The sequence below is a fragment of the Lygodium microphyllum genome, chromosome 26 (assembly GCF_053477565.2).
Source record: "Lygodium microphyllum isolate KBCC chromosome 26, Lygodium_microphyllum_v1.1.10, whole genome shotgun sequence".
Lineage (NCBI taxonomy): Eukaryota > Viridiplantae > Streptophyta > Polypodiopsida > Schizaeales > Lygodiaceae > Lygodium > Lygodium microphyllum.
Window position 1 is genome coordinate 132,432,809 of NC_141160.1, and position 144,179 is coordinate 132,576,987.

At 42.6% G+C, this 144,179-nt stretch overlaps 1 protein-coding gene across 4 annotated transcripts; it reads left to right on the forward strand.

Annotated features, from left to right (window-relative positions):
- Window positions 1–8,611: 8,611 nt before the first annotated feature.
- On the forward strand, window positions 8,612–93,428 carry LOC148013820 (uncharacterized). Of its 4 annotated transcripts, none has more exons than XM_087668316.1 (5): window positions 8,612–9,182; window positions 66,885–66,945; window positions 67,023–67,155; window positions 90,701–90,950; window positions 91,096–93,428. In XM_087668316.1, exons 1-5 carry the CDS (start codon window positions 8,794–8,796, stop codon window positions 92,789–92,791), a joined length of 2,529 nt encoding a protein of 842 aa, XP_087524442.1. In that variant the 5' UTR covers window positions 8,612–8,793; the 3' UTR covers window positions 92,792–93,428. The 4 variants fall into 4 exon arrangements, with proteins under 4 accessions (XP_087524442.1, XP_087524443.1, XP_087524444.1 ...); XM_087668318.1 differs by having other exon boundaries at window positions 9,106–9,182; window positions 67,033–67,155; XM_087668319.1 differs by lacking the exon at window positions 8,612–9,182 and adding an exon at window positions 12,816–13,034 and having other exon boundaries at window positions 67,033–67,155.
- Window positions 93,429–144,179: the final 50,751 nt, after the last annotated feature.

A 144,179-nucleotide genomic window follows, 5' to 3' on the forward strand; every position in this document is an offset into this window, starting at 1 on the left:
AGATACAATGGAACACAAGAAGTGCACGACTTAGAAATAAAAATTGGTGATTATGTTGAACGTAGAAATTTCTTAGTTATGCCTCTACAATCTAGTGACATTATTTTAGGAATGCCTTGGCGTCATCAGTATAATCTCGATATAGATTATTCCACGCATTCAATGAAGATTCATTCTCATGGAAAACAAATCACATTGTATGGTAGCACACTTTTGATCATTTTCCATTGCTTTGTTATACACAGGCTAAACGTGCATTAAGAAAAGGTAGCAAATCCTATTTAATCTAGGTGAATGAAATTAAAGTTAAGGAAAATAAGATGCATTCTAGGCACGTACAATTTCTTTCACAATTTAAAGATTGTTTTGCTACTGACTTACCACATGGTTTACCACCCACACGTCCTAAATATCGTGAAATAGAATTAATTCCAGGTTCTCAACCACCATGTAAAGCACCTTATCGACATAATCAAATTGAGTAGAAAGAAATTCAAACTTAAGTTGAAGAATTGTTAACCCGATGACTCATTAGGCCCAGTAGTTCTCAATTTGGTGCAACTATCCTATCAGTTAAAAAGAAAAACAACACCTATAGGATGTGCATTGATTATCGTGCTCTAAATAAAATCATTGTTAAAAATAGATATCCGATCCCTAGGGTAGTCAATCTTACGGACAAACTACAAGGGGCTGCAATATTTAGCAAAATAGATCTTAAATCTGGATACCATCAAATACGACTGGACACATCTGACATTTTCAAAACTACATTTAGAACTCAATTTGGACATTATGAATTCCTTGTTATGCCTTTTGGTTTAACTAATGCACCAGCCACATTCAATTGTATGATGAATCACATATTTTTGAAGCATCAGCATTGTGTCATTGTTTTCTTTGATGACATATTGGTTTTCAGTAAGAATGAGAACGAGCATTATGAACATTTATCTTTGTTTTCAAAATACTGAAAGAAAATCAATTATATGTTAATCTTGAAAAGAGTGAATTTTTTCAAATACAAGTTGAATACTTAGGACATATTGTTTCATCTGAAGGTATTAAAGTTAATCCTAAAAAGATAAAAGCAATTTTAAATTGGCCAATACCTAAAAATGTGCATGAATTACGTTCTTTATTAGGTCTTGCTAGCTTTTACAGAAAATTTGTGAGAAATTTTTCATTGCTTGCATTATCCTTAACAAAATTATTAAAGAAAGGTATTGTGTATCATTGGTCTGAAAATCAGCAAAAGTCTTTTGATTTACTGAAACATGCTTTAACCCATGCTCATGTATTGTAACTTCTTGACGTTAATATACCATTTTTTCTAGTAGTCATTGACGCTAATGGATTTGGAATAGGAGTTGTCTTTATGCAAGATTCCCATCCCATAGCCTACTCTAGCTCTGCAAGCTTAAACCCTCTGAACTCAAGTATTCTACCTACGATAAAGCTGTAGATGATGCCAAGAGGCATATTATACGGTGGATTCCGTGAGGTTTTACGGTGGATTCCGTAAACTTTGTTGACCGGGGCTCATACACAAAGTGGATTCTTTGTGCGAGAAGTTAATGGGGACGCCTATCCTTTTCGGGCATTTCATTAATTTAGTGTGTACATGGGTGATTCCATAGCAAGTGATTCTGCAAAATACATATTAAATTAATAAACGTTTATGAGTTTAGAGTGCGCACTCGTGATAAATTAAGGTTAGGATTGATTTCTAACCAGTTGATTTATTTATGTAGCTGAAGACTGCTAGGTATTCACTTTTGTCGGTTTAATTGTATTATTTTACTAACGATTGTGAATGCTTCAGTTGATGTGTAGAGATAACAGTAGTGGCGAAGGGAAGCATTGGAGGATAACGTGTATTCGAGTTATCATTTATATTTTGATGGCATACCTTAGGCATGACGCCTATATTTTGTCGCTCCTATTTATTAAGGTGTTGAATATTTATTTATTATTTTGTATGCGCATGGACGCACGATTATGATATTTGTATTTGGACATTGTATTGGGTATGCCTAACTCTTTGGGCGCCCGCCCATTAGCTTTATTTCTATTTGGCACTAAAGCAAACTCAAAAGCCAAAAGCGTACTATTTTGTAATTTGGGCTATTATTTGAGCTTGAAGATGATTAATACATAAAATACATGCTGTGTGCTCGCGTAGTGAGCGCCGGAAGGTCCCCAAGAACAAAAGAACTCTACTTTTTGCACAAAACTCAAGGTAGAAAGTATGCACGACATGAACAAGAGACCAATTGGGTGCCTAAGAATGCTGCTTTAATGCGATAATGCATAGGAACAGTTTGTAATTTCAATTCTTTCACTAACTTTGCAAAAATAAAATCATGTGTACTACCATCATCATACAAAATAATATTTTTTTTCCCATGCACTAAACATTTCATTGTCAATAAAGAATGTAGAGTTGGCATACCTAGTAAAGTATCCGAAGGAGTAGCAATGTCGTCCTCATCTTCCGTAAAGTCAGGCATTTCCTCATGTTCTTCATCTTCCATTGCTCCAAGATAGTTGATATGGACAGGTGGCTTCTTCGATTGGCAATTAGCTGCTAGATGTCTAAGTTGATGGCATTTGTAACACACTATAGGTTTGGCTTTAGATACTTTGTTTGCAATGGCAGGAAGTCTAGAAATATTAGGATTTGGCTATGAAGATGGCTTAGGGTTTTGATTGGTATTTGATGGGGCAAAGGAGGTGGTTTTGTCCAAGACTTACGGAAAGATGATGAAGGAAATCGACTTTGATTGAATCTTCTAAAATTTGAATTGAATTGCTTAGAACCATAGTTACCATTTGCTTGAAATTGTTGTGGATGCTTGTCTCTTCCTCGAATCTTGCCTTCAGTGTCATGAGCCAGAGAAATTGCATCTTCAAGGGTTGCAGGCTTGAACATATTGACTTCAGCGTAGTAATGCCCAAGTAATCCAGACATAAACTTGCACTTGTGAGTCGCTTCAGGTACGTCTTCAAGCATGCGTAGTTGGAGTAAGGCATTCCAAAAGTGTTTGGTGTACTGGGAAATAGGCTCACGATCTCTTTGCTGAAGAAGGTTCCATTGCTTTATGGCTTTTTCATGGAATTGTGGAGGAAGGAAATTCTGCATAAACTTCTTTTTGAAACTCTCCTAGGTAGTGGGACAATCTATGCTCTTACGAACCACGGTCCACCAAAGAGATGCTCAATTGACTAAATGATTAGTGACACATTTAATTTTATCTTTTTCAGCGTATGTCTCTTCATGAAAATAATCATCAAACTGACTAATGAATGCAAGGACAGTCTTTCCATCTCGAGTTCCATTGAAAGTACGGAATTTGAAATTTCTTTTACTTATCTTTGTTTCTTTGCGGATGGATTGAGCTTCGAGAGTCGCATCAATGGTTTGTCGGATAAGATCTTCAGGTTGTGGTTTATCTTTGTCGGTAGTCGATTGTTATAAATTGGCTAATTGAACTTGCAAGGCTTGCCGGGCTCTTCGTTCTTCATCCAGCTGCATCATAATTAAATCCAATTTTTGTTCCATCGTAGGTTCAGGAAGATTGCCTTCAGCCATTAAATCGTCCATGTTTTGTTGCGTCATCCTGTAAAAATTCAAAAGACCTCACACTCTCAAAATCCAACTAGCGGGATGAGCATAGCTCAAAGTCGGGTATACAAGGCTTATAGATTTTTGTTTGGCTTTTACGGTCTTTGACTTTTGCGGTTACGGGATTTGAAGTCTTCGTAAAATCTACGTATGACCTTTTGCGTGCGCCAGGAGGCATATTACACGGTGGATTCCGTGCCATGGTGGATTCCGTGAGGTTTTACGGTGGATTCCGTAAACTTTGTTGATCGGGGCTCATACACAAAGTGGATTCTTTGTGCAAGATGTTGATGGGGACGCCTATCATTTTCGGGCGTTTCATTAATTTAGTGTGTACATGGGTGATTCCATAGCAGGTGATTCCGCAAAATACATATTAAATTAATAAACGTTTATGAGTTTAGAGTGCGCACTCGTGATAAATTAAGATTAGGATTGATTTCTAACCAGTTGATTTATTTATGTAGCTGAAGACTGCTAGGTATTCACTTTTGTCAGTTTAATTGTATTATTTTACTAACGATTGTGAATGCTTCAGTTGATGTGTAGAGATAGCAGCAGTGGCGGAGGGAAGCATTGGAGGATAGCGTATATTTGAGTTATCACTTATATTTTGATGGGCGCATACCTTAGGCATGGCGCCTATATTTTGTCGCGCCTATTTATTAAGGCATTGGATATTTATTTATTATTTTGTATGTGCATGGACGCACGATTATGATATTTGTATTTGGACATTGTATTGGGTATGCCTGACTCTTTGGGCACCCACCCATTAACTTTATTTCTATTTGGCACTAAAGCAAACTCAAAAGCCAAAAGCGTGCTATTTTGTAATTTGGGCTATTATTTGAGCTTGAAGATGATTAATACATAAAATACATGCTTTGTGGAGCGCTCACACAAGGCATAGGCGGAGATTGCACCCAATTGGTCTCTTGTTCATATCGTGCATGCTTTCTACCTTGAGTTTTGTGCAAAAAATAGAGTTCTTTTGTTCTTGGGGACCTTCCGGCACTCACTACGCGAGCATACATCATCCGATCTGTGCACCAGTAGTACAAGTTTTACGTCAATGAAAACACTATTTAATGGGATCTAAATTCATGATTAAAACTGACCAACAAAGTATCAAACATCTCCTTAGTTAGTCACAAATATCTAACCGACACATTAAATGGGCTGCTTTTATTCAAAGTTTTCATCCACTTATTCAATATCAACCCAGAAAAGAAAATGTTGTTACCGATGCCTTGAGTAGAAGACCAACGATTCATAATATCTCTGTGATATCTTTTGATTCTCTTATCCCTATGAAAGTTACTTATGATCAAGACCCTAGTTTTCAAGCTAATTGGAATAAATTAATTGATAATAACTGGATTCCAATTGATTCATTGTCTTATGCTGATGGATTTATGTTTTATGAGAAAAGGTTATGTGTAACTGTTCCATTTAGATCATTTTTGTTGTACGAAATTCATTGTCTTCCATATCAAGGCCATAGAGGTATTATTTCCACTTTACGTACTTTGATTGAAGATTTTTATTGGCCACAGATGGAATCCGATGTTTCTAGCATTGTATCTGAGTGTTTAATTTGTCAAAGAGTTAAGCGACACCATGGTAAGCAGTATGGTTTGTTAATGCATTTACCAATCCCTGAAAGACTATGGGAGCATATTTCAATGGATTTTATTACTGGTTTCCCTAATACTCAAGCTAATCACGATATGATTTGGACTATTGTAGACCAGTTTAGCAAATATGCATATTTCATTCCATGCATGAAAACATTAACTATATCTCAAGATGCTCAATTGTTTTTGAAAATTGTTTTCACTAACCATGGTTTACCAAAAGTTATTATTTCTTATCGTGATTCTAAATTCTGCAATAATTTTTGGACTACTTTGTTTGCTAATTTAGGCACAAAGATTGATTTTTCATCTGCATTTCATCCTGAAACAAATGAGGACAAACAGAAACTACAAACAATACAATCTTGGATCTTTTACGTGCATACACAATTTCAAAACCACAAACCTGGGATACACACTTACATTTACTTCAGTTTGCATACAATAGCACTCCACATACAACTACACAAAAAGCACATTTTGAAATCATTTATGAATATAGATTGCCTACACCTCTTACTTCATTGTCAAACAAAGTTAAAGCTGCTGATGATATTGCCAAGATGCATGCTACTATTTTTGATGAAGTTAAAGATATGATTGCAAAAGCCCAGCAATCATATATTGAACAAGCAAACAAGAAAAGAAAAGCTATGAATTTCATAGTTGATTATATTTTATTATGAATTGAAAAACGAAGAGTACAAAGTGTTGAGAAACACCCTGTTATAAAGTTAGCTCCTAGATTTTATGGACCTTTCAAAATCATTCACAAAATCAATGTCAATGCCTTTAAGTTAAAACTACTCCAACACTGGAAAATCCACAACATTTTTCATATAAGTTTATTACGGCCTTTCAAATGCCAATTACATGTCCACCTTGTTTATGAAAATCCTCCTTTGTTAGAAGAATAAATTGAAATCCTTGAATCTGTGACTATTTTAGATACTGACTTTATGACCACTAGAATTGGTTGTAGATATTCTAGATATTTGGTGAAATTTAAAAATCATCATGTTGAAGAGGCCCAATGGATGCACGCTCGTGACCTAAGTGCTTACCCCTCATTGCTTGCTCCACATTGAGCTAATAGCAATTGAGGACAATTGCTATCTCACCCCGGGGATATGATGCCAGGAGGCATATTCCATGGTGGATTCCGTAAAATTATATTTATTTGTCAGGGCTCATACACAAGGTGGATTCCTTGTGCGAAAGGTCGATGGGAACGCTTGTTCTTTTTGGGCGTCTCGTTAATTTAAAGTGCAAGTGAGTGATTCCACAAAATACATATTTAAATTAATAGACTTTTATGAGTTTAGAGTGTGCACTCGTATTAGATTAGGGTTAGGACATAGTTCCAACCTATTTATTTATTTTGTAATAATTGTGAATGCTTCAGTTGATGTGTAGAGCAAGCGATGGTGGCGCTGGGAAGCATTGGGCGATATTGTATATTCAAGTTATTTAGAAGAAATTATCATTCTTTATAGGCGTGCGCCTTAGACGTGGCGCCAATATTTATTTTGACACGTTTATTTATTGAAGCACTTGACATATATTTATTATTTTGTATGCGCATAAGCGCACGATTTAAATGTTCATTATTAGTCATTGTATTTGGGCACATCCTGACTCTTGGGGCGCCCAACCGCTATATTCTTTATTTGGACAAAAGCAAACACAAAAGTTAAAGCATGCTAATTATAAATTTGGGGCTATTTTTGAGCTTAGAGATGAATAATATATAAAATACATGCTTTGTGGAGCACTCACACAAGGCATGGGGGGAGATTGTACTCAACTGATCTTCTTGCTTCATGTCGTGCAAGTCTATTCTCTTGGATTTTGAGCAAAAAGTAAAGTTATTTATTCTTGGAGGCTTTCCGACACTCGCTACATATACATACGACATCCGATTTGCGCACCAATGGTGCATGTACAACCTATCCCCTGTGTCCAACATCATGATCCTACGCAACAAGCGGATCATGGGCCACTACATTATTAAGAATTGCAACAAATATCTCATTGGGGTTGGCTGTACTATAACAAGAGGCTCCTCTTGAAAGATCACCCTATGTATCTCAATCACTTGCTCTGGTCATATATACATCTTATCCTCATGGAAAATAACATCATATTTGCGAATAATCTTCCGAGCTTGCAGATCTCAAAGAATATCCAAGAAAGATGCATTTGACAAACTTCAGATCCAACTTATTATGTCTGTCTTTAGGGATATGGCAAAAGGCCTCACATCTAAAGACTTACAAGTGTGCATATGAGAATATACAACCTTATCTACTACCAAGGTTGGGTACATTGCAGCCTTTAAGGCTTACAAAGAGGTCCTATGATTAGGTTGTTTGGTCATATGCCATGGTTTGACTATGAGCCCTACACTACATTTAGAAAAGGCTGATAGGCATGGGATAAGATGGCATCTTTTTTCATCTTGTTATATATTATGTACATTGTTATACTTTTCTCCTTTTTCTTTTGCTCCTCATTGAGGTATATTCACTTTTATGCGGGAGGTTGTTGGGGGTTAAAGGCTGTCTATAGCCATGTCTTTTGAACACCAACAAGTTCACAGGGGTGCTCCCTAAATTCCTTTAGAGGTGATTGGTTCTTCTTTGGATTTTACCTTATTTTCTTCTTCTAGCAGGGAGGCCTTAATGCCAACCAGTTTAGGACTAGGCATGTTGATCAATGTAGTTGACACATTATTATAGTCAAGAGGCAGGCTTTTTAACAACATACCAATACAAATATCTTCATCCATCTTGAGAACAATTTCTGCAAGCTGAGTTAAGAGACTTTCCATGTAGTTTAAGTGACTTGCAAGAGATGTGTTTGATTTCATATCTAGCCTGAAAAATTCAATCAGTAATCCATAATTAGATGACTTTGATTGTGCCAAATAAAGTATCTAATCTCTTCCATGTATCATTAGAGGTTTCACAAGTATCCACATGGTGGATGTAGCTATCATCCAATTCCAGCTTAATGATTACGTGTGCTTTGTCATCATTCTTTTGCCAAGTAACTGCAAGGTTTGCATCCCGAGGCTTCTTCTCCTTGCCATTGGTAATGGCTCAAAGACCCGTCCCAAAAGCTCTAACACATCATAGTCTACAACTGATTTAACTTGTGGACACAAACTTGTGGAGTGAAATTTATGTGGGCGTCTTCAAGGGGGTGCTTCCTAAAGTCCCAAAAGTTCTAACACATAATCTACACCGGATTTAACTTGCGTACACAGACGTGGAGTGAAATTTGCGTGCGCGTGTCCTGTCCGTCATCTGCGCTTTTCCTGGCCCTTAATGATGCGTCCAAGCCTTAATGATCTTGTCAACTTGTTGGCCTCCGACTGAGTATATCAGGAAACTATAGTGTCCAAGCCCTTAATGATGCGTCCAGGCCTTAATGATCTTGTCAACTTGTTGGCCTCCCACTGAGTATATCAGCAAACTATAGTGATGCTATCCATAGGCTCTTCTTCGACGTGCAGCAGCTATGGCAGCTTCAGGGGTCGGCTCAGCTCTCCTAGGAAAGCTCGGGAGCATTTCATTCTCATTCTCCATCTCCAGGGGCGCAAGCCACGACTTTGCTGGCCCGTCCCTCTCCTGGCGCACACTCTGTGCGCTGCCGTGTTCTTCTTCCCCTTTCTCGGAGTCCGGCAGCAGCCTCACCATTCCTTGTCGCTGCCCTTTCCCTAAGGAAGACCTCTTCGCTGAAACCAGAAGGAACCTTGGAGACGAGAATGAGGAAACCTCCAAAAGCGAGAGCTCGAAGACGAGGAGGAAGAAACCCCAAGCTAGAAGGAAAGGGAAGTCGAAAACGAACATTGCCAGCTTGTACAGTCAATCTGAGCGTTGGGAGTTTCTCAAGCAAATCCCTCACCAGTAAGATGACTGATGCTTTCTCCATGTTGTCTTTTACAACGCTTATAGCGTTCCCATAGACACATGGTGTCTTATTGTTTGATTCCTAAACTATGCAGATGAAGAGAAAACATGGGTGCGCACACGAGCGTGGATGTAATTGTGTCCGTTACACAGAGAGAGAGAGAGAGAGAGAGAGAGAGAGAGAGAGAGAGGATTAGACCGAGTAAGTCTTGTAATATTCTGTAATTTGTGAGGTGCAGAGTGGGAATTAGTGCCTCAGAGGTGGACCAAAGTTTACCATGTTTTGGAGTGTGATGCTGATAACCATGAGATATTGCACATCTTGTTAGGATTCTGGATTCTGGAGCCTAATATTGCTAATGCTTGTTCCTGTACTATCAGTGGTCTTATTGTTGTTCCCTTGGTGCAAGCAGTGATGCCTAGGTTTATGTATGAGAGATTTTTCAACCCCTCCTGTTGTCATGATTTTTTGAAGGTTGGCTGGAAGATCTCCCTCCTCACAAAAGCCTTGTAGGGCATGTTACAAGTCATTTTGTTCATCTCCATTTTGAACCCGTTTTCTGGGCTGGCCGACTGGCTGACATGATGGTTGGAATAAACTTGCTGAATTCTTCGGACATGCCTTGCTTTTCCATGTTCCTTTACAATTTTCATATTTCATTAGAGTTTTTTGTCCACTTCAGCTCACTTAAGGTTCTGGCATCTGCCATGTTATGAGAGCACAAACTCTATCCTCACCCATTAGGGCTTGTCTTGAAGGTGGACATTGCTTTTTGCAAGGACATTGTGTTTGGGCCTGTGTTTCCTCATGCCAGAAGTCTTCAACTCTGATTGTTTTTATTGGTGCAGCAATGGTCAGTCCTTATCTAGCTCTATATGACAGTTTCAGGGTAGCCATAGCTTTTCACAGGTTGAGGACTGCCCCAGTTCATGGCAACACTGCTTTGCTGGTCGAGGTGTTTCCAGACCGGTTTAAGGCCAGTTGGAGGTCAGCTGCACCAGTCTGTTATATACCGCTGCAATCTTTACATATGCCTGCTGATCCTTTGTATCAGTCATAATTTTTTACTTGAAATCCCTTTCCTAAAGTCTTATCAAAGAGAGAATAAACACCCAGAATGAACAAGGCCCCTAGGTGTGAACTGCTGTGGAGATCCCACGAAAATTGAAGTATGTATGATGAAGAAAGCATATATGGTATTGGGCAATGAAACTAGGTGTTCTATATGGAAAAAATCTGGCTAACCTTGATGTGGGCCATATGGCATAGGTGGTGATGATTGAAGACTAGGGGAAAATAAATTGAGCACGGGCAGCACAAAGTACCTAGGACAAGGGCAAACCAATGTAGTAGTGCTCTAGTTGTGGAACTAAACACACAAACTCAGCCTCTTCTCAATGACATATTGAGGAAAAGGAATCTTAATGAGTTGCTGTCATGAGGACATGAAAGTTTTAGATGTTTCAATCTTGCTTATAACATTTAATTAAGTTATTAATCAAATGTGCAAGGTTTAAGCACGTCATGCATATGACAATTATTTCATGGTAACAGGCCAAGGACCCTAGGGATGTAGTGGGTATCAAAGGCAAAAGTTGTGGTAAGTTATGTTGACTGGGTTTTGGTGGTTAGTTGGTATCAGATGTGACCCTAGGACAGTGGTTTGGCCAATAAGTGTTAGTGGTGACACTAGGGACTGGCATTAATTAATTAATGCCAACCTAGGGGTCAATAGAGGTTAGGGACCACTCCAGGTTGCAATTGGCCTAGCCAATTTAATTATGGATGGACACATTTAATTTTGGGTAGGGTCATAAGGGTTGAATTTAATTTTCAAAATTATTTAATTCTGAAAATTAATTCAATGGTTGGATAATGCTGAAAAATGGGTTTAGAAGGCAAAAATACCCATGCAAGATTGAAAAACGTTTTTGGAGAGATGGATTTCACTTGATTTAGGTTGAGGAAAAGAGATGGATTTCAGTTGATTCAGGCTAAGGAAAAGAGAGAGAATAAGCTGCTGGTCTGATTTTCCTTCAGTGGAGGACTTTTTGGAGGCTGGAACAGCAGGAATCAAGCCATTTGATGTAGGCGACAACAATTTTAGGGTCTTCAGGAGCTGATGACAGCTGATTTGGGAAGTTAACAAAAGTTTGAGGCCTCTTGGCAATTGTGGTGACAACATTAAATGCTGCCTGGTACAGGCAGCAATCAGATTTCAGGTCTTTCTTGCGTGAAAATCAGGCATTTCTCTCTCTTCTGTCATTCTCTCACCTTCCCTAGCTTGTCTTCAGTTATCCTCAACATTTCTCATCCCTTTGGATCAGATTTCAGTCAAATTTGGTGGACAACAAAGAGATCTTTGTTGTAAACCCTACATTTCTGCAAAGATTAGGGTTTTACAACCACATTGGGACCAATGCCAATTGGTGAAGGCATCATACATTGAATTCAGCACTTGAAATCTATGTAATTGTTAGAAAATTCAGATGCTAGTCCATTCATTGTAAATTGGGGCAACATTTGGCCAGTTGGTGGTTCCATTGGAGCAAGTCCGAGCTGAAAAATCAAGGGCCAATTGGCACTAATTGGTTTCTGATTGTCATTTCAACAAGGGACTTTTGCAACAACAAAGGAGATTGTGGAAATTTCATCTTGTACTCATTCCATTAGCAATCAAACTAAAGAAATACCGAAAGGGGTGCTAGTTTTGAGGCCAACTTGGTGTCAAATGTCCAAGATTATTAAGATAATTTGTGCATTTCAAATTATGTTTATTTGTTGATTGTTGTAATTAAGTGCTTAATCAGGGAACTACCAATATTTCAAAGAAGAAAGATTGGTTTCAAGTGCGACGAACCGGCAATGGGTCCATCTTGGGATAGGGATGACCCACCCTATAAAACACGCCTCATGAGGTGTCACCCACGGTTCCACAGGCATGCGGAAGCATATCATGGCACGGTAGAGAGCACAACAAGTGATTCAAGGCTAAAAACAAAGGGTCTGTCTTGAGGGTCAATTATTGTATTGCAAGGGGACAAGAGAGCTTACAAGATAGGAGCACTTGAGGGACTTAGTTGTGGGGAGGAAGGAGGTATCAACACCCTTCCATCATGACTCAACGCTGCGGGTGAGGAACTGGCTCATAGAGAGGCTTATATCCATAGTAGCAAAGAAATGCATTTCTTTGTTTTTGAAACTTAAGCGTTTCGTAAAGTACGAAACGTTTCTTTGCATAAAAAACGTGGAAAGGGGGACCCCGAAAAAAAAACGTAAGTTAGTTTGTAAAAAAACAAAGGTTAGTGTTAGTCTATGGTCGATGGAAAAAAAAAAGTAAAAAAAATCAAAAGAAACGTACCTTTCATCACTTGTGACTTGTCGCATGCACAACCTATCACGACGTACGCCTCCTGTCTCGCTCATTTGTCCCGATTTTGCCCCGTCAACCATCGATAGTTCCATGCCACTTCCTCCGCCTGTCTGCTTGTGTGCCTATTCACCTTGTCGACTGTTTGCTTTTGCCCTGCTGACCATCAACAGTCCCAACTCCCACGCCAGCTCCTTTGCCTGTTCACTTCTGCACCTACCAGCTTCTGCCCTGTCAATAGCCCTACGCAAAAGAGAGAATTGCAGGGGACCAAATGAGATTAACCCCAACTCCTTCAAGGTGGAAATTCACTTAGAAGAATTGGTTCATTCTACACATGAAGATGATGAGGTGTGAGCCTTGCAACAGAGAGAGCACAGCTCCTTTGCCTGTTAGCTTCTGCGCCTACCTGTCAATAGCCCTACGCAAAAGAGAGAATTGCAGGGGACCAAATGAGATTAACCCCAACTCCTTCAAGGTGGAAATTCACTTAGAAGAATTGGTTCATCCTACACATGAAGATGATGAGGTGTGAGCCTTACTTGCAGCAGAGAGAGCACAGCTTTGGTATCAAACAAGATCTAGGGCTAGGGGTGTTGATGCATCAATTCTAGCAAAAGGTTCCAGTAGGATGGTAGTAGTTAGTGCTCGAGCTAGTGTCATAAATGACACAAAGGATGATTGGAGTGTGAGTGAGGAGGATGAGCATGAGGATGATGACGGTGATGATGGTGGCAATGGTGATGATGATGAGTCTGAGTAGTGACTCCATGAGGGTTCATGATTTTGGATTAGACTCTAGAGTCTTACCTTTTTGGGATTTTCACTTAGTCAATGTAGTGTCCATGGACCATTATTGTTTGGACAGTTCATTATATGACTCTAGTTTCATTTATGAGTTATCTATGATGTATCATGATTCATTTTGGATTTTCACATTTTGTCCTTTTTTAACTTGTTTTGAAATGAGAATCATGATATTGCTACTTCACCCATTTTAAATTGCTATTTGCACATGGGCTATGTAAAATGTCTTCCAATTTTCTTTATGTGATATGTATGAATCAATGATCATGATGTTTAAGGTTTGATCATAGTATAGCTTATTCAAAGATTAATCTTTGACAATAGTTAACAATGGATTATGGATCATGGATATGTAACGTGTTATTCTGAATTGACTATATTGTTTTATGTTTTATCACTTTTGCTCAATTCACTTGTTTTTTTTAAAGAGAAAGTTCCATGGAGGTTTAAAACATCTTTCTCTAGTTTAAAACTATTAAAAAAACCCTTTATAAAAAAATCTCATGTTTCTTATTTTACCCCCCTCTCGGAAGAAACTTACGAAACACGTTTCTAACGTTTTGTTTCTAAACGTTTCAGACGTTTTTGGCTGCTATGCTTATATCCTTGCCCTTGGAGAACTTGACGTCCTCGTCAAATCCCAAAATCATAACTTATGGCTTGAGGGGCGGTTGTATGAGAGTCACTCCGAAATTCGGGGGCCTTAACGTGACTCACTATCAAGTTGATTAGTGTCTACTTGCTAGAGTCTTTGCTTCAAAATTTCGAGGATCTGTGTCGACTCGCTATCAAGCCGGCTAGGGTGTGCCCGCTAGGTGCCATTCCCATTGATTCGATTACAAGTGTGGAACATGGTCTTTCAAGACTACAATTAGGTATCACCTACTAACTCAATTTACAACTATGGAGTGTGTTGAGCTAAGACACGCTTTATAGCTAATTAGTATTTTTAAACAGCCCAAAAACAGTCTTAATCAATGAAAAATGCAAATTTAGTGCGCGGTTTGAGAGAGTTACAATGGTCTCTGTCACAAGACCGTGACAACTATTACCTTTTTGTTGATTTCTTTATTACATATTTTATTTGGTTTTTCTTTTTGGAAGGATCCCTCTTGAAATCTAAACGCCTGAGTTGCATGGCGAGTATGTGAAACGGACAGGAATGTCTAGTGAGTCAAGACTGGACAGTTAAGGTCCAGTACAAGTCTGGAAGAGACTGACGGCACTGTAGATTGACAAGCCTGGAAGAGACTTGTGAAAGTGTATATGGACAAGTGTGTTGAAGAACTAGCCTGGAAGCGACTAGTTCAAAGTGAAGATGGACAAATCTCCAAGAGATTAGTCCATGGGGGGTCATTAGTGGAGATTCACTTTTAGTTGAGCTACATTGCAAATTTGGATGTAGCCATAGTCTGCAAAGATGGTCAGAAGACTAGTGGGTATGCAATGGAAGCAACTCCTAAAATTTAGGGAGTTACTATTTTTGGACCCAGAATCTGTTCGCGTCATTATCTTCGTTTTTGCACGAGGATTAATCCTCTGGTCTGTGCCGAGGTCAAATTTTGCACCGAGGATGGAGAATTTTAGACCGGAAGGCTAGAACGGGAAATATCTTCCAGTGCTGCCATTTGGCACAAATTTGTGCACTTACCTCTTTAAAGAGGGGATGGCGTGCAGTTTTTTGGGTATTGGGGGCTCATTTGTGAAAGGGAAGATGGATAGCTGCAGATGGAGAGGTATTGAGAGCTGGCCTACCTTGTCTATGATGCATAGAGGGTTGAGCTTGCTCCCTACTTTCTCTTTCTCTCCCCCTGACAGTTATGGATATGCCTCAGTTGAGGGCCTTTCTGCTGATTCATGTACAGTTGTGTGGGAATATGCTGTTTTTTGCATGAGGCAAGTGCCTCCTTTCTCCAGGAACAGGAGCAATTGTTTGCTGCCCCTAGTAGGAACAGGTGAGGGTGGTAACCTCACCAAGCAAGTGTCTGAAACAACACTAAATCAGTACTGATTCTGGACTGTTCAGAGGTTATTTCAGAGCCCAATTGATGTCAGAATCAAGGGGCACTTGGCACAGATGATGCAGAACAGTGCAGGGAACAATATGAGCTGAAAACAGGTGTCAAAACAGGTCTGAACCAGTAATTACAGTGGGCTGAAATGGTCAATTCTGCACTCCAACCAGAAGTTTCAGACTTGGGCAGAGTTTCCCCTCTTGGTCAACTTGTTTTGAGTCAGTAATTGTACTGTTATGCTACCAAATTTCACCCAGAATAGGTGAAAGACAGCCCATTGTACTTTCTCTCTTTTAAAAAATAAAGAAATACCGCAAGGGGCGCCTGACTTAGGGGCCAACAGGTGTCTGTGTGGCAAGAGGAGCATTCTAGCTTCCTGTTTTTCTTCTTGATTCTGTGTCTTTAAGTTCAGGTAAAGTGGGCGACTGTGAATTGGGTGAAAGCATTTATATATTTTGGTTGTACACTACCGCCCTTCCCAGAGAACAGGCCGGTTTCAGTCTCCCAGAACGAAAAACTTTTTGGGGCACCCTTCAACATCTATAAATAGACAGGCTGCCCACCATTCAAGCTGATCCTTTTGTGCAGGTTTCTCACTCTACCGTGCAGATTTCAGCCATTAGCCACCTACCATTTCCTGTCTAGCCATCACCGACTGTAGCCCATCACTATCTAGCCCTAGGTGGCTTTTTTTTAGCCATCACCTTATTGAAGTCTCCATTTGTTGCATCATCATAGCACTTGATTAGTGAGCATTTTCAGCATCTAGTGCCAGGCGACAGGCTACTGCTATCTCTCCCACTAGGCGACTACTGTAGTTCCTTCGTTTTTGCTGTCTAGTAGGCTGTCTACGTTAGCAAACAGCTCTCCTATTATTGCCTCAGTTCCTTGACACTTTGGTGATTAGCGTTTGGTTTTTTCCACACTTCGACAATCCAACTGGTGGTCAGAGCACTTGGGATTTATCTCCGATGGACATCACTCTCCGACAGTGCATTGCTCTGCCCTTGGGCATTCTTTACACTCTTACATTCATTTACAACATTCATTCACTTCAGAGTTTCTTCTCTTTGTGTTTGTCTTTGTGTTCGAGTTTTGAGTTTTTGCATTTTGCGTTTAGGGTTTGAGTTTTGCGTGTCTCTGTCTCAGTCTTAGTCGTACATATTGTGTTTACTTAGTGCAAACCATAGCATATTTGTCTTAGTCTTAGTCGTACATATTGTGTTTACTTAGTACAAACCATAGTATATCTTCCCATGATATGAGAGCCAATGCTCTTTTAAAGAGTATCCTGTAGTGGTTGTGGAGGCTAGTGTTTATACGAGACTCACATGCGACTCGATTTTGACTCGTAATGTCTTCGGCACCTTCTTCTTCGGATCCTATGACGCCCTATCAAGCTTCTCCATCATTGGAGGCTCTGAGAAGGCATTATAGTCTTGAGGAGAAGGTAGACATACCTTCATCTTTATCAGTTTCTTATTCTTATTTTGGTCGTTTTTTAGATGAAGAGTTTGAAGAGTACTTGCGCATCACGTATAGTTCGGTTTACACTCCTTCAATGAGCACTACTACTTCATTTGGACTGATTGGTGAGACTGGCCATCTCTTTGATCTTGGAGGGACCACGACATTTGGCGCGTTTGGCGATTCATCTCCTTTATCTCAGCTAGGCCTTATGTTAGGTTCGTATAATTCTTTTTAGTCGTATGAGCCAAAATCCTCTCTTGTTTCTCCTCTTGGTATGTAGGAGTTGGATGGTTTTTAGTATGTTAACTTTAATAGAGGAGTCTCTCGAAGCAGATACCCTTCATCAAGTATGTCTCTACCATCTTTTTCATTTGAGCAAGTAAACTGCACTTCTCAACTGGCTCCCATCCCATCACTATCTTCTCCACATTTTGAGCTCCTCACATCTTCATTCCAACATCTTGGATTACATTCCACTTCCGCTCAAAGCACACTAGGGGTTGGATCTTCCATCTTCGTTCTTAACATCTTCTCATTCTCCTACCATCTACCTACCCTTTCAGGGACTTTGGGACCTCGTTGGTGGTACCAAGCCTATGTTGGACCCTCGATTAACTCACCCTAATCACATCTGTCAATGGAGAGCCTGTAATGCCACAACCAATGTTAAGTTAATGCAGGGGTTGTTTCCTGAGTTCCACTCTCAATCATAGCATTTTTCTCTTGCATCTGAGCATTGGAGTCATCTCATTGATTACTATGCGGCTTGAGATCACACTCGACGTATTACTCTCAATTTTGAGCTCTAGGAGTTTTCCATTAAGGAAAGGGATGATTTGAAAGTTAAATTGGTCGAATATCGGCGGTTACTCGCTGAGTTTGCTACTATTGGCTTCTTGAAGTCAGATGACAATCAGGTTACGTTTTTCTTGAACAAGTTGTCCAACAAATACTTTCATTTTATCCAGCACATCATATCACAATCTAGATTGCTAACCTTTTGTGAGTTTGAGTGTTGGTTTTTGAGTTACGCGAGGTTGCATGATCAAGTCCATAAGAAGCCCTCCACACACATCCATTCAGAGGGCTGAGGGTTGGTTGTCTCTTATTCGGGAGGGAAAACCAATAGTGACAAGAACTCACAAGATGCGAAGGCAAGACAAAACAAGTGAGACACTACTTCCTCTAATGGAAACAAAGAAACACAATCTCTTTGGCAGCAAATTCCTAAGAAAAATAGGTTTTATACACACTGTCAGAGGTCGGGCCATGTGGACGAGGAGTGTTGTACCAAGGCCCAAGGTCTTCCTCCTAGAAAATCATAGCAAACTACTGCGTTTGCCTCCACTCCAACTTGCCGGTATAGTGGGGCTACGCCTCCCGTTGTTGCACAATTTGCTCCATCTACCCTAGTGGCTAATGGACATGTGGCACACGGACAACCTCAACAACCTATCTCCTTCACTACTCTTAAAGGATTGACTGATTGGTCTGCTAGTGACTCATCTATTGCACTTTATGTATCCATTCCTAAGACATCCACTGAAACTTCTAGGACCGCTTTCTTGCCTTGCCGTACGCGATGGTGGCCACTCACTTAGCCTTTCTCTTTTTAGACTTTCACTGCATACTTACATACTCATTGTATTGCACTTAGCTTTGCTTTATTTTAGTTTTAGTTTTGTTTTTTGGAGCGTCTCACTACTCACATCTATGCTTGTACATTTTGATTTCTTTTGTAGGGTTTTGTATTTCAGTGTAGGGCTAACATGTGGGCTTCCTCTCCCATGGCGGATCGTACAGCATCTCTCTTGATACTATCATGGCGGTGACTTCTATCCTTGCTCTTCCAACAGGGATGCTTCATCATTTTCATCCACATGGTTCTTAGCACCACATGAAGACTGACATCCTCGGGCTCCTCTTCATTCTTCAGCATCAACATCGAGGTTGAGAGGGGATTCCTACCCTTCTTGGTATTCTACAAGTTTTGACACTTGTCTTTAACATCAACCTTTTCCCCTTCTTGTACTTTCCCTTATGCATTGCATGATTTCATCATCTTTGTACTAGGGTGCTTGGGCAAGTGAACAATTTTCCCACAAGAGACACTGTCCAAGTGGCATATGTTACATGAGTATTCTTCAGCATGTAGCATACTATGCATCCCATTGTGTAGAGCACCATTAGATGGATCCTAAGCTGTTTCCATTGATGGATTACACCACGTTCCTTCTTCACATGATACATTGCAGGCCTTTCCTTTTAGGCTTAGTTTTGGGTATGAGAGGGGGTGTTGAGCTAAGACACACTTTACAGCTGATTAGCATTTTTAAACAGCCCAAAACATGCTTAACTAATAAAAAATGCAAATTTGACGCACGGTTCGAGAGAGTTTCAGTGGTCCCAAAACCCTAATCTTTTGGGGCACCCTCCAACATCTATAAATAGAAGGATTGCCACCATTCAGGCTCATCCTTTTGTGCAGGTTTCTCACTAGGTATCAGCCACCTACCATTTGCTGTCCAGCCATCACCGATTGTGCAGCCCATCACTATCTTATCCTAGGCAGCCTATTTTCAACCATTGCCTTGTTGTTTGGAAGTCTCTATTCATTGCGTCATCATAGCACCTGGTCAACCTGTGTTTTCGATATCTAGTGCTAGGCAACAAGCTGTTGCCATCTCTCCCACCTTGGAATTGCTGCAACACTTGTGTTTTTGCTGTTCAATAGACCTTCTATATCAGCAAATACCTCTTCTATTGTCACCTCAATTTCTTGACACTTTGGTGATCAATGTTTGGTGTTTCTCGCACTTTCACACTTCGATTGGTGGTCATAGCACTTGGGATTTGACTCTGGTGGATGTTACTCTTTGACATTGTATTGCTCTACGCTTGGGCATTTTGTACACTCTTACATTCATTTACAACGTACTGCCCGCGATCTGGTCGATTGCTATGGGGCTTTGATAGCCCTTGAAGTAAGCTTCATTTTCATAAAAAAACTTTTAAAAATGATCAAGTATTGAGTTCACAGCAGCTGAAAAACCAGGCCCGTGTCTCAGAAACCCTAATTCCACCATAGCCAAAATCTCCCAAGCTCATTTTTCTCTCAGTTTCTCACTCCTGCCACTAAACCAAGCTAAAGCCTACTAAATCTGAAGTTCCCAGCATCAAATCAAGAAGGGGAAGGTTTGGATTTTGAAGATCTTGAAGAATTTTGCAAATTTGGAAAACTCAAGGAAGAAGATACAAACATAGTGTCCATTGACACTCATCTAGTGCTCTTAGCACTTGTGTCTTGTGACACAACCAACTCTTCTGCTACTGAAATCTGAGAAATTGGTGCTGATTTGCTGCTGCTTCAGCCATCCAACATGGGAAAAGACTCTCCAAATGCTCGGTTCAAGGGAGTCGGGTTTCACACCTGGCAAACCCGCATCAAGCTCATTTTGATGAAGAAGGGTCTTTGGGCCATTACCAATGGCAAAGAGAAGAAACCTCGGGATGCGGACCTTGCAGTTACTTGGCAGAAGAATGATGACAAGGCACAAGCCATCATTAAGCTGGAATTGGATGACAGCTACATCCATCATGTGGATGCCTGTGACATGTCCCATGACACTTGGGACAAATTGGATACCTTGTTTGGTGCACAGTCAAAGTCATCTAAGTATGGTCTACTGATTGAATTTTTCCGACTTGATATGAAGCCTCATACATCCCTAGCATCTCATTTGAATTACATGGAAAGTCTTTTAACTCAGCTTGCAGGGATAAAGCTAAAAATGGATGAAGATATTTGTATTGGTGTCTTGTTAAAAAGTCTGCCTTCTGCCTATGATAATGTATCAACTACTCTAACCAATATGCCTGAGCCTAAACTAGTTGATATTAAAGCCTCTCTGCTAGAGGAAGAAAAGAAACTTAAAAGCAAAGAAGAGCCTAGCACTTCAAAGGATGAACAAATGTTATATGTCAACAACAGATACAAAGGTAAAAAGGAACCGCTCTTCTATGACTTCTGCAAAAGGACCGGACACACTGAGAAGTTCTGTCATGTTAGAAAGAGGTCCCAAAAGGCCTATCTTGCAGCTGTGAAAGAAGAAGAAGACCATGGACCAAAAGAAGAAGATGAAGATGAAGATGAAGACCACCAGGATCGGAATGACAAGCCTCATCAGTCCTTCTACTCTCATTACTCTGATAGACTGTTTTAAAAGCCTTGTATTTCCTTGCCCTAATGCTTCCTGCCATAAGCTTTGTAAACTCCTCATGTAACTTGGCATTACAGTCCCTGTACACTTTGTGAGGCCCCTGTTACAGCCTCTGGATGTCCATCATGTTTTGGTGCCCACACTTAGTCTTTTCTGCGACAGCCTCTGGTGTCTACCATGTTTGTGGTGTGCCCACACTTTGCAGGTGGTTCTCATTACAGCCTCTACACACTTTGTGCCTTTCTAGTTGTGATTGAGGAGGGGTGTTGAGATTCAGCAATCACACTCACTGACAGCCTCTTTGTATGGAGCTTCAGGGCCAAGGACATGCAGGCTTACCTATCCCATATGCACAGTGGTGCCTACTGCAGTTTTCTACTTTCCTATAAAGCATTGTACTTGCTTCCTTTTCTTAATGCAATGATAGTACTCTTTTCTTTTCAGTAAAGTGTCAGTGTCATTGTCCACACACAAGACTGTGTTTATGAGTTCAAGTCTCAATCTTAAAACCTAATTCACTTGTGTGATAGTCAGTGTCTAAGTCATGTCTTCATGAGTCCTCTCTTCACTTTCCGTCCTCCATAACTCTTGCCATGCTCTAGATCCATGTACTTTCACAAGATGATATTCCCCCTAACGATCATCTTGTTTGTTCGAGGATCAAACAAATGGTAGGCTTTTGCTTTGGAAGAATAGCCTACAAAGACCAAGAGATCAGCTTGAGGGGTGAGCTTTTCTTGCTTGTCATAATGGTTGTGCGTATAAGCATGACTATTGAAGACTTTGAAGTGTGAAACAACATGTCGAGAGCCAAAAAAGACGATGAAACTCCCAAGTCAGTGATAGTCGGCTCGGTAAGAAAATGGGTCATGTGGTAAAGGCCATTAGTTTGTGCCTTTCCTCAAATAATCACTAAAGCAATCTGAGAGTCTAGGACCTTGATTGTGGTCGTTGTGAAAAAAATTGCTCGCTCCAATTGGCAAAGTTGTTGAACGGACAACAAGTTCACCCCAAGTTGGGGAACATAATAAACATCATCAAATGAAGCTAGAGTCAATGGCAAAATTGACGTGACCTTGGGCCTGAATCTTGATTGAGGAGTTATTTCTTACACAAACTCTCCCGATTGTAGGGGCTTGGAAAATGAAAATGTGCTCTATAGGAGTCATGTGATGAGTAGCTCCATTATCCACAAGCCAAACAGTGCTGGTGTGCTTGGTGGCGACGAGTGGATATTTGCAATGACCTTGTCGGGAGGGAACTCGCAAATGTGAACGAGACTCGTATTTGATGTTTGTAAGGAGATGATGTTGGCCTTTGTAGTGCAGCCAAACAAAACTTTTTGGAGTTTAGAAATTCGTCGACTGTGATGGTTGACTAGTGAAAGTGTGGATCTGGCCTTGCCATTGCCTTTTTTGGGGATTGCCACCATTCTGCTTTTCGTGTGGGGGGTTACTTGATATGGGTGTAAGGGTTTGATTCTTGGATTTTGGTTGTGTGTCTTTTGCCTTAGATTGACACTCGTCATTATAATGGCCAATCTTTTGACAATGTTCACAATACCTATTCTTCTTAGATACATTTTGCCATCTAGGTTTGATAGTACATTATGTGGTTCCTTGGGATTCACTAGCCTTGTTTTGAGTTTGATTTTGATTTGAGTTTGAATTTTGTTTGCCCTTGCCCTGTTGTCCCTTCTGAGAAGATGCAACGAGAGCCCCCTCTATCGAGGATGCTTATGAAATTGATTGAACGATTGCGCATGACACAATAGTTGATACTCAAATTCATAAAATGTGGGCATCCGAGGTTGTGAAATCATTTGTTGCATAAAATGGAAATATTTTCTTTGTAGTTATTGAGGAATAGGGTAACTTGATTGTTAGAGGACTTAGGAGCCCTAGTGGTGGAGAACTCAGTGAGAAGATACCCATACTCAACTAGTTTGACTTTCAAGTCATCGTTGTCTATGATTTTAAAATTTTGGAGCTCATGATTCTAATTGATGTGATGAGTCCTATCTTGAGTTGCATAGTGGTTAGTCAAGTGTGGCCAATGGTCGAATGCTAAGTCAAAATGCTGAAGTTAAGAGTGAAATTCAAGTAATGAGCCTTGCATAAGCTCGACAATAGTGGAGGCGTTACAAGCCTTCCACGAGTAGATGATCTCATATGGAATAAGTGCGGGATCAAGTTGGGGTTCCAACCCTTGCACTGAATCCCATAGGTTTTGAAAGTCTAAGACATGGCTAATCAAGTTAGACCAAGTGGTGTAGTTTGGCCCGTTGAAATGAGTCTTGTTATTAAATGCATGCTTGGCTGATGAGAAGCTAAAACCATCAGGTGTGTGAGAAGGTGGATGGGTGGGGTATAGTGGAGGGTAAGATGGTAGTGGTGGTGGTGGATATGGAGGAGGAGGGGGTAATGGTGGATAGGCAGAAATAGGTTGCCGATGTCCAAGAAGTGCAGATTGATGTGGAGGTACCAAAACTGTCATAGTTCCATATGGTACCGAAGGTGGAGGTGAAGGCATTGGGACTCGATAGTCTCTATCCAAATGTCGGTTGGGGCATAACAAAGTGACCAGATGGTCCCCTAGATAATGCCATAAAGGCAAACTGCAGTACCAAATGATGCACGCTCGAGTATGGCTAGGATACACTCCTAGATGGATAACTCAAAAGTGTGTGTGGGAGATCTAGTCTCTATCATAGCTACACCACTCAGAAATGGGTATGTAGAGGTCTTAAAGATTATGCCCAAGTGTTTTGAATCCCTTAGTGTAGTGTGTGGTGGTAACATGCACTTAATGGAGGTGGAAAGGAAGATGCAACGGAAGATGAGGGAGAGATGGTGGGAGTCCAAATGGATTAGTGATTGATGTTGTTATGGGAAACATGGTTGGTTCCCTTTGTCCATTAAATGCATCAAATTGAGAATTGAATGAAGATGCACCTTGCCATGGCCCACGAGGACATGTATTTTTGAAACCTCACTTAATATGTGGATTAATTTTTAATCACATAGTTAAGTAGAACTAGTGTTAGAGTAAACTTACGAGCCCGAGGCCCGAGGAAATCATGGGATGTCAAAGGCAAAAGCTGCTATAAGTTATGTTGCACAGATACTTGGTAGTATGTGGAGCAAGTTGTTGGCCTAGGCCATTCATTTGGCCATAAGTGTCACTTGGTAACATTAGAGAAGTGACATTTAATGGTACCTAATGCCAATTTGATGGTCAAAGTTGGCGTAGAGACACTCAGGAATGGAAGTTTCCTAGCCAATTTGATTATTGGCCAGTCATATTATTTTTTTGGATATCAAAATAATTATTAGTTTAATTTTCAGTATTTAAAGATTGGAAATTAATATTTAATAGGGGATAATGTTGAAAATGGGATAAGAAGGTTGCCACTTGGCAAATGTCCCATGCAAGTGGAAAAAACGTTTTTAGAGGTTGGTGGAGTCCATTCTAGCCATCAGGAGAGAGGAGGAGGCTGTTAGAGAGCAAGGAGAGGTTGTTGATGTGATTTGTAGCTCGCCATGGATCATTCCTATAGCAAGTGACAGTAATTTGGAGCCTTCCAAGAGTAGATGACAGCAGCCCAAGGTTCTTTTGGTGTAGGTGACAGCATAAAGGAGGGGGTAGTAGTCTTTCTGGCAGTCCTAAGTTGTAGGTGATAGCTTCCATGGCTGTTTGTCTTCGCGATGAAGAAAGTTTGAATTTTCTCTCTCCTCAGCATTCTCTCTCATCTCCTAACTTTTCTACAACCTTGCTCCAAAGATTACAGCATTGAGATCATTAGGCTGAGAAATTTCAGATTTCTTTGCTGCAAACCTTAATTTGCAGAGCAGAAATTGGGGTTTAGCAGCAATCTCGGGAAGCATGCCAAAAATTGGAAGCTCCAAGACTTGGATTTAATAGTGCTGAAGCTATTTTCAGTCAAATTCAAGTGGAAGGACCATTAAATCAATGAATTTGGGGGATTTTCCATCTCCATCAAAGCAGATGAAGGCCAATTGATTGCCTGAATCAAGGGCTAAGCCCCATCCAAGCTCTTGTTCAATCTTTACATCTCATGAAAAGGTCCAATATCTACTTTTCAATGCATGTCATGTTGGTTTCATAGTTTAAAATGTCTACCATGTATACTTTGGCTAAGGAAAAGGCTGATGCCAAGCGAGATGATAAGCCAAAAGAGAGGTGACCCTCTCTTACTACTTAAGACTCTCAAGGGATGCAAAACCCGGCCTAAGGGGAACTTTGCCCAGTTCCTGGTGATTTGGAGATTAATACTTGTATGCAAGTGTAGGTACACACTCTTAGTGATCAACACATCCATGTATGGCACTTGAGATATATGTAGTCAATGCAAGATGTATGACAAAAATACCTTTGGACTTAAAGATTCTAAATCTATAACCTATATACCCAGTTTCAATTGCCGCAACTATAATTGCAATATACCACGAAACACATGTCAGTGATCTAAAACATGGTGCAAAATGGCCTAAAATGGCCAAAAAAAACAATGAGCAAGCCCTTAAGGGCTATTTATAGAATATACAGTACTTTACTTGCACACCAAATCTCACAGCAATCTGTGATTTTTGGTCCGCCCTGCTTCTCGTGCCTCCACAGGCACTATCCAAGTGAAAGAGTGGAAAAATGGAAGAGCTTCTTCCTCATTTCTTACTTACTCAAATCCTTCAAAATCAACCTCTCTCAATGGCACCACTATGATACCATGTCACGAACCACGTGGTGCAGAGACTTGCTAGCCATCAAGGTATCCATTGTCCAAGATTGTGATTTAATTTGCATTTCTCAATTTTATAATAAATGTTTGTTGTAATAGTTTTGTACAGAATGCCCAAGGGCAAATCAATGGTGTGTCGGAGAGTGATGTTCACTGGAGACAAATCCCAAGTGCTATGGCCACCAGTCGGAGTGTAGGAAACACCAAATGCTTGATCACTAGAGTGTCAGGGAATTGAGGCGACAATAGAGTGGTGTTTGTTGATGTCGATAGTTTACCGGATGGATAACAGATGGTTGAAATTCGCCTGGTAGAGTAAGATGGTTGCACAAAAGGATAAGGTTGGTGTCAGAGTGCAGCGGTGCGGAAGCGTAGGACTGAGAGAGAGAGAACGCAGAGAGAGAAGAGAGAGAAAGAGACAGTGGACGATGAAAATCTGCTGTATAAAGAATGCTGAATACAAAGATATGCAGATATATACACGGGCGCAGTGCGCTGGACTGCGTGTCTCCACCTCGACGATGCAACCTGCTGTTCACCTCGAAGTTCGCTGCAGTCTGCACTGTCTGCTGTCTGAAATCTGTGAACAGAGACGGAATCTGCGCGTGTCACCGGTTTGTAATCTGCGAGCAGAGAAGTGTACCAGACTGCTGAAGAAGTCGGGTATAAATAGCCGAAAAACCGGGCAAAAGAGGGTGCCAGAAATGCCCAGTCGGCTGCATTAAATGCCCAGTCGGCTGCATTAAATGCAGCCGACTGCCTGCTGCAGGTCGGACTGCCACGTGGCAGTTCGACTGTGCAGTCCGACTGCATGCAGTTCGACTGCACCAGGCCACCTGCCCTGCTGCCCTGATCTGATCTCTAACACCCCTCTCAGAGCTTGGGCAGGGCAGAAGCCTGAGGGATCTGGAATGTCTCCGAAGTAGAGCCTGAGGAAGTGCCTTCGTAAACAAATCCGCAAGATTGTCCTCCGTCTTGCAGTACTCCACAGTGATGATCTCATCCAGAAGCTTTTCTCGGATGAAGTGGTACTGGATCTCTTTGTGCTTCGTCCGGGCATGAAAAACAGGGTTCCTTGCCAAGGCAATGCAACTCTCATTGTCACATCGCAGCAAAGTAGGACGAGTTTGGGGGCACCCAAGCTCCTCCAATGATCTCCGAAGCCACACAGCCTCGGATGTGGTGGAAGACGCGGCCCGATACTCCGCCTCAGTAGACGAAAGGGCTACCATGGGCTGCTTCTTGCTACTCCATGAAATAACACCTGCACCCAAAGTAAAACAGTAACCTGTAGTAGACCGCCTGTGGTCCACATCACCGGCCCAATCCGAGTCGCTCCAACCTGCAAGTACAAGATCTGACCCATCTGTCCCTGCGGGGTAATGAATCCCTAAATCAAACGTCCCCCTCAAATACTGAAGTATCCTCCTAGCAGCCTGCCAATGCACCGTCTGAGGTTCACTCATGAACCCTGCCAAGAGCCCAACAGCAAAACATAGATCAACCCTAGTGTTGAGAAGCCAAATCAAGGACCCAATAACTGACGATAGCGGGACGCATCCGCCAAAGGAGAAGCTGAATGGGAAGTGGCCTTCCAGTCGGATCCATAGGAGTAGATAGAGCCCGACAATCCTCCATCTCAAAAGACACCAAGAGCTCGTGTACATATCTCTGTTGAGAGATAAAGATCCCCCTCTGAGACTGATAAATCTCATGGCCCAAAAAGAAATGTAGTAGACCCAAGTCCGTCATCTCGAACGTCCGATGTAAAGTTGACTTCGTCTCTTGGACCTGCTGTGCATCATCACCTGTGACAATCAAATCATCAACATATAAGACAAACAGCACACAACCATCCTCGGAAGTGTGAACATACAGCTGCGGATCGGCCTTGGACCGCCGATATCCCAACTGAGATTGGAGGAACGAATCAATCTTCTCATTCCATGCACGCGGAGCCTGCTTGAGGCCATACAAGGCCTTCTTCAACCTGTAGACTTTCCCATCTGAAGATCCAAAGCTAGGAGGCTGCTCAACATAGATCTCCTCCTTCAAATCACCATTGAGGAAGGCTGACTTCACATCCAACTGATAAACAGGCCATCTCCTATGGCCAGCCAAAGCAAGAACAGCTCTAATGGTCGCCATACGAGCTGTGGGGGCAAAAGTATCATGACAGTCAATACCTGGGCGTTGTGCAAAACCTTTAGCAACAAGGGGAGCCTTGTGCTTATCCAAAGAACCATCGCTAAGGTATTTGGTCTTGAAGACCCACTTGACTCCAATCACCTTCTTCTTGGGGGGGCGGGGCACGAGGGACCAAGTGCCATTCCTCTCAATAGCCTCCAACTCGGCTTCCATAGCTTTCTTCCATGGTGCGGACTGTAAAGCCTCCTTCACGGAGGTGGGCTCTCGATCCTGCATAACACGGGTCATCAAACAATAGTTGGAGCAAACAAGCTCCATAGAATGTGCCTGGTGCCGCCGTGACCGCCGCGGACCATCCTGCGGTCCCCACTCCTCAGGAACCCCCTCGATCCCTGAATCAGTGGTAACTCCCCTGAGGTGTCCGGTGGAACAGTAGACTCTGTGTCAGAAACAGAATCATAATTAAAAGGTACGGGCTCCAATGGAACTGTAGAAGGAGCCCAACTCTCCCCTGGATCTCCAAGAACGGGATGCTCCTCACCCGTTGAAGTAGCCGGAACCTCCACAAACCGCACATCACGGCTAGTGTACACATCCCGCTTGACGGGATCATATAGGCGGTAGCCTTGGGACTGGGAGCTGTAGCCAACAAATACCTGTTTTCGGGAAGCTGCTTCAAATTTATCACGGTGAGCCTTGGGAATGTGAACATAGGCATCACACCCAAAGATCCGAAAATAAGAAACATCTGGCTTCGTCCCAAAATAAGCCTCAAATGGGGTCATCCCTTCCACGGCCGAAGTAGGGGATCGATTAAGGATATGGACTGCAGTAGCCACAGCCTCGGCCCACAGAACCTGAGGGGTCTGTCGGTGCTCCATCATGGTGTGCGCCATCTCGATCACACTGCGGTTCTTCCGTTCAAGAATACCATTTTCTTGAGGAGTGTTGGTATTGGCAAACTCCTGGTGAATTCCTCTATCTGCACAAAACCGAGCAAACTCATTAGAAACAAATTCACCTCCCTTGTCGGATCGCAAGGTCTTCAACTTTCGGCCCGATCGGTTCTCCTCAAAGAGAAGCCAATCCTTGAAGTGTGAGAAAGCTTCTGACTTTAATGCCAAAAAATAGGCCCATGTCATCCTGCTGTAGTCATCCACGATCAGCATGAAGTACGAGCTCCCACGCAAGGACTCATTCCTCATAGGGCCACATAGATCCGTAGATACTAGCTCCATCGGTGAAGTAGACCGCCGCGAAGCTGTGTGGAGAATGGCATCCCTATGCTGCTTCCCCCGAATGCAGGAGATACATGGCTGCTGGCTCACCACTATATCCAGCAACCCTCGAACAAGCTATCCACGTGACGCCCTCCGAAGATAATCATAGTTCAGGTGACCAAACCGAGCATGCCATAACTCTGACTGTGACTGAGAGGTAAGAAGAAGAGTAGAGAGGGCGGTGGAAGACTTCAGTTTGTAAATGCCGTTCTCCTCATATCCGGATGAGAGAACCTTCCTCGATCCACGATCAAGGACTCGCACCGTAGTACTGTCAAACTCCACCAAAAGACCAAGGGAGCAAATCTTATGAACTGAAAGGAGATGATACTCTAATCCTGGTATATGCAAAACCTCCAAGGTATGGGTACCACCTCGTCCATCGGAAATAAGCTGCATCGTACCCTGACCTGCAATAGATACTGAAGAGCTGTCTCCAATGAGAATCTGCCCACGCGAGGGTCGCAACTGGGCAACACCATCTGATGAAGGAGTCATGTGCCGTGAGGCACCACTATCAACAATCCACTCTCGAGCGTGGGGAGCCGTCATCGCAGCATCAGAAGCATTCGGTGAAGCGTCCTCAATGACAGCTAAATGAAGAAATGCAGCTGATGAGGGTGCAGCCACCGCTCCAGAATCCTTGGTGTCCTTCTTCTTGGTGTCCTTCGTGTCTTTGTCAGGGCAATCCTTCTTTCAATGGCCAGTCTTTCCACAAATATGGCATGTGGAGTCTTTGTCCTTGTCCTTCTTGGACTTGGTATCCCCCTTCTTCTTCTTTTGGTCCTTCCCCTTCTTCTGAGAGACTTGACCGGTCAGCGCCTCCAACTTGGAAGCATTCTGTCCCTTTAACTGTTCCTCTTGGTCCAAGACCATAGGAACCAACTCTTCCCACCGAAGAGTAGACTCTCGCCCCGAAGCAATAAGGGCAGAGTAAAATGTACCGAATCATGGCGGCAACTGGGACAATAGTGTGATCGCCATGTCTTCGGAGGAAATCGGCTTCCCCGCATTTTGAACCTGCATCTGAAGCTGCCTTAGCTTGTTAATGTGCTCCCGTAGCGAAGAAGACTTATTTACGGACAAGGTCCGCATCTGTACCTCCAAAGAAACCCGCTTCATTAGGGTCATCCGATTGTACATCTGATCAAGCTCCAGCCATATCTCTCGAGCCACTGTCAAGTGCTCGATGTGAGCGATCATGGCTGTAGTGCATTATAGAAAGAGAAAGGATCGAATCCTGGCATTCAGTTTGTCCCAATGAGATTGGGCCTTGGCCAACTCCGCACGAGCATCGGAAGAGAGTTTGGACTCATCTCTTATCGAGGGCCGGTCAATCTCCTCCTGTACTAGCTCCGCCAAATCATAGGACTCAAGGATGGCCAACATCATGACGCGCCAAATGCGGTAGTTGTCGCCGTCGACCTTCTGATCCACAGGAAGAGCCGGTAAGACAGGCACCTTCCGGTCCATAATCGCCTGGAACTCCAAGTCAATCTCTGTAGACATCTTCACCTGCAATGCCTTCACAAACGCAAAAGCAGCCCCCTCTGATTGGGAAAACTCAGCCTGCTAAGGCTCTTCCGCTTCCTGAACCTTCTTCACCCGCCGGAGGCGATGAAAAAGCAAAACCTGCACTTGTAGGCTGAAAACTCAAACTTCCTCCGCGTTAAACAGCAGTAAACAGCAGCAAATCCACCACTTGTACTCCTTTCCTGTGCGCCCACACTCGTTTCAGCCTTGTTCCAAGGCGCAGCCCTCCTGTCTGCCCTTAAACGCAAAAAATGCAAATTTGTGTCGCGATGGAAACTCCTCTTCAGGTTGATTCTGCACTCAGTCAGCCCTCATACACTGCTCTGATACCATGTCAGAGTGCAGCGGTGCGGAAGCGTAGGACTGAGAGAGAGAGAACGCAGAGAGAGAAGAGAGAGAGAGAGACAGTGGACGATGAAAATCTGCTGTATAAAGAATGCTGAATACAAAGATATGCAGATATATACACGGGCACAGTGCGCTGGACTGCGTGTCTCCACCTCAACGATGCAACCTGCTGTTCACCTTGAAGTCCGCTGCAGTCTGCACTGTCTGTTGTCTGAAATCTGTGAACAGAGACGGGATCTGCGCGTGTCACCTGTCTGTAATCTACGAGCAGAGAAGTGTACCAGACTTCTGAAGAAGTCGGGTATAAATAGCCGAAAAACCGGGCAAAAGAGGGCGCCGCCTGCTGCAGGTCGGACTGCCACGTGGCAGTCCGACTGTGCAGTCCGACTGCACCAGGCCACCTGCCCTGCTGCCCTGATCTGATCTCTAACAGTTGGATGGTGGGTAGCTTGTCTGTTTATAGATATTGAAGGGTGCAGAAAAAAAGGAGGGTTTTGGGGGACCACCGAAACTCTCTCAAAGTGCTCACTAAATTTGTATTTTTTATTAATTAAGTGTGTTTTGGGGTTGTTTAAAAATGCTAATAAGCTCTAAAGCGTGTTTTAGCTCAACACCCCCTCTCAAGCCCAAAACTGAGTCTAAAAGGGAAGGCCTGCAATGTTTACCCCAAGGCGTCCCACCCCAAAGGAGGACTAGGGCATCGGACAAAGGGTGCACGCCGGCTGCCTAGTGGTCTATCAAGACTATAGAGGCCATTGTTATCTTACCAAGGGAGTCCGAGTAGTCATCCCAAAGAGGACAGGGTAGCGGACAAAGAGTGCTTGCCGGTTGCCCAATGGCGTACCAAGCCCTACAATTTTTGACCTGCCCAAGTGTCCTAGTACAAAGATAATGAAATCATGCAATGCATAGATGAAGGTATAATAGAGGGAAGGCCGATGTCGAAGACAAGTGCCGAAACCTATAGAATACCAAGAAGGGTAGGAACCCTCTCTCAACTTGGATGTCAATGTCGAAGAAGAAAGAGGAGTCTGAGGATGTCGGTCTTCATGTGGTGCTGAGAACCATGTGCGTGAAACGATGAAGCATCCCTATTGAAAGAGCAAGGAAAGAAGTCACCACCATGATAGCATCAAGAGAGATGTTGCATGATCTGCCGCAAGAGGGGAAGCCTTCATTCTGGTAGAAGAGCAAAACTCCAAGTAGATGGAACCACGAAAGGACTGGTGCGCATCTCCTGTCTCCAGCTCAAAAAGGACTTGTGCAAGCTTGCATGTTAGCCCGATATTGAAATACAAAACCTTGCAAAAGAGAAAAAAATCTGCAAGCACAGATGTGAGTATTGAGATACTGTAAAAACAAACCGAAAAATAAAAGAAAGCAAAGCTAAGTGCAATGCAATGAGTATGTAAGTATCTAGTTGAAGTTTAAAAAGAGAAAGGCTATGTGTGTGGCTACCATCGTACATGGTGAGGTGGAAAAGTAGTTCTAGAAGGTGCAATGGATGTCTTAGGAATGGATGCGTAAAGTGCAATAGGTAAATCACTAGTAGACAAATTAGCCAATCCCTCAGGAGTAGTGAAGGAGATAGATTGCTAAGACTATTCATGTGCTACATATCCAATAGACGCTCGAGCAGATGGAGCAGATCGCGCAGTAGCGGCGGGAGGCATAGTCCCATTGGACTAGCCAGCCGGAGTGGAGTCAGTTGTAGCAATCTGCTCTGCTACACATAATTTTATTAATTATGCACTTGTCAAAAAATTGAAACTTCCCCAATAAAAGAGTGGGCATCAATATGTTGTTCGTATGATGCAAGGCCAAGACAATAAAATATGGGATACAATGGTATCCAATTTGGAAATTGAGATTCAAGGATATAAAGATAAACTTAATTTCCAAATTATGAACATGGAAAGAGCTGATATTGCTCTAGGGAGGGAGTGGCTATGGGGATTGGAACCATCCTTAAAACGTAGTTACCATCATAATACACTGGAATTTGAAAGGGATGGTAAGACTTTTGTCATTCAAGGTGAACATGAAGTATCTGATAATCCTTTGCTGTGTTCTACTGAAGTTTAGAAGCTGATAAAGAAGGAAGTTTGTGAGATATATATGTTATGGTCTCTTCCTGTACAGAACACTTTTACTTTCTGTAATATAAAGCAACAATTTTCTTATGTTTGTGAGTTGAATGTTAATAATGAATTAAGTAGTTTGTTAGATGATTTTAAAGATGTGTTTCCTTCTGATTTACCAAGTGGCCTTCCACCAGATAGGGGTAATATAAATCACCCAATTGACATAAATAAGGATACACACCCTATTTCTAAACCACCGTATAGGTTAAGTGAAACACAGCACCAAGAAGTTGAAAGACAAATTAAGGATTACCTGGATAAAGGGTTTATTCAACCCAGTAATTCACCTTGGGCTTCACCAATTTTATTGGTAAAGAAAAAAGATGGTTCTATGCGACTTTGTGTTGACTATAGAGCACTTAATAAAATAACGGTGAAGAATAAATTTCCTATGCCCAGAATGGAAGATTTTTTTGATCAATTGCAAGGGGTAAAATTCTTCACAAAGATAGATTTAAGATCAGGTTATCACCAAGTAAGAATTAAGGCACAAGATGTTCCCAAGACAGCATTTCGTACTAGATACGGGCATTATGATTTTTTGGTGATGCCTTTTGGCCTCACTAATGCACCAGCTACCTTTATGAAGTTGATGAATAGTGTTTTACGGCCCTATCTAGGACATTTTGTAGTAGTCTTCTTGGATGATATCTTGATCTTTAGTAAATCAAGAGAAGAACATTTGGAACACTTACAATTAGTATTCCAACTGTTAAGAACACATTCCCTTTATGCGAAGAAAACTAAATGTGAATTCTTTGCACAAGAGGTCAAATATTTGGGGCATATTATCTCGAAAGAGGGAATAAACATGGATCCAGAAAAAGTAAGGGCAATTATTGAATGGCCACCTCCAAGGAACCTGGAAGAGCTGCAGATCTTCCTAGGTTTATCTGGATTTTATTGTAGATTCATTCGAGATTATGCCAAAATAGCTGTTCCAATGACAGACCAACTTAAAGGGAAAGGAAAAAGTTTTAATTGGGGAATAGACCAAAATGAAAGTTTTCAAAAACTTAAGGTAGCTATTGCTACAGCTCCAGTATTATTAATAGTGGATCCCAATAAACCGTTTGTGGTTGAAGTTGATGCCAGTGATAAGACGATAGGCGCGGTCTTATTACAAGAAGGTCGACCAGTTGCTTTTGAAAGCAAGAAATTAGACCGTGCGAAACAGAATTATTCTGTTTATGAAAGGGAGCTATATGCAATAGTACATGCAATGAAGAAATGGAGGCACTATCTGTACGGTGCCAAACTTTTGATTTTATCGGATCATGAAAGCATTAAGTGGCTTAATGATCAACCGGATTTACATGGGCGTAAAGCTAGATGGGCCGAACTCCTCCAAGAGTTTGACTATGAGATAAGATATAGAAAAGGAAAGTATAATATAGTAGCTGATGCACTCAGCAGAATGCCCATCATTAATGAATTGAGTTTTACTCAGTTCACTTCCAACTTGCTTGAATCTTTAAAAGGGAAATGCCAGGTTGATCCGGCATATTCCAACATATGGAAAGCAATAAAAAATGGGGATCCAAATGAAAGTGCTTCTACTGAGGAAGGAATATCTGAGGATGTTCAACAAGGAAATGGAGCATCAGGGGTTGCTCGAACTCGATTCAAGTGGAAGAATTTTACCATTGATAATGGTTATTTACTCTACAAGGGTAGAGTATGTGTCCCGAAAGATACAGAAATAAGGCGCCAGATACTCTTTGAGTGTCATGATACCCCTAGCGCGGGACATCGAGGAGTTAATAAGACTTATAGTCTTATTAAAAGGTAGTTCTATTGGCCTGGAATGAATAAGGACGTCCTTGACTATGTGGTCAAATGTAATAAATGCCAGGTTAATAAAGCTGAAAGATTAAAAATGGGAGGACTTCTCCATCCACTAGAAATTCCTTCGGGAAAATGGGAGAGTATCTCCATGGACTTTATTGTTGCTTTACCCAGAATACAGAGGGGGCACGACTCTGTGTTGGTGATTGTGGATAGGTTAACCAAAATGGCTAGGTTCATTCCAACTTCAACTGATGTTAAAACACCAGAATTGGCTAGATTGTTCGTAGAGAACATATACCAAATGTATGGCCTTCCGGCAAATATAGTTTCTGATCGGGATAGAAAATTTGATAGCCAATTTTGGCGTGCGGTATTTAGGAAATTGGATACTAAACTTAGCATGAGTACGGCGGATCATCCGCAAACAGATGGGTAAACTGAAAGGGTTAACCAAATTCTTGAAGATATGCTTAGGGCATATGTAAGTATAAGGCAAACTAATTGGGAAGAATATCTACCAATAGCAGAGTTTGCATATAATAGTGCCAAGCACTCTTCCACTGGATATAGTCCATTTATGTTAATGTATGGGTTTTAGCCCAGAGCTCCTTTTGCAATAGGAGTGCATAAGGAAAAGGTTCAGGCAGCTAGAGTATATGCAGATCCTCACCGAAGAAACATCTCCTTTGAAGAAGGAGAATTGGTCTATCTTAAGGTGCGTGAACAAACTAAAACTATGAAAAAGGGACAATGTCCAAAGCTTTCACCAAGGTATTGTGGTCCTTTCATAATACTTTAAAAGGTGGGAGAATTGGCTTACAAGCTCCAACTACCTGCTGGTAGTAAAATACATCCAGTTTTTCATGTAAGTAAATTAAGGAATATTAAATGTTCGTAATAGACGAATGAGGAATACTATTTATCAAGAATGTTTGGTTAAGTGGAAAGATTGTTCAGAAGAAAGCTCAACATGGGAGCGAGTAAGTACTTTAAAGAAAAGGTTTTCCGATTTACAGTTAGACCTTCCAAGTATCGTTTTCGAGGACGAAACCGATTCTTAAGGGGAAGGAAATGTGACATTAATGTGACATTAAAGTGATATTTAATGTGACATTAAGGTCACAAATATTGAATGTGACATTAAAGTGACATTTAATGTGACATTAAGGTAAATCAAGGGAAACACGCACGAGGATGACCGTCCGGGCTCTTGGGCGCCCGAACGGGGTTAAGGGGAGCCTAGAACTAGAAAGAGTCCAAGAATAGTAGGACTCACCAAGGTTTGACGGCTGGCAATCGGATCACGATGGTCTGGCCAGCAATATACTAGGCAAGGCTGGGAGGAGAAAGGAATGACTCGTGCTCACCCATTCCGACTGTTTTCTTCTGGCTTCATAGTCTTCTTCTGAGTCATCTGTCACTTTGGTCGTGTGAGGCAGCGCAGTTAGTGTGGAGAGGAGCATGCCGCATCCTCCGCTGCATAGCACCCAGCCTTGGATGTATCCATGGGGAGCTTTCTGCTGGCAGGCGGTTAGCCTGGGTTGTCACCTTTTGTATGAGGTTAGGATGCATGACACGATCTTCCTTATTGAGGCTGGGTCGTGTGCAGTAGCTAGCTTGGAGGCTCTACCCATCCGCCAGGTACTAGAGCCCACAACAAACCGCTCTGAGGTATGGGAGATCGTAGCGAGTCTCATTGGATGGCATATCTGGAAGGCACGGTGTCAAGAGGTCTTTGGAGGAGAGAGACTTTCTGTACAGGCGACTTTGGCAGAGCTCTAGACCTCCATCATCCACTCCCTTCGCGGCCGATGGGACTAGGTGGAGGGCGAGTCTCGAGCTCGTCCCTCCACCTAGTGGATGATGGACCTCCATCATCCACTCCCTTCGCGGCTGATGGGACTAGGTGGAGGGCGAGTCTCGAGCTCGTTAGGAGCTCCTCGTCAGGCGCTTCGTCTTCACTTCATGTGCACTTGGGGATGTCTGGACTTGTTTTTCGTGATGCAGATAGGCAGCCCCAAATGGGGATACACCCCCCCTCCATGGCTTCTTGCCCCCATTCCCCCTAGACGGCCCTGAGTGGCATATCTGGAAGGCACGGTGTCAGGAGGTCTTTGGAGGAGAGAGACTTTCTGTACAAGCGACTTTGGCAGAGCTCTGGACCTCCATCATCCACTCCCTTCGCGGCCGATGGGACTAGGTGGAGGGCGAGTCTCGAGCTCGTCAAGAGCTCCGTCTTCACTTCATGTGCACTTGGGGATGTCCGGACTTGTTTTTCGTGATGCAGATAGGCAGCCCCAAATGGCGATACACGCCCCCTCCATGGCTTCTTGCCCCCATTCCCCTTAGACGGCCCTGAGTGGCCTGTATATTTGATATTTCTGTGACTTTGTATCAGCTCCAGCTAGTCTGTTGAGCAGGAGCACTTCTTTGTATTCAAGGTTTTTCTGAAGTAATATAATTAGCCACACTTTATTTGCAAAAAAGAAAAACCTACCAAATGGAGTAGAGGTTGATGATGAGAAGTGCTGAAAACACAAAAACGGTCTGCTATAGATGCAAACACAAATCAGGCCAATGCTGGAAATATGAGAGTCGTGTTCTCCATGGTGCAGAAAGGGATTTCTAGATTTATGAGAAAGAATTACTTGCTATAATTTATGTTAAGCTAAAATTTCATTATGCACTAGTTAGCTCTTTAAAACAGTGCCAAAACAATAAATTAGCAAAAGTTTCATTGAATGTGGAGTGGTTCTAGAGAGTTTCTAGGTTCCACATGCAAAAACCTAGCTTGGGAGAATCATTCCACATCTATAAATAGACAAGCTGTTCACAATTCAACCTTATCTTTGTCTTGTAGGTTTTAGCAACCATCAGCTCTCTTTTGATAGCTGTCTAGCCTGACTACTTTTATGTGGTCTACAACAGTTGCCTTGTTGGAAGCGATAGGGACGCAGCTCGAACAGGAGTGAACGAGTGAGTGTGACGGCTTGAGAGAGTGTGAGTAGAGTGAAAGTACGAAACGATAAGAGTGTACCAACAATGTGTTGGTACACAAAAAATAAAATGTATTTATACTTAGGGCACGTGAAGGGTGCGTTCACATGTACAATGTGCGTGTACTATACACGGAGGTTACCGGGCCTTTATATCCCAACAACCTCCCACTTAAAGGTCTGATATGAACTTCTAGCTAATCAACTCCCACTAGTTGAATGCAATGCTTGTACTGAGCTTTGCTTAGACTTTTAGTGAGAACATCTGCAGGGTTATCTTGTGTTTTAATCTTGGTCAATGTGATTTGACCATCTTCCTACTTTGTGTGTGAATGATACATGGCATTCTTAGCCAGATACACAACACTCTGGCTATCACATCCCAAAACTGCAGTACCTATAGACATGCCGAGATCATCTGCAAGTTTGCTCAACCATATAGCTTCCTTAGAAGCTTCAGTAGTAGCTGATATGTATTCAGCTTCAGTGGTTCTCAGTGCAACAATATTCTACAACCTGGAACACCAAGAAACAGCCCCACCAGCAACTGTAAAGACATACCCGTTGGTGGACCTATGTGTGCCCAAGTCACATGCCATGTCTGCATCACAATAACCCTATAAACTAAGTGCACCTTGCCCATAGCAAATACTTTTTCTTTGTGTACCCTTAAGGTATCGAATAATACACTTGACAGCCTCCCAATGTGCTTTGCTAGGATTTGACATAAACCTGCTAACAACTCCCACTGTATGAGCAATGTCTGGACGAGTAGCAACCATAGCATACATAAGAGAGCCACAAGCTGATGCATAAGGAACTCCCTTCATAGCATTGGCTTCCACGTCATCTTTCGGGCTGTTGGCTTTGCTAAGCTTGAGATAAGGAGGTAAGGGTACCCCAAAAGGCTTAGCTTCAGCCATGTTGAATCTGTCCAGTACCTTTCCAATGTACTTTTCTTGAGATAAAAACAACAATTTCTGCATTCTATCTCTACGAATCCTCATGCCCAAAATATGCTCTGCATTCCCCAAATCTTTCATGGAGAAAGCTGATTTCAGCTGATTTTTGAGAGCCTCCAAGCTAGTCTTTCTTTTCTCAGCTAGTAACATATCATCCACATACAAAACAAGTATGATGGGGCTGCCATTTGTATCCTTTTCCATGTACAAGCAATGATCTGCACGGCTATGTGTAAACTCATGAGATAGCATAAAAGTGTAAAACTTCTTGTACCACTGCCGTGGTGCTTGTTTCAGCCCATACATGCTGCGTTTTAGCTTACACACCATTTGCTCTTTTCCAGGAACTACAAAGCCCTCGGGCTGTTTCATGTAGGTTTCCTCATCAATGTCACCAAGCAAGAAAGCTGTTTTTACATCCATTTGATACAGCTCTAAATTCAAAACAGCAATAAGAGCAAAAAGCACATGTAAAGTAGTCATCTTCACAACAGGTGAGAAGACCTCTTGGAAGTCAATCCCTTCCTTTTGTGCATAACCTTTGGCAACTAGCCTTGCCTTGTACTTGGGTTTCCCATCAACTGTTTTGACTTTGTACACCCATTTGTTTGGAAGTGGTTTTCTTCCCTTTGGCAATGACACAAGATCCCAAGTATCATTTGCATATAGAGATTTAATCTCTTCTAGCATAGCTAGCTCCCACTTACTGCTGAATTCACATGACTTGGCCTCTTTGTATGTAAGAGGCTCACCCTCATCTGTAAGCATCACATAATGCAAGGAGGGGTCAAACCTATGTGGTTGCCTTCTTACGCGTGTAGACCTGCGTACCCAATGATCAACATTTTCAGGAATTGGGTCTACATCTGGAGGTATATTATTTTCAGCATTCATTTGCTGCTGTAAACCATTTTCAGCATGCTGTTCATGCTGTACAACACCTTCATTTTCGTTTCCAGCACCTGCATTTTCATAATCAGCAAGCCTATCTTGCTGTCCATGACCTCCTTGTGCTTCTATTTGCTGTCCATCATCATCTGGCTCAAAAATAACTGGCTGATCATCAGTTTCAGCCTGTGGTACAGCACCTTGAGGCTCATTTTCTGAAGTAATGGGTGGCTGCAAACTCTGAAATTTCACATTTTTCAGATATTCATCAGAGGCTAAGGTGTCTTTCAGCAATTTTGCGCCATTAAAGACAACATTACGGCTGCGAATAATTTTCTTGGACTGAGGTAACCAACTCTGTAGCCAAATTCACCCTCATTACCATAGCCCATGAAAATGCCTTTGGTGGATTTTGGGTCAAGTTTGTTCCTCAGCTCATCCCTAACATGTACAAAAGCATCACAGCCAAATATGCGTAAATGGTCATATGAGGCCGATCTGCCAGACCAAACCTCCTCATGGATGCCATTATTTAAGGACCTCTTTGGAGAGTGGTTGCAAATGTGAACCGTGGTTTCGAGTGCCTCTCCCCAAAATGCATGAGGGAGATTAGCAGTGGACGGCATACATCGCACTCTTTCACATAAAGTCCTGTTATATCTTTCAGCCACCCCATTTGAAGAAGGGCTGTAAGAGGCTGTAAGCTCCCTCTTAATACCATGCAAGTCACAAAAGGACTTGAATTCAGTAGATGTGAACTCACCCCCATTATCACTTCTCAAGCATTTCAGCTTTCTACCTGTTTGAGTGGTCACAAATGCATGAAAAGTTTTAAAGACAGCAAACACTTCACTTTTCTTTTTCAACAGGTATACCCAAATCTTTTTGGAACAATCATCAATAAAGGAGACAAAAAATGCAGCACCACCCAATAATTTCACAAGCATACTACATACATCAGAATGCACTAAGTCCAAGACATTGGACTTACGAGAGACACCAAAGTAAAAGGAAATTTTTATTTGCTTTCCAAACTAACCTCGTTACAAAAGTCAACTTTAGAGCCTTTTCCATCAACCCTCTCGTAAGGACATCGAGTCCTTTTTGGCTCATACATGAAAAGCCCCAAATTTGACCCAGCTGAGTAAAGCTTTGCCAATACATGAAAAGCCCCAAATTTTTGGGATCCAATGTCAGGAAATTTTGCCTAGAAGAGCGAAATTTCGACAAATTTGGTAAAATCCCTAAATTAATTTGGGTCACCTCTCACAATGTCTGCAATTTCTGACTTGGAATTTACTGTCAGGCCTAGATGGGATCAAATCTGGGAAAAGCCCCAAATTCTCTGGCCGGATTTGCACAGATTTTGAAACTGTGCCTCTGGTGTGTGAACTCCCACCAAGGCAAGTGGTAATTGAAGAGATTGAAGGAAAAATTTTTAATTAAAAAAAAACTGACCGAGAGGGGGGCGGGGGGGGGGGGGGGGGGGGGGTTCCGTTGACCATCGCGTCAGTCACGCACCGTGACCTGACCGATGGCGGCTTAGCTGGACCCGTCGCCACACTGCCTGTCTCATGCCCCGTCTCACGCTCGTCGTGCCCGCCTACGCCTTGCAGGTCGTCGTGACTATTGCCTGCGTGAATTGTCGTGCTCACTAGCGCTGCCTGCTCCACGCTGCGACTACTACCTGTTGGTTGCCACACGCTCAGCACCTCGACTGATCTTGGTCCCGCCTGGTCCTTCACGTCCACCTAATAGCTGCTCCTAGCTCTTGTCAGCTGATCCCGTTAGGTCAGACCAGACTTATTAATCTTGGGAAGCGTGCGGGATCTGATGCTCTGATACTAGTTGTTGGAAGCGATAGGGACGCAGCTCGAGCAGGAGTGAACGAGTGAGTGTGACGGCCTGAGAGAGTGAGCAGAGTGAATGTACGAGATGATAAGAGTGTACCAACAATGTGTTGGTACACAAAGAATAAAATGTATTTATACTTAGGGTACGTAAAGGGTGCATTCACATGTACAATGTGCGTGTACTATACATGGAGGTTACCGGGCCTTTATATCCCAACAACTAGCCTCCCAATGTTGCCGGTGACCAACTTCCATAATCTACATCAAGTTGTTTTTGTGTTTTCAACACTTTTCTTAATTAGCCTTTGCTCCAATTGGTGGATGTTGCACTTAGGATCCATCTCTAGTGGATGATACTACACATTAACACCTCCCTCAGCCCGCTCCCACGAGAGCCGTCGACTATTGGATAGCTCTACCCTTGAGTATCTTGTACATTCTTTCCTTCATTTACAGCATTCATTCATTCACTTTAGAGTTCTCTTTCTTCTCTATTTATATTTGTGTTTTTTCGTTTTGCGTTTCGCATTTCGCATGTCATTGTCTGAGTTTCTGTGTTTCAATCGTGGGCGATGCTCGTGTTTTCTCAGTTCTAACCTTAGCATATCTTTGCATGATATCAAAGTAGGTGCTCTTGTAAATAGTATCTTGCAGATATTGTGGAAGCTTGGTTTTGTGCGAGGTGCACGAGCGACACGTAGTTGATTCATAATGTCTCTAACATCTTCTCGGGATCCCATGATGTCTTATCAGGCTTCTCCATCATTGGAGGTCTGAGGAGGCATTATGGACTCGGTGAGGAAGATGACACCCCACCTTCAGCTTTATCTTCTTTTTCTTCTCTTGTTCAAGATTTAGTCATTTGAGAGAGGAGTTTGAAGACTACTTGCACATCACATATAGTCGAGCTTACACTCCTCCTACCAGCTTTGCTACTACATCTGGACCTCTTAGTGAGACTAATCACCTCTTTGATCATGGAGGATATATGATATTTGGGATGACTAGCGACCCATCTTTTTATCTCAGCTAGGCCCAATGTTAAGTTCATACAACCCCTTTGAGTCATATGAATAAAAAACCTCTCATGTTTCTCTTTTTAATGTGCAAGATCTGGATGATTTTCAATGTGTAAACTTCAATAGAGAGGACTCTCAAAAAGTAGACATCCTTCATTAGGTATATCTGCATCTTCTCACTGGGGAGTTACTTGAAAGGCCACAAATCATCTCTATTCTCCCACCCCCCAAAAAAGGTATAATGTGGTTTCATTTTCCTTTCTGGGACTTGGTAGATTACTAGGCAATCAACAAGCACCCTTTTTCCGATGTCCTATCCTCCCTGGGGTGACTACTTGAACTCCCTTGGTAAGATAACAATGGCCTCAGTAGTCTTGGTAGGCCACAAGGCAACTGATGTGCACTTGTTATCTTATGCCCTGGTTGCTTTGGTGTGGGATGCCTTGGGTTAAAAATGGGCTTGAGCTTTTCTTCTAGTCTCTTCTTGGTTCCAGTCCTGGGCTTTAGAGTGGGTGTTGAGCTAATTCGTTACCTACTGATTAGCTCTTTAGTATTGGCCCCAAAACAGTAAATTTCCAAAAGTTTCATTAAACAAGGAGCAGTTCTAGAGAGTTTTTGTGTCCTAGATGCAAAAACCTAATTTGGGAGGATCCTTCCACATCTATAAATAGACAGGCTGCCCACCATTCAGCCTTACCCTTGTTTTGTAGGTTTCAGCCATTATACAGCTGTCGCCTAGCCTCCCACTATTGCCGGTGATCGATTTCCATCATCTACATGAGGTCGTTTTTGTGTTTTCAGTCTCTACTCCGATTGGTGGTTGTTGCACTCAAGATCCGTCTCCGGTGGACGACACACATAGACACCTCCCTCAGCCCGCTTGCATGAGAGCCACTGACTGTTGGATGGCTCTGCCCTTGAGCATCTTGTATATTCTTTTCTTCATTTATAGCATTCATTAATTCACTTTAGAGTCCTCTTTTTTCTTGATGTTGGCGACAGCTCCAGGAGGTAGGCAGCAAGTATAGAGTCTGGAAATGTTGGGTATTTTACTCACGCCTCACTTACGCCTACGCTCACATAGGAGTGTCGGTGATCAATAGGACACTGGGGCACTTTTTACTCTCGGTAGGAGAGGTTTTTTCCCCCAGACTTATGGTATTATTTCGTATGTGCTTATGACACACACTTATGGGCACTTACCGTGTTCGGGTGCGAACACCTCCCTACAAACCTAAGGTTTAAGGGTTGAACATTGTACTTTCAGTTTACACTCTTTCAGTCTATTGTATTGAGTGTCATGCTTCACTCTCTACTGTCTACTAGTTTTTTGTGCTGAGCTTCGATCTTGTTCTCCCTCACATTTGGAATCAGAGCATTGGCTCTGCTCAGCTCAGCTCGGGTTCTGCTCAGCTCCACTCAGCCTCCGGGAGCTTCTTGCTCAGTCCAACTTTGCCTTGGCTCTGTTCAGTCTTTGCGGCAGCTCCTGCCCTTCCCCTGCTCGCCAGCACCAGTGCTGCCCATCTCCAGCAGCTCCTCACCCAGCGCCACTACCCTGCTTCCCCTCTGGCCATCGTACGTGTCACCTGTAGTGCCCCGCCACCAGTCCTGCTGCGACACTTCCTTCGCCACGTCAGTCTGAAGCGCCGCCAGTCAACCCACCTACGTCTCTGCGCCAGACTTTCCATCAAACTCGTCCTTTCTGCCACACACCAGTTGCTGCGCCTGTAAACTGCCGCCAGCCGTCCGCTTCTCTGAAATCGCTTGGGACAGCATCCGCCCTTTCCACCGCCACCGTCTAGCCCCAAAGCCGCCCGTCAGCACCACACATCAGGTCAGAGGGGTGGTCAGCAACAATTCGTTATTTCAAAGGTAATTTTTTAAAAATTTTAACCTTTTTTATACCAAAATTAATTTTTGGAAGATGGGGTTCCCCCGGCACAGACACAGAATTCAGGAAATGTGTCTGAGACACATTAAATGCAATTTCTGGACACATTCATAAATTTTTTTTGGGGCTTTCATGTTTTCTGGGAACATTGGCATACACATTGCAGTTATAGTCACTGACAAACTGTTTTGACAAACCCGAGGCAAGAAATTTTGGGGATTTTGCTGGTAGAGTGTTGCTGAAACATTGATTGCACGTTGGACTGTATGCATAATAGATAATTTTGACAGAGTGCACCTTTGTACACTAATTGCAGAAAGTTATTTCTTGCAATTTCTGGAAATTTTCAGATTCCCAATGTAGTCCCCCTTCGACATTGCTCTTTTGCATTTTTTGGTAATTGAAAATCATGGCAAATCAGGGAGGAGATGTTTTTACCTATGTATCCAAGGAGGACAGATTGGATGGAAATAACTATTCACTTTGGTCCTTCATGATGATGAAGAATGTACTTATGACTAAAAATCTTTGGGATTATGTCAGTGGAGAAGAAGCTCGACCTGGAGTTGTGGCTCCAGCTACTCCTCCTCCAAGAGGACGTGCACCACGGGCATCTCAGCCTGCTCCACTTCAGCCACTTCCCCAAAGAACAACAACTCAAAAAACATGGGATACACGAGATGCACACGCTTTGTCGTTGATTGCATTAGTAGTTCAGCGATCAATCGTTCCCCGCATTCGTTCAGCAGCTTCTTCACGAGAAGCTTGGCTAACTTTGGAGCAGATGTTTGTAGGCAAGAATGAGACTCGCATCTCTTTCTTAAAGAAAGGGCTAGAGACATTGAAAATGGATGAAGGTGATTCTATTCAGGATCACTTGGAACAAAATTTAGGACTTGTGAGAGCAACTCATAAATGTTGATGAGTACTATTCGGATGCACAAATCATATCTACCACTTTGAACTCATTGCCTCCTTCGTACTTGGCTTTTCATATGGTCTTAAACCTCACCATGAGGATTGCCGCGCAGGCAATCACTTTTCTTCAGTTAGTCAGTTTGCTTCTAGAGGAGAAGCAAACACGGAGGAATAGTGGTGTGGATGCTATAGCTTCTGAGCAGGCTTTTATGGCTTGACAGAAGGGCAAAGGCAGCTAAGTGAAGAATGCTCCGCAGAGCTTTGGTATTTCTGGCACATCACAGACAAACAAAAAACAAGGGGGACACGCAAGCCAAAAAGGGAAAATGCCATTATTGCAAGAAGCCAAGCCACTCCATCACTAAGTGCAGAAAGCGCATTGCCAAAGAGAAGAAAAAGGAGTTAGGAATGTCTATTTTGTCAGAAGTGGAGCAGCGGTGGAAGCATAAACATGTGCTGAAATAAACTGCTGAAACACAAGACAAAAAGAGAAAAGAAAAGAACACGATACAGATGAGAACTCAGATGTATGCACGGGAAATGGAATCCATATATCTGAACATGAGACAGTCGCATACAACAGTGAGTCACTGGCTGCGTGGGCACTGGCACTGGCTCCTCTCTCCACAGAGTCTGCAGATGGTGAAGATGAAGTGTTTGACTGAGGAGGAGCCACTGAGTATAAATAGGCTGAAAAAGTGGGGAGCAATAATGCTGGTCGGACAGCATTAATGCTGGCCGACTGGTGCATAAAATGACCCACTGGCATAAAATGCCACACTAGAAAAATACCTAAAATACCTAATAAAAATGCCCAGCCCAGATCAAGCTCAGACTCACACATGAGCTGACAAATACTCTGCTAACACCCTCTCTCAGATCATGAGTGATCTGATACAATACAATAGTACAATGAAAAGAGATCAGAAACTATATAACATAGAACCACCAAGTAGAACCATGGATACCCAAGCAGTGGGTGATCAAGCCACCACCAAGGTGCCTCGGAGAGAACCTAATGTCGATGTCGATCGTACCAAACACCTGAAAATAGAGATCATAGCATGTCTCTGTGTCCATCACCAATGTCTCGCAGGAGCATACAAGACCATCCTGTCAAAAATGCCCCTGAACATAGGTGACCATGGATTCCCCGCCTTTGACCAGACCGCCAAAGTGTCCCCTCATGTGAGCTCCAGACGAAAGCCTCCCGCTCTCTGTCAGATAACCAGCTTAGCATGAACCTGGATGTCAATCCCAGCTCCAGGATTTGCTTCCGCCAGAATGAAGTCGATGTGTCAGGGACGTCCCTCTCTGGAACCTGTGCACGTGTATAAAAGTATAGATGAGGCGCGGCTGCCCCATCTGAACACCCGCTCACACTCCCTCTCTGGCACAAGATAGTCGTGAGGGATGACCTCATTACCACCACTAGAAAGCAACCGAGGAAGGGGCCACCAAGCCCTTCCCGCGATCTGAAGAAGAGGATCCCTTCCGCGCCTTGGACTTCACCTTGGTCGGAGGATCGGAGTCGGAGTCTGATGAAGGAGAGGACTCATCGGTAGAGTCAGCATCCCGCTTCGTCTTCTGCTCCTTCTTCCTGGAAGCCACTAACTTCTTGCAGTCCTTCCGCAAATGTCCCTTCTTGCCACAGTGGTAACACTGGGCCTTCGACTTCTTCTTCCCGTTACCCCTCTCTGAAGCTACATAAGCCTCGCCTCCATAATGTGCCGGAAGCCGCCCCTGTAATCTCAAGGATGCCTCATGCTCAAGAAGCATCGAGGTCATATGTGTAAAACTGACAGGAGTCGATGATATCTGCGCCCGCAAAGCATTGGCCACTCCATCAAACTCCGGGGGGAGCTTGTAGAGGACCGTCCCGACAAGATGCACCTCGGGAAGAGCAGATTGCATGTGCCGAAGCTGGTCCTGTACATGCGTAACACGAAGAAGAAAAGACTGAATAGTATCTTTCGGCTCAAACTTCATCTGCTGGAGTTGGCCATAAAGTGTGACGGCCCGCATGGTGGAAGGTGCCTCGTACATCTGCTGCAACTTCTGCTATACTTCAGGAGATGTCCTACAGGAGGTAACCGCCGGTAAGACCGCTTTAGAAATACACCGAAGCAACGCCGAGTAAGCACGGGCATCGTCCGAGTCCCATGTGAGCACCGCTTCCTCATGGTTGTCCTCATCAAAGTCTTCAGGAAGAGGAAAAGGACAGAGAGGACGAGGAGTAGCTCCACAGACGATGTACCATAACCGCTTCTGCACAAACCAAGCTTTCATGACAGCACTCCATGTGAGATAATCAGGTCCATGTAACTTATCATCAGTGGAAGTGCACGGAGGAGCCATATGGAGAGGATAAGAAGAGAAGTAGAGAAGAGATGGAATTTAGAGAGGAAACACAGCCAAAACACAAGCACAGACTACAGAAAATGAGAGTTCACATGCAAGATAACCCAAAATCTGATCAATAGAAGACAAAATCTGCTGCAGAAAGTCAAAAAATCAGTCAAAAACTGCCAAAAACAAAGAAAACGGCCTGAAGTAACAGTCACCCAGCCACGAGAGATGCTGAATCAGCAAAACGCAGGCTTTAAACTGGAGAAAAACAGGTAGAAAACTGTCGCCAACAGCTGCAGATGAAAAACGCAGGTAGCAGAGGGTGCGTAGGCAGCAGAGGGTGCGGAGGCAGCAGGCGATGGCAAAACTGCAAAAAACGCAGGCTGAAAACAACCCAAAACAGGTCGCCTGGCTGCGACAGCAGTCGTCTGATCAGCAGGGGTACAAAACAGTCCTGAAATCAGCAAGAAAACACAGCAGAAACACAAATCCTGAAAACTGATACCATGTCAGAAGTGGAGCAGCGGTGGAAGCATAAACATGTGCTGAAATAAACTGCTGAAACACAAGACAAAAAGAGAAAAGAAAAGAACACGATACAGATGAGAACTCAGATGTATGCACGGGAAATGGAATCCATATATTTGAACACGAGACAGTCGCATATAACATTGAGTCACTGGCTGCGTGGGCACTGGCACTGGCTCCTCTCTCCACAGAGTCTGCAGATGGTGAAGATGAAGTGTCTGATTGAGGAGGAGCCATTGAGTATAAATAGGCTGAAAAAGTGGGGAGCAATAATGTTGGTCGGACAGCATTAATGCTGGCCGATTGGTGCATAAAATGTCCCACTGGCATAAAATGCCACACTAGAAAAATATCTAAAATACCTAATAAAAATGCCCAGCCCAGATCAAGCTCAGACTCACACATGAGCTGACAAATACTCTGCTAACATGTTTCTGATGCTCCTTTCATTGCTACCGAGTCCGCGTCATTTGTTGCAGACAGGGACTATTGTTTTTACACATGCAGTTATGACACTTCTTGGGCAGATTGAGCATTCAGCTCTACTGAGGATGTAGGAACTTAGTTTTTTGACAGTGGTGCTTCTAGGCATATTACATATTGCTGAGATTTATTTGCATCTGTTTATGCAGCTCCACTTGGCAAGTATGTACAGTGTGTCAACAATGCATCATATCCTGTTAGAGGTATTGGGGAGATTGTGCTCATAGCCATTGATGGCTCTATTCTCCGCCTACAGGATGCTTTATTTGTGCCAGCCATAAAGAAGAATGTGCTCTCTATCTCTTCTTTGGCACGTTGTGGATTGCAGGTCACATTTGATGATGACCGATGCATGGTGAGAGACAAAGAACACATGACTTTGGTCTTGACAGGCACTTTATGTCATGGGTTATACGAGTTGGATGCTCTTTCAGTTGATAAGTCAGCGTATTTGACATCCACCCTTACTTCTGTGATGATACAGGCAGAGTTATGGCATGCTAGGATGGGGCATGTGAACTTTGGCAGCTTCATACTCTTACAATGTACGCAAATGCTAGATGGATTACCTCTACTGGAGAGACCTCCTGAGCACTTGTGCGAAGGATGTATTTTGGGAAAAATGCATCGTTTTTCGTTTCCTCATGATGTTGCTTTTCTTGCAATTAGTGCATTTAGATGTATGTGTGCCTATGCAAACAAAGTCATTGGGAGGATGTTACTATTTTGTGACTTTTATTGATGACTTTACTCAATTTTGCTGGGTCTACTCTTCGGTCAAAAAGTCAGAAGTATATGATACATTCTTGACTTTTATTGCACTTGTTGAAAACCAGTCTAATTGTAAAATTAAGACTCTCCGTTAGGACCGAGGGGGGGAATACATGTCCTCTATGCTGAATTCCTTTTTGAAGTAGAAGGGCATTGTCCATCAGTACACTATTGCTTATACTCCACAGCAGAATGGGGTTGCAGAGAGAAAGAACCGGTTACTCATGGAGATGGCCAGATGTATGTTGAAGGCAAAGAGCTTGCCTCACAGTTTCTGGATGGAAGTCGTCATGTGTGCTTGCCATGTTTTGAACAGATGCCCCACCAAAGCTTTGAAGAAAATTACACCTTTCCGGCTTGGAACAGCCGGAAACCTTCTATTGTACACTTTTGTACCTTTGGGTGCCTTGCATATGCACATATTCCAAAGGTACTCAAGAAAAAGTTGGATAACAAGGCTGTTAAATGCATTTTTATGGGATATAGCAGTGAGAGCAAAGGCTACAGACTCTATGATCCTGTTTCGAAAAAGGTGTTTGTTAGTAGGGATGTACTATTTGATGAAAAATCAGAATTGTCCCTGGCTGGTTTAGACACATATCAGGCTGCCCGTGATGTATTTGAAGGGCTGCTGCCCATTACATTTGGTGATTCAGATGGAGTTTCAGCAAGTGAACTCAATGTTCAGCCAGCTACTCCTTTGGAAAATGCAAAAAATCAGCCATTGGCTGATCTGAATATTCAGCAAAGTGCTGAAACTGAAATTCAGCAAGAGCTTATGCACAACTAGGAGGCAAGACAAATGCCTAGATGGTATTTACAGACTATGAAAGATAGTCATCTGGATGCACTCGTGACTGGTCGTACTAGAAGGCAAGCTCGTATGCATGATACTGCACATACCATGGAGTTTATTATGGCAGCAAGCACCCTTCATGATGAGGAGCTTGAATGTTTTGAAGATGCATAACAGAATGTGAATTGGATGGCAGCAATGAAAGTTGAATTGGATTCTATCACTAAGAATCAAACATGGGATTTTGTGTCTTTGCCATTTGGGAAGAAAGCCATTGGAACAAAATGGGTTTACAAGCTGAAATGGAATGCAGATGGATCCATTGACAAATACAAGGCAAGGCTTGTAGCTAAAGGCTATGCACAAAAAAAGGACATTGACTATGAGGAGACATTTGCTTCTACTTCTTGTATGACGACCATCAGGTCTATGGTTGCTTTGGCTGCTCATTATGGATGGAATGTGCATGAACTGGATATTAAAACTGCATTTTTACATGGGGAACTTCATGAGGAAGTATATGTACAGCAACCCATTGGTTTTGTAGTTGAGGGCTTGGAACACTTGGTCTGCAAGCTGAAAAAAGCTTTGTATGGTTTGAAACAAGCTCGTAGAGCTTGGTATGCAAAGATAGATGCTTTCTTGCTTAGCCAAGGGTTCATAAACAACTCATTTGAGTCTACCCTTTACGTATGTAAAGAGGGGGGATCCATGCTGATCATTTGTCTTTATGTTGACGATCTCTTGCTTATAGGGACACATGCTGATCAGATTTCAGCATTTAAACAAAATTTGCAGCAAACTTTTGACATGTTAGACTTGGGGTGTTTGCATTATTACTTGGGCATTCAGTTCATACATGATGCTAGAGGTATCGGGTTATCATAGTCAAGATACATTGGTAAACTTCTTGATAAGTTTGGCTTATAGGATTGCAAGCCAGTTTGTATACCAATGGAACTTGGACTTAAATTGTCATTACATGATGACAGTGATTTGTTTGATATACACACATATGCTCCAGCAATTGGATGTCTTATTTACTTATGCAACATTAGGCCAGACATACAATTTGCAGTTTCAGCCCTGAGCAGATATATGCATTAGCCACACATGTCACATTGGCAAGCTATTAAGCGCGTCTTCCGTTACTTGCAGGGTACTAGATCTCTTGGATTGCTTTATGACCACTGCAATTACATGCTTACAGTGATTCTGATTGGGCTGGTGATTATGATTCACGTCACTCCACTAGTGGCAATTGATTTCTTTCTTGGCTCGTCTTGTATATCTTGGCTTAGCAAGAAACAGTTCGCTGTTGCCACATCATCATGTGAAGCTGAATGCAAGGTAGATTTCACCACCACAGTTGAATGCATATGGATTAGACGCTTGCTTGGCTCATTTGGATGTATCTGTTACGGAGCCTACTTCTTTGTTCACTGACAGCCACAGTGCCATTGCAGTGGCACGGAACCTAGTGTTTCATGCACGCACGAAACACATTGAGATACATTATGACTTTGTCAGAGAGAGGCTACATGCAGGTGATATCAACCTTGTCTATTGTCCTACCACCAGTAATGTGGCAGACATCTTCACCAAAGCTCTTCCTCGTGAAGAATTTGAAGCATTTCTCCATACTTTAAATTTGATCTCCTTTGGTGGCGGATGATCCTTGTACTCTTGATCACTATTCACTCTAGGGGGTTTGGTTGGGTATTTCACTCATGCCTCACTTATGCCTATGATCACTCAAGAGTGTCGGTGATCAGTAGGACATTGGGGCACTTTTTACTCTCGGTACGAGAGGTTTTTTCCCCCAGACTTATGGTATTATTTCGTATGTGCTTATGACACACACTTACGGGCACTTATCGTGTTTAGGTGTGAACACCCCCCTACAACCCTAAGGTTTAAGGGTTGTACCTTGTACTTTTAGTTTACACTCTTTCAGTTTATTGTATTGAGTGTCGTGCTTCACTCCCTATTGTCTACTAGTTTTTTGTGCTGAGCTTCGATCCTGTTCTCCCTCACAGGAAACATGCACGAGGTGATATGATATTATGATGGAAGACTCTGACTGCGATGTCCTCCGCAAACAAGGTGTGGATAGCAAAGATATGATTGCCAAGTGCAATGCTCCAAGTATGGTGGATCTAGAGTTGACCACTCCAAGGGTGAAGAAAAAGGAATAAATGTACACATATGCATGTTTACATGAATAGAATGTGAATACATGGGGTAATGTAAAGGAAGATGCAAGTATTCATGCTCATGCAGCATGCAATGCAATGGTGTCACTTGGACAATGCCATTGCAAGGAAATTGCTCATTTGCCAAAGCACCCTTTTACAATCATGTAATCTTGATAGTGCGGATGAAGTTACAAATGTTCATAATATACAATACAATATAAATATATGTTTGAAAGGGAAAAATTGTAAGTATCATCATTGTCACTATCAAGAGAAGGAAACCGCCCCCCCTCAAATTGGAAGGAGAAGTAAGAGGGAAGTACCCTCTTCCCTCTTATCGTCAATTGAAAGAAGTCGAGGAGAGTATACCCAAGCCAATCCATGGTAGAAGATATTGTAGAACTAGCCTTGGCCAAATTATTTGCAAAATCGTCACTGGACATCACAAACTCTAGGCGAATGGTGCCTAGCTCAACCTGCTCTCTAGTGAAGTGGGAGTGAATTGCCATGTGCCATGTCCGAAGGGTGATGATAGGATTGTCCAGGCCAGGGCAATGGCACTCTGGTTGTCGCAATAGATAACTGTAGGCGACTTGCAAGGAAATTGAAGTGTGACCAACAAGTTTCTCAGATAGATAGCCTTAGTAGCATTATCAAAGAGAGCCAATACTCCACCTTGGCTGTGGAGGCCGCACCGTCTCTTGCTTACGGCTAGTCCAAGAGATGGGTGCTGTGCCCAATGTGTACATGTATCTGCTATGGGAACACCAGGTGGTAGTATCTCCTACCAATCAGAATCAATGTACCCCTGCAAGCATAAACCATGACCATAAGTTAGTCCATAATTATAGATACACCTTGAATATCTTAACATACGAAGACAAGCAATCCAATGAAAGACATTCTAGATGCATTAAATTATTGTCTAAGAAAACTAACTGAGAATGCAAGATCTGGCATAGTATGAATCAACCAAAGTAATTTCCCTACAATAGAGCGATAGGTATGAGCATTAAAAGGCTGACCTGAGGTATCCTTGTGCAAATGGACAGTGGCATTGAGAGGTGTGGCCACGGGGCGTGTCCAATTAGTGCAGTATTGTTCCACCAGTTGTAGGGCGTACTTTTGCTGTGACAGAAAGATACTTTTCTCGTATCAAACAGTCTCAATCTCTAAGAAATAAGACCAAGCCTAAGTCTTTCATCTTGAATGTAGAGCAAAGTTGTGCCTTAATTTCTTCGATAGTTGTAGAATCTAAGATAGTAGATAATATACAATCAACGTATAGTAGTATAAAGTCGACCTCTGCGCTTGTGGTGCGCATATATAGATTTGGATCATAGGGGGTAGAATGGTATCCATGAGTTTGTAAGAACTCGTAGATCCTATGCTACCAAGATCTTGGTGCTTGATGTAGTCCATAAAGAGTTTTTCGCAAGCGAAATACTTATCAATGCTGTTGGTGAAAGAAAAGCTAGAAGGTTGCTCCACACATCCATCTAATAGATCAGCCAACGGTTGTGAGTAATAAGCGAAATTAACAGATAAAATAATGCCAATTGAGCGGTAGATGCGAAGGTTTTTTCATAGTCAATGTGGTGTTTTTGCTTGAAATCTTACACTATAAGGCGAGCCTTGTATTTGTCTAGAGTATAATCAGCCTTTCACTTAGTCCTAAAAATCCACTTTGTCCCAATGCATGGCTTGTGACGAGAGTGATCCACCAATGTCCAAGTCTTATTTCGATCAATACTATCTAGTTCCTTCTCCATGGCCTCACGCATAAAGGGTCTTAGAGAGACTCTTGCCAATTGTCCGGTTCAGAATGTGCAATGTAATCAGCTATAAACAATGATGCATATGAAGCTTGATGGGCGAGTCGAGTAGACCTTCTAGGGCCCTTGGGAGAGGAATCCAATGGAAAAATCCCCAAATCCCGCATGGTTTGTTGGTACCAGTGAGGTAATGAGGTGTGGAGGAGGCGCAGGAGTTGAAGTATATACAGGAAGGTTAATAGTGGGTAGTAGACCGGGCTTAGTAGGCACAATCTCAAATGATGTGAGCGGAGGTTAGGTTGAAGAGTCTAGTGCAAAGGATTGCACTATGTCCCTCTCATGAAAGACGATATTCCTTCTAACGATCACCTTGTTCGTCCAAGCATCAAACAAATGATATGCTTTCGCTTTGGAAGAATAGCACACAAAGATAAAGAGATCAGATCGAGGGGTGAGCTTTCTTATCTTGTCATCAAGAGTGTGCATATAAGCATGACTACCAAATGTAAAGAAAAATACCCTTACAGAGAAACATAAACAGAAACTGTACGACAAAGCACAAACTGATAAAAAGAACACAGTTAGGGTTAGGGTTAGAGTAACTCAGAGACAATGAATACAGTGAATAAATGAAATGATATGACTACTAATAATACGATGCTCATGCAGCAAACACACTATGCAGTGAATGAATATTGAACCTCGAACTCCTATATCTCTAGGATCAGGGCAGGGGTAATGAGCTGGAGAGTGTGTCGTACTCCGAACGGATCCCGAATCGCAGCAAGGCAGCCTTCGGATGTTGAACACCAGCAAATGCAGCAATGAGAAGCTGGATCTGATGCAGCCAGCAGTGAGGGAGGGAGAAAGACTAAAAACGGAGCCTGCAGGAGAGAGAAATACTAAAAACGGAGCCTGTAGGAGAGAGAAAGACTGAAAACGCAGGCAGGACAGCCTGCAGGGGAGAGAGAGACTAAAAATGGAGCCTGTAAGAGAGAGAACGACTGAAAACGGAGCCTGCAGGAGAGAGAAAGACCGCAGCGACTGCAGACAGGAGAGAGAAAACTGTCAGGGCGGCAGTTGGAGCCTGCAAATGCAGCAATTTGCTGGCATGGCAGGCTGTATGACAGCAGTGCAGATGAACAACAGTCAGTCGTCAGGCAGTAACAGTAGCAATCAGCGTGTGGAGGGCTGGAAACAGGCGCCAGACTGTAGGGAACAATAATGGACAACAAGGGCTGAGATGTCCTGCGTGACCGGGGTGTGGGCAGCAAGCTGGTAACACCTGAAACCTGCAAAAACGAGATTGCAAAAGAGTGGAGGGTTGGCTGCCAATTTATAGAAAATTAGGGTTCTAGATCCTCTCCCACTTAACTTTCTCGATCCGCTCCCCGTTTTAGGGTTTTGGCTAAAATAAGCCTAAAATAAGTATGTTTTGGGGCTCTTTAAGTGGCTAAGTGCATTTCTTAGCACAACACCTCCTCTCAGGCCCAAAATAGGGCGAGAAAAGTAGGCCAGCCTAAATTTTGATTTACCCCAAGGCCCCAAAGCAGCCAGGGCATCGGACAAAAGGTGCATGTCGGCTGCCTAGTGGCCTACCAAGACTACAGAGGTGATGGATATCTTACCAAGGGAGCCCAAGTGATCACCCCAGAGAGGTCAGGGCATCGGACCAAGGGTGCTCGTTGGCTGCCCAAGGGCCTATCAAAGACCTACAAAGGCGGATGGAATCAACAATGGACTTGTTTGGTTTGTTTTGTTTTTTTTTTGAAGTGTTTTGAAAATACAAAGTAATATAGGGGCATCGGTTGATTAAGTGACAGATAGGAAAAGATAAAGAGAGTTTTAAACCCAAGTTATTCACAAAACTAGCAAGCCAATTCCTCGCATTGACGAGGATAAGTATCTAAGGATGATAAAAGTGAGTGTATGTGCCAATCATGTATTGAATATGTGAGAGGCAAAAAAAAACGGCAGGCTTAGCATGACAAGCAAAGCAAGCAAGCAAGCAAGGGTAGGGAAACTGCCTTTAGGAGAACTGCCATGTGTTATGCTACGAATATGGTGGATCCTAGAGTCGACCACTCCGAAAGACCGAAAAGGGATAAATGCGCACAGATGCATGTTGACATGAACAGAATGCCAATGCATAGGGTAATGCAAAGGGAGATGAAAGATGTCATGCTGATGTAATATGCTATGCAACGGTGCCACTGGGACAGTGCCCTTGTAGGGGAAGTGTTCACTTGTCCAAGTGCCCTTTTACAATCAGGTCCTGATAGTGCGGATGAAGTTACAAATGTCGATAATACAATACAAAAGAATAAGCGAATGTAATGTCTAAAAAACTGTAAGCATGATCACTGTTACGATCAAGAGTAGGAGCCGCCTCCTCTCAAACTGAAGGGAAAGTAAGAGGAAAGCACCCTCGCCCCATCAAGCTGAAGAAGTAGGGGAGTGTGTACCCAAGCCGATCCTAGGTAGCAGGTACTGAAGAACCAGTTAGTTGACTGCCTTGGTCAAGATATCTGCAAAATTATCTGATGAAGGCACAAACTCTAGGTGAATAGTGCCTAGCTCAACCTACTCTCTGGAAAAGTGGAAGTGGATTTCCACATGCCGTATCTATGGTGTGATGATTGGATTGCCCGCAAGGGCAATGACACTCTGGTTGTCGCAGTAGACAACTGTGGGAGAGTCACATGGAAAATGAAGCGCCGCCAGTAAACTCCTTAGATAGATGGCCTCGGTGGTGCCATCGAAGAGAGCGTGGTACTTAGCCTCGGTGGTGCCATCGAAGAGACCGTCTCTTGCTTACGGCTGGACCAAGAAATGGGAGCCATGCCCAAGGTAAAGAGGTAGCCACTATGGGAATGCCGGGTGTCAGGATCTCTTGCCCAATCAGAATCAGTGTACCCCTGCAAACATAAACCAGAACCATATGTCAAGCCATAAGAAAAAGTAGACCGCAAATAATGCAACACACGAAAACATGCAATCCAATGTGACATCCTAGGTGCTGTGAAATATTGACCGAGTATGCTAAGTGAGTAAGCTAAATCCGGCCTAGTGTGAATTAACCAAAGAAGTTTTCCTACAATAGAACAATAGGTATGTGCATCGAAGGGCTGTCGTAGGGTATTCTTCAATAAGTGGATAGTAGGATCAATAGGCGTGGCCACTGGCCGTGTCTAATCCGAAGTGTACTGTTCCACAAGCTGAAGTGCGTACTTCTGCTGTGACACAAAAATACATCCTCCAGAAAGAACTACCTCCATCCTCAAAAAATAAGACAACAAACCAAGGTCTGTCATTTCAAGTGTAGCTTTAAGCTTAGCCTTAATTTCCGCTATGGCAGCAGAATTTGAACCTGTGATGAGTAAGTCATCAACATATAGCAGGATATAGCTAACCCCCTCTAGAGTGGATCGAACATATAAGTTCAGGTCATAAGGGGTAGAATGGTATCCATGAGTTTGTAAGAACTCATCCATTCTATGGAACCAAGACTGCGACGCTTGCTTCAGCCCATAAAGAGCTTTCTGCAACGGAATACCGTATCCCTAGGGTTCCCTGAGGGAAAGCCCGGTGGTTGCTCCACATAGACTTCCTCCTCCAAGTATCCGTTCAGGTTGGCACTCTTGACATCCATCTGATGTATCGGCCAGCCATGGTGAGCGGTGAGCGCGAGTAGCAACCGAAAGGAAGTCAACCGTGCAACAGGGGCAAAGGTCTCTTCATAATCAATGCCGTGCTTCTGTCAAAACCCTTGCACTACAAGGCGAGCCTTGTACTTGTCTAAAGTCCCATCAGCTTTTAGCTTTGTCCGAAAAATCCACTTTGTCCCGATGACTTTCTTGTGGCTCAGACGATCCACCAATGTCCAAGTCTCATTTCAGTCAATACTCTCTAGCTCCCTTTCCATGGCCTCTCTCCATTGAGGGTGCTGAAGAGCCTCCTGCCAGGTATTCAGCTCAGAATGCGCTAAGTAATCAGCTGTAAACAGCGATGCAAATGATGCGTGAGGAGCAAGTCGGGCAGATCTTCTAGGTCTCCCAGAGTGGAATCCGATGGTAGGATCCCCGAATCCTGCATGGTCTATTGGTACCAGCGAGGTAACAGGCCTCACAAAGGGAGCCTGGGAGGTGAAGAAACTACGGGAATGTCAAGAGCGGGAAGTAGACCAGGCTCAGTAGGCACGATCTCTGATGATGTGGAAGAAGGAAGCGGATCAGAATCCGATGCAAAAGACTGCACAATATCCCTCTCGTCAAAGACGATATCCCGCCTAACAATCACCTTGTTTGTTCGAGGATCGAACAAACGATAGGCTTTCGCTTTAGAGGAATATCCCACAAAAATAAGGAGATCAGCTCGGGGAGTAAGCTTTCCTATCTTGTCATCAGGTGTGTGTGTGTGTATGCACGATACCCGAAGACTCTGAAATGGGAAACAACAGGCTGAGAGCTAAAAAATGCCTCATACGGGGTCTTCTGAGGGAGAGCCGCAATCGGGCATCGGTTGAGGATGTACACCGAAGTGTTAACAGCCTCAATCCAAAGGCGCTCATGAAGCTCTGCTGCGAACAGCATAGAGCGCGCCATTTCCATTATTGTGCGGTTCCTACACTCTACGACTCCATTTTGAGAGGGGGAGTTGGTAGAGGTGAGCTGGCGAGAAATGTCATGCTTCTGTAGAAACTCGGAAAACTCGTGGGAGATAAACTCACCACCGCTATCACTCCTCATGCACCCAACACGACGATGAGTCTGGTTATGAACCAGCTACACCCAAGCAGAAAAATATGTAAAAGCATTTGACTTATGCTTAAGGAAGTACACCCACATGTATCGAGAATGATCATCCACTATCAAAAAGAAGTACAACGTGCCGTTCAAAGCAGCAGTGGATGTGGGCCCACAAAGATCAATGTGAATCAGTCTAAGAGGATCCTTAGCTCTATGTGTAGACTGCTGAGGAAATGGGGTATGGTGCTGCTTCCCGAGCTGACAGGCTTTACAGACATCTCGAGCTAGCTTTAAGCGTGGAAGGCCCTCAACCAGCTCACGGTGTGACAACTCATAAAGTGAGTCATAACCAAGATGCCCTAAGCGAAAATGCCAAAGACGCTCATTTTGCGTAGGCTCCTGAGATGTGGCTAAGGTGTGGAAGCTATGGAACACGAAGCCTTCGGTGGTCGGCTCGGTTAGAAATTGTCATGTGGTATAGGCCATTAGGCTGTGCCTCACCGCGAGCAATCACTAAACCAGTTAGAGAGTCAAGGAGCTTGACTATGGTCGTTGTAAAGAAAACTGCTCGTCCCAACCGGCAAAGCTGCTGAACAGATAACAAGTTCACTCCAAGCTGAGGGACATGATATACATTGTTCAATGAAGCCAGGTACGGACCCTTGTTAGTAGCAAAACTGACGTAACCTTGAGCCTGAATCTTGACCGAGGAGTTGTTTCCTACACAGACCCGCTCGGCTGCAGGGGCTCTGGTACGGAAAATGTCCTCTATAGGAGTCATGTGATGTGTAGCTCCATTGTCCACAATCCAAATTGGAGCTGAAGTGCTCGGCTGTGACGAGTGGGCCTCTGCAGTAACCTCGTCGAGAAGCAACTCACAGATGTGGACGAGACTCGCATCTGATGTCTCTTTGGAGACGATATGGGCCTTTGTAGATTAGTCAAACAAGCCCTCTGGAGTTGGGAACATTGTCGACTGAGATGACTGTGCGGTGGTAGTGTGAGTTTGACCTTAACTGCCCCTTGCTATCACCCTGCCTCCCCTACTCCACGACGTGTGTTAACATACAAGAATTGGTCCTCTAGAGAACCTTTCTGTAGTCAATAGACTGGACTGTTTCTTTCACATGATCTCTACTAGTATATTGCAAAACAGAAGAAGTAAAAGAAAAATGCACAAAAGACGAATCAAAAATACCTTGCACCGGAGAGGACGGAAGAGTCTGAAAAAATGGAACATACTCCGGATCTTGCTCTCCAAGAGGGGGGCCCATCCCTGATAGAGGTCTCAATGGCCTTGTAACATCATCAGACTTACGCGCAACATCTGAAGAATGAAATCCATGCATACCTTCATTTAGAAGCTTTTCTTGAAGGGCAATCCTTCGATCGAGCTCCTCAATCTTCTTTTGTCGATAGGCTATGATCAATTTATATTCCTCAGAGGTCAGCTTGCCTATCTTTTTTTCCATGTACTCAGATGTTTCTCCCACCATGTCGGAACTTTGTGGAGCAAGCTGATCGCCCCACTCTCGCTCGGTTCTCGGCATAGGCTGATTTGGAGACTGAATCAGTGTTGATGTGTTCGAAGTCATTTGAACCTATTGTTGTTCTTGCTTCTTGCGAAGAGCTTTCAGATCAAAGGCCTAGGTTTCTCAGAGAGTACCAAGTTCTGATACCATGTGAAGAAAAATACCCTTACACAGAAACATAAATAGAAACCGTACGACAAAGCACAGACTGATAAAAAGAACAGAGTTAGGGTTAGGGTTAGGGTTAGAGTAACTGAGAGACAATGAACACAGTGAATAAATGAAATGATATGACTACTAATAATACGATGCTCATGCAGTAAACACACTATGCAGTGACCGGGGTGTGGGCAGCAAGCTGGTAACACCTGAAACCTGCAAAAACGAGATTGTAAAAGAGTGGAGGGCTGGCTGCCAATTTATAGAAAATTAGGGTTCTAGATCCTCTCCCACTTAACTTTCTCGATCCGCTCCCCGTTTTAGGGTTTTGGTTAAAATAAGCCTAAAATAAGCATGTTTTGGGTCTGTTTAAGTGGCTAAGTGCATTTCTTAGCACAACACCAAAAACTTTGAATGAGAAATAACAGGCTAATAGCAGAAAAATGCATCATATTGAGTCTTTTTAGGGTCTGCCTCTGTCATACATTGGTTAAGGATGTACAGAGAAGTGTTAACACCCTCAACCCAAAGGCGCTTAGAGAGCTCTGTTGCGAACAACATAGAGTGTGCCATATTCATGATAATCCAATTCCTACGTTCTACGACTCCATTCTATGCAGGGGTGTTGGTAGAGGTGAGTTGGCATGCAATCCCTTGCTCCCGTAGAAACTCAAAAAACTCGTGGGAGGTAAACTCGCCACTAGAATCACTCCTCATAGTACCAACACAACGAGTAGTCCAGCAGGATCCAAGCATTGAAATAAGTGAAAGCATTTGACTTGTGTTTTAGGAAGTACATTCACATGTATCTAGAGAAATCATCTACTATAAAAAAGAAGTACAATGCACCATTCAAGGCAACAGTGGATGTGGGACCACAAAGATCTACATTAATGAGCCTAAGAGGTTCGGAGTTCCACAACACGAGTGACAAACCGCTGAGAAAAGGATGCATGATGCTGTTTACCTAGTTGACATGCTTTACAAACCTCTTGAGATAGTTTTAGGCGTGGAATGCCCTCAACCATCCCTTGATGTGAGATCTCATAAAGAGAGTCGTAGCCAAGATGTTCACAACGAAAATGCCAAAGATGCTCAGAATTCGTGGGCTCCCATGTGGTGACTAAGGCCTAGAAGCAATGGAACTACGAATCATCGGCAGTCGACTCGGTAAAAAAGTGTGTCATGTGGTAAAGGCCATTAGGTTGCCTCGCTATGAGCAAATCACTAAACTAGTTTGAGAGTCTAGGACCTCGACTATGGTTGCAATGAAGAAAATTGCTCGCCTCAACTAGCAAAGCTGCTGAACGGACAAGAAGTTCACCCCAAGTTGGGGGACATGATAGACATTATCCAGTGAAGCGAGATTTAGATCTAGGTCGGTGGAAAAATTGATGTGACCCTGGGCTTGAATGTGGATCAAGGAGTCATTTCCTACACGAACACTCCCAGCTGTAGGGGCTTGGGAAATGAAAATATCCGCTATAGGAGTCATGTGATGGGTAGCTCCAGTGTCCATAATCCAAAGAGATGCTGAGGTGCTTGGCTATGATGAACGGGCCTCTATAGGCATCTCATTAGGAGGCAACTCGCAGATGTGACGAGACTCATATCGATGTCTCCAAAGAGATAATGTGGGCCTTTGCAGACCAATCAGACAAACCCTTTGGAGTTAAGTAGTTCGTTCATTGTGATGACTAACCGGTGGCAATGTGGGTTTGTCCTCGCCACTATCCCTGTAGGGGTTGCCACTATCTTGCTTCCCTTGTTGGGTTTTACCCGACCGAGGTGCAGGGGTTTGATTCTTGGATTTTGGCTGTGTGTCTCTTGCTTTAGATCGACACTCGCCGTCATAAAGGCTAGCCTTTTGACAATGTTGACAATATCTAATCTTCTTAGGTACATTCTACCATCCAAGTTTGAGATTAGATTGAGGGGTTTCTTGGGATTCACTAGCCTTGTTTTGATTTTGATTTTGATTCAAGTTTTGTTTGCCCTTGCCGTGTTGCCCCCTCTGAGAAGATGCAACTAGAGCTCTCTCTATCAAGGACGTGTTATGAAATTGATCGAACAACCATGCGTAATGCAATAGTTGAGACTCAAACTCATAAAATGTGGACATCCGAGGTTGTGAAATCACCTGCTGCACAAAATGGAAATATTTTCATGGTAGGTTGTTAAGGAACAAGGTAACCTGATCATTAGAGAACTTTGGAGCCCTAGTTGTTGAGAACTTAGCGAGGAGGAGCCGATACTCAACCAACTTGAATTTTAAGTTATCCTTATGTATGATATTAAAGTTTTGGAGTTCATAATTCAAATTGGTGTGATGGGTTCTATCCCAGCCGCATAGCGGTCAATCAAGTGTATCCAATGCTTAGATGCTAAGTCGAAATGTTGAAGTTGAGAGTGAAACTTAGGCAATAAGCCTTGTATAAGCTTGACAATAGCGGAGGCATTACAAGCCTTCCATGAGGGGACGACATCATATGGAATAAGTGCGGGATAGGTTGGGGTTCAATCCTTGCACTAAATCCCATAGGTTTTGAGAGTCTAAGACATACCGTATTAAATTTGACTAAGTGGTGTAGTTTGACCCATTGAAACGAGTCTTGTTACTAAAAGTATGCTTGGAAGATGAGGAGCTTGAACCATGAGGTGTGGATAAGTGGGGTAAGATGGAGGATAAAATGGTGGTGGGGATGGTGGATAAGGAGAAGGAGATAAAGGTGGATAGGCAGAAAGAGGCTGTTGATGTCTAACGAGTGTCGAGTGTTGCGGAGGTACTGAAACGGACATAGGTCCATACGATACCATAGGTGGAGGTGGAGGCACTGGGACATGATAGCCCTGTCCAAATGTCAGTTGTTTGGGGCACAACGTAATGACTGGATAGATGGTCCACCAGGTAATGCCATAGAGGTAAATTGCAGTATTGAATGATCCACACTTGAGTGTGTTTGGGATGCACTCCTAGGGGGATAACTCGAAAGTGTGTGTTGGAGGTCGAGCCTCTGTCATAGGTACACCACCTGGAAATGGGTATGTAGAGGTCCTAAAGGTTGTGCCTGAATGTGTAGAATCCCCGGGTGTGGTTTGTGGTGGATAATGTGGTGCACCTAATGGAAGTGAAAAGGAAGGTGGAGCAAAAGATGAGGGAGGGATGGATGGAAACCCAAATGGATTTGTGATAGATGCTGTTGTGGAAAACATGATTGGTTCATTTTGTCCATTAAATGCATTAGATGAAGATGCACCTGCTCCAAATTGATCATGAGAAATAAAATCATTTGAAGGAAAAGAAAGGGATGGAATACTTACAAGTTTTTCTTTCAGCTTCTTACCTAGGTTTGAGTTCATAAAGAAATACATGTCTTCCTCATTACTCAAAACCAAAGGTTGCTTTGGAGAGTCCCTTCTTGATGAGCATCCCGCAATCCAACAAAAAATATAGAATTAGTTGGCATAGAATATGAAATAATAGAATTCGTATTTAGCATTGGAGAAAAAATGTATTGCAGAAGTGGTGTAATCTGAGCAAGGTTCCACTTGCAGATGGCTAGTCCATAGTGGAGATTTTGAAGGTCTTGCAAGTTCATTAGTTCTATGCACTGAATCTAAAGGAGAAAACTTTGGCTCACCTTTGAACTCTTGTTGAGCTGTATGCATAAGGATGAGATCATACTCAGCAGTAGAAATCTGATATGGTCTATGGCCTCCATGGTAGTCCAATAGTTCTCCGTCCATGTCAGATCGGGTAGACGCAAGTTGGGAGGCCCACTCCTGATCGTTTTTGTCCATGTTTGTTGGTTGTGGAGAGTGGAGGGGTGTTGTGAATGTGTTTGAAGTCATCTAACCCTTATGTTGTTCTTGCTTTCATGGATGAGCTTTCTGATCAAAGGCCAAGGTTTCTCAGAGAGTAGCTAGCTTTGATACCATGTGAAGAAATGCTCTAAACACAGAAAACACAAAACCAATTGTATGACAAAGTACATACTGATTAACATAGGACACAATTAGGGTTAGGGTAACTCAGAGACAATGAATAATGAAATGAATTAAGATGGGCAATCTTGCTCAGTCACTTCAATCAAGTCATGTTGGATGGTTAGATTCACCACATCACAACACAGATAGGCTATCCCTATGCATGTGCGAAGAGTGGAAGGGACAAAAGAATATTGTGTGAACCTATCTACAGGGAGTTTACCGCCGAGAGTGAAGTAGGAGAAAAAAGCAAAAGTGATTTGCCAGTTAGCAGGAAGAAAACAAGGCGAAGACTAAAGAGGAGTAGGAACAGAGAGGTCATGGACTGCACAAAGGCTGCTAGTGCAATTTTCAATGCAGATTTTGAGCTGCTTTATGCATGCTTTTTGTCTGTCACCTGCAGGCCATGCTCTGCTTACTTTGGACTAATTATTGCTAGGTTTAAACAGGGGTACTTTGTCACAAAACAGTGCAGATCTCTAAAGTATTTTTGGATGATGTTAGGGATACTACTATATTGAAGGTAACAATGGTGGCTTCTTGAGCTTATACAACGATACCTCTATGGCAGATGTTTAGGGAGCTTCTTCCAAGTTGATGGATTCAATGTGAGAAGTGCATCTAAAGGCAATAGGTGTGATTTACCTGCTTATTCTGGATGAACTTGGGGGGTTCATGTACAATGTACACAAATAATTCCATTTTTTCATGGATAAAAAAATATTTTGGCATAACTGACCTCTGGAGGTCTTGATATGAGTGTGTAGAAGTCCAATTGGCCCCAATAGTTGGCAATTGATTGGCAATGCATGACACTTGGTTGTGCATTGAGCTATGCTAGGAAACAGTTTGGACTAGTTTACAACGTCATCCATCCAGATTTGTTGGGTGAATATTTTGAAAATAGTAGTGTTACTATGCTATAGGAGGAAGCCTTTCTGTGTGGCTTATATTGTTGTTCATTCTCTATGCATTGTCACCTTTAACTTCCTCTTGCTGTGATAAGACATCCATTGGCTATTCAATATTGAGTGACTCATAAGCTTTCTAAGCTTTTTAAACATCCTATTGGGATCTTTCTATGTGGGGTTGGAGCCTTCTTTTTGTTTGTTTCATTTGTTGTTTGGGCAGTGCTCCTTTGGGATCTTGTTATGTGTCCACCTTTCAAAGCTTGTTTACAAGTCCATGGCTTTGCCTCCATATTTCTTATAAGAGGGTCAGTTTGCCTCCTTGTCACCATGACTGACAGTCACACAGACGCATGGCCATCCTTGCTTGATGACATGGCTTGCTCTTTAATTAACACATGCTTTGCGTTCTTTATTGTCGGATCCACAAGACTTGTAATCCGACTGGTTCACACAGATATTAAAGCTGCCACATGTCTTCACCGTCAGAACCACTTTAAACAAGGAATTATTCTTCTCAGTCTTTGACAACTTGAACCTTCTGCCACTTGTGCCACAGCCCCCCAGTCTCTGATTTTTGCTGCATATGTGCAGGCAGCCTCTTCGCGTTTGCTTGCTAATTGAAAGAATTAATGCAATGCACCTCCATGTAAACTATCCATGAACCACCCCATGTATGTCCCTTGCATATCTCCATATGTTAAATCAACAAGGACTTCTAGTATGGGGCATTGAAAGTCATGCTTGTCTTCTACTTGAAGGACTCACACTCTTCCTGTTGTGATTGCATGTAATCCATTATTAGACTTTCTGTTGTGTTATCAACTGCAAAAATTTGAAGAAACAAATGTGCTTTGTGTATGAATGGTTTAATCCCTCGAACAGATTATTGACAAAGTGCTTCTGGTGTGTGCTCTGCTGAGTTAACAAACTGTTTGAAAATAAAACAATGGCAATGTGGGGATGAAAGATCAAATGGTATCTGGTTTACAAAGGGAGTTTTTGCTGATCCTGGAGCTTTTTTTAAGAACTTATAATTCATTAAATTTCAGGCTTATCAGAGACATTGCATTTGTCATTGCTTGCCCATCTATATTCTTCGATCAAGATAAGGTATGGGATGCTGCTTGTCTTTACCATGTGAATAATTGTGATAATTTTTGAGATTAACTTGACAACTTTGCTTGAAGCTGCCTCTAGTGAGCAAAGAGATGGTTGGGGAGAGCGATGATACTTGGCAAATTGCAATGGACTGGATCAAGGGCCTGGATGTTCTGAACGTTGCTGAATGGTTTGAGGCAAGAAGATACACCACAAGATTAGGTGCAAGATTTTTCTCAGGATCTTAGGGAGATGTGAAGATATAAGTAAGAGCTGTTAAAAAGAAGCATAAATATGATTAGTTATGTTACATACATCGTGCATTGACACTATGCAAACACAACCAACTCAATTGAAGATATTGAAGTTCCCACTTACTTCAAACAACAGAGTTTTAAGCATAGCACCAAAAAAATTGTCTACTAGCTTTTCTCACCAAAATTGGATGGCAAAATAGAAACAAGTGGGTGTCGATTTCCCTTTGTTTTGTTTGTGTACTTGTTTTTCTGTGTGTTTGGGAGTGGGGCATAAAGAAATACTCGTCTACAGACAACAAACACAATTGCATGACAAAGCATATACTGATAAAAGAACCTAGTAGGGTTAGGGTTTGGCTTATGGGACACAAACACTCTCTAAGAACGGACGTTGTTTACTAAAACTTTGGTAATAATCAAGTTTTGGGGTTGTAGTAAATATCTAATTAGATTATAATACATTTTTAGCTCAATACTCCCTCTTAGGTCCAAAAGTGGAATAAGGAAGGGACGTTGAGCTAGAACACGCTTTTCAGTTGATTAACATTCTTAAAACAGCCCCAAAACACACTTAATTAATAAAAAACCCTAAAAAAAGGGGAGCGTTTTGAGAGAGTTTCAATGGTCCCCCCAAAACCTAATTCTTTGGGGCACCCTTCAACATCTATAAATAGATAGGCTGCCCCCATTCAGCCTCATTCCATCTGTGCAGGTTTCACACCCTTGAGTGTAGATTTCAGCCATTAGTCCACACACACGTGGCTGTCCATCCCTAGACATTGCTGCCACACCTTCTACTACTGCATTTACTCCTCCAGTGTGTAGGCGACAGCTGGCAGCCCATCTCCATCATCTGGCGATAGCTTCCTCTATTTGGCGACAACTTCTCCACACCAGGCGACAACTGCCCACCCTCTTCGTCTTGTGTCTAGCTTGCGTTTGGTGCTCTAGGTCCTCCTGAGACCTGCGTTTGCTACATCCTCTCCATCCTACACTTCGATTGGTGGTCACAAATTTCGGATCTGTCTCTGATGGACGTCACTCTCTGACACACTGCTCTGCCCTTGAGTATCTGTACACTCTTACATTCATTTGCAGTATTCATTTACTTTAGAGTTGTGTTCTTCTTTCCCTTCTTTTGTTTGTGTTTGAGTTTCCATGTTTGAGTTTTGAGTTTTGCGTTTAGGGTTTGAGTTTTACTTTTTGTGTTTGTGTCTCTCTTTGTGTTTCTATCGTGGTCGTACACTTTGTGTTCCCTCAGTGCAAACCCCTAGCAGTTTTCTTCACATGGTATTAGAGCCGGTGCTCTTGTAAAGAGTATCTAGCGGATACTGTGGAGAGCTAGTCTTTGTGCAAGGCACACAATACGACTCGTAATCGAATCGCAATGTCTCAGACACCGTCTTCTCTAGTTTCTATGATGTGCTATCAGGCTTCTGCATCACTAGAGGCCTTGAGACGACATTATGGACTCGGTGAGGAGGATGACACTCCACTTTCACCTTCATCTTCTTTTTCTACTCCTATTTTGATTTCACTAACATAACGGAGGAGGACTATTGCAACAAGTATGATAATGTTAACCCCTCCTACAAGCTTTGCTACCACATTCAGATCGGTTGGTGAGGCTGGCCACCTCTCCAATCATGGAGGACATACGGCATTTGGAGCACCTGGCGATCCATCTTCATCATTTCAGCCAAGTCGAGTGTCATTGTACAATCCTTTTGAGTTGAATGAATCGAAACCCTCATCTGTTTCTTCTTTTGAGGTGCAGAATCTGGATGGCTTTGCATATGTGAACTTTAATAGAAGTGGCTCACAAAGCAGACGGAATTCAGGTACATCTGTAGCTTCTGTTTCAAATGAGCATGTAACATACACTTCTTCCCTCCTATCCCACCCTCTTCTACCTCCACCCTTGATCATCTCTCTTCATCCTTTTAAAATCTCAAATTACACTTCACATCGGCTTCACACACACTAGGGGTTGGATCTTCCATCTCTGATCCTAGCACCTTCTCCTTCTCTTTCCCATTCTCTATCTCTTTGCACCATGGTACTTTGTTAGGCGGAATGCCACCCTTTAACACAGTGCCTCTCACCTTTGTGCAAATGAGCACATCCATAGTAGCTAGGACGGCTGTGATGGGCATCCCTCTCACTACCCCCAGATTCACCTCTCATAGGACCACTCAAACGCAGAGAATTCCATCCTCGGCTTATAGTGCGTCATCCCACTTACCTTGGGTTACACCTATGTAGGGATTTCCATCTTTTGCTCCACATATTCCCATCCCACCTCCACCATGGGCTACTCATACGGCTACCATGCCCATGCCTAGTAAGCCCATCCCTACCTATGGATCCACCTTGCACACTACCGACTGCTTGGTGGGCAATTTGGGGCCCATTCCCAAGTGCACTCCACTCCCCCATCTTATCCCCGTTACACTTTTTCACATTATCCATTTCTGAGCACTATTACTCTTGTTGCAACGGCCAAGAATGTCTTCATGGATAACACTCATTTTAACGGGTCAAATTTCACCACTTGGTGAAATTTCATGCAACAAGTGCTTGAGTCTCAAGGTCTTTGGAACCTTGTCATTGGTCTAGAGCCTATGCCAGACCCTCGACTAGCACACCCTGACTATATCCGTCAATGGAGAGCCCCCAATGCCACAGCCAATGTTAAGTTGATGTAGGGATTGCTTCTTGAGTTTCACTCTCAGTTAGAGCACCTCTTGCTTACGTCAGAGTGTTGGAGTTACCTTCTCGATTGCTATGCGGTCTGAGATCGTATCGGCGCATAAATCTTGACTTTGAGCTTCAAGAGTTCTCTATTAAGGAAGGGGATGATCTGAAAGTCAAGCTGGCTGAATATAGGGGGTTACTCGCCGAGTTCACCACTATTGGCTCTCCAAAGTCAGACGACGATCAGGTTACGTTATTCTTGAATAAGTTGCCAGAAAATACTTCAATTTTATTTAGCACATCATTCCACAGCCTTGATTGCCAACCTTCTATGATTTTCAGTGCCAGTTCTTGCATTACGCGAGGTTGCATGATGAGGGTCCTTGCCCAGGATTGCTCTTCGGGTGCATGTGAGAGAAACTGGAGTGTCTATTCTCTCATTCATACAAAGATTCGCAATTGTCTTAGCACACGACAGTTAGAGCGGTTAGTCTATTAGTGCACTAACTTACGCATGATGAGGGCTATGATGAGCATGGGTAGTTCGAAGCAGGTAAAGTTTAAACACTTAACCATAATATTTAAAATTTGTTGTTTTAAACTTTGAACTTTGAAGTTTATACTTCACAATTTAGACTTAAGCATTTACAATGATCAATCTTACATGCATCACTGCATTGTATAGGTGAATGTTGATACTTTCAAGTTGATGGGCGACACTCTTTCGAGTATACATAAGGAGGTGGACGAGGAGGAGGAGATGATTTTTGCAGAGCTCTATAGAGAGCTTATAGCAGCAGATACTAGTGACACTCGTAGTCAGTGTGCTCGTGGGCGAGGAGTTTGAGTAGGTGGTAGTAGGGGCATGGTCATTCGATGCCCTCCATCATCGAGAAGAGGTGGTTCGAGTGGCTTGCAGACATATGTAAGGCGGGGCTCTAGTAGCTCACATCCTGTGTCTCATGATGACATCCCCCCCTTGCCTACACAGCCACTATCTAGGGAGCCATCATCATTTGATGATGATGGTAAACTCATCAGTGAGGATGAGTATGAGTGTGTCTCATCATCCGATGTTGAGGAGTCATCTTTAGACTCTCTTGATGAGCACTTAGATGGTTTTGATGATGATGATGATGATAGTGATGCCTTATCATAGATTCATAGGTCTCTCTCTTTTTTATATCAGATATACTAGACTGTAGTTGTATCACATGTTTTGGGCAGCCCATGCGACCGCGATGGTCACCCTCAAGTATTCATCTTATTCTATAATGAAATGGCTATTTTCACTTTAAACATGTATTCTATGATCTATCATTTAATGATTTATGGATTTTGTTATTTAAACAATTATCTTATTTTTTTTTCGTACTAATATCGTTCCGTATCTTATAAAATCATAACCATTTAGTACCGTATTTTATCGTACCGTATTTTATCATACCTGACAACTATGCATAAACTCAACAAAACATAGTTAGGGTTAGGGTAACTTAGAGACAATGAACATAGTGGAAATTTGAGTGAATGATTGGATCTTGGATATACAATGCTCATGTAGCAAACAATCTGGCAAGGAATGAAAACTGTATCCCAAACTCTCGTGTCTCGAGAACGGAGGCGAGGTGATAAGCGGTAGAATGTGACGTATTCCTAACATATCTTGAAATGTAACAAAGCACCCTTCAAGATGTCAGATAGCAGCAAATGCAGCGGACAGTGGTGCGGGGGGATGGGCAGACGAGAGAGAAAACAACAAAACGCAGCCTCCAGAGAGTAATGACAGCTTGGGCGGTAGTAGGGATGGCTAGACGTAACAGTATCATGTTGGTAGAGTGTAAGGCTGTAGCTAGAAGAGCCAAACGTAACAGTGTGGGTAGTCTCTAGGCTGAATGCAGCAGTAGACGCAAGGCAGCTGGTCACCAGGCTAATGTGCAGCCACTTGAGGGATAGAGGAGAGTAGGCGACAACTCCAAGGAGTGTAGATTGTGAAGGAAAGGTTGAAAACAGGTGCATGATAAATGTAGGCAGCAATGGGCAGCTTTGGTTGAGATGTCCTTTGTAAACGGGGTGTGGACAACGAAGCTAGAGGGCTTGAAACCTATGAAAACGAGATTGGACTGAATGGAGGATAGCCTATCTATTTATAGAAAGTTTTAGGACCTCGTACCACACATTGTTTTTAAATTCTCTTGGATTGTGCACCATTTTAGGGTCTTCATTAACTAAGCATTTTTGGGCTGCTTAATTGGCTAATTCAGCTAGTGATTTAAAAGTTTTGGAGCTCATGATTCAAATTGATGCGACAGGTTCTATCTTGAGTTGCATAGTGGTAAGTCAAGTGTGGCTAACGTTTGGATGCTAAGTCAGATTACTGAAGCTGAGAATGAAATTGAGGTAATAGACCTTGGATTAGCTCGACAATAGTAGAGGCATTCCTAGCCTTTCATGAGTAGACAACCTCATATGAAACAAGTGTGAGATCATGTTGGGATTTCAATCCTTGCACAAGATCCCATAAGTTCAATGAGTCAAGGACATATCTCATCAGGTTTGACCAAGTAGTGAAGTTTGACCTATTATAACGAGTCTTGTTATTAAACGCATGTTTGGCTGATAAGGAGGAAGAACCATGCGGTGTCAGATAAGTGGAATAAGAGGGATAAGAAGGAGGTGGTGGAGGGGAAGGTGAGAAGGTAGAAATAGGTTGCTAATGTTCAATGGGTGTTGATTGATGCAGAGGCTTTGGAATGTGAATGTTTCCATAAAGTGCCAGTGGAGGTGGAGGCATTGAGACGCATAAGCCCTATCCAACGGTCAGTTGGGATACAACAAAATGACTAGAAGTCCCACTATGTAATGCTATGGCAAACTGTGGTATCAACTAATCCACACTCCATGAGGGTTGGGTGACATTTCCAAGTTGTGAAGAACTAGGAAGTGTGGGGATGGGAGGGTGAACCTCCATCAAGGAAACACCACTTGGTTGAGGAAAAGACGAGGTCTTAAAAGGCATGGCTAAAGGTGAAGGACTCCTTGGTGTGATGTGGGAAGACATGGAAGGTATACTTAACAGTGAAGAGGCTTAAAGAAAGGTGCAATGGAACTAGTGGGTGGGATGGGTGAGATTAAATGAATTTATCATTTGTGTAGTTATGGCAAAGGTGTTTGGTTTCTTTTGTTCATTAAATGCAAATGATGAAAAAGATAAATCATTAAAATCAAATTAACCGTGAGATGTAAAAGCTGAAGAAAAAGATGAAAAAGTAGCACTCACCATAGATTCTTGCAACTTTTGCTTACCTTTTCTTGAGTGCAACTGAAAAAATCTCTCTTTGAGATTAATGAAGCAATATTGACTTTGAAGAGCTATTTTATCATCAATATCTTGTGAATAAGAGAAATTAAACTCAAAAGATTGAGTAATAACATGTGTACGTGACATAGGAGTGAATGAAGGTGGAGAAGTGTGCAGAAAAGATGAAAGAGGTAAGGATGGAGATGGTGGTAGAGAAGAAAATGGTTTGTACTCCCTAGTAGTTTCCACGTCAGGATGGCCAATCCGTTGTGGAGCTTCCGTTTTTCCTACAAAAGTCATTAGACCATGATTTACCTTCAATCTGTTGTTGAATTCGAAAGATGAGGATGAGATCGTATTCGACTCATGAGATCTCATATGGTCTGTGAATTTTATGGTAGTTCAAAGACTCTTCGGCCATGTCGAAAGGAGGAGCAAGTTGTGAAGCCCACTCCATCTCGTGTCTCAATGTACTAGGTTGGGAAGCATCATGATGATGTGGTGAAGTTGTGTTTGAAGTCATCTTTCCCTCTTGTTGTTCCTACTTCTTGTGAAGGGCTTTTATATAAAAAACTGAGGTTTTGTGGAAGAGAACCTTGTTCAAGTACCATGTGAAGAAATACCGTGATGTAGAAACATAAATGAAAGCATACGACAAAGCATAAACTCAATAGAACATAGTTAGGGTTAGGGTAACTTAGAGACAATGTGAAACCAGTCTTCCTCCTTGGATAGAGTGGTAAATCCAGATAAAAAACTTAATTACAACAATTGATAACTGAGCATAAACTTAAATGCACACATTACCTTAACAATCTTGGACAATAAACACCCAGTTGGCCCTAAAGTTGCCACCCCTTTCAGTAATTCTTTATCTTTAATTACTAATGGATAGTGTACAAGTTGAGATTCCACTATCTCCTTTGTTGATCCAAAAGGCCATTGCTGTGTATACAATTAGCAAGCAAGTTGAGCCAATCAGCCCTTGATTGTCACCTAGGAGTTGCACAAATGGGATCACCAACTGGCAAAATGTTGCCCCAATTTACATTGGGATGACCTGACATTTGAAATCTGTGTTAATTCTATGAATTTTAGGTGTTGATTTCAGTGTACGATACTTATATTCTTATTGTCACGGGTCCCAAGGTGGCTATCAAACCCTAATTTCTGAAGAAATTTAGGGTTAACAATAGAAATCCTCTTGTTGTCCACCAAATTTGGTTGAGATCTATTGAGAATGCTTGAGAAATGCTGAGATCTTTTGAGAAATTATTGGAGGTGAGAGAAAGCCAAGATGAGAGAGAAATCTGATTTTCTTCATGAGAAAACTCTAAAATCTGTCTGCTGCGTATTGCAGCCTGCATTTAATGCAATCACCTATTGCTAGTCATTGCCAAAATATTATCACCCGATCAACAATACTGTTGCCAGCCCCTGGAAGGTGTCTCCTTGCTATCTCCTGCATGTTAATGCCTCCAAATGGTTGTCGTCTATAACAAATTGCTGTTCTCTGATCAGAAAATGGACCAGCAGTGCCCTCTCTCTTTCCTAGCTTGTAAGCTAACTGAATAGTTGAGACCCAATCCCAAAAACGTTTTCTCAATTTGCATGGGTCTTTTTGCCAAGTGATAGCCTTCTAAATCCATTTTCTAGCATTATCCAGCTGTCTAAATCCATTTTTCAGCATTATCCAGCTTACTAAATTGATTTTTAAAATATTAATTCTAAAATATTATTTAATAATTATTCTAGTGCTCAAAAAATCAATTTTACCAACCAATAATTAAATTGGCCAAGCCAATTTGTATTCTAAATATCCATGAGCAGTTATTGATCCTTAGACCGGTATTAATTAATTAATTAATGCATAGTTTTTAATGTCACCATTGACATTAGTGGCCAATAAATTGGTTTAGGCCCAAATCTGACACTGGATACTACCTAGTACACTTGTCAGACATAACTTATTATAACTTTTGCCTTTTCCACCCACTGCATGAGCCATCAAAGGAAGAGATTCTAGTTAATCTTAGCTATAAACCCTAATGTATAGTAGAAATCAGGGTTTTGATAGCTGCCTCAGGATGTGTGCTTAGAATTGAGGGTCTAGAACTTGAATTCTAGTAATTGAATTTGAGGAATTTTAGAGGGATTAAAGAGATTAACCAGTCAATATCAGATTTGAAACTGAATTTGTCTTTCAAGGAGTAGAGTAAAGGCTAATCTCCAAGCAAACGAAGGGGCAAATTGGTTTGGAGGCTTGATGGTCAGTTTAATATTTCCGCGCAATTAAAAGTTAGTTGGTTGGTTCAAAAGTTAGTTAGTCAATTAATAAGTTAGTAAGATTACTAACTAAAGACTAACTAAAGTAAAAACTAATTAACGTTAATAACTAATAATTTTTATTTAATTAAAACTATATTTAAAAAAACCGAGAGTCCTAATCCAACATTTTTCTCGGATTGACAAGGACTGTAGTCACCCTTCACAGAAGTTACAACATGAATGAGAGTTATGAGCCATATTAATTACTAGTGTTAATGTGCATAGTATGGATGGTTCAAAAATATTAGATTTTTAGGCAAAACTAGCATATTTTAGGTATTTTAGATATTACTTATTGTAAATATCCTAAAAAGATATGGATATTTCTAGAACTAGATATCATGTAAAAAAAAGAAAGCAAGTGATTTTTTAGCTAGTTTTGGAGATTTAATTAAAAAAAAGAAGGATTGGTGAAATTGCATGCACCGTAATCCCAGTTTACAGGTAGTAAACAACACTTCAAACATGGAGAAAAATGAGTGATTTGAAAGATTTCTAAGCAAGGGTCTTGGGATTAGGAACTTGGGATTTTACCTCCCTTTCGGAGCGAATGGAACCATCTAATTTATGATTTGAGCATTAGATCAGTGATTTTTTAAAGATCCCCTCCATAAAGAGCTCTTCTTCTCAGCCATAACCCCTACTATAAATAAGAGGCATGGAGAGTAGTTTAGGAGACACAAGGAAGCACAAGGAGACCTTGAGAGGCTGCGAGAGAGAGGTAGAGAGAGAGACAGAGGTAGAAGGATACCCCTCCAAGAGGCTACGAGGAGGAGCTTGAGAGAGAGAGAGAGGAGTTATCCCAAGAGGCTGCAAGGGAGAGAGTTAGCTCAATTCCCCCTATCTCGTACTTCGACTAAGCCATCTTCTCTTATGCTCTTCCATCTCAAATTCATTCCTCCTTTACCTCTCAAATCCACTTGCGGACGATGGCCCCCAAGTGAAGAATGTCGCGTGTGGATGGCAATTCCACAACCAACAATGAATCTTTGGGCGAGGGTATCACCGCCAATACAACTACAGTACCGGATATAAATAATACATTTCTAAGTTGTTAAGGTGCTTGCTTTAGTTTCGCATGAGATACATCAGGCTCGTACTATGCCGCACGAGAATGGGTTATTGAAAATGATAAATTCATCGCAAATATTCGAAAGATGGAGTTTGCGAAGTATATGTATTAAGGGAAGTTAATTGCACCTAGTTGCATATGGCTTATTCGTTGATAGAACAATTACAAGGAAGAATTGGTAAGGGTTAACGAATGGCATAATCGTAAAAAGAATGACATTAAGAATTGTGCATACAAGTGTTAAGTAAAATTTTCATAGAATTGCTCTTTGATCCCAAGGGGGAGAGCGAATATGCGATGGAATTATTATCGCATCTATTCTTGTATAGTTTGGGAAAAATACAATTGGTTTTGTTGGTTGATTGAACAACACTCTAAATGCTTTTACAATCAATTGATTGTTGGATTGTGGGTTGGATGATTATTCGAAATACTTGTGATTGATGGTAAATTCATGGCGGGGGTTTGTGATGACAAATCGCCATGAGGATAAAGGAATGTTTTCTTGGAAGATGATATTAGGGCTGATTGCCTTGATTGTGCTTGATTCTTAAATGAATTAATTAAGGAAAGGATATTTTGCACGGGTGGATTATCTCCAAGATCGCACTGCGGATTAACCCGAGAAGGGCACTACTCGATTCATGGGCTAAAAATCGAGTGGTGAAAAGACCAACCATGGAAATGGTGTTTCACTCCTAGGTAGCTTGCCGGTCAGGTGGAGCTCTAGACACCCCTTGTTCAGTCCGGAATGGAGTTCAAGACTGCCGTGGGCCCAACGTGTGTGGCGTTGGAAGATCCTATTCTAGATAAAGGATGGAAATTGTGGTGCTATGTGATTTGGACCAGCTACTGTTGCAGGGCAGAAGTGACATATAATTTCTCCTGTATGGGCTAGAGGCAAAGATTAACTTGAAGATAAGTGAAGAAACTTATTTGTCAGAAGGACTGCTTGATCTGTTTTCGTGTCATTGCTATAAGTTACGCGAACGAACCCTGTTCTCTAAAAGGATTAATTAAGGAAGCTGATTTTAAATGTCACACATAAATGTGATAGGACTTAATTAGATAACTAAAGAATACCTATTGAGGGAAGTGGGTGGGCAAAACCCCCAACAGGTCCGTCCTACGGCAGGGTGGTCCCAGAGAACCGGGAGGCTTCTCACAAGGTTTTACTGACGACCGACCCTTAGTAATTGCTAGGTTAGAATCCCGATTCATGCCATTTTAGGGGACCAAAATGGGACTATGCCCTACGGGTAGAGAGGTTGAGCGGTGCATCCCTCTCGTTTCCCATTCTCTTTGAAAGTGCGGCTTGAATCTGCTTGAGATTGGGTATCTCTATGTAAAGTAGGATGTCCAGGACCCGATACTAGAAAGCTGTCAAGAGACCTTGACCAATAGGGACCCAAACTTCAGGTTGATCCTAGGTTGATCCTAAGAGACTCGAGAAACCCTAGGTGACAAACCCTGTAACATTCCATGGGATTGCCGGACAATGTCGCTTAGATTTGTATCTCGATGGATTGCTAAAAACGTGCCTCGACAGCCAATAGGCGGACACGTTATAGTTAGTTTTGGCAGCAAGAGACACTTGGATTAGCGGAGGAGATCAAAGGATCTTAGTTATACTCCTTCCATTTGCAATATAAGATAAAGAAAAGCCATAAGGGGTGCCAATTTTGGGGCCAATAGGGTATCCAATGTCCAAGATTAAAGCAGTGAAGTGTGCATTTTTAGTTTATGTGAATTCTATGCTTGTTGCAAGTAGTGCTTAATCAAGTTATTTACCACTCTGTTCGAGGAGGAAGGCTGGTTTCACAATTAACACAATGGAAATCTTAATGAATGATTGAATATTGAATATACAATTCTCATGCAGGAAACAAACTGTGCAAGGAATGCAAATTGTACCCTAAACTCTTGTGTTGGGAAGACTGAGGGAGAGATGATGAGCGGGAGAGTGTGTTGTACTCTTGATGGATGTGGAAAGGCATTAAGGCAGCCTCCAAGATGTTGGACAGCAGCAAACACAGCATACAATGGTACCAGATCAGTGTCAGACAAGTAGAGGAGAGAGAAAATAGCAAAACACTGCTTGCAGAGAGTGATGACAACGTGGGTGGTAGCAAGGATGACGAAATGTAGCAATATGATGTTGGCAGAGTGGAGGGCGGTACAGCTAGAAGGGCCAAACACGTGAGGAGTAGAGGATAGTAGACGACAACTCTAAGGAGTGTAGAGTGCGAAGGAAAGGATGGAAACCTGCAAAAACAAGATTGGGCTAAATGGAGGGTAGCCTATCTATTTATAGAAAGTTTCCGGATCTAGTAGCGTGCACCGTTTTAACACTCTCTTGAACAACACACCATTTTAGGGTTTTCATTAGGTAATCATTTTTGGGGCTGTTTAAGTGGCTCATTCAGCATGTAATGCTTATTTTAGCTCAAGTGAGGTGATACACCGATAGTCCTTATACATCTACCCTCTTCACTTTACGATTCATTGAGTATAGATTTTTGCTTTCTTTTGTCTATTTTCTCTCTCCCTCCTCGTATTCATTGTCTTTTAGTCTTGTCCAAACGCTTGCACATTCGTTGCACTATGATAGATGTATCTCATTCTGAAAATGCACATAATGAGGTGAAAAATGCAATGCCTAATCTTGAAATAGGCTTATAGCATGGATAGCAAGGAGAAAATGTGGTTGTTGACCAAGAAGTGGGTCCTTCAAGGCCACAAGAGGCTGATGACCAACAAGAGGAAGAGGAATTTGATTACTAGTGGAAAGATTAGTTGAGGATAGTAGCTGAAATGTCTGTGCAATTGGCAAATGATTATTAATTCATGCACTTTTTAAACCTCTTAAAGGAGGGTATCAAAGGCAAGAAAAGAAAATCGTCTTCAAGAGCTTTGGGGCAGCAAGATGCATTGAAGAAACAGCCAATACAACAACATGATGTTCCAAATGTGAGTGGTAAGCATAAGCAAATAATGCTAGTGGGGCAATTGATGCATATGCAAGGCCAACTTGGAAGTGCCAATCCAATGCTGTTTGGACAACAGGGCATGTATGCAAAATGATGGGACAACTAGGGTACTTTGGTGGTGGCACTAGTTTCCATGCTATGGTGTGTTAGGGACCGCATACGGGGATGCATGGCACAACTCCTTATGGTATGCAGTAACCAATGCGTGGTGTGCAAGGCCCAATGTATCTGAGTATGTTTGGTAATATGTATAACCCTATGTATAGCAATCTTGGCATGATGTTGGGACACAAAGTGACAAGTTTGTAATGTATATATGTAGTCCATTGTATTTGGGACTCTTTGTATCGATGTTGCTCATGCAAATGCTCCATATAGTGCTAGTCATGAGGAAAATGCAGCTAATAATGCATGTAATGTATAGAAAAATGTATCTTGGTATGGTTGGTAGTATACAAATTTCCATGTGCAGTCACATTGCAATGGTCCAAAGTATACAAATAAGAATATTCCCTAATGTATCTCGTGCTCCTAGCATGTGGCTGCATGTCAGCTACACATTAGGGGCTAGTCAACTAGATGCAATGTTGCATATTAGTTAAATTGGAATTTGTTAATCCTCAAACGAACAAAGGTAGAAAATCCGAAAAAGCTAAAGCAGAAGACAAAGGCCAAGGCAAAGTGAAACGGAAGACAAAGACGCACAGGGAGAAAAGTCCTAAATAAGGGAGAAAGGCGCACAAGGAAAAGCGCAAGTCAATACTTTTGTAAAAGAGCGCAAGCGCATCATGGTCTAATTCAAGGAGCGCTGGGCTCTCACCTGTGCAATTTGTAAATGTAGATGGGCGGTGGAAAGGAAGCTAGGAAGATAGGACAATGGGAAAAAGGGCCTAGGCCACGGTCGGTCATGTAAAAAAGGGGATAAGGGAATGACCGCCCAAAAGGGATTTAGGGTTTTGTATATAAAGTTGAAAAGTGAATGAGAAGCTCATTCTTTTGTGTGGCCAAAAGTGGCTCTCCTCTTTTTCTTCTTCTTGTTCTTGCTTGCTTGAGCTTGTGCTTGAGAGAGGGAGTGTGAGAGTGTGAGGAAGTGAGTGTGTGAGGGTGAGGGATCGGGGAGGAGAAGCTCTCCATTTTCTCCTCTCTTCTTCTCTTCTCTTCTCTTCTCTTGTCTTACTCGTGGTGATGGAGCTTGGAGCGTGGAGCTTGAGGATGGAGCTTGCTTGAAGCTTGTACTTGAATCGTGGAGCAACCGGAGTGCGCGGGAGAGGAGGTAACTCGATCGGCATGGAGGTAAGCTCACTACACCCGTAGATGTGGATGGTGCGTCGGCTATGTGAGAGGTAGCCATTAGTGCTCGGCTTGGAACACTTGAAACAATAAGCAGTCCGTGGGTCTTGGCGGTTGAGCGAAAGCTCCCATATTTTGGTTCTGTTGTCGGGACCAACGGATTCAAGCCTTGAGCGCTTGCGCGCTTTGAATCGAGCATTGAAGTAGGGTTTTCCCCGAACCGGTGCTTGAGGTAGATAGTTAGGAAGCGAGGGAGTTTGAAGAGGTATTCGATCTCCTTAGTAAGTAGGTTTTTGGTTTTTTGGATTTAGGAAAGCATGATGGAGTAGTGTAGGTATTTTTCTTATAATTTTTTCTTGCCTTTAGGAAGGATAGGAGCAAAACCTTGGAGCAAACAGTAGGGTTTTCTGTTGTTGTATAACAGGCTGAAACAGGGAAATAGGGGCATAGATTGAGAATTCTGGCTGGAAGAATGTGAGGGACTAACTTCTGAGTTCACAACAGACTGGGATGGGGCAATAAGAGGCCCAGGGAACCAGGAAAGATCACATTTGACATCCTGTCCTCTGAGAAGAGAGTGAGCTTGAGAGCCAGGGAGGGAGAGAGGGAGAGAGAGCGGCGGGGAGACTGTTGAAGTGTTGATCGATTCGAGCGCCGCATGGTGTTCAGATACGCTAGGCGGTTCTCTCAGTTGCTTTGCATCTATTTAGAAGGTAAAGCACGTTTCGGTGGAGTAGATGTTGACCTAGGGGCATCGTGTGTAACTCACGGGCCGTCGGCCGTGCCGTCGGACCAGTTCGTCTAAGTCCCAGAATAGGATTGTTCTATCTCTGGAGTCGGACTGTCCGACTCCGAAGATCGGACCTCTCCGAGAATCAGACCAGTCCCAGAATCGGTCCGATTTTGAAAATCGGACATTCGGACCCTGGAAATCGGACAGAAGGAATCAGACCACTCAGAATCGGATATCTGTCAAAATCGGACGTCCGATTCGAGAAATCGGACGTGACCAAAATCGGACCACTAGGCCGATCAGACCAACCAAAGTTGGACGTTTGATTCCGATAATCGGACTCCTGAAAATCGGACGTTTGAGAATTGGACAAAAAACTGTCAAAATCGGACAGGTATCTAGAATACAAATTTTGACGCATCTAAACCCCGAAATTGACCCCAAAGGCTACGTAGAGCTAAAGGCACATCATAGATCTATCACTAGGTTGAAATTTAGAGCAAGTAGTTCAAAATTTGACTATAAACGGTCCTCCAAATTGCGCATGGAGTTTACCGTAACGGCCCTACGGGCCGGGAAGGACTGGCCCCCCCGGACCCCCCGGACCCCCCGTAGAGGGGGCTCTATCCCCTCCGCACCTCCCCCAAGTAGATTGGAGAGAAAACGCGCGCCGTGATAGGTCCTCCAAATTAGACCCTAGTGTAGTAATGGCTCTACACGAGGATGGATTCTCACTTGCAAAAGAGCGATCAAAAGCCCATACCCGACAAAGATAAATAGAGACCCTAGAACCTCAATGGGCCAATCTAGCCAATAAGGGCAAAAATGCCACACTGCAAAAACACATACGCGTTGCATTTAGACTGCATCTAGTCAAAGTAGAAAGTAATAGCATCAAGCTACAACAGTGATAATGACTAGATATGACAGTCCCAACGATAGATGCTCATTGAATAGCACTGCACTGATGATCCAAGACATCAGTGGAGAATCCACATCTGGTCATGCAGTTGGGGACTCAAGGGCATTTGTAAGAAGGCTTAAATTTACAAGCCAAGACCTGGAAGACGAAGACATAGTACCACCTGCTTACCTTAGGGTCAAACTCACCGCGAAAAGAGGGCATACTATTGATGCTCTGATTGATGAAGGAGTAGATTTTAATATCTTGACCTATGAATCATGGACCATACTAGGCAAACCAGAGCTCACACCGACTAATGCAAATCTTAGCCCTTACGGGGGACATCCACAAGCACTCATAGGGAAGTGTAAAATCCTTGCGACAATTGAAACTGAAAGCTTGCCTATCCTATTTCATGTTCCTCCAAATAGTGCTAGTTACGGGAAGGAAATCCTTCGAGGAAGACCCTTCAAAAGGGCGACCAAGTGTGAGGTCGACTATGTAGCACAGAGGATACACCTGACACTACCGGGTGTGAGGATAGTCACGACCTTTAGCAAGGGTGACCTCATCGAACCTCGAGGGAAAGACAATGAAGGTGCTGACATAACAGTCAAGCCTACTAACGAGAGCAAGGATTTGTTGGAAGAGTTGATACAAGCACAGGTCAAACAAGGAGAACCAGTGAGTGAGGCCATGCCTGAAACAAGAAGGTCAAGAGACAATGCCAAGGGCAGGCTTTGGACTTACAAATATCGTAGAAGACCCCAAAAGAAGCCCAAGCCTTATATACGAAGGCATCAATGGAGGGTTAGTACAACGCCGCGATGGATATCCAAAGCGTTGCTATGTGCCCAAGGGTATTACGCAGATAACCGATGGATTTGGGTACCAAAACCTCTTGCTAAACCACCTCTATCAGCTGAAGGCCAGATTGCATCAAAAGCAACGAAGCACAGGAGGAAATCTAAGAGAAACTCCAGGTTTCGAGGTAAAAAACCAAACATGAGTGTTCGAAAGAGAGAGCCTCAGCCTAGCATGCTTAATAGGAAGATGTCATATGTAACCATTGAGCGTGCACAAAAGCCATTAGTGCCCAAAAAGCCTTTGATTTTCCAAGAGGATAACAGGTATCATAGGCACAACATTGCTCATGACAAGGCTGATCGCTCAACAAAGCAAATGGCACAATCGTCTAATAGCCTCGAGCAAATCATTCAGCCAGTGCCAAGTCTACCTAAGAGTCCTAGATCTCCTACACTCTCTTTTTCCAAACGGACACAGGAAGCACAACAGCAGTCATAAAGTGCAGCTGCTCAATCCCAATCTCTATCTCCATCTAAGCTTCCAAATGTCCAAGAGGTTGGATATGACACCATCGGTAGCTCTCGGCCCAAGGATATGCCTGTGCAACCTATTGTGACTAGCTCAGCCCATGCTCGATCTGCACAGATGAATGCTCAAAGGGCAACAAAAGACACGACCACTTCCGATGGCCCTAGGGACCTGACACCGCAATCCACCAAGAGTAGCCAATCCACTAGACTAGCCGCTACTACTTCCAATCAGGGATCACAGCAGTCACAGCCCTTGGCCGTAACAATGCCCCTTGCGGAACGTGTCCTTAGTAGTTTACGTGTAGAGGAGGTGTCGCAACCAACTTCCTTGACAACTCCAGCACTTCCAAAGTGCTTAAAGCCTAGGCTGGAGGAGTTAAACACAAGAGAATTGGCTGAAGAGCTAGACTCTCCGAAAAGGGAGGCAGTTGTACCCGCATAACCTAGCGAGGCTATTCAGCAGGCCACGGCCATGTCCCATAGGGACACACTAGGGAAGGAGAATGCTGAGGCCCAACTAAGCACATCAACGGTTAACCTAGTCCACGGTCCTGAGTCATTGAGAGATGCACCTTTACTAACCAAGAAAAAGAGGAGAAAACAACGAAAACAACAGTTCCAGGTGGTTGTGGACCCCATGAACATTGACACCAAGAGCGCTGGAGAGCTCAGGAATAAAGCATCAAGTCCATCTACCAATGACCCCATTGACGTCTCTCCTAATAGCGGTGAAACCTCACACATCCGTGTGCTCTGAAAAATCAAAGTAGTCGTTACCATCAACGACTGCTTGCAACACTCAATCCACCAACAATAAAACTCGCATTGACCAATCAAGGGTGGATACAACATTGTCACAACAGGGTGACAAATCTATACTAGTCACATCCAAGGAGAACCACGACGCAATAACGAAGCCTCAGGAGAAACATGGAAACCCCAAGAGCATAAGAAATCCTAGCGTTGGCCAAGCTTGCTCTTCTAGGCCTGAGCCCCCAGCTATGCTAAAGCCCAGGAAAACTCCTAGAACCTTGCATGAGATAGCAACCGAGCAAGCCCTCGTTGAACATAGAAGTGTTAGAATGCTTAACCGAGTTGGATACTAAGCTCAAAGTGTTCGCACGTGTCTATGTCCTGGCAGACATGGGCGCATTCCCTAAAGAGCAGCTTGAAGAATACTTGTCATTTCCCTTATCTTGGAAAGAGCAAGAACATCTTGACGAGCACTATAATAGGCTCCTGTATGAACGCGTGCGACTCATCTCTGACAAGGAAGCCGACGAACTACGCTTAATTGTCACATTCAATGAGGTGCTCTGTCAACCAAATCTCTTAGAGATAGAGCAACTAAAGCAACTATCAGAGGGTTGGAGTCAATTTGAACAACGTTGGTGTGAAAACCGCGTTGCAATGGCCGAACTAGGAGCCCAGATCATGACAGTCTCAGAGGAGCGATTAGCCAAATGGAGGTCTCAAAGAGACCCAACCTATGTGGCACCAACTTCCTTTCGAGTGCTGACTGCCATTCGGGGTACGGACTTAGTTGAAACTAGCCAAGAGAATTCTTTGTCTGATAAGGTTCTCACTAAGGAGTTACATGTTGCCAGTAGACTCGGACAAGGTTCCATGCTACTCGATGTTGCAAAATATCTATCGGTATTGAGTAAGCTGCCACGAGTACTCCATGCGTGTGCCATGCTCCAGTACAATCCGGAGTTCAACAATTGGCTTTTATCCTCGTAAAGTGACATGGATTCGTAGATATGTATATAAATAAACAATGACTTTTGTGACCCTGTATAGACAATGTCAACACACACAAACAATGATAGTCAAGCACAGGGAGAAGAGTTGGGTTCAACAGGCTAAGCTCCTCAGGTCCTCTCACTGCACATTTAGAAGTTGTGTGACCATTATCACGTCCAGGTGGAGGGCATGCAACCCTCATCACCACGATAGGAAGCTCTGACCAACATCTTTGAGGGTGTGGATAGGGTACGGTCCCTTCCCATACACCTTTCCCCTTTATGGTCTATCCTTCCGAGGATGAGCCCTGCTCCGCTTCCTGATAATCAGTCCACGCAACTTCGCATAAGCCAAGATCTACTAATGGCTGGAGGCCAAAGGAACATCATCACAAGGACCATCTCTCTACTACAACCACTGCATGCCTCACCTCTTCTCTTCTCATCATATGCGCTTGATAACCCACACTATAATTCCTTCCATGTGAATGGTTTTACCCTGTATCAAGGCCTAATCCTTGGTTCGCATTTTGCAGGTCCCCCTACGTGGAAGACATGGAGCACCCAGGGCAGCTGGCTTGCAAAGACGCTCTCTGTCGTCGAAGAGAACATGCAGCACAAGCTCCTCTGCCGGTGCGCTACGTGCCTAGCCTCAAAAGGTATGCAAAGAAACAAGGTTCCAAGTGACACCGCCCCGGACGTAGGCCGAAAAATCCCCAGGCCAGGAGAATAGAAGCTCAAGGAAGCACACAAGGCATGGCAACACTGGATGTGCGGGCCCCCAATAGACGCTCGGGCACCAGGTGCTCGAAAGCGGAGAGGGCAGCTCGAGACAAGGAAGAATTCGATGCATTGTTCAAAAGCATTTTGGAAACGGTTGCGGCCAGAGACTACACCATTCAGGTTTCGGCCGACATCTTCCGTGCCAACCTTATAGGAGCCCCTCACCAGCAAAGCCTCAGTCGTCTAACCACCCGGACTTACCCCGCCTTGTGCAAATAGAGTAGCCCCTATGATATACAAGCAACTTAACAAAGGCCATCCTACCATAACTTTTTGTCTTTTGATGGTTAAAGGGGTAGGCTCCCCACCTGTACACACTTTCCTCACCTATTGCTAATATATGCCAAGTCTTTAACAAGCACCGGAACAAGCATCGCAATCAGTATCATAGGATTTTGATAAAGTGATATCTTGACATGATTGCATTTGTTCGTTGTACTTGATGCATGCGACTTGTATATACTCTCATGAAGTGACAAGTGGATGCAGGATGACACAAGCCTTCGTGCAAACGTGTTCAATGCCCAAGTCGTCGCAAGACCACCAACCTCACAAACAACCGCGACAAAGCCACGTTGCCGAAAGCAAAAATCACCCTTGCGAGTGCCCACATAGCATGGCCCAAAGCATAGTCATGGGCTACGCTCTCTTTCTGGGTCAAGCTCTACAGTTGGCTCACGACAGTTGTTACCTCAATTGTATCAATATCGCGTGTCGCAAAGAGGTTTGCAATATCTCAAGTGTATCTCCCCATCTCAACAACGGCTTCTCTAACAACGAGGCTAGGGCACAATCATCACTGTAATATCTATTTCTTGAGCCTTCGAAGCTTGACATTTTCCAACCCATTGAAAAGCTGATAGCCTCAACATATTGCAATGGTCGTACTCAGGCAAGTCCAAGAAAAAAAAGAAGAGAGAGATAAGAGAAAGAAAGAAAGAAACATAAGAAAAAAAAAGAAAAGAAAAAAGAAAATGAAAAAAGAAAAGAAAAAAAAGAAAGAAGAAAAAGAACGAAAAGATAACAAGTACCCACGATTACAGCACAACACCTAGGATTCCTCAAATTAGGTGCGTCCAGTGACCTTAGTCAGCTGGCTCCGTCCCTAGTCCCCTAGCCCCTTAGCATCACTCACAATTGTTCAGGGCACATCAAGGGCAGGACATACCTAGGGAGCTTGTCTCGCCTATGGTTAGACCTGTCATCCTGATCCATTCACACGATTCCCTCTTGCACTCTGCCTTAATATCATTGCAATCAATTGTGGTAAGCACCACACGAATGGCCATAAAAAGTACACTGTCCTCATCATGCCGGTCCAATAGCTACCAACTACCGATAGTGCAGTGTCCCTGTGTTCAATTATGTTACGTCGTGCAGTCACAATGTAAAGGATGTCGCATACACCTTCACGTGTACTTATTCTCAACATGGACAACTTTGCTTCATCCCCACATTGTTATGAGAAACTAGCCCGCGGTCTTCTAACTACGTAATATCTAAGTATACACAAGCACTCACATAATATCTGCACCATAATACGTACACAGTTTGGGTCCTCAAGTGCAGGACAATACTCTCAGCTTGCTTAGAGTTCGATATGTCTCCCAAACTAATTAAACTATGTCTTGTGCACGATAAAGAAGACTAGCACTATTCCTAAGAGATACCACCTATGAGAGGTTTTCAATTGCAGGTATTGAAGATTTCAACGAAAGTGTCGTTCGCTTTTCATCGGCACCCCACTCTGAATTCTTATCCTTTATCATTCTGCAAGCCCGCCAGGAATCGTCATGTGCAGAATCCCCAACAAACCAACACCTGTGCTGGCCATCAGGAACAACCCTACCACTAGCCATTTAGGCCACCAACGTGCCCCCAATGACCTCCCCCCCACCACTACCAACACTTCTCCACAGCAACCACCGATGTTCTTGCCACCCACGTCTTCGGTGTATGCTAAAGCTTGCTACCTACGACGGTGAGTGCCATGGGACTGACACTTTTCTAGGAGAGGGGTAATGCCAACCCTCAAATGAACAAAGGTGGAAAATCCAGAAAAGCTAAAGTAGAAGACAAAGGCCAAGGCAAAGTGAAACGGAAGACAAAGACGCACAGGGAGAAAAGTCCTAAATAAGGGAGAAAGGCACATAAGAAAAAGCGCAAGTCAATACTTTTGTAAAAGAGCGCAAGCGCATCATGGTCTAATTCAAGGAGTGCTGGGCTCTCACCCGTGCAATTTGTAAATGTAGACGGACGGTGGAAAGGAAGCTAGGAAGATAGAATGACAATGGGAAAAATGGCCTAGCCCACGGCCGGCCATGTAAAAAAGGGGAAAAGGAGATGACTGCCCAAAAAAGGGATTTAGGGTTTTGTATATAAAGTTGGAAAGTGAATGAGAAGCTCATTCTTGTGTGTGGCCAAAAGTGGGCTCTCCTCTTCTTCTTCTTCTTTTTCTTGTTCTTGCTTGCTTGAGCTTGTGCTTGAGAGAGAGAGTGTGAGGGAGTGAGTGTGTGAGGGTGAGGGACCGGGGAGGAGAAGCTCTCCATCTTCTCCTCTCTTCTTCTCTTATCTTCTCTTATCTTCTCTTCTCTTGCTCGCGGTAATGGAGCTTGGAGCGTGGAGCTTGAGGATGGAGCTTGCTTGAAGCTTGCACTTGAATCGTGGAGCTACCGGAGTGCGCGGGAGAGAAGGTAACTCGATTGGCATGGAGGTAAGCTCACTACACCCGTAGATATGGATGGCGCGTCGGCTATGTGAGAGGTAGCCATTAGTGCTCAGCTTGGAACGCTTGAAACAATAAGCGGTCCGTGGGTATTGGCGGTTGAGCGAAAGCTCCCACAGAATTACAGCAATGTGAAAGTATAAAGCATTGCAATGCATAAGAGGGAAAGAGGCCTAGAACCTAGTGGAGCTTTTGAGGCAAGTAAAGTTAGAGGTAAAGTTTCCATGTGCTTCTTTGATGAAGCTTCAACATCGTTTCACCTATAAACTTTTGCAATGTATGTGCATTTTGATGTGATGTGCATTTGCAATGTATGTATGGGATACATGGATGGTATGCATTGTATATTTGCAGGTAAGCCTTTTGCTCGTCCCATGGCTGTGCCATCTTTCTCTTGTAATGACAAATGGTTCTTTCTCTAGGATCATCTACTTTAGGAATTTATGCATTATCGGAGATAATCGTTTATTTCAAAATTTTACGGCTGCCGTTTTAAGGCAAACACCAATTGGAAAATCTGAGGTGCCAAGACCTTTGACAAATCCCAAATTTATAATGGCATAGTCAGAAAGAATGTCATTTCTGGGGATGTGGGAGGTTGTGGCAATGAGCAGGCACGAAACTCAAACAGTCACATTTGCACACTCAAGATCATGACACACCCACCAAGGTCTGATAAACTTAATACCTGCCTTGATTTACTACCATTTTCAGGCTGAACATGCTGCCACACCTTCCTGATTGGAAGTTGTCCACATATGACTGAATTTTACAAAGCTAACTCTTGCTACCAGACTGTAAAAACTAGACCTTGACAAGTTTCCTTTAGCTTAAAAGAAAAAGGGCCAAAGACATGGAGTAAATTTTAAATCCTAATAGATCATATCAAGTTTATTTCCTATTTGCAAAGTGGTATCACTTATGACTCATGACTGGCATGGGGACTCAATCTAGTGTAGCCACTGCACGTTAGTTAATGTCAGGGCTTCCAGTAGGTTGAGATAGTAAGAAAGAGCTGACCCCCACATCTTAGGAGAGAGTTCTTCATTTGTAACAAGCTAAAAAATTACATGGAGAAGCAGAGACTCTGTTCCATGATTGAGTTGTTGGGTTCGGCTTCAATGCCATGAAAATATTTGGTGTTGTGGCTGTTGGAGAGCATATTTTTTGCTTCATCTTTGGCTACTGGATCTTGGATTGAGCATAAGGAAGAATGGTAGGATTCAATGGGAATAGCAATTAAGACTATCTGGATATACTAGAAAATTACTTTTAGAGTTTTCTGCATATGTAATTATCACATGTATGTATATAATATGCATGGTTTTATCTTTCATTTAAAGAGAAGTACTCCAACTCTAAAGGTCAAATTCACTCTATGTACCTTACTGAGTTACAATTCTAAACGTAATTATAAAATCTCTTTTAGTTATAAAGCCTCTAAAATCTTCTTATAACGTTATAAAGTAGAGGAAATGTCACTCAATAAGTCAAACTAATGCATCTCCTGTCTTATAGAATAATATTTCCTGTCTGGTCAGTTGTTCTGTTAGCTGTATGTAGGCTTGAAGTGTTTGATGTTTATATTAGAGGGTTATTTTTCAGGAGATTATTTTGCCGCATGTATTGAATTCATTCTGAAGTTCTCACCGCTAGTGGTACCAGACCCTCTTTATATATCACAACAAGTAGGAACCTATGCTGTACTCAATAAAGGTGCCCTTAATATCCAAAAACCTAAGGGCAAGTTTGGATTCTTCAATCTCAAAGACGGTGGAGCTATGTCTGATGTTATCATAAAACAAATTGAGAATGATGTGTTGGTCAAACGCTTCTGCACTCTCTCTTTTAACAGGTAATATCTATAAGCTTTGAAAGCTTGTTTGTGTTCAAACACTCCTGCTAAGAGGTGCTTTGGTAAATACCACAATTTTTAAAAAGCTCTATTGGAAATGCTAGATGTTGCTAATATTTTGTAGTGGTACGTCCTACATCGACAGGAGTGGCCGATTCAAGGAAGTGAGAGATTCTGATATAGAGCATCTTATAGCGGAATTCAGACAGTCACCTTTTGACTATGTTGAGAAGGGAATACAATCAGAAAATACACTTCAAATTAACCAGGACAGTTCTATTGCGCCAATTACTGTTAAGAATTTTGAATATAATAGCATTGAAAACCAGTCTATAAGGCTTGATCTCAACCATCGAAAGCAGAAAACTTGGAGATTGTATTACTCATCACATCTTAGAAAGAAACAGCTGTGCCAGAAAGCTAACAATAGTGCATTATCAGATGGGATGATTAACCATCCTGAGACAGTTGATGGAGGCAGTTTTACTGAAAATAAAGGCTGCACAGGTTCTAGTGCTTCAAAACCTGTTGCTGTCATTGCAAGGAGCAAGTCAGTAAAGATTCCAAAAGTCAGGAAAGGCGATAAAGAATGGTCTGCCAAAATACCAAAAAGGATCATATATGAGAAGGGTGATACAGCTGGTGAGTGTGATTTTCTCTTCAAATCAAATGCTGGCACTGGTTCAAGAGATTTGCCTGATTATGCTTGGACAGAAGTTCATCACTGGGAGGCTTCCTTACAATTCCTGTCTTACTTTGGCCCCTGGGAGGCGTTTGGGTTAGCCACACCAGGGACTGCTGTCTGGAACAGGGGTGGAAAGAGAATATTTGCTGCAACTGAGGGATTGGATCGGGACATTGTCAACCTATATGACTATTGGCTCAACAGTTCAAGCAAAGACATAGAAACAGAGGCGCTGTTGATTCTAGATGGTTGCTATGCTGGACCATCAGATGTAGATACTTGGTATAGCAGGAAAAAGGATATGGGTGTTAAGCTAGCATTATGTCAGTTTGAAAATGCTGCTGCCAAGGTAGCAAACCTCTTCCATTCTTCTTTAATACACCACGAGCTTCCAGCAACAAACAAGCAGGGAAATGCTTCTGAAGTTACGGAACTCACAGCTGACAGTGATAAGTGTAAACCTCTCTATGGGGCAAATGGCGAGAACTACGATAAATATAGGGATGACCCTAGTATCATCAGAATAAAACCAAGAGCTTTGACCAAGGGATATTTATTTTATGAGCCCAACTTGTGGCTTGCCTTAACCTTGCAAAGGGCTGAACATGGCAGCTCTGTTGATGTGAGACAGGGAAGGAAACCAGAAAGTATATTAGGTTTGAAAGAGATCTCAACTTCATTTCTTACCTCTGATCATTGGGTAGGCTGGTGGGTGTATGCCAGTGAATTTGCTGAGTTTGCTCTTTCTGAACCCCATAAAAATAAGATGTGGTATATTGCTCCCAGACACGAGTGGCTGTCACCGGTAGTAATAGGCAAATGGGAAACAAACAGGTGCCATCGGATTTATGATTTGGTTGGGTTTTTGTGTGTTTCTTCCAAGGTTGCAGAAGAAGCAGCCAAGCTGAAGCCTCCCAGGAAGAGACGTTTTATGGTGGTGGAGGTTTCATGGGATCCAGCACTTCACACGAGCCGAGTCAATCCTTTTAAGCCAAAAGCCAGCTCTAGTGAGCCATCACAGGATTCCGAAGAGAAGGGTGCATGGGTTGAAGTTAGTAGAGGGTTTGTTGTGGAGGACAGTTGGCCAGATAGTAAAGATGTCCGTGGTCATGGTTTTACTCTATCTTGGTCACCTGCTCTTCTTGGATGGAGCTAATTTCTGTACCTCTACTCAGCACTGTCTGATTGCAAACTTTGTTACTTTCCAAGTAAATTGGCATCTTATGCAGATTGTCTGCTCTATCAGCAGCTTCTGCAAGGTGAAATCATGCAGTTGAATTTGGTTGAGGTTAACAAGGCACAAAATTATCTAAGCACAAGGTTTAGAGGAGATGACTCAGATGAATGGGGGTTGCAAATAGTGCTGATAAAATAGTGTCAACAGGGTTCCCTTTTAGGGAAACAATGTTCTTTCTGTATGTCCTGTAAACCCACTCTCCTTTCTATTGACTTACATTGACATATCCCTGAAGATCAGCTACACCTCACAAACCACCTGCTGATTGACAACTGGCCACTTTATAGCTTTAGATAATAGTTTATGTCCGCGTTTAATGGAACTGCAGTGCAGCATTCACCACTCTCAAGTAATCCTCCTTTTACTGAGCTCTTCCTTATCTCTGCGTGTGCAATCTCTACCAAGTGCTGAGGTTCCAAGCCTTGTCTATCCATAAACCAATAAACCTTTTCTAAGCAATTGGCCCTGGTGACAATTTATGCAAGCTCTACCATTTGTAATATTTGAGAACATGATTACCAAATGTTTTGCTTGGATGTTATTCATCTCTTCACAACATATTTTATTGTATATATGGTGGTTCCTATATTAGTTGCAAGGATTATGAGAACCTTAGTCTCCAATCCACACTTCAATGTAATGGTTTTAGTGTTTGGGGTGTGCATTTTCCTGGCACTAAAGGCACATTGGGTTGGTGTTTAGACAGTCAGGCAGTACTGTTTAGTGTTTGACCAATTTCATACAGCTGACTCCATTGCTCTAGAATGGTGCTCCATGGCCTATTTGTATGCCTCTCCTCCACTCATTCATCTCACATCATTGCACACTGTTGAGTAGAGGGAAATTAAAGGCATTCTTGGTCATGAGATGTGTTGGTACTTGTGTGGTTTGGACCGATCATTCTCATGCTTTGAGTTGTAGATTCTATTCGTTGGTTTTACCCATTCTAAATTCTTGTATTCTCCTTTCATTGTTTATTCTCTCAATATCCAGATTTGTGTCTCCTTGCTTCCGCTTATTTGCTCATTCTCACATAGTACCAGACAACCAGCTTGCTGATTTTGGTGCTTTGTCTGTTTTATTTTTACTGATTTTAGGATTGCGACTACCGCATTTTCTTTACAAGTGTCCCGTGTATCTCTCTTAAATCCTTTCCATTCTATCTTCATTTACTCGTATGGCACCCCCATATACTAGCTAAGCTTCTAAGCTTAAAGGGCATGCCTACGAGTGCTGTTATGAAGGCGTGGCTTGTGAAGAAGCGACTGTGGTAATATTGTCTTGGGGTTGGCTCCTATTACTCAAAGACCTCTACTACCATTCGTTTGGGGCGAACTAGAATTTGAGAAAGCAGACCTTTATTGGGACTTCGATGATGTTGTGGTTACCGGTATGCTCGGTTCTCCTCCCATGCATCTCTGAACAAGTCCTCTCTTATGGAATCTCTCTCGAGATATGGGTGAAACTTTGGCAGATGTAGGAGGCTCAATTACCTTTTCGAGTTGTCACCGTCTACGGTTAACTCTAGCCTATCAGAATCGATGAATTCCATCCCAGTTCTTTCTTTTTGGAGCGATGACCATTCAAGACCAACTTTGCAACATGTAAGTTGTTCTCTCGAAGAAGATTTGATAGGGATGGTGCTTTAAAAGCTCCTTGTGAGTATGATGTGGCCAATGCGTTGAGCACTTCAGATCTCAATGAATCTTTCATAGCTTTTCTATGTATGACCTTCCTTTTGATTGGAGAGAGGAGTTATAAGAAGGGGAAGTCCTTTTGTGGCAAGGAGAGGCATGCTTGAAAGGATTGAAAAAAGCTATTGGCCTTGTGGAGGAAGGGCCAAGATGACTTTGAGACTGATTTTTGTCGGGTGTTTGTCTTTGGTGAGGAAGTCATCAAACCTCAAGTCCTCGTAATATTGTCATTCCTTAGGAGATCCTTGGCCAAAGAGGGACATGAGAGGTGGTGATGGGGCTTACCGGTTGTACCAATGTTAAGATATTGTGGACCTTGAGGGAGGCTTTCTATATGCATGGATCAAGTTTGATAGCTCAAGCCTTCAGGCTCATAGACGTCTTGATCTATGAAGAGAGATTTCAACGAATAACAAAATTTGCCCTTCAAACCCGCTTAGGGTTGACTGAAGGAGGGAATTCATAGCCATGATGTGCTTTGTAGGATTGTTCGTGATGTGCAGCAAGATTCCACTATTTTTACTTTTTGTGATTGGGTATCAAGAATCACTATTAGTGTATTTTTGAGTGTGATGTATTCGCCTTGATTTCTTGACGGATAATATTATAGTAGTCTCTCAGAGTTTACCTTCCAACCGTCGCCATCCGTACTCTAATCAGAATGATCAGATTTTGTACGGTTGGTTAACCCTAGGTCTACCTCACAGTGGAAATATCCTACCGTTACCCACAGAGGACCAACCTGAAAGTTTCTAATTGATCTAATAGTCACCTATCAACAACTAGCTCACATTTAGAGGTGTCCTTCGAGAGGCTTCTTGTCCGTAAGAAACGACTGCCATTACCCTTGGTTCATGGAGTACAATGCTTTTTTCCAGTAGCAAGTTGAGGATTTATGAAATTCCTCGTAATTCTCTAGTACAGTCGTTGTACATTTTTCCTAAGATAATTTACAATTCGGGTTCTAAGACCAAACCCTAGGTAAGTCAATGAATCGACCATTCCTAGAGTTTCTTCCTAGCGTTTGTTTTTAGGAAAACCTCTCGGCTAACTGAGATCACCTTGCCATAGGACTGGATTTGTCGGGAATCTATCCACCTGCTTCCCTCTATGGAACTTCTTAGTTATCTAATTATCTATAACATTACATGAAACATATAAAAATAGCTTCATTAATTAAAATTTCGTTATGCACAGTTATTCGTTTACGTAATTTACTCACAAACATACAATCAGAATAAAACAAATTCATTGATTATATTCCATAATGTGTGTTTTTTAATCCATACAAGAGAATAATTTTTTTTTACAATTTTGCATGTTGCCTCATCCGAGGCATTTGTACGTCATCAAGATCAAATCCACCTATAGCTAACGTTTATAGGTGTCCCAAGTAGAACTTGGGCCATACAGGGAACCAAGTAGTTTCTAGGTGCAAAAAGAGGTTTACTAGCCAGAGCCCCCTTGGCACCCTATTCACCTCCTACTTAATATGATCCCTACTGGGAGACCTCTCGCTATTGGAGTTGGTCCATGCTTTCGCAGCAGTTTAAAAAAAAAATCCCCTCGATATGGGGATTCAACACCTATCCTTGGGGGAGGTATAGGGCTCCTCAATTTTTATTTGTTCCAACACTTAATTCAATCAGGTTCTAATCTAGAAGGTCACAAACAAGATTGATGTTTGCAAGTAGTTATGACTTCAATTAATCATGCAACTTTCAAGTGATGCTTAATTCTAGTAGCAATCGACACTTGAGTTTTACATAATGAAATCTTTCCCTTGGAATTTAACTAGGGGTATCTAGATTTTGGGATCTCTAACTTCCCAGTTCTTGTAACAAAGTTTTTTTTGTCTTAAGTTAGTATTTCTCAAGAGACTTATCTTATTTCTATTGAATTTGGATAGAATTTTTTTAGAAAAAAAAAACGTGTGGTATCGCGGTTGGTAAAGTGTTGTCATCCGCGCTCCTAACTCCGTTAGTGACTTCTGTGCTCGCAATTCCAATTGTTGCTTCCACATTAGTAGGGTCATTTGTGATTTTCGGTTCTGAATTCTTTTTTTTGGGGGCCATGACGAAATAGAGATGAGAGTAGAGGTATGATAGAATATGATAGAGTTTTTGAATGTTTTCTCTTCTCGGATCAGGGTAGAAAAGGATGAGAGTTCTTCAACGTATGATCTCTCTTTGTCTCGTGGAATAGAGTCTCCTCCTCGATCAACGTCTTGTCCTCGTCAAGATTGCTCGTTGTCGCCCTTTTGGTTATCTCTAAGCCCTCAATTTATAGTTTTGCAAGGGGAGGGATAGAAGAGAGGACACTTGCTTTTTTTGCTGTTTTCGATTACAAAGAGAGAACGCTTTTTTTTAGCGTTTTTTACGACATCACTGATGACGTCAGGAAGGGGCTCCATTTCTACAGTGCAAAGATAAAAATTGATGAACATATGGGCAAGGATACATTGCGTGTCGCGTGGCCGAGCGTACGACTAAGGCAGCGACCAAGGCATAGACCTTGGCATACTTGGCAACGGGCTACGAAGGTTTCGTAGGCACCGTTGGTTGCGCGTGAGAAGCTCCCACTAGCTTGTAGGAAAATCTTCTCGCGACATTACCCATTGTAGCAGTGTCGTCACCCAAGTGCGCTTAACTGCCAAGTGACTATCCACTAGGCTAGTTCTTTTTTTGTTGGCATATACTACAAACATCGTTTTAATAAGCTAGTCTTGGGAGGGTCTCTCAAGTTTTCCTTTTAAGAACTGGTATATAATGTCTCATTAATTATCTTCGTAATGAGAGTCAGTTTCATAATTGGAGCTAGTATTTTTATTTTTATTTTAAAAATAGATGTGTGACATGAATCAAATTTTCTTTGGAATGTATACGCATATTAGAACAAACTAATTGAGGCACCTTAGTAGTAGCTCAAGAATCGGTGTTAGTGTATTTTTGAGGTACCTCAATAGTGGCTTGATCACTCATGGATTGGGTATTCATGATTCTATTTGATTGTTATTGTTGTATGTATTATGGTATTGAAGTCTTTTTGGTCTCTTATGGTATGGGATATCTTCCTTGATAGCTCTTTATACAACATTGTATTCCATTATACTTGACATCGATGATCTGAGAGAGGGTGTCAGTAGACTGCATTTTTGGGTGTGCTAGTTGACCATTGTATATGGCTAACTTGATTTCTCTAGGATAGTGCTCGGTAGTCTATTTATTTGATTGTCCTCTTCCATTCTCCTTCATCATGTATCATTGCATCTTGTTGGAGAGAGGAAGATTGAAGGCCTTGTTGGTCAGCACATGCTAGTACGCCTAGTTTGTATGGAGAATCTATGTTGGTAGGGTAAAGGATGGAGCATTAATATACACTTATTGCTTTTCAAATTGTTTATTGTGTGCCTTAAGGATTGTGCTAAAGAACCTTGTATAATGGGTATAAAAAGAAAGGTGCTTTTATATAACTTGTGTGTGGTAGCATAAATTGTTTAGATAGCTAAAAGTATCAATGTACATTCACTACTATTCTCCACATGTGATTGTTATTCTACAATCGACTCTAAAATATAATATATTAAGTAGAGATATAATTTTAAGAGGCGTTTGAGGCTTTAAATATATTTGAAAGTTGCTTTATAAAATCTTGAGGTACCATCTCGATCTCTACTTGCTATTTCTAGTTCCTGATTGTCACTTACTATTTTTAGTAGTAAATATTTATGATGGTAATTGCTATTCTTGATAACTTATAAATTTGATACTTTCAGTAACTCCTAGTGCTCTTGGTGGCTTCCTCACACTCTTACAATTATCTTTAGCAACTTTTGAATTAGATTAACACTTGCCTCTTGGATGGGTGCATATTCCTTTGCACTTTGCATCAAAGGTAGCATGCTTGGGTTTTTGTCATTGTCATGTGATTTTATGTTAATACTATGGAGACATTGCCAAGTTCAAATTGTCACTGATTAAGAGTTGCTTGCATGTGATTTCATGTAGGAAAGAAGCGGGACTTAATGTGAAAGGGCAAAGTCGAGAAAAGTAAGAGAAAGGAGGGTAGATTGGAGTGTAGCATTTTTTTGGGAAAAATAGGGCATATTAAAAAAAAAAGTGGAGAAAGGGGCTAAAAACTCATGCAAGTTAGAGGCTTTGGTGAAAAGGAACAGGGTTGAATACTGTTGGACCTTCAAGGTATGGTTTGGGGCAGTAAAGAAGTGAGTTTGTGACTTATATGAGCTATGGGAAACATAGCAAAACATGGTATTCAAGTTGCATATTGATGCCTTGAAATTTCAGTATGTATCTTTGATCTTTGGATTCAAACATTCTTGCATATGCTTGTTTATAACAGGTAGAAACGTGAAGAATACAAAGGACCCTCTTTAGGGTGATTTTGGGGTTGCACAAAGGGGATTTTTTACTACTATTTATAGCAATAAAACATGGCTAAATTCATAAGTACAAAAATAAGGCCCTTATAAGGTTTTCTTCATCTTTAACCGTTTCTATCAATTTATATCACTTTCGGGGTCATGTACAACAAGGTTATGATCTTTTCTTATTTAGGGTTAGGGTGTACATTGAACTATGGATTTTGAGTTGATCACTTGTCTCAACAATCATGCACTGTTGTACTTGACAGAAATACAAAGGCTTTGATTGTAGATTTCTTTGGTATGTGAATTGTATCTGCCTTCTCTCTTCTTCTCCTCTCTAGCCTCTATTCTTTGCACCCTTATTTATGAAAATCCACATGGTTATGGTTTTCATCACTTTACTTTGTGACATCGCAAATGTGGAATGTTGGGACTTTAGTTATGAGCTTGTTGGGAGAGAAAAGGGTACTGTTGATGAGTGATGGCTCTTGTCTTTGTGATGAGAATGAATGTGGTCTTATTTTGAATGAAATCTGAAGGATTTATGGATTGACAAGCTTTTTGGATGATAGTTGGTTTGGTGAAGAGATTGAAAGGTTTAAAATGATGAAGGCTTGATGTCAAAGTTGATGTGATGTGTTGTGGTCATCTATGAACATTTTGTACTTACAATTGAGAACTCCATGCACGTTCACTTCCTTGGAGTGCTAGTCTTCGTATTGAACACATGATATATTTTGTTGGATTGGAAGTTGAAATAAACATTTAGCAAGCCTAGAGATTATCCTAAGGACTCAATCCACGTATATGTACTTATTTAAGTAGTAGTTAGTTAGAATACTATTTTTGTTTGTGGTTCTTCTTATTAGTGGTGGCTATTGTTGAGGGTTTGTATTTTGTATCTAGTATATTCTACTTCTCATTCGTATCTTTATCCATCCTCTATGATAAGCAATGGCAACACATGGAGGAATATGTCTTCACCACCTGTTACCTTGCTATTCACATGGTCAATACTTTAGCTTTTAGGTGTTGAAAGGGTTAGAGAGAGAATGGGTGGTACAAGTGACTTAGGGTGATGAGTCTAACTATAAGTGAGTCAAGACTCTGGAGGTATGCCATGGTCTTGATGTGTCTTGAGAATATGTGTGGGGGGTTGGAAAAAGGAACCAAGGAACTAGAGATGGATCTTGCTCTCTGAGCCCACATGGCATCTCTAACTTGAGAATTCCTAGAAGTTGCATAATTTTGGGATGCTTATTTAGTTTTAGTTTTATTTTTTGATTTTCTTTGGTATTTCATATAATCACCATACAACTAGTTTTAACCTCATACATAATGATTGGAATACAAAGTCTACTTGGAAATAGTAGTCCAGGCTTTCTAGATTAGTTATATGCACATAAGTACGTACAAAAAAACTTGAGAAACAAGATTATTGAAGTATAATGGCCTGAAATTGATGAGGCTACTATTGAAGAAGAATTGAACTCCATTGAATGTATTAGTAAATAGCTTGGGCTTTTTATTGATATCAACAAGGGTGTTATTGAAGAAGAATTGAGGTCCATTGATGAGATTATTGAAAAAGAGTTAAGCTCTAGGTGGATGTGGCGGTAAATAGCTTGGGATATTGTTGAAGAGGGTTGTAACTTCTCTTGCAGAAGGTTATTATTGGTGAGGTACAAGTCAATGTGTGTCTATTTGAAGAGTGTAACATATCAAGGAAGGGACGACTTGAAGTATTTGTGTAATTTTTATATGTGTTTCCTATTGTGTTCGGTGATTTCAAAGATTTTTGCAAGTACTTACATATAAGAAATGATGGAATTTTAACTATATAAAATAAAAATGCAATTTTTGGAAAGAAGCCATTGGTAGAAAATTAGATTGTATTGAAGAGAAGTGCATATGTTTAGGTCATGGGTCGAAGAACTAGATACATGATATAACATATAATACCTGTGCCCAACTTATTAGTTAGATGAATCTTTTTCATGCAAATCTTATCTAATAGATGATAGTTTTGAGTGTCATATGAAATGTACATTCTGGTAACAATCATCACTGGGGAAGTGGGAGTTGTATATGTTGGATCATACTTGAATGTCTTTTATTACCCTTTGCTCTTTAGCTTTGGTAGTATCCATCCATCCAAAGAAAGTGAGAGCTATATATGTTGGATCACACTTGTATCCTATTTATGGCCCACCACTCTTCAATGTTGGTTATGAGTTGAAATCCTCTCTACTCAAATGAAGCTCTAAGATCGTAGCATATTTTCAAGAATGAGAATGTGGCATTTTGCGCCTTTGTTTCTAACTCTTAGATCTCCTCTCATTGATCGAATTAATGCTGGTTCTCAATGAGGTGGGAAGGCTTGTAACTTTTTCTAAATCCTCAAGTAGAATGACTTTTTGAAATCCTCTAGTAGAGTCTCTTCAAGTTCATCTATTATTTTTTGCTAATCACCAAAGATATTGCTTGTATTCCTCTTAACTATTGGGCACAACCTTGATTGCATTAGCATTATTTTTCATCAGGGCACCAAGATCGAAAATAGTACATTGTTTTGCCAACAAGTTAACCAATCTATCTAGGGATTAGAAGCATTCGATGTCTAAACTCAATTGATATGCATTACCCTTGCTTGATCATGCATAAATCTCATTTCATAACTTGGTTTCAAGTTGGTAGGAAGTTGAAGTTTTGACCACCAACTTACTTGATGAATTTTGTTGTCAAACACTTAGTGGATCCACTTGTTTCTTGTTGAGATTTGTCTAGCATCTTCTTTTCCTTGTCTTCCTCTTTTATGAGAGGGTTAGTAGTATCCAAGGATGATAGTTATTATGGTCATGCGGTTTGATGGGAAGTATTCAGGACTTGTTTCTTATTCGTGGAAGGGTTTGTATCATGGGGACAAAAATAGCGCTTATAGTAAGTGAGTTTGGATATAGAATAGTGTAAATAGAATTTAAAAAATGTAAATTTTGATGTTTGCAATCATGAAAAAGAGAGAAGTAAGCATGAGGACACCATATTCTTAATATGCTTAGGAGATTATGATCAATACATTGCACGATCCTCTGAATGGTTAGTAGATTTGGAATCCTCACATCGAAAAGATTATGATGCTGTGAGGACGCGACATAACATCTTTAGGGTTTAGGGTTTAGGGTTTAGGGTTTAGGGTTTGGGCTTAGGGCTTAAGGCTTAGGGCTCAGGGCTTAAGGCTTTAAAGGTTTAGGGCTTAGGGCTTAGGGCTTAAATTAAGGTTAAAAATAAGGTTTAAATAAAGGTTTTAAATTAATATTTAAAATTAAAGTTTTAAGGAGAGAGCTAGGAGTAATGAGTAGAGAAGAGAGGAGAAGAATTTTTAGGCCAAAGTGTGAAATGCATGAACCAAAAATAAAGTCTGGACTAAAATGATGTTTTCTATTAAAAAAAGAAGGGGATTTCTACGCATTTCGTGACCTTACGGTCACTCATCAGCAGCTTCTTTTTTAGAAAAAATATTTGGCCATTGAAGGATAGAGTGGACTTTATATGTGTGTACATGCAGGGTGGCCGTGGATGATGTGGCCGTTGGGCGAGAAGGATTTTGGCAGTTAATTCCACAATTAGTGGGAGGAGTGCAACTCTTGAGCCCTTAACAAAGGTGCCAGATAGAATTTAGGGCGCAGAGACTTGCTAGAGGTCAATGATTAAGGGTGGCAAGTTGGTGTACTCGGGGGTGTGGCGTGGTGGCATCAACAACTCGCAGTTAATAGGCCACGTGTTGGCTCATTGGCTCATTGCAGGTTCACGTTCATGGCCTTGGTCTGTTCGGGGTGGTACTCCAAGTGGTGACCTGGGTTGAGGTAGCCAGGGCGGAGTCCAAAGTGACATGTCGGGGACTGGGGGACCTTTGGCGGGATGACGTGGCAGGGATTGGAGGGGATGGGTGAGCATAAATTTCTTGGGGTATAGCTTGTCGTATTCGCAGGGCAACGGGGAGGTGCCAATCAACATCATCGGTCAGCCGTCCCTAAAGAACCACCGAAGTCGAAGAGTGCAAGCAAGAAGATTAAAGCTTACTAGTAGCTCTTCAGGTGTGGGTGGGGAAGGTTCAAGAATAAAATGTAAGCCTAAACTGAGGAGCTTCTTTTCAGGGAGGGAGAGCATGCGGGCTGAGAGGTTGTGGATTTGGAAGTTGGTGATACGATGATCCACTTGTGCATGTGTTTTTCTCTCGAAAAGGAGCCTCAGGTAAGCCCTGTAGTCCGTTAGTGGGAGCTAGAAGAGCTTGCGGCCTTTCTAGGGGCCGTATAGGTATTTTGGTGCCTTGGATTTGGATGGATAGGGGGGCGATTGACTAAGGACGTGGTGGACCCAAGTGGCTGAGTGGGTTTTGGCGTTGACTGTCCTCTGCAGGTGGGTACCCAATGTGGCCATGAGGTTGCCTGGGTGACGGGTGACCACGATGCATGGTGGATGGGGCGGGTGCGATGGGCTCTACCAAGGGGGCCTTGCCTTTGCCGTTGGTGATTAGCCATGTTGCCAAACATGCGGCAAGTTGATGAGAGTGGTTTTGTGGTTGTTGAGTGGGGGCCGACGAGTAGATTGGTGGCCGCGCTGGATGCCTTGAGGATTGTTGTGTGGTTTAGGGTTTAAAGTTTAGGGTTCATGGTTTTGGGTTCAAGGTTTGAGGCTTGGGGCTTAGGGGTTTGGGTTTGGGTTTAGGTTTGGGTTTAGGGTTTAGGGTGTAGGGTTTAAAACAAGATTTAAATATAAGGTTTAAATTTAAGGTTTAAAGCGAAAGGTGAGGAGTGATGCGCTAAGTTGGATTTTAGGCTTAAATAGTTTTTCGCTTATTAAAAAGCTTAAAAAACAATTTAGCCTAAGGGTGGGACTCGAGAGTAATAGGAATGATGAATTGGTGAGGAGAAGAGAATTAAAAGAAAAAATGTGCACTTAATAAAAAATGGGGGCCATGGGAAAACTTTCCATTGAAAAGGAAGGTAAAATCCAACGTGTTTCATGACCTTACAATCACTCATCAGGGGCTTCTTTTTGGGAAAATTTTGGTCCAAAATAGCTTGGAGGCTTTTTATAGGCTTGTGCATGGTGCCATTGTATTTGGCCGTTGAGGAGGTGGATTTGACCGTTGATGCCAAATTTAGTGGGGGTCGTACAACATTTCCCCTTATTTGGTTATTTAAGTGGGGTGGCAGACATCGTTCGGGGGCATGCAAAATTTTTAGCCCCATGATTAAGGAAGGTGGTGGTGGCACGTACGCTACTTGACAGGTGATGTTGTTGTGGCAGCGGTGTTGCAAGCTCTCGACGTACTCTGTGATAGGGGCCACATGGCGGAGATTGTGTAGTCCGTGCAGTCCACATGTGTGGTGGAGTCATTGTCGTGCCAACGTGGTGAAGGGTTCGCTGTTGTGTTGACATGGTAGGGGGCTGGTCGTGGTGTCGATGTGGCAAGGAGCTAGTTATGCCGTCTCACGAGGTCGTGGTGGATACCCTTGTGATTAAGGATACCTTGGCTGTTACATGGATCGCTTAATGGTCAGGGGCCCCTTTTTGTCGGGGCGCCTTTGGTCAAGCGGGCGGGCAGCCGTTTTAACGGTCGGGCAAGTAGCCTTTTTTAAAGGCGGGGCTTACAAGCCGTTTTACGCTAGCGGGCGGTCAGATGGTTGGGTGGTGGCGGGGGGCTCGTGACCTGTTTTGGTTGGGCGGGCCAATGCCTTTTGATAGGCGGGCCTAGGTCTTTCACGGGCAAAGGTTGTTTGGCGGGCGGGGGCCTAGGTCTTTGGGACCATCCGGCTGGGCGGGCCGAACTCGTGCATTGGTTCTTGTCAACCGGGTGGATTTGAGCCAGGTGTTTGGGTGGGTGGGCCATAGGCTGGCGGGGGCCTAGGTCTTTGGGACCATCCGGCTGGGCGGGCCGAACTCGTGCATTGGTTCTTGTCAACCGGGTGGATTTGAGCCGGGTGTTTGGGTGGGTGGGCCATAAGGCTAATTGGCCCATTGGCCTGAGTGCCTATGGGGGAGGTTAAGATGCCTGCAGGTTTGGGGGGAGGGCATGCAGGCCCTTGTGGAGTGGGAAAGATAAGGGAACTCCTTAGAGGGAGTTCTCTTGCGAAGGAGTGGGGGGCATGGGAATCTCCCTTGGTTTGGACTTATGGAGCTTTTGTAGTTGAGGCCGTTTCCATTTTCTTTGAGGTTGCAATTAGAACTTGGACCGTCTAGGTATGACTATAATTTTCTTCCATTCTTCCAACAAATTCTCGAGGGTGGGAAATGAGCCAAGTCGGAAACTTTTTGCAATGTTGCATGTAGTTTAGGGTTTAGGGAGGCCCCGTAGTTTAATGCTTTTGTGTACTTGGTGTACTTAAGCTTCAAAACTACGGGGGTTGCTTTGGCTTGGGAGGATTGTTGAAGAAGGAAAGTGTGATCCTTGTAAGTAATCTTATGGAAACATTGGCGAAGGAAGGTGATAGGGTATCCTTTTGCCCTAAGTCTTGCATAGAAGAGGGCATGCAAGTGTAGGTGCCCTTCCTTGGAGCTTTTCGAGATTATGTATCTTTTGAGCTCTCCCAAGATGGACTTCTTTTGATGAAGAGGATGCCAAGAGGTCCATGGGAGGTAGTTGTAGGTATTTAGGGGCTTTTGGAAGCACTCAATGTCGAGGAGATTGTGGGCGAAATTTTTAGATGGTTGCTTGTGTGGTGGAGATGGCGGATGTGATGTTGATGTGTTTTTGGACGGAAACTCCATATTCTTCCAGAAATTTGATGAGGGAGTGTTTGGACCTGCTCCAAATTCCAAAAGCATAATCTATAAACTGCTTGTAGTAGAGGAGAGAGGGGCTAGCAAATTGGGGGGAGCTATTCTCTTAGTAGAGAAAGAGGCAGGCATATACCACCACGAAATTGCTACCCATAGTCATGCCTTGAGTTGCAGCCATAGTGTATTGTTAAAGGAAAGATATTTGTTGCGAAGGATGAGTTCCGCAATGGCTAGTATGATTCTAGCATGTGGACATGAGAAGGCATGAGAAGTAAAATGATTAATTGCTATGAGGCTCTCATTTACGGGTATGCTTGGGTAGAGGCTTTCTACATCAAAGGTAAAGAGAAGAGCATCCTTAGGGATGTGAAAACGAAGAAGCTCACGAATAAGAGAAAGTGAGTCTAGAAGATGATGTTTTTCTTTCTTAAGAAGCGGGAAAAGTTGAGAGTGGAGCCATGTTGAAGCTTTTCCAAAAACATACATTATGTAGGCACAAATAGGCCGTCCAACAAGGGTTGGTTTATGTACTTTTGGGAGAAAATACACAGTAAAAACATTAAAGCCTTTTGTGGGCTCTTGCATCATAAAGACCACTTCTTGCTTTGAGATGATGGTGGGGCACAAAGTAGAAGAGAAAGCAGTCTTGCCTTTAGATCTTCTATGGGAAAATGTACGTGGAGGGGTCTTCAAGCTATCTCATCCCTTCTTGCAAGTACCATGTAGCATCAAGGATGGTGACTCCCAAGTTCTTATTTGCAGGCTTGATAATGATCGAGGAGTTGTGCATGAGTGACTTCAGGCCTCCTCGAAGATATTTATGCAGGCCATGAAATTGGGGCTTGGGGTATTTGCCCTAAATCCTAAACCCTAAACCCTAAACCAGTTGCTTGAGCATGTGGTGGACCCACGTGGCAGGATGGGCTTCCCAGTCGAATGCCCTGATTTTTGGGCGGGAATTGAGGGTGGTTGGGATGCTTGTGTGATAGGCGATTGGGTTGGTCGGGGCAGCAATCCTCCTCCTGTCGAGGCGGCGGAGGTGGCGGGATCGATGAGTGGCACTTTGCCTTTGGAGTTGGTGGGTATATGCGTAGTGGGATGGTGTCGGATTGACGGGAGTGGTCCTTTGATGGGCATGTATGGCTTCGGGCTTGCCGTGCGGGTTGACGTGTGGATCGATGACCTGATCGTGTGCCTTGATGATTAGCGCAGGAGGTCGGCTACTGTCCTGACTGTAGTGGAGGCTTGTGAGCTGGGCATCAGCCATTTTTTGGCTAGTAGATGCTGGTGTCCGAGCTTTCTGTCATCCTGCACCTCTTGGTCGGGCGTTGTAGTTGAGTGGGACGATTATCCAGGGGGAGCTCGGGCATTGCGAGTGTTACGGGTATTGCAATTTGTGGGTTGATGGGGTGCAGCTGATCGGTTACCGACGCTGTGGGTGACTGAGTGGCGTTCGTGACGTGGTTGTTTGAGCCGTCATTGGATTTGTCGATGTACCTCCTCGTGAACCATCTGGCTGATCGTTTGCTCTTTTGGCAGTTGCTCCACTTCTTCCATGACCGCGTTGCATGCTTCTTGGCGTTTGGATAGGGCAGCTTCACGTATCTTTTGCTTGAGTTGCGTGTGCAGGACAAAGTTATTGGCGGCCTCCTTGAACTCCAGCGTCGTGGCGCGCTTCCATGATAGCACAAGCCCTTGCCAATCGCTCTCATCCTCTTGAATGAGCGAGATAGAGTTGGTGGTTTGGCAGAGGTCATCGATGCGGCTGCAGATGATGTCTGCGAATGAGTCAAGCTGGGCTTGTAGCGAGGTAACGAGTTGTTCTTGGGCTACGAGCAGGGCTTTCGAAGCAAGCCTCTCAATAGGTGGCTGTGAGCTCGATAAGTTTGGTCGACAAGGCTAGTTGGGCTGTCGAGTCGTCGACGTGGAGCTTGGGCGGGCGGAGTTTGAGGCTATTGGACACTAGGTGCTCTGCGTATAGTTCTCAGAGGCGGGCAGCAAATGAGGCTGAGGATAAATATCAGTATGGGCCCCCCTCTTTGATCGACGTGGAAGGGGGGCCCTGCTGATCAGCGCCCGCTCAGGGCCCGCTGAGGAAAGATGAAAAAATGTTTTCATCTTTCCTCTGTGCCCCCACGGCCCCACCCCTCGCATTTCATCTTCCAGCACATGCGCCGGCTGAGCAGTTAATACCCACAGGTCCTCTTCTTCTCCCTCGTACTCCTAAATGAATCTTTTTTTCAGGGTGTTATTTCACGATGAGAAAAACTAGCATGTTTTTTTGAGCTATGAATTTGGCACACAATCTAAATATTTCCTATGTTTTCTCTATACTGAAGCCATATTGGCTTTCTTAGGTTTTCTCTATACTAAAGCTATAGCAACAATTATCAAGAGCTACATTTTGAAAATCTGGCTACCAAGTACAAGTGATAGGCTAATCCCCAAACCCAAAACTAAAACTACGAAGCTCAACCAACTCTAATACATAAACGCAGACAATATTAAGAGTGTGGGACACCCATGCCACCAATCTATACTCTCAATAGAATATATCTATTGTCTTTCAATATCTACACTACCACTCGCACAATCCTCCTCTTTGGCCACATTGAATAATATTATGCCTCTTTAGGCTACATAAATCCCAAGAAATCCTTTGGTAGATAGATGCTACATGACATGGAGAATATCTCTTCTTCACAATTTACCTTAAATTAAGGGTAAGCAGTAAGATGGAGTCCAATGTACATCATGGAATTGTTAATATGGGATATCTACATGGAATTGTTAATATGGAATTGTTAATATGTTACTAAGTATATCTAGATGGAAAATTTCCACTGGTTAATGAAGTATACATGATAAAAATTGTAGAGTTGAAAAATAAAACTTCCCAAGATTGAGTTATGGAAATGTTTACGGCCAGTTGCACATGCAACCATGTTCTTATGTGGCAACATTCTATCATCCCTCTTCGTGTTTACACCATTGATGGTAGGTAAAGAATATGTTCACCTTATTGTCTACATTACCTTAACCATGGATGGTAGTTCAATTCTGATCTTGCTTGCCAAGATGTTAATCATATTGTCTTCATTGTCACACATGTTTCTCATTCTCCCTTTTTCCCCATGGAAGGTTGCCTCTTTGGGTTTCATTTGATTAAATGCTACTCCACGTTGGTTGATGTTTGATATTCCACAAAAAATAGATAATTTTTTGTGTATACTTGGAGATTTTATTTCATTTATGATGTCATTCTACTACAATATACATTATACTTGTTTATTCTACAAATATTCCCATCACATAACTTGTCAATGACTTTGGAGAAATTTAGCTCAAATATGTGTTCTTCACAGAATATGCTATCATGGCTCATAAGGCCTACTAAAACTACAACAGTAGTAGTAGAAAGTTGGACATACATTGTCCATACAAAGATTCATGGAGCGAGCTTTCTGGGTACAGAAAGCAGGACATACATTGCCCAATGTTCGGAAGGATGTTGTAGCTGCTAGTTTGGATTGGAATGTGTAGTTGGGGAGATGAGACTTAACTAGTCCCAAAATGATTGGATGCATTAGCATTAAGGCAAGCAATAATCTACTTGTGGTGTGGGTACCCACTTTAAGACAAGTATGACTTTTCTATCCTAGGATGTGAATGCAAAATGGAAGTTACTTTGCAAAATGTAGTGTGGATGCAAATAACTCTGCAAAATGGAGGCTTGGGGCATCAGACTATGGGCAAGATGCTTTTGCTGTGTTGATTGCATATTTTGAAATACCCTTAATTAGCTATGGGCAACATTGCCCTTCTATCTATATCATAAAGGAACCTAGTTTGACTTTGGCACATGGAAATTAGAGATCTAGGTATAGGAAGGAGAGATAAGGTGCAAACTTGGCAAAAGAAGAGGTATATCCCTACTCTAGAACCACAATGCTATGTGGAAAGTAGAGATCAATTGGCATTATGTGGAAAGTTTTTTGAATAAATGGAAATGGTGTTAACAACTATTTTATGGTATTATGCTTTTCACTGATTATCTTTTTGATGAGGCATGATGTCCATTTGGAATTGGTATGTTTGAGAGAAAAAAACATACAAGTTAGTCTTTAAGAACTTATTCAATAAATTCACGTTTGATGTGGATGTAGAATGTTATTTGAAAGCCATCTTAGTATATACTCTAACTATAAAGAAAGCTATGTAGGATGTAAAAAGTGGTGAAAAACAATTATCATGCAATCACAATGTTATCTCCCACTCTTTTTGAACAAACCTTCTCTCAATTAATTATGAGCAACAATCAAGCTTCTAAGTGTGCGAAATAGTAAAGCATTAATAATCTTCTTGCCAATGTGGAAAATGGTGTCACATCTTTTGGTTGTGGTTGTTGTGGTTTTATAGAGATTTCTCTCTCAATGAATAGCTTGGCTCATTGGATAGAATTATTGAATCCATCATTGATCCTTTGCAAGGGAGTTGAGGGACATGGTCTTGTCCTTGCAAGCTAGACTTTATGTGGGCATATATCAGTCAACGCAACAAATACCCTATCTAAAAACAAGGAGTTGAAAATGCATTGCCAAAGAAGATAGTTTGCAATACTATATCAAATCCTCCATCTCACAAGTGGCCCATCTAAGTTTTAAGTCAAAAGTGGCATTTCTAAGTATTTCATATAAGTTACTTTTACAATGAAAACACTATTGAAAAGAAGAATGCACCAACAATCACAAAATGTTGTATCATTTCCAAGAAGATAGTTTGCAGTGTTGTATTAAACCCTCCATCTCACAACTATTGTTCCATGTACTTCATATAATTTGCTATCACAATGAAAAAAAATAGAGAACAACAATCCAAAATCAATCACAAAATGGGTAGTGTTAGTGAGGCTCTTTTCAATTTGTATCAGGCACAACATTTGCCTCAGAAGTTGCGTCTAAATCAAGGCGTGCTTGCATAGACACCCTCTTATGCTTTGGAGGAATTGGAAATGGTGTGACATCTTTGGGTTGTGGTTGTCGTGGTCTTTTGGAGAGCTGTCTCTCAATGAATGGCTTCGCACGTTGGATAGAATTACTAAATCCATCATTGATCCTTTGCAAGGGAGCTGAGGGATAGGGTATTTGTCCTTGCAAGCTAGACTTGATTTGTTTCAAGGAGGCAAGCAAATGACTACTCAAGCGCTCAAGATGCATTGCTAATTCAGGATCTTTCTCTATCATAAAGAGAACATCTTTAGTATATGTTTTGATACTTCAAATATAAGAAATCAAGGTGTATTCTATTGTAACTATATTTTACCTGCTAAAGCCATTGCTTCACAAAACTTTTCTTTGGCACCTTGCAATGCTTGGCCTGCAAATTGAGATAGATATGATATACATATATATCTAGAAAATAGCAAATACCATACATACGAAGGGTTTGATTGACTTACCATGTTCTTGTATATCACTATAAGTGCCGTCTAGCGCATCTGCATCATTCTGTATAGGTGTAAGACTACTCTCAATAGTGTTGGTAGGTTGTTCCATATTCATACTTAGAGAAGATCCTATTTGATAAGAATTGATATTAGCATTGAATAAATGTATTCACAAAAGATGGCTCACAAAAATAAGTCCATGTACCTTCAAAATTCTTGTAATATATATCCATGCTCTTCGACACAATGGTGTCAAAATCAAAACCTGACAATATTAAGACCTTAATTTGATGTTTGCATATATTTCCTCGCATGGCCCAATCACAGTTGCAACATGCCCACTCACAATGTGCATTGTGTATTGTATACCAGAGCTTTGCATTGCTCATGCTCTTAACCTTTGCAAGACTATGATCATCTCCAATAAATTTGACAAATTGATCTGGAATGCCTCTTGCACGCATAAGAGATGACAATACAATCTTTTGAACATTGAAGTTTTGTCTAAAGCCTGCCTCTTTCATAGCCTCTAGATACCAATAATATGGATGGCAAAATGTGAGGAGCTTGTGGATTAGCCAATCTGCTCTACGGCCATGAATAGTGCGCCTTCCAATCAAGAATCGAGACTTCAACAATCCATGGTAAGATTCAATCGATCCATTTGTATCTTGGTTGGCATGTGGAAGTATTCGTGTGGCTCTAACCCACATTCCTATAATATAAAATAACTTACAATATCAACATTCATGTGAATTCAAGAATAGATGAATTTATAAATTAGAAATCCTTACCTAGTTTGGGAACCCAATTTTCCTTGAAGTATGTGAGGAAGTTTTTCTCACTAGCATAAGTTTCGAAGAATTGATCAATAAGAGATGTAGCATCCTCCTTTCTTTTGGCCTCGCTACTCAATCCTCTACACTTCATGTTCATAATGTGACCAAGGTCTCTAAACATATTGGCCCGTACTTGATGATCTGCAACTTTCTTTATCAAATTCTTCAACCAACATCTTCTAACATGCCATATACAAAGATATATAGGAGATCCAAAAATAGCCCTACAATTTAACCAATGATTCATTGAGTGAGATTCAATTTTTACATTGAAAATAAGCATTACAAATATTCCCATGCTATTTTTAGTTAATATAGTGAGAAGCATGCATACTGTATGGCATTAATTTCCGCTTGTGCATCGTCTACCATCCACGCACTTGCCTCCCAAGAAGAATTAAAATCCAATATGCGATTTCGAAATGCTTTTAGCCAAGTGATCAAGCAGGTAGTGTCCATTGAGGAGGCAATGATCCATGCTATTGGCACCCCATTTCTATGTGCATCAAATACAAGTATAGAATATAGCGAGAACTGCATTCAAACATGCACCAGATTAAACATAAAATAGGAGGGTGAAAACAAAGATGCATTAAAAAAACACTCTAAAAATACCTTGTATTTGCAAATATATAAGTGAAAAAGATATAAACTTCTTACCTTGTATTTATTGGTACCGAATGTAGCATCCATAGCAAGTATACCATCCTTTCCATACTTATTAAGCATATGTAGCTGCCACTCTGTTTGGATACCCAGGATGAAAGGTTGACCAATAGAAGCATTATACTGCTGGTAGATGAAAGTTCTACAATTGTTCTCTAGCACCCAATTATGCACACTGCATGCATCATCCTTATTGGACTTGAAGGTAAGGATTGATTCCATCTTTGATGCTATATTCAAAATATCCCGCATTGTCATAAATACATCCCTTCCTAACTTTATATTCAAGTCTTGCATTGCATGTCTCTCCACCAATGCAATATGCTGTTGGAATACTTGTAGTGGGGTAAACCCACTATGAAGCAAGTTTTTGACCCATGTTCTTTTCTCTTCAGATAACCAAGGTGCAACAAGCAACCTTGAATCAGACAAACCTTCACAATGTATCCCATGGCAAATATGGCCTTCCCAATCCACATGATTATGCTCCACATAATTTATTCGAGCTATATTTGGCCATAAATAGAGTCTATACACATAGAAATGACATCTACAACCCAATAAATGTTTGCCACCTTTAGCATTTGGTCGCTTTTCATGAGCGGTCACATGTGGTTTACTGCGCAAGTCTTTTGGTCCAAAAGCACACCAAAAACTAGGCATATGAAGCAAATGATATCTATGAGAATCAGTTTGTACATATGAATAATCAAGCCTCTAGAAGTCAACAAGAACATGACATTTGTATACATACCATATTTGCTCTATCCATGAGAATTCAGTGGGTTGTGCTAAGGTTCCTTGTTCCCGCCTCCGAGAAATTTGTCTCTTGAAGTTTGTGGGTGTGCTTTCTGAACTACTTTCCCCAGAAATGAAATCGCTCACCCGATCCCAGTAAATGTGTGCATATGCTTGAACATGGTATTGTCTTGTTGGATCTAATTTGATCATCCATGTTAGAGCCGATGCATTAAAAGGCCCCGAAGTTGGACATTGTATTTTAAAAGGTACATCCATATTTAGAAGTACTTAGAGAGCTGAACTGAAATGGAAGGAAAATGTATTGCAAAACACAATAGAGTCAATATCATTCCTTTTTAAAAAAAATTGTACATAAATTATAAATTCATTTTCAGTAATTGACCTATGTCTGTCCTGGTTTTGAGTTGAAGGTTGTCTGTGAAGAGCGGAGCTATCGAAGCCACGGAGAATAGCAAGTAGGCGGTTGCAGGACGGATCAACCTTGAGGGCCCTGTGGGTGGTTCTGAACCGCTGTCTTCTCTGGCGACGACGCTGGAAAAGGGTTTGCAAAAACTCAGTGCGCCAATCGCCAGCTTGTAGGACGGAGGGGAGGTCAGCTGGGGTGAGGGGGGGCAGGCCGGGGATGAATAAGATGAGAGCGTCGGGAGGAGGGGGGTGAAGTCGGAGCGAGCTGGACTTCAGACAGTGGAAGGGGAAAACAAAGCAATGATGAATGCAGCTCAATCGGGCGGCGCTCGCCTACGTAATTATTATAATATGTACTGGAATATCCAAAGGCCTGGCGCAACGCATGGCAACGAACCTCAGGTGAGATCCGAGTGTGTGTGTGTGTACCGAGCTGCCATTTTATGGCGCCCAAGTTGCTTAATTTCTGGCAGCTTATTCTGCTGTTGCATGTTCTGATCCTACCGTACTGCTCCACGTCAGCCTTCTCCCGCGGCTTCCACGACGTGGGACGGGAGCTCACCTATGAGGACAGCTTGGAGCTCCAAGAGTTTCAGCGGGGCCACCTGTCGCAGTTTTACAGCGGCAGGAGCAGCAGCGTCGCCACTGCGAGAACAGCAGCTACATCGAAGTGATAGGCGGGATCAACAGTTTACTAGGGCGCTGGGCGGCGGATGAGTTGGAGCTGGACGATGATATTGACATTGATCAGTGCCAGTGTCATGTCAATGCTATACTGCAAGAGGTAGAGATGGAGGTGACGATGAAAGCCGACGACGAAGGAGCTGAAAGAAGACGGGAGGGAGAAGTTGAAGACGACAAAGTCGAAGCTCTGCAATACGACGGAGGGTGAAGGTGAGAATGAAGCACGAGAACGAAGAAGCAAATGGTGAAGGTCGTCAGAGCCGGCGCATGTGCTGGAAGATGAAATGCGAGGGGTGGGGCCGTGGGGGCACAGAGGAAAGATGAAAACATTTTTTCATCTTTCCTCAGCGGGCCCTGAGCGGGCGCTGATCAGCAGGGCCCCCCTTCCACGTCGATCAAAGAGGGGGCCCATACTGATATTTATCCTCAGCCCTCATCGCAAATGAGCAGGTGCGTTGGAGCTTACCGAAGAGCTTCTTGTATTCTGCGAGGGAGGAGGTGACAATAACCGAGAACTGTGGGGGGCGCTCCAAGTAACGCATACCCACCTCCTAGAGGTGATCGAGGAGTATGTCTTCCGAGTCGGGGCTGGCCTTACAATGCCGTTTGGCAAGGTGATGAGAAGGTCCAGTAGGACTTAGGAAGAATGGTGGCACATGCTCCATGTTCAGAGGAGATAGGGTTAAAATTAAGGTTTAAAGCAAAAGGCGAGGAGTGATGTGCTAAGTTGGGTTTTATTCTTAAATAGTTTTTTACTTATTAAAAATCTTGGAAAATAATTTAGCCTAAGGGTGGGACCCGAGAGTAATAGGAATAATGAGTTGGTAAGGAGAAGAGAATTAAAAGAAAAAACGTGCATTTAATGAAAAATCGGGGGTCAAGGGGAAAATTTCCATTTAAAAAGAAAGTAAAATCCAACACATTTCGTGACTTTACAGTCACTCATCAAGGGTTTCTTTTTGGGAAAAATTTGGCTCAAAAAAGCTGGGAGGGTTTTAATAGGCTTGTGCATGGGGCCATTGTATTTCGCCATTGAGGAAGTGGATTTGGCCGTTGATGCCAAATTTAGTGGTGGGGGCTTGTACAAAATTTCCTCTTAATTGGTTAATTAAGTGGGGTGGCAGGCATGGTTCTGGGGTGCACATAATTTTTAGCCCCCATGATTAAGGAAGGTGGTGGTGGCACGGCTCACGTTAAATATCGGCCTGCCTGGTGATGTGGCACCCGGTGATAATGAAGAGCCCTCCTTTTGGGCCAAAAAGCGTCTGCGTTGCTGTTAGAAATCGAAACCTCGTCCTCTGGCTAGCAGACGTGCACCCTACCATCTCACCCATGTGCGATAGTTGACAACATGTAAATTTCTTAGATATATATATTCAAAAAAGAAATGTGACCCCTAAAAAGTGCAGGGTCACCGACACGTGGCCTGTCTATGGGCGGTAGCCCATAGTAGGCCGATATTTAACGTGAGCCGTGGTGGCACGCATGCTACTTGGCAGGTGTTGTTGACATGGCAATGACGTTGCAGGCTCGCGACGTACTAGGTGGTAGGGGCCACGTGGCAGAGATTGTGTAGTTTGCACAGTCCACATAGTCATCGTCGAGTCGACGTGGTGGAGGGTTCATTGGCATCTTGACGTGGAAAGGGGTTGGTCATTGTGTCGCGACGTGGCAGGGAGCTAGTTATGCCATCTCACGAGGTTGTCGTGGGCCGTTTAATGGTTGGGATGCCTTTGGTTAAGCACGTAGACAATCGTTTAAACGGTCGGATGGGTAGCATTTTTTAAAGGCGGGGCTTATGAGCCATTTTATGTTGGTGGGTGGTTGAATGGTTGGGTGCTAGCAGGGAGCTTGTGACCCGTTTTGGATGGGCAAGCCAAGGCCTTTTGGCGGGTGGGGCCTAGGTCTTCGGTGGGCCAAGGCTATTTGGCAAGCGGGCCCAAGTCTTTGGGACAATCCGACTGGGCCAGTCGGGACTCATGTGTTGGTTCTTGTCAACCGAGTGGATTTGAGTCGGGCATTTGGGCAGGTGGGCCATAAGGCTAATTGGTCCATTGGCCTGAGTGCCTATGGGAAAGTTTAAGATGCTTGCAAGTTTGGAGGGAGGGCATGCCGGCCCTTGTGGAGTGGGAAAGATGAGGGAACTCCTTAGAGGGAGTTCTCTTCCAAAGGAGTGGGGGGACACGGGAATCTCCCTTGGTTTAGGGTTTAGGGTTTTTAGGGTTTAGGGTTTTTAGGGCTTAGGGCTTAGGGCTTAGGGCTAGGGTTTAGGGTTAGGGGTTAGGGGTTAGGGGTAGGGTTTAGGGTTTAGGGTTTAGGGTTTAGAAAGCCCAAGGGATCTTGAAAGGCTTACGGCTCTGACACCTTTCAAAGATCTATTAAAGAGAAAGAAGCCCTCAAAGGCCTATGCTCTATGGATACTCCTCAAAACCAAAATGAGGTTCACAATATTGACTTGAAGTATTGGCATGAAAGGGAATGGGTAGAGATTGCCTATGACATATTAATAGAAGATCTCAATTCTCCTTCCTCTCCTTAGGTAATTGGTCTTGATTCCCCAACATTGAATTCTTATATATGTAATCATCTGAAGTACCCTTGTGGTAAGGATTGGACTACCACAATTGAAAGAAGAATTCAATCTCTAGCAGAGTTAGCTGCAGAACAAGACCATGCTTGGACCAAGGCATGGGACCCCCATAGAAGTTAGAATCTGACACTCCTTTTCCAGAAAAGATACTCCTCCCTTCTAATTCTTTCATGCCAAACTCTTATGAAAAGTTAACCCTCCAAGAACTCTTCTCTTCTTACCCTTCAAAGAATGCCCTTGATAAAGAATCTATCCTGGAATACTCTTCTCCTCCAACACAAAGGGATGCAGACACAGAGTTTGAAAGATCAAGCAAAGATATTCCTCCAAAAGATTGGTGGTCTTCTACTAGCTCAGAAATGAAAACAATCCTAAAGCCTAAAAAGCTGAAAGACTATGTGCTTGTAGATGAAGATTAGGCCAAAACCATTTTGGAGTTCCTCCACACAAATGAACTGATCTTTGTAGGACAAAATGAAGGAAACACAAAGAAGGAACATCACAATGCCACATCACAGTCGAATGATGAGAGCCTATGCCATCTCTCCTTTCCTTTTTCAAAATTGATAGACTCAATTCGGGCTTCCACTCTGAGAACAGATGCATAGGATATTTCTCTTAGTAACAGAACAGATCCAAAGCAATGCTATGATATCCCTAAAGAACAATCCTTACGTGGTCTGCAACCAAACTCCGACTCGTTTCACCACATAGCAACATACACGTGGTATTTGTGCCCAATGGAATAATGATTTTGGTGATAATGACCTAACTAAAGAAAGATCATACTCTTGTAAGGACTATGCTAATGATCTTGGTGAGGATTATAAAAGTCATAGTGGAATTAGTAAGTTGGACAAACTTGCCCTCAGCATGCCCAATGGATCTATCCCTGACTATAATCCTCACATGATGAAATATCCCACTTACACCAAATTGGGCCATGATTCCTGGAGCTCTACTCAATTTAAATATTCTGCCTCTCACAATCAAGGACAGAATATTGTGATGCGGATCAAGTCAAAGCATTTGACTACGATCAAAGGCTTTATTTGGTGGTACCAAGAATACATTCACCAGAGGAAGACACTTCATCAATGTTCCAAGAAAATGAGAATTCTCTATTATGGCCACAAGCAGATTATTTGATGATCTACGTCAATCCTATGAAGGCCTTCTCCCAAAAAATTCTTGGAACTTTATCCTATCTACGGTCCAAGCATTAAAGGCGATCTGGGTATAAAAGGCAATCTCAGAAGATGGTGGAAAATCTCTAAAAGAAAAATATAGAGACAATGATCCGGGTCTTATCTCTCTTCTAATCCCTGAAGAGAATAATAGCATAAAAGATGCTTCCTGCAAGTTGTCCCTTGCAAAATCACAAGAATAATGGTAAGCACCTTACCACTAATAAATTACTACTAGTAAATAAAATATTTGTTTTTCTTAGTAAAACTATTATGTAAAAAACGGCCTTTGAACAAAACACTATTCCTCTGGTCATTCTCCACTCCTTCTAGCAAAGAGTGCCTACAAGAAGCATCTTCCACCAACAAACAAAATCTCTTCTAACAAAACAAAAGGACAAAAGAAGCTTGGCCACAACAACAAAGAAGAAAAGAATGCCCTCTCCAAAGGAACATCCTTCCTAGCCAAAGAACATTTTTTAATCTCAAGGCTACCCAGAACCATAAGGAGGTCAAGAAAGAAAACTATATCTTCTCCAAAGGATACTACGACTTCTCTATCAAAATGGTAAAATAACTTGGCCATGGTCAAATAGGACCCTCCTAAATGACATAAAAGGCAATTACCAAAGTTGGATATCAAGCAAATAATGAAAAGGATGATCCCAAGCGAAAGGTGTAAAATGTTAATCCTCATTCCGAAGTAATGAGATTAACAAAAAACCACACTTACCATTTGACAAAACCAACCCCAACTACAAGGGTTATTTTCCTCAAAAGAAAATATCAATTGTTTTGAAAGCAAAGGGAGAGCCTTGGCCAAATGTGAGACTCACCAAAACTCAAAAGCAATGCACAATGCACACTTTTGCAAAGGTTTTTCAAAGGATAAAACCATGCAAAAATGCACATCCATATTTCAAACTTTTATGCATGCAAATCTAAAGAGGATGAAGTCACATCACATCAACATGCATACTTCTTTATGCAATACAAAGAAGAGGAGAAAAATGTCACATCAACATGCAATACTTTTTTATGCAACACAAATAAGTCATGTGCATACTTCTTTATGTAATACAAAGAAGAGGAGAAAAATAATGAAGAAGTAAGGAATGGTGAAAAATGAAAAGAAAATGATGACAGATGAACAAAAAGAAATGCTAAAAATTTTCTTTAACAAATAGATGAAGGAAGCAGAAATGCTAAAACATTTCTTTAAAAGAAAGGATGGGTGAAAATACCATGCCAACAACAAAGATTTTCCAACCACTTGGGAAAAGGATACAAAGGCACATTGTAACAAAAGGCACATGGAAGAAAATTAAGAGAATCATACGAGTACATCTAAAAAGATTTATAAATATTTTGAAAGTACTCCTTCACATGGCTAAAACATGTGACTCTTCACATGGGGAGCACATTATTCTTCCACCTTTTTATGAGGAACCCATTTTCTCTAGAGAGTTCCTTCTCTAATAAAAAAATATCCATCTATTATATTGTAAAGGGGACTCCCTTGCAACTATAAAAGGGGGATCTCTCATCCTTAGGGGGGGGGACTTCAAGTTTTAGAGGTTCAAAGTTTTGGGGGTCTTGAACTTTCACAAGTCCCTTGTACAAAGTTTTCATTTTGTGTGTAGTGGTTCTTAGTTTTTAGGAGGTGCTCAACAAGCCTCACATAGCCTTCTTCTCCAAGCTTCCCTTCTACACACATTCTCTCTCAATCTTCTTCTCCAAGCTTCCCTTGTGCAAGGTCCTCTTCCACAACCTTCTCCCTCAAGCTTCCCTTGTGTAAAACCTCACTACCTCAAGCTCTTACCCTCACACCGCTCCAAGCTTCCTTTCTCTCCAGGCTTTCTTCCTCTTACCCTCAAGCCACTTCAAGCTTCCTTCCTCCATAACCGTAAGCCGCTCCAAGATTCCATACTCTCCCTTGCTCCATCAAGCACTTACCCATAAGCCTCTCCATCTTCCTCGTCCATACCCTTGTTACGTGAAGCTCTCCCCCATACTCCTCCAAGCTTCCCAATTACCTTTGCCATCAAGCTACCTCCACCATTTCTCCCAAGCTTCCTTTTTCCTCAAGCTCCATACCCGCTAAGCTTCTATTTACCCTTGTGCTTCCACCATACTTTTCTATCTAGCCTTCCATACACTCTTGTAACTATTCCTTCCGCCATATCCACCTACTCCATATACCCTTCTTTACCTTGTACAAGAAGCTTCATGCTATATATTTGCTTGGCCTCCTCTATCTAGTGGTCTCTGTCTCCTGTTTGGTTTTTCTTTCTTTGTTCGTATTGCGTTTTTGTGCATTTGCTCTAAAGTTGGTATCAGAGTCGTAAGTGTTTCGAGTTCTAGAGTGAGTTCTCTTGCAATTCCAGATCCCTTAAGGGCACTATTGCTGTGTTTGCGATTGACTATGCTGGCATTGGCGTTTGGCTCAAGACCTTTGTTCTCTTGCAATCCGAGATCGTCCATTCTGAAATAATTATGGCTTTGTTTCAAGTTTGGATGAGTTCGCGTGTCTCCAACACAAAAGAAGCAAAGTCTGCTTCTGCACGACAACCACCTGCACCTCATATGAACGAAACAAATTCCAAACATGACGAAGTTTTTGAGGTACATTTTAGTGATATCCTTAAAAGGGTTTGTTCTCACACTGAACCTCACTATGTCTTAAGAAAACCCTCTTCTTCTAAACCCGGAGAATCCTTATCTCATTACATCTCTTCTAGAAAATCTATCCCAAGCAATAATCTTGTTGAACCATTCTCCTATCCTAATCACTCCACTAATATTCATCAGAATCCTGTTATTGTGCAATACATAGATAATGCCTCTATAGAATCTACTCTCCATGATCTTCATGAGCTTGTGAATAGGGTTTAGGGGGTTTTTAGGGTTTAGGGTTTAAATTAAGGTTTAAAAGGAAAAGATAGGAGTAATGCACTAAAGAAGAAGAAGAAGTAGTAGATACGTGCACGAGATATAAAACTGAGGCCAAGAGAGATTTTTCATTAAAAAAAGAAGATCGTTCCAACGCATTTTGTGACCTTGCCATCACTCATCAGGGGCTTCTTTTTTGCAAAAAAAGGATTTGGCCTTACGAGAGTGAGGGGGGCTTTATAGTTTCATGCACGTAGGTGGGGGGCCGATATTTTAAAATAATATGGCAGTTTACAAGGGATTATGCCCTTTATCCAAAATTGAGGAATCGGGACGTTAATATAAAATTGGTGGGATGGTACAAGTACCGAACCCTTATTAAGGGTGGCAGGAATGCTTCGGGAGCGCACAGATTGCATGGCCCCATGATTAAGGGTGGTGGCGTGAGTTTGTGGTAGCATCATCTTAACTCTGTTGTAATTCCACGTGGTGTCGGGAAAGTGGTCCACATGCAGTGTTGATGAGGTAGGCAGGTGGGCTCTTCGAGGAGGAGGAGTGACCTGGCTTGAGTTGTCCGATGGCGGGTGACGTGGTGGGGACGCTGCACATGAGTAGCGGGTCGTTGGTCTGACATGGGGCTATGACTCATGTCGAGGGGGTCAACAAGGGTGCCTGAGTGGTGGGCGCACCTTAATCGTTAGGTGGGGTCTTGGGCCATTGGGCCTAATGGCTGTCGGCCAAGGCGGGGTGCCCTACTTGCGTGGGCAGGCGGTGGGCCAAGGGCCATCCGTTAGGTGGGCGGTGAGCCAAGAGGCGGGTAGGCCAAGGGACCCTTTTTATGGGTGGGTCAACAGTAAGCCCAATAGGCCTTGTTCTTGTAGACCACGGGTATGCAGGCTCGTGAACTAGAGGGTGGGGGCTCCCACGTAGCTTTTTTGAAGGGGGTGGGGGACTTCATGATTTTTGCATAGTGGTCCATGGGGGGGTTCTTGTGGAGAGGAGATGTTTCCAAAGGACAATCCTTCTTATGAAGAAGGGATGTTCTATGTGAGGGGGGGCACGAAAAATGCCTTGGGCTGCTTCTTGTGCGGCTTTGGGCCTTGAAGGAATTTAGTGCGGTGCTTGATATGCAGTGCTCCTTGGGGCAAAAATGCTTTCCTGAATTATGTATCTTTTGAGCTTTTGTTGGAGAGTGTGACAAGAGGTCCATGGGAGATAGTTGTAGGCATTGAGAGGCTTTTGGAAGCACTTAGTGTCAAGGCAATGGCGGTTGCTGAAAATGCATCCTTTGAAAAACACCACATCAAGTATGGTGGCTTGAGTGAGAGAAATAGTAGGGGTGATGCAAATGTGGGTTTGGAGTGGGGCACCATACTCCTCGAGGAATTTCAAGAGTGAGTGCTTGGGCCCATTCCAAATACCAAAGGCATCATCAATAAACCTTTTGAAATAAAGAAGAGAGGGGGAGGCGAATTACGGGGAGCTATTCTCAAGGTAGCAAAGGAAGAGGCAAGCATAAACTACCGCAAAGTTGCTTCCCATTGCTATGCCTTTGACTTGGAGCCATAGTGTATTATTGAAGGAGAGAAAATTGTTACGAAGAACGAGTTCAGCTATGGCAAGTATAACTCTAGCATGTGGGTAGGAAAAAGCACGTGATACAAAGTGATTGAGTGTTATAAGTCCTTCGTTCATGGGAATGCTAGGGTAGAGGCTTTCCACATCAAAGGTAAAGAGAAATGCATCATCAGGAATTTGAAAGGAGAGAAGCTCACGAATGAGAATGAGTGACTCGCGAAGATGATACTTTTCTTTTTCAAGAAGTGGAAATAGTTGAAAATGGAGCCATGAAGAGGATTTTTCAAAAATATAGCCCGTGTAGGCGTAGATAGGGTGCCCTACGAGGGTTGGCTTATGTATTTTAGGAAGGAAATACAAAGTACGTATATTAAAGCCTTTGTTGGGCTCTTGCATCATATATGCTACTTCTTGTTTGGAGATGATGGTGGGGGCAGGAAGTAGAAGAGAGAGCACCCGTGCTTTCAGGTCTTCTACTAAGAAGATATCCACTCTTTTGTAGGTGGAGGTGTCTTCCAATTGCCTCAGCCCTTCTTGCAGGTACCATGTCACATCTAGGATTGTGACTCCTAGATTTTTATCAGCGGGTTAGATAATGATTGAAGGGTTGTCCATGAGTGATTTGAGGCTACCTCATAAAAATTTGTATAGCCCATGGAAGCGAGGGTTGCTCGAGTTTGCCATGATGTTGATGAAGGAGGCCCTATGCTGGGCTCAAGGGAGTCGAGGGACCGGGAGGTTCCCATGTAGGATTGGGGGTGCATAATGGTGGAGGGGGTTTGTCCGTGTAATATTTATGCTCAAAATATTAAGGAGCTTTGATCACCACACGCCCGCGCAAAAACCTGTGCAAGGTTATCTCCCACATCGTAATTATTGGTGGCTTAATCCGTACCCCGCACACGCAAAAATGAGCCCTCCGCATTGTGCAATTGAGGCCGGGGCTAAAGACCGCAAAGCCGCAGGAGAACACCCTTTCTGAAGGGGCAATTGGTTAAATTTTAGGCAATTTTTTTTTCTAATTATCCCTTCCCCCAACCAATGCATGGCTGGAAGAGAGGAAGTAGGAGAAGAGCAAGTGAGGTGTGTAGGGAGCTTGTGGAGGTGGAGTGCATGGGGAGAAGGGAGAAGCATGAGGGATCCACATGTGTGGAGAGTCTCCCCCCCCCCCCCCCCCCCCCCCCCCCCCCTTTGCGCTATATAAACACCCCTTAGCGTGGGCACAAGAGGAGGACCAGAGAGGGAGATCGAAGCTGCCGTGTTGAGGGACGCCGCCTGCCGTGAGAGCGCTGCCGAATTTGCCGCCAGGCTGCCGTTGCAACCGCCGCCACGACCATCCTCGCCATCAACATCATAATTTCCCCTTCTTTCTTCGTCATAACTCTCCCAATCATCATCCCTTCTTTCTCCCATGTGGTTCTAGGAGACAGAAGCTCTTTAGAAGCTTCTTAGAAGCTTCTAAAGGCAAGGGCCTTAAGCCTTGTGCACGCGGTCCTTACCCGGGTCCTAAAAACCCAAACCTTGTAAAGGGTTCTCTTGCATAAGCGAGAAGCGAACAGTTTTTGAGGCTGTTTATCAAGCTTGGAAGACCGCATAAGGGTGAAGGCAAACCTGGAGTCCAAACACACTACGTCTACGATGGCTCCCAAGAAGATGCAAGGTGCACCCGTGGGAGGTTCTTCCCCGAACATATACGTGGATATCCCCATGAATCCACAAGCCTAAGTTTTACGATTTTAATCCCACGTATAAGAAATGAGTTTTGCACGATAACTTTCATGGGAATGAAGCACTTATGAATGTTTCTAATTCACCTAGCCTAGTTAAAATGCATTTGGGAAAATTTGCCTACTCGAACGATTTATTAAAATTAATGCATGCCAAGAAATTGGGTTATTTGCATTTCCAATGTTATGAATGAAAATTACCTATCCATTTTACGAGCTTAGTAGCTTGTTGCCTTGTCGTGCATTTCAAAGTGACAAGCGTAAAACACATATTGCCTAGTGTTAAAAAGATGAAAATCGTTAAGTGCATCTTTGTTTGGCCGTGAAAGAACAAGCGTATCTTGCTATGACTTGCATGGAAAGAATTGTTAACATCCGTTGCATAGGATGGAAATGGGACCATAAACTTGCACGTTGCATGCAAAGTTTTTTGCCGAACGGATTAAAAGTTGCATGTCACATGAACTTCATTAACCATATCTAGAAAAGGGTTGCATGCTACATATTCGTCATGCGGAAAATTCATTTCATCAAGAGTTGCATTTAGGAAAGGTTGCATGGCTTATCAAAGCATAAAGTTCAAATGCTTAGACAAAAGGTTGTAGGCATAATTCCTTGATGTAACTCCTAGTAGGTCCTATGTAAGTTATTCTCCAAATTATCATGCGTAATGACTTTAGCAAGAAAAGATAGGGTTATTGCAAACCTTTTTGGTGCGTAGAAGTAATGAATCGCATGTTTACATGTATTGTGACATCTTGCAATTATTTACATCTTTAGAACAAGTTTAGTATCTCTAGGGAAGGATCATTCTTGTCGCAAGACAAGTAGATCAATTTAGCTAAATCACTTGTAATATTAACCGTTATGGATTCGTATAGGCATAACTAGTCGATACGATAAACACCTCAAGTACTAGCTAGGGCTTGGCACTTAGAAATGCAGCTTAGTACTATACTTGGACGCCAATTCAAAATCCTCAAACCCAAAGGTCCTACCCACATTCACGAAATGTTTGGGATTAATCGGACGCCCATGCACTAACGATCTAGGGTTTCTACCCTAAGGATCCACTGACCTAATGTTAAACTCGGATTGAGTTTGGAAGCCCTAGGACTGAACGTTGGCCTAGTACAATTAGGGTTGGGTTGGGTAAGAAGACACCCTAAACCCTATAGCTTGTCTAAACAAAATTCATTGACCAGGAAACGCCATTCAATGGATGAAATGATCCCATGAGTTAGGTGCGACACTGTGCAACAAGTTGCAACGTCGCATGGCCCTGTGGTTTAATCACAAGATAGATTTGCCATTCCTTGGAATGAGGTTGGTGGGTTCTAGTGCAAGTCTAACTTGCAAGAGGATGAGTAGATATCTTGTTATATCACCTTTCTTGGGTTGGTTTGCCAAGTTAAGGAAAGTTATGCATTTGCCTAGTAAGCAAAGGATCAAACAAGTTAGAGCGACGTGGTCGCCAGGATTCAATGTCTCAACTTAAGAAACCTAAGGTCATGGTTAATTTGGGTTGACAAGGTATGTCCCTAACCCAAGGACAAAAGGGTAAAACAAATAAACCCTTGGGGATCTTGCCAAGTCACAATTGATCCTGGATCGAATGCTGGATGCATTCGGAGAGAAGGATTCACTCCTTAGTAGTTGGCCAATTAAACGACCACTGGATTGATTGTGTTTGTAACAGTTTAGGAGGACTGTTTGCATTCTTTGCTCAAGGAACTAAAGATGGAAAGATAACTAATGGTTCACGTTGAAGGCCTGAAGGGAGAGGCAACATCAGTTACCCCCGACTGTCTGCCTGACCCTAACCAAGGGGGTTGTTAGCTGCACCGAGAATGTGGACCGAATCCTCGACGAGAGCTCTCTCCGTTGGGCACTACTTGGAGTAGGAGGACGTTTGGGTACCAGGGGAGGCTCTAGCCATAAATCCCTTGCCTTCCGGGCCCTGCACAAGATGCCAACGCGACTTCGGATTGGATCTCGAGCCCCGCATACTAGTCTACGGGTGGAATCTTGGATTAGTAATCCCTATAGATTGCTGGATTACCTTTGGGCAGATTATGGATTGCCTTCAGGCGGATTATGGATTAGCCTACAGGCTGGATTATATGGATGTATTCCAAAGATAAATAAGATAACTTGTTGAAAAGGAACTTGATTAACACTGCTTTTCTATGTCAATGCTAAGATTACGTGAAGGAACCGGTGTCTAAGTGGCTAATTAAGGAAGCTGTTTTATGCGTGTCCAACTAAATGTGGTAGGTAATTAGACAACTAAAACAACCCTGAGGAAAATGCGGTGGATGTGGCCATGGGTCCGTCTTACAGATGGGCGGTCCCGATTGTCCGAGAACTTTTCTCAAACTAAATTGACAGCAAGGAATTTTTCGCAAAGGAAATGAACAGCAAGGAACGTTGACCTAGTATCTAGGATATTAGAACCCCGATTTATGTTGTTTTAGGGGAACGGAATGTGACTATGTCTTACGGGCAGAGAGGTTGAGCCTTGCATCTCTCTCGTTTCCCATTCTCCTTGAACCAAGTGCAGCATGAATCCGCTTCGACCCTGACGATTCTGCGTAAAGTAGTTCGCTTGGGTTTCAATGCTAGTTACTCTCTAGGAAATTGACCACTAGGGAAAACCTTGATTTAGGTCGGTCCTAAGTGGGAACGGTTGGAATAATTCTGCTATGTGGAAGACACGGGAAGACCTAGATCACAAACCCCGTAACATTCCAAGGGAGTGCTGGGCGGAGCTTTCTAGACTCTTTTCCCGACGGGCTGCTAAGACGTGCCCTGAAAGGGAATAGGTGGACACGTTATAGTTGGTATCAGAGCGAACCAATGAAGGATCTGTCTTTATAAGAAAACTTAATAAGAAGAAGTAAAGAAAATATTGATGTTAAGGACATTTCCTTACTTATCGATGCTATCTTGCAAAGTCATGAAGCATGGAACATATTCATGGTGTTCCAGGTCATGTTTATGACCGCAATGCATGCCTCGGATTATCGACAAAGGATCGATATGATGAACATCCTAGACCGCATTTACAATCCATCACCTTTGTACGTGGAACGGAGATGGACGGGTGATTCATGAATCTATTATATAGCCATCTACCGATTTGCGTGCCTTTGAACCAACCTAAAGAGAATCAAGTGGTTGGAGGACCTAAAGATCGTGAAGCTGTTCATCTTTGTTGAGGCTCACATGAACATAACTTTACATGTCGGAGGTTGGAAGATCAAGCTGAACATGTATGTGTACGAGGAAGTGACCTACATAATCCCCGCCGACGATAAGATCAAGGTGTTGGGACGCTACGAGAAGAATGGGTACCAAAGGAAAGGATACCCTAATCTTCCAATGACTTATTGATTCCTGAAGATCCATGACCCGAATCCATACTACTATCCAGTTTCCGTAGCTGAGTGTAACACAACCTTATTCTCCCTGAATAAATGTATCATCTTGCTCTACCATCCCAAGAAATATTGTACTCTGAAAGGGCTATGTCCATATGAATGAAATAAGACTTCTTCTTATCAATGATTATCTTGACTATGAGTATTGATAAAAAGTTAAGTGATTAGGTCTCTTGGGTGAAAGCTGAATTGGGTATGAAATGTAATGTAAGAAACGTTTAGCGAGCTGTTAACATTAAGAATCTCAATGCCCAGGCACAACCTCAAGTACGGATTCCTAGTCCAACCCCTATCCCTACACCAAGTACAGCCGTGATTTAGGAGAAGAAGTTTCTTCTCAAGCAGATCAAGCCGCCAGAATTTGATGGCAAAGGAAGGACTGTCCAAGCTGATGCTGAGATTTGGACCGAGTCCATGGAGGATTACTTTGAAGCAGCCGGTACTGCACCCGCCAACCAGGCAATGCTTGCCAAGCTGAAGCTCACCGGTGAAGCCAGACTTTGGTGGAAGCAATGGTGCAGAGACCAAGGGATCTCAGAAGGGTCCGTTACCTCGGAAAAGCTGTGCAAGAAAGATACTTACCACCTGCATTGTGGGAGCTTTCGCTCAACCGCCAAGACCCTCGGACCGCTTATTGTTTCAAGTGTTCCAAGTCGAGCACTAATGGCTACCTCTCACATAGCCGACGCGCCATCCATATCTACAGGTGTAGTAAGCTTACCTTCATGCCGATTGAGTTATCTCCTCTCTCTCACACTCCGGTAGCTCCACGATCCAAGTGCGAGCTTCAAGCAAGCTCCATCCTCAAGCTCCATGCTCCAAGCTCCATTGGCGCGAGCAAGAGAAGAGAAGAGAAGAGAAGACAAGAGAAGAAGAGAGGAGAAGATGGAGAGCTTCTCCTCCCCGGTCCCTCACCCTCACACACTCACTCCCTCACACTCTCACACTCCCTCTCTCAAGCACAAGCTCAAGCAAGCAATAAGAAGAAGAAGAAGAAGAGGAGAGCTCACTTTTGGCCACACACAAGAATGAGCTTCTCATTCACTTTCCAACTTTGTATACAAAACCCTAAATCCCTTTTTTGGGTAGTCATCCCCCTTTCCCCTTTTTTACATGGTCGGCCGTAGCCTAGGCCCTTTTTCCCATTGTCCTTCTATCTTCCTAGCTTCCTTTCCACTGCCCATCTACATTTACAAATTGCACGGGCGCTCCTTGATTTAAACCATGATGCGCTTGCGCTCTTTTACAAAAGTATTGACTTGCGCTTTTTCTTGTGCGCCTTTCTTCCTTATTTAGGACTCTTCTCCTTGTGCATCTTTGTCTTCCGTTTCTCTTTGCCTTGGCCTTTGTCTTTGTCTTCTGGTTTAGATTTTCTAGATTTTCCACCTTTGGTTCGTTTGAGGGTTAACATTACCCCCCTCTTAGACGAGTGCCAGTCCCATGGCACTCACTGTCGTATGTAGCAGGCGTTAGCATGCACCGAAGATGTGGGTGGTAAGGACGTCTGTGGTTGCCATGGCGGAGTGTTGGTAGTGGTGGGGAGGAAGGTCATTGGGGGCACGTTGGTGGGTTAAGTGGTAGGTGGTAGGGCAATGGGAGTTGGGGGGGTTGCACTGATGGAGTACAAGTGCCAGTTTGTTGGGGATTCTGTACATGATGATTCTTGGTAGATTTACAGGGTGATAAGGATAGGAATTCAAAGTTGAGTGTTGATGAAGAGCGAACGACACCTTCGTTGGAGTCTTCAATACCTGCAATTGAAAACCTCTCATAGGTGGTCTCTCCCTAGGGGCAGTGCAAGTCTTTTTTATCGTGCACAAGACATAGTTTAATTAGTTTGCAAGATAGGTCGAACTCTAAGTAAGCTGAGAGTATTGTCCTGCACTTGAGGACCCAAATTGTGGATATACTTCGGTGCAGATATTATGTGAGTACTCGTGCATACTTAGATATTACGTAGGTAGAAGACCGCAGGCTGGTTTCTCTAACGACGTGTGGATGAAGCAAAGATGTCCATAGTGGGAAGAAGTACACGTGAAGGTATATGCAACATCCTGTGCATTGTGATTGCACGATGTGACATAATAGAACACAGGGATACTGCACTATTGGTAGCTGGTAGACATTGGGCATGTGCTATGAGGACAGTGTACTTTTCATGGCCATTCGTGCAGTGCTTACCACAATTGATTGCAATGGTATTAAGGTAGAGTGCAAGAGGGAATCGAGTGAATGGGTCAGGGTGATAGGTCTAACCATAGGCGAGACGAGCTCCCTAGGTATGTCCTCCCCTTGATGTGCCCTGAACCATTGTGGGTGATGCTAGGGGGCTAGGAACGGGGCCAGCCGACCAAGGTCACTGGACGCACCTAATTTGAGAACCCCTAGGTGCGGTGCTGTGATCGTGGGTGCTTCTTATCTTTTCATTATTTTCTTTTCTTTTCTTTTTCTTTTTTTCGGTTTTCTTTTTTGTTTCTTTTTCTTATGCTTTTTTCTTTCTTTCTACTCTTTTTTTTTTTTTTGACTTGCCTGAGTACAACCATTGCAATATGTTGAGGCTATCAGTCTTTCACTGGGTTGGGAAGTGTCAAGCTTTGAAGGCTCAGGAAATGGATATTATAGTGATGATTGTGCCCTAGCCTCGTTGTTAGAGAAGCCGTCATTGAGATGGGGAGATACACTTGAGATACTGCAAAAATCTTTGCGACACGCGATGTTGGTACGATTGAGGTAACAACCGTCGTGAGCCCACTATAGAGCTTGACCCAGAAAGGGGGCGTGGCCCATGACTATGCTTTGAATCATGCGCACTTGTAAGGGTTATTCTTCACGTTCGACAGCATGGTTTTGTCACGGTTCTTTGTGAGGTTGGTTGTCTTGTGGTGACTTGGGCATTGAACACGCTCGCACAAAGACCTATGTCATCCTGCATCCACTTGTCACTTCATGAGAGTATATGCAAGTCGCATGCATCAAGTACAATGAACAAATGCAATCATGTCAAGATATAATTTTTCAAAAATGCTATGATGTTGATTGCAATGCCTATTCTAGTGCTTACTAAAGACGTGGCATATATTAACGATAGGTAAGGGAAGTATGTACAAGTGGGGAGCCTGCCCCTTTAATCACAAAAAGACAAAAAGTTATGGCAGGATGGCTTGTTAAGCTGCTTGTATATCATAGGGACTACTCAATTTGCACAAGGTGGGGTGAGTCCGGGTGGTTAGGCGACTGAGGCGCTGCTAGTGCAGGGCTCCTGTGAGGTTGGACAGGGAAGATGTCGGTCAGATCTTGATTCATGCTAAGTTACGTGGACTAGTGGTCATGGAGTGGGGCGAGGCTCATCCTCTAAAGGATAGACCGGAAAGGGGAAAGGTGTATAGAAAGGGACGGTACCCCGTCTACACCATCAGAGATGTTGGTCAGGGCTTCCTATGGTGGTAATAAGGGTTGTATGCCCCCCACCAGGAGGTGGGAATGGTCACACAACTTTTAAATGTGTGGTGAGAGGAGGACCTAAGGAGCTTAGCCTGTTGAACCCAACTCTTCTCCCTGCACTTGACTATTATTGCTTGTGTGTGTTGATAGTGTCCTCAGGGGTGTCACTCATAAATATATGTATATATAACGTGAGTTCAAAATAAGGGGTTTTTAAAATATAATTTTTTTGCATTTTTTACATACAAAAGGGTGTCATATAAAGGGGATGCTTACATATTGAATAGAAAAGGGTCGTGTTTTATTCAAGAAAAATTCATAGATTAGGATATTTATAAATACGCCATGAACGCATATTATATAGAGGATATATATATATAGTGAACCCCCCGAGATAGTGTCTATACAGGGTCACAAAAGTCATTGTTTATTTATATACATATCCATGAATCCATGTCACTTCATGAGGATAAAAGGCAATTGTAGAGCTCCGGATTGTACTCGAGTGTGGCACACGCATCTAGTACTTGTGGGAGCTTACTCAATACCGATAGATATTTCACAACATCGAGTAGCATGGAATCTTGTTTGAGTCTACTTGCAACATGTAACTCCTCCTCAATGAGAATCTTATCAAACAGAGAGTTGTCTTGACTGGGTTCAGCTAAGCCCATATCCCGAATGGCAGTCAGCACTCGAAGGGAAGTTGGTGCCACATAGGTTGGGTCTCTTTGAGACCGCCATTTGGCCAATCGCTCCTCTGAGACTGTCATGATTTGGGCTCCTATTTTGGCCATTGCAACGTGGTTTTCACACCAACGCTGTTCGAATTGACTTGGGCCCGCTAATAGTTGCTTTAGTTGCTCTATCTCTAAGAGATTTGGTTGGTAGAGCACATCATTGAATGGGACAGTTAAGCGCAGTTCGTCAGCTTCCTCGTCAGAGATGAGTCGCATGCGTTCATACAGGAGCCTGTTATAGTGCTCGTCAAGATGTTCTTGCTCTTTCCAGGATAAGGGAAATGACAAGTACTCTTCAAGTTGCTCTTTAGGGAATGCACCCATGTCGGCCAGGACATAGATACATGCAAACACTTTGAGCTTAGCATCCAACTAGGTTAAGCATTCTGCGACACTTCTATGTTCAATGAGGGCTTGCTCGGTTGCCATCTCATGCAAGGTTCTAGGAGTTTGCCTGGGCTTTAGCATAGCTGGGGGCTCAGGCCTAGACAAGAAGGTTTGGCCACCGCTAAGAGTTCTTACGCTCTTGGGTTTTCCATGTTTCTCCTGAGGCTTCGTTATTGCGTCGTGGTTCTCCTTGGATGTGACTTATATGAATTTGTCACCCTGTTGTGATAGCATTGTATCCACTCTTGATTGGTCAATGTGAGTTCTATTGTCGGTGGATTGAGTGTTTCCAGCAGTCGTTGATGGTAACGACTGCTTTGATTTTTCAGAGCACACTGATGTGTCTGAGGTTTCATCGCTATTAGGAGAGGCATCAATGGGATCATTGGTGGATGTCAATGCTTTATTCCTCAGCTCTCTAGTGCTCTTAGTGTCAATGTTCTTGGGGTCTACAACCACCTGTAACTCCTCTTGTTTTCGCTGTTTTCTTCTCTTTTTCTTGGTCAGTGAAGGTGTATCTCTCAACGACTCAGGACCTTGGACTAGTTCAACCATTGATGGGCTTGGTTGGGTCTCAACATTCTCTTTCTCTAGTGTGTCCTTATGGGACATAGCCATGGCCTGCGGAATAGCCTCACCAGGTTGTGAGGGTACAACTGTCTCCCTTTTGGGAGAGTCTAGCTCTTTAGCCAAATTCCCTTGTGCTTAATTCCTCTAGCCTAGGCTTTAGGCACTTTGGAAGTGCTGGAGTTGTCAAGGAAGTTGGTTGTGACACCTCCTTGTCGATAGGTAAATGAGTAAGGACACATTCTACAAGGGGCATTGTCACGGCCAAGGGCTGTGGCTGCTCTGATCCCTGATTGGAAGTAGTAGCGGCTAGTCCCGTGGGCTAGCTACCCTTTGTGGATTGCGGTGTTGAGTCCCTAGGGCGATCGGAAGTAGACGTGTCTTTTGTTGCCCTTTGAGCATTCACTTGTGTAGATCCAGCATGTGTTGATCTAGTCACATTAGGTTGCACAGGTATATCCTTGGGCTGAGAGCTATGGCTAGTATCATGTTCCACCTCTTGGACATTTGGAAGCTTAGATGGAGATAGAGATTGGGAGTGAGCAGTCGCCCTTGACGGCCGCTGTTGTGCTTCCTGCATCTGTTTGAAAAACGAGGGTGTAGGAGATCTAGGACTCTTAGGTGTACTTGGCACTGGCTGAATGATTTGCTCGAGGCTATTAGACGATTGTGCCATTTGCTTTGTTGAGTGATCGGCCTTCTCATGAGCAACATTGTGCCTCTGGTGCTCATTATCCTCTTGGGAAGTCAAAAGCTCCTTGAGTATGAATGGTCTTTGTGTACGCTCAATGGTTACATATGATCTATGTTTATTAAGCATGCTAGGCCTTGGCTCTTTCTTTTGAATGCTCATGTTTTGTTTCTTGCCTCGAGACCTGGAGTTTCTCTTAGGTTTCCTCCTGTGCCTCGGAAATAAAGAGTATAGATGTGAAACAACCTGATTTGTACGTGGATACTGCAACTCCGAGAATCATCAAGAGACGCATGCAACAGTATGTAACTCAAAATCATAGTCAAATCTGCACATGAAACATACACTAGCCAGTACAATGTTAAAGGGTTAGATAAATAAATGATAAAACTTTCCCCCTAGACAAAAGAATTGTCATATATTCATGTCACAATTTTGATCAACTAGTTGATCATAATACTTCCAATGCTTAGTTGTTTAGAGTAGTATAGTTCTCCACTTGATAACCATTCTTGCATATAGAACTATCCATCTCACTAACTTAAGTATCCCAAACTCCAGCACTGAAAGGAATACCCTAACCGTGCGTGCAAGCTAACTACCTAACTATGTGAAGAATGAAACTAGAGTGCACTAAAACCTTTTTAAAAAAAACATGAACTCGAAAAGTTTTTTTAAAAAGTTATTTGTTTTTTTTTAAAATGCAGAATAAAGTAGAAACCTAAAAAACTAAGAAAACAAAATGTCTAAACTAAAATCCTCAAATTCTCTAAGATCTTCTAGTGCAAATAATAACCCTAATCCGAAATCAGCATCACTATCTATCAAGAATCGCGTGGTGGAGGGGGTTGCTCAAGATGCTGCGCCGAACACACACAGAATGCACAAGGAGAAGCTCACTCAAGAGACAAGAAGAGAGATGGAGGCCAAAACGTTTTCTTGCTGATTTCTTCTTCTTCTTTCACACTCTTTTCAATGTACACAAAGTATAGATAAGATACAACATAAAAGGAAAGTGGCCTACTAAGTCAAAACAATGCATAACCGACTACACTAGTCGACTGGCGCTATAACTATGCCAGCTGTAAATAGGTGTAACAACCTGAATATAATAAGTAATGAGTCAATGGCCATGTGAGAGTCATAATGACCACCGACGTGCTAAGTGTAGACGTGTGGACCCATCTAACCAGGCGGTCCATCATCAATGTCCGCATGTGTTGAGCTTGTCATCTCAACACTCCCCCTCAAGCTTAACTGCAACTCTGCAACTCCAAGTAAGCTTCGAAACTTTTGAAGCTTCTCTGTACCCAAGGCCTTCGTGAAGATGTCAGCTATCTGATCCTGTGTGCTGACGTACACCAAGTCAATCTCACTTGCTAGTACCTTCTCTCTCACAAAGTGGTAGTGTACCTCAATATGTTTTGTCCTGGCATGGAACACAGGGTTCCTAGCCAACTGTATACTGCTCATGTTGTCACAATAAATGACAACTGGACCTTCCACCTGGACATCCAAATCAGCCAATAGCTTTTGCAGCCATACTACCTCACATGCTGCAACAGCAGCACCTCTATACTCAGCCTCTGTACTCGACAAAGCAACTGTAGATTGCTTTTTGCTGCTCCATGCAACTGCTGCACTACCAAGAGAGAACATGTATCCGCTGGTAGATCTTCTATCAGACATACTACCAGCCCAATCTGCATCTGTGTATCCAAACACCTGTACATATGTACCTGCCTCATAGAAAAGTCCATAATGTAATGTGGACTTCACATATCTCAATATGCGTCTGACTGCATCCAAATGTGGCTTTCTAGGTACTTGCATAAACTGACTCACAAGACCAACAGCATAGCTCAAGTCTGGCCTTGTAATGGTCATGTAGATCAAACTCCCCACTATCCTCCTGAACATAGTAGGGTCTTCTATCTCATCCCCAACATCAGCACTCAGCTTTACATTCTGCTCCAACGGGACTGAAAGTGGTTTGCATGCAGTCATACCATACTTGGACAACATATCCAAGCCATACTGTCTTTGGAACAACCATATACCATCATCACATCTGATCACCTCAATGCCAAGAAAGTACCTTAGCTCACCTAAATCCTTCATCTCAAACTTCATCTTCAAACATCCCTTGACTTCAGCAATCCCACTATCACTATCACCTGTAATAATCAAGTCATCCACATAGATGACTATGATGACCAAACCTGCATCTCCCTTTCTCACATAAAGTGAGTGATCAGCATCAGAAACATAAAATCCAATATTGACAATATACTCTCTGATCTTGTCAGACCATGCTCTAGGTGCTTGCTTGAGCCCATAGAGTGCCTTCTTCAACCTGCACACATACGTGGGATGCTCTAAATCCTCATAACCTGCTGGCTGATCCATATACACTTCTTCCTGCAAATCACCATGCAAGAAGGCATTCTTTACATCCATTTGCTGCAACCTCCAACCTTTGGCTGCTGCCAAAGCAATCACACATTTGACAGTTGCCATCCTAGCAACTGGACTGAAGGTTTCATCATAATCTATGCCATATGTTTGGGCATAGCCTTTTGCAACCAGCCTAGCTTTGTACCTGCTAATAGAACCATCTGCATTGTGCTTAATCTTATAAACCCACTTACATCCAATAGCTTTCTTTCCCTTCGGCAATGATACTAGATCCCAAGTCTTATTGGCCTCTAATGCAGCCATCTCCTCATCCATTGCTGCATCCCAATGAGCATGACCAACAGCCTCCTCAAAACATGTGGGCTCAACATCCTCAATTAGTTTCACCATATAAGCATAATGGTGAGCTGCATAACCCTCAAAACCAAATCTTTTAACAGGGTATCTCACCCTGCTAGACCTGCGTACCACTGGATCACTCAATGGAGTCTTTGCATTAACACGTGCTCTCTGCACACCTGGAGTCCTCACTGAAGGAATGCCAAGCTCATCATCCAAGCTTTCTAAGCCACTGGAGTCTCCATCAAGAACTGCATCAATGCCTTCTGACACTTTATTCTTTCCTTTGTCTTTACTTGTAGTGCTACTAGATGCACTCGAAGATGTAGAGGTACTCCTTAGTCTCCCAGACCAAGGACTACCAGATGATGTCTCTGGTCCACTAAGAGTCCGTGATTCTTGCCTTTCAGCCTGCACATGAGTGTCATGATCATCATCAACATCCAATGCATCACCACTAGATGCATACCAACTGCTCATTTCATCAAAGATGACATCCCTGCTCACTCTGAACTTACATGTGACAGGGTTGTAACAACGATATCCTTTCTGCTCTAAAGAGTATCCAATAAAGATACACTTTTCAGCCTTTGGATCCAGTTTCTTCCGCAACTCATTTGGCACATGAACATACGCAATGCAGCCAAATACTTTCAAGTGTGAAACATCAGGCTTCTTACCTGTAAAACATTCTTCGGGGGTCATACCATGAACTACAACTGTGGGAGTTCTGTTCATAATATAAACAGCAGTATGAACAGCCTCAGACCAAAAATGCTTAGGCATATTCTTTTCAGCCATCAAGGCGCGTGCAACTTCTGCAATATGCCTGTTTTTCTTTCTGCAACCCCATTTTGCTGTGGGGTATACCTGCATGTGAACTGTCTCTTTATCCCATGAGACCTCAGAAAATACTGAACTCATTTGAGAGGTACTCTCCCCCTCCATCTGACCTCAGGCACTTTACTTTCAAGCCTGTTTCTCTTTCAACTACAGCCTTGAAAGTTCTAAAGTGCTCAAAAGCTTCACTCTTTTCCTTCATAAAATATACCCATAGCTTTCTAGAACAATCATCAATGAATGTGACAAAGTATGAACTGCCTCCAAGAGATACATTTTGTGTAGGCCCCCAAATGTCTGTATGCACAACATCAAGGATATTTCTGCTTACATCTCTGTCATGTGAAAAGGGTTGTCTTGCCTGCTTACCAAACTGACATGCTTCACATACCTTCTGAAATTCTGCAACTTTAAAAGTAGGCAAACATGTAACCAACCCTTTGGACTGCATTAATTTCAGCCTTTGTACATTTGCATGTCCAATGCGTTTGTGCCAAATTTCAATGTCTGCAACAACACCTTTTCCTTTGGCATACATAGCAGCATTCATAGTAGGAATTCCAGCATCTAGAGTGAACATACGTCCAACTCTACTTCCCTTTGCTACCAACCTGCACTTGTCATTGAAGTCTTCTACAAAGCAGCCCTTTGCATTAAATCTGACTTGCAGCCCTTGCTCTACCATTTGACCGACTGACACCAAGTTCTTTGTAATAGATGGCACATGCAATACATCTGAAAGACTCTTTGTCTTACCATCATGCAAGTACAAGGGAACTTTTCCAATGTGTGAAATTGGGTGGCATGAGTCATCACCCGTCTGGACATAACCTGCATTCTGCAAATCCTGCATCTCCCCAAACCATTCTACATGGCTGGTCATATGATTGGATGCACCTGAATCAACATACCAAACATCTTCATGTGTTCCCTTTCCTGTAACAGCATTCAGCATATGCTGCATAACGAACAAACGTTCATTTTTATCTTCATTCTGTCGTGAAGACGATGCATAGTTTCCTTGCTGCAACTTACCACTACGGATATCATCTCTCTTAGCATAGCATTGGGCTGCAATATGACCTGTTTTGCCACAGTAGTGGCACACAATACCAGAGTTGTTAGAACCTCTGTTCTGCCATCCACCTCTTCCTCTAAAGCTCCCCCTGCCTCTAAAGTTACCACGACCTCCTGAAACCTGCATATCGCCAAATTGCTGATTCAATCTGTTTTGCTGGTTGTCACTACCACGTCCTGTACCACGGCCTCTTGAAGAGAACCTGCCACGTCCCCTTCCTGAACTGGAGTAGAAAGCTTGGACCTGTTCACCACTTCTTTCAGATGTCTCACTCTGCATGTTGATCTCTTCAGTGATCATAAGGGAGACCAACTCATCGAAATCTGGAAATGACTTTCTGACATATACAGAAGTTACAAAAGACTTCCAAGCCTTTTCATTGTTAAGTCCACCCAAGGTAGACGACACCAAATCATCATCATCGGACATTGCATCAATCGCTGCCAATGCATTTGCAATGCTTCTTACCTTCAGTGCATACTCATTGATAGACATCTTCCCTTTCTTTAATGTATTCAACTCTTGCTTGAGTTGAATCTTTCGTGCCTTTGTATTTACAGAAAACATACTTTCAAGTATGGTCCAAGCTGCATATGAATTCTCTGCATTTCTAATGTGTCCCAGTATATTATTGTCAATTACTGCAAACAACCAATACATGACCTTTTTATCCTTTGCATTCCATTCCTTCCGTGCCTTTGTCTCTTCTGCAGTTGGAGGATCACTCATCTCCGGTTCCTTTTCTTCACCTGAAACAAACTCGTAGAGGCCTTTTCCAATAAGGAAGTTCGTGACACGGAACTTCCATGAAGGGTAGTTGTTCTTGTCGAGCTTCTCAATGATAGGGCTTCCACTGTTCTCTGCCATTATCACAAAATTAATACCAAGAGTAAGTAAATCTTCTGCAACCCTGGACCTGTAGTGCACAGCAATACACCAGACAGCCTTTTTAACGTCTGCTCAACAATACATGCAATCTGCAACCTTTTTGCAGATAAGCCTTGTGTTTACTCACTGGTAAACACCTTTGAACTTACAGATCTGAAATCTGTAACCTGCGCACCCACGTTCGGTCAATACAGTCGAAGTCATAGTGTACCCCAAAACTGCTGTCCGCAACCTTGCGGCTCTAAAATGGGCCCTAAAACGGCCTCAAATGCAATCTCACTGCAATCTGAGATTTTTTCTTTGCCCTGCTTCTGGTGCCTCCACAGGCACTATCCAAGAGAAGGAGTGGAAGAATGGGAGAGATTCTTACCCGTAGCTTGCTTGCTCGAACCTTGCTTCTTCTCCTTCACTTCAACCTTCGAAATCAGCCTCTCTCAATGGCGCGGCTCTGATACCATATCAAGAATCGCGTGGTGGAGGGGATTGCTCTATATGCTGCGCCGAACACACACAGAATGCACAAGGAGAAGCTCACTCAAGAGACAAGAAGAGAGATGGAGGCCAAAACGTTTTCTTGCTGATTTCTTCTTCTTCTTTCACACTCTTTTCAATGTATACAAAGTATAGATAAGATACAGCATAAAAGGAAAGTGGCCTACTAAGTCAAAACAATGCATAATCGACTACACTAGTCGACTGGCGCTATAACTATGCCAGCTGTAAATAGGTGTAACAACCTGAATATAATAAGTAATGAGTCAGTGGCCATGTGAGAGTCATAATGACCACCGACGTGCTAAGTGTAGACGTGTGGACCCATCTAACCAGGCGGTCCATCATCAATGTCCGCATGTGTTGAGCTTGTCATCTCAACACTATCTAAGTCAAATCTACTAACTAAACTATCAGCTATAGGATGCTTAGGAATAACCTCTAGCATAGGCACATCAGAGATCACAGATCCGCTATCAGGTGCATCGCTAAGAACCTCCATCACATCATGGAGCGGAACCAAAGCTTCATCATCATAGTAGGGGATAGGGGCCACTGGTAAAGCATCTAAAGAATGCCCCTCGGTCGCATCCATATACCAACAGATATCATCCCAACATGGACATGGAAATCTAGTTTGCAAATCATGATAAGATGGAGTAAGGTGGCAGACAGTGGAACGATATCTCGCAAATTCAGCCTGCTCTCTACCTACCCTAGACTGACCAGCGCCATGTTCAGGAGAAAAAACACTAGTATAATCATGATGCTGGTAGGTATAACCAATCATATCCTACATGGCAGTGGTACCATAGCGTCGAAAGTATGTGCGACACTGCCAACACAAGAGCTGAGCACGCACAAATAAATGCCGCTGACAAGACCTACAACCAAATGGTGGATGGTACTGTAAACAAAAAATAATCACAAAAGAAGAACCACAACAGGCCTCTCCCCTTCGTGCATATAAAAACCTGTCATGCGTTTGAAAACGTGGAATATCGTAAGGCCCGGCATGAATAGGATCGGAACTATCAGCATCAAGATGAGGGTAAAGTGCATCCATCCACAAAAAAGCCATACCTGCATCCCATGTAAAACCCCCCAAGAAAGAAAAGAAATCCAAAAAAATTAGTCAAAGTATTATTTTAACTACTAACCTAACTATACCTAGCTATCCTAAGTCACAAAATGTTTAAGGCGCAGGCCATTGACCCTAAATATCTCATTTTCAGCATCAATATCCTCCACATCAAGAGAACCATTATCATAAACTTGAACAACCTTAAAAGGTCCTAACCAGCGAATTTTAAGCTTCCCAGGAAACTGATAATAACGACTATCATAAAGTAAAACTAAATCATCTTCTTTAAACTCCCGTACTTTAATATTCTGGTCATGCCATGCTTTGCGACGTTTTTGCATTGCTTCTAAACTTTGTAAAGCTAATAATCTCTCTTCATCCAACTTTACCAATTGTAAAACCCGTTGTTTCAAAGATTCAACCTCACCTAGTCGTAATGATAGAGCTACTCGTAAAGTGGGCAACTCTTGCTCAATAGGGAATACAACATTGGTTCCATAAACTAGATTGAAAGGTATATTTTGCACTGTCACCTTATAAGTAGTTCTATAGGCCCATAATGCTTCATATAAACATTCATCCCAATCTCGTCTGTGAGAAGCAACCGTTTTAGTTAAAATTCTACAAACAATGCGATTGGTTACTTCAACCTGACCATTAGCTCTGGGATAATAAGGCGTTGATTTGCAATGCTTAATTTTGTAGATTTCCATTAGCTCGCTGATAAGACCATTTAAGAAATGGGAACCTCAGTCACTTACTAATTCTAGTGGGCAACCAAAACGTGTAATAATATTCTCATACATAAACTTAGCCACGTCAATGGCTTTATCTGTCTTCAGCGCTTTCGCTTCCACCCACTTTGTAATATAGCCAGTACAGACCAAAATATAACGATTTGATCGATATCTCGTAGGCGGATCAATTGGGCCCACAAAATCAAATCCCCACTTCTCAAAAGGTGCTAAGGCTAATATGGGTGTCAAAGGCGTTGCAAAACTCTTAGAAGGACGACCAGTCCTTTGACATACATCACATTTTCGGCAATAATAATAAGCATCTTTAAATAGGGTAGGCCACCAATAACCAGCTAATAGAACTTTCCTTACAGTCAATTCACCGGCAAAATGGCCACCACATGGCTCATCATGCAATGCCTTAAGAACCACTGGGACTTCATCTTCCCTTACACATCGTCGATAGATACCCTCGCGTGGAAAAAATTTATAAAGGTAACCCCCTAATAATCCATAGGAGCGTGCTTGCATTAATATCTGACGTTTTCGACGCTTATCAGCACCAGGTGAATATCGAGCAATACTCAAAAAATTAGCAATATCAGCATACCATGGAACTTGTGTCTCCATAGTAAAAAGTGATGCATCCGGCAAGTCATCTTCCACACCTTCCTCCTTGTCTGATGTTAATAATCGTGATAGATGATTTGCTAAGACATGAGCTCTACCAGGACGAGTAACTATTTGAAAATCAAATTCTTGGAATAACAGCATCCAATGAATCACACGTCCTGAAAGTTCTGCTTTATTAAGCAAATACTTTAATGCCTCATGATCAACATATATGGTAAATTTATTCCCTAATAAATAATGACGAAATTTTTTCACCGCAAATACCATTGATAGGCATTCTTTCTCAGTGGTGGTATAATTTCTTTCTGCATCACTTAAATACCGACTCGCATAATAAATTGGATAATCCACCTTATTATCATCTGCTTGGCACAAAACAGCCCCTACAGCATACATAGATGCATCGGCATGAATATGGAATTCTTTTGTCCAATCTGGGGGTGCTAATACTGGTCCTTCAATTAACTTCTGTTTAAGAAATTCAAATGCTTTCTGACAGACATCGTCCCAAGTAAAAGGAGTATCCTTTCGTAGCAGATTTGTCAAAGGTGATGCCACCTTTGCAAAATTTGAAATAAATCTCCGATAATAATTTAGATGCCCTAAAAAACCACGCAATTGCTTAAGATTTGTTGGAGGTGGAAGTGCATAAATCTTTGCAATTTTAGCTGGATCCATAGCAATGCCCTCCTTAGAAACGATATGCCCCAATAAGGTTCCTTTTGGCACTCTGAAAACACATTTATCAGGGTTCAAGGTTATACCTACGTCATCACTACGCTCAAACACTTGCGTTAGTAGCTCAGGCATCTCTTTTGCCGTTCCATAGACACAAAAATCATCAAGAAAGACTTCCATCCATTGACGTAGAAAATCTTGATAGGCTGCAATCATAACCCTTTGAAATGCTGCAGACGCATTGCACAAACCAAAAGGCATTACTTTATAAGCAAATGTACCCCATTCAGTAGTAAATGTAGTTTTGGATTGATCTTAAAGATGAATTAATACTTGGTTGTAACCACTAAACCCATCCATGAAAGAATACAGCTCATGACCAGCAACCTTATCAAGTACCTGATCTCAGTAAATGGCAAAGGAAAATGATCCTTACGTGTTTTGCTATTCAGCTTTCTATAATCGACACAAATACGAATCTTCTTACTATTCTTCTTGGGTACTACCACAATAGGGGACACCCATTCACTATATGCAACAGGATATATAAACCCAGCATCTAAAAGTTTAGTGATCCTTTACTAACTCTACATATACAGGGTTTGTCCGTCGTTGACGTTGACATATGGGTTTCGTGCCTGGCTCCAAATCAATATAATGCTGACATAATTCAGCTTTGATACCCTTAAGGTCCTTATATGACCAAGCAAAAGCGTCAACATGTGCTCGTAAGACTTCTTCAAATCTTTCACGATGTGACAATTCCAATTGGTCTCCTAAATTTCAATATTTTACTTTTGCCATTTTAAGTTTAACTACTTCAATTTCAGGCTCTTCAATAAATAGAGAAGCTATTCTTCGTGGCTTAATTGTAGTCACATCTTCGGATATCTGCATCGATACATTTTCAAGCAGACTATGCCTAGTACTTGATTCTAGTGCTTCTTCCCTCACATTCACAGAATGTACTAAGGGTAAAGCCCTATAAGGAATAATAGTCAGGTTATATTGAGTAGCACCATCAACTTCTACTCCGTAGACATTTGCTATCTCAGGAAAGGATTTTTCAATATATCCCTTCCAATATTTATCTAAACAACCATTATTGGCATTTAAGTCTTTATGAGATTTCATAATAAATTAAGTTTCTACAGAGTCAATTACGCTAGGTATCTGCTCTGAATATTGAGCATGTAACCTACGGCGATATCGAC

Bases quoted from the DNA above. Each gene is read 5' to 3' on its own strand.
- LOC148013820 (XM_087668316.1), top strand. From the start codon at position 8,794: ATGGCAGCTTCAGGGGTCGGCTCAGCTCTCCTAGGAAAGCTCGGGAGC. The intron at 66,946-67,022 runs GTATGGGATGCT...CTTTGCTTGAAG, and splicing joins TATTCTTCGATCAAGATAAG to CTGCCTCTAGTGAGCAAAGA. The intron at 67,156-90,700 runs GTGCAAGATTTT...GTTATTTTTCAG, and splicing joins AAGATACACCACAAGATTAG to GAGATTATTTTGCCGCATGT.